Genomic DNA, 144179 nt, shown 5'->3' on the forward strand with positions numbered 1-144179 from the left:
ACCGTGGAATACTGTATTAGACGGTTTGAGATTCTTATCTGTTAGTCCCATACGATGGAAGGTCTCATAGTACAGGATGTTAATGCTGCTCCCTCCATCCATGAGCACCTTGGTGAACTTGTAACCTACCACCTGAGGCGCCACCACCAGAGCCAACTGACCCGGATTATCGACCTGGGGAGGGTGATCTTCTCTGCTCCATATGATTGGTTGTTCAGACCAACATAGATAACGGGGTATGGCCGGTTCAACAGAGTTGACCGTCCGCCTCTGAACCTTCCGGTCTCGCTTGTCCAAGCTAGTGATGAAGACATGGTACTGCCCATTACTCAACTGCTTTGGGTTGCTCTGGTAACCTGACTGTTGCTGTTGTTGGTTGTAACCACCCTGGTTGTTCTGACTATTTTGACCATTATGTCCGCCCAGATTACCATTGAATCCTGAACCGGAACTTCCTCCACCGTAACCCGGCCCGGATCCTGAGCCACCGCCAGATTCGTGATCATACCGGAAATTATTAGAATTCTTGAACTCATGCATAATAAAGCAATCCTTTCAAAGGTGGTTTGCTAGCGCCTCCTTCGTCCCATGTCTTGGACAGGGCTGGCTTAGCAGATAGTTTAGGCGGTTTGGGTTAGGGTTGGGTGCTCCATTACGATTTTTTGGTCTACCCTTGCATCGCTGGCCATTGTCCTGTGCGTTGGTATTAGCCACAAAGTCCATGTTACCATCCGCTTTACGCTTGCCTCCACCACCATTGCCTGCCCAGTGATGCTGCTGACCTTTGGAGCTGCTGTTCTTCTTCCCTTTCCCTGTCTTGTCATCATCAGATTCGGGATCCTTGGTACTATCAGAATCAGCATATTTCACCAAAGCGGCCATGAGGGTCCCCATGTCGGTGCAATGACGCTTCATCCGTCCCAACTTCAGCTTCAGGGGCCCAAACCGGCAGTTGCCTTCTAGGGTTAATACTGCAGTGTCAGCGTTGATGCGGTCTGAGGAGTGCAACACTTGTGAAACTCGGCGCACCCAATGAGTCGTTGATTCTCCTTCCTCCTGGATGCATGCAGCTAAGTCTACTATCAACATAGGCTGTTTACAGGTATCCTTGAAATTGCTGATAAACCGGGCTCGTAATTGGGCCCATGAACTGATAGAATTAGCCGGCAAGCTTTTTAACCAAGTACGGGTCGTTCCTTCAAGCATCATGGTGAAGTATTTCGCACACGCCGCGTCATCCACATCAAGCATCTCCATGGCCATCTCATAGCTCTCCACCCATGTCTCTGGAGGTTGATCCGCCGTGTAATTTGGTACCTTGCGCGGGCCTTTGAAATCCTTGGGCAGGCGCATGATGCGTAAAGCGGGGATAAGGCAAGGCACCCCCAAAGAACTAGAAGTAACACCAGGTTCAGTCAAGGTGGTTGGACGAACCGGCGTGAGCTGCCAAGCCTGATGTTGTGTGGCTAACTCGGCCTCCCTGCACGCGCGGGCCCGATCCACTACTCCCTGAGCGTTATCAGCACCACCCGTCGGGTTGTTGTCACGGGGTGCTCCATGTCGTTCACTACTCGACACTGCTAGTTCATCCATATGTCTGCTATAGCTCCGGCTTGGACGGGGGGTCGAGTGGATCCGGTCGCGGCTGTACGAGTACGCTTCCTGTTGGGCCAAAGCTGTCCTCAGAAGTTCCTTGACCCGTCGCGTCTCTACTGCCTGCGGCGAGTCACCTTCAATTGGAATGGCCTCCAGCCGTGCAGCAGCGGCAACAAGATTGTCCATTGGGTTGGAGTAGTGACCCGGAGGTGTTAAAGCAGCCTGAGGTATAACAGTGTTTTGATGAGGCGGGTCCATCTGACGAGGCTGAACCGGTGCGCCGGCCCCGGGAGCTTCAGCCCGGTTTCCCTCCATCGGATTGCCGGTTCCTACTCCTGGAGTGTTGAAAAGGTCTCTGGCCTCAAAAACCAGAGGCAAACGGGATCGGTACTTCCTCCTCATGACTTCCTGCGACGCACTCTGGTCCAACATGAGCATGTAGGCTTGTGCGTCTAAAGCGGCCTGCTCCGTGGCCATCCTGGTGTCCTCGGCTGCCAGATCTGCCTTGGCCTAGGTGATCTGTTCCTTCACTTTTGCAATCTCGGCGTTGTGAACACCCTGTTCCGCCGGGTTAGCCTCCGCCATAAGCACAGCCTATGCATCAAATAGCTCTGATAGAACTTGAGCCGGCGGGCGCACAGGGCCTCCTGCCCCGGCAGCCGTTGTCGCTGCTGAACCGGAGGTCGTTGCCGCAGCAGTCGAAGAATGAAGCGCTGCTTGTGTGCTAGTCATGAATATTCCAACCCGGTTGGGCAGATCAGAGGGGTCCGGAATACTGTCGCCATCGGAACAGCCCCCAATCCGGCCGTCTTGTAGCTGATAAAGAGATTCGATTTCTCCAGTTGATGACTCGTCATCGGAACAAACGACGGTATCGCCGCGAGATTCCGATCTATCCTCATAACTTCCTCCATGGATGACTCCACGAAGGCACGCTTCATGGCCGGTTTAACCCGGGCGGATCGCTCACGCTGAGCCGTCTCGACGAGGTCGGTGCAGATGTCCGGCTCAGGGCCCGGTTCACCGATCTTGCCAATGAAAACGTGAATGCTACCAAAGGGGACCCGGTACCCGTACTCAATTGAGCCGACCTCGGGGCCCCAGCCTGCGTCGTCGATGTAGAGCTTGCCGCGACGACTCTTAGTCATCCGGCCTACAGCGTAGCCCTCGAGTCCTTCAAAGCAGCCCTCCAAGAACCAGAAACCATCATGCGATAGCCCCATGGTGGGCACCAACTGTCGTGGTTTTGTCATGGCAGATGTCCTAGAGAAAGGACTTAGTCGTGGAGCCATCGCGACGGGTTAGCTTGAAGGGGTTAAAGCGGACACAAGGACGCAAGAGAGTTTATACTAGTTCGGCCCCTTCAATGAAGGTAAAAGCCTACGTCTAGTTGTGATGGAATTGATGGGGTTTCGATGACTAGGGAGCAAATAAGCTTCGCCTATGTCTCGAGTTGTTGTCTGTTGTCCTTAACCGCCGCCGGGTCGTCCCCTTATATACACGGGTGACACCCATCGATTCACAGAGTCCCAACATCGGTCGATATTCGTATCCGGGTTGGTCTCTCCTTATTCCTAACTTACAATACAAGCTTATATACAACTTCCGGTTTACAGCTACAAGTCTTGAACCGGCTACGGGCCTTAGGCCCTCATCTGCCTTCTTGGGCTTTATCACTTCTGGAACTACTGATGAAGTTGACCCGGCCCAGATAGGCCGGTTTACGCCCAGCAGTAATATCCTCAACAAGCCCTGCCTCTTCTCCCAAAGAAGCAGTGGCCTCCACCACGCGATGGAGTAGGCCCTGTGCCATCCATCGTTCCAAGCAACACGGGGAAAGTATAACATTGACTCCTGTAATGGACGTCGTCAATGGACCCTAGCACCAGCGGTGGCGGCAGGACTTCGATTGATGGATTGACCACTTCCTCGTCATGCACGAACACTCGATACAGGTACATCCCTAACATGGTCCGCGACGGCCTTGGTGGCGACGAATAGTACAACCCCGGTTCCTGCACCGGTATCTCAACACCAATCACCTTCGGTATGGTGGACGGCTTCTTCATCCATGCCATAACCGTCAGATTCTAGCTGTCTGAAGGAACAAACATACTTACGAGCTCACCTCCAAGGTCATTGATAAGCTCATTCATGGACTCGCTGTTCCAAGCACGTCAAGGCAAGCCATGGAAGGTAAGCTTTGTTAAAAACTCAAGCTCAGAGGGCACCGAGCCCCATCATGTGTGCCACCGATCAAAGCTCACCAGCACGCCATCGCAGAACAAACGCCGGGAAGATTCAAACACACGACTGCAGCCGAAAGTTGTCCAGAACCTGACGAAGAAATCAGCTAGTGGCGGATAGACTTCAACGAGCAAGTCACTTATTTGGATGCCGTGTGCAATGCCAAGAGCTTTGACAAGGTCGTCCGGCGAGACGGGAGGCTGGTCGCTGTTGATGGTTACCATCAACACTTTGCTGGCAAACTGGTCGTCAAGCGCCGCCATGCCACTGTTGAGCAACAGCACGCAGCGACCGAAGGCAGGACGAACCTGAGGATCTCCGGCTTGGAGATCCTCGTTGACTGGTGACATGATAGTGCGCTTGAGTACAGGGAGTACAGGAGGGGATTTGGGGGAACTGGAGTAGGAATCGACATGCCAGAGGTGGGCGAGGTGCGGGAGATTGGGGATGAAAAGGTAGCATGAATTTCGAACACGCGCCAAGCCAAGAAGTTTCGGGCGATGGTGATTGGATCGAAGTCGAGGGAAATGACATACGGCGACCCACTGCATACCTGCAAAGAAGTTTCGGCTAATGGAGATCGGATTGAAGTCGAGGGGCATCATGTACGCATCCGTATCATGGTGAGCCAATCTCGCAAGACCAGATAGTAGCAAGCAGGGTCTCTTGAAAAGCTTAGGCCTCGCTTCGACGATGGCCATGTGCATGTCCCTCGAGCATGCAGCCAGCCGCAGGGCGCTCAACATATCCATACACAAACAACAGAGGTCGAGGATGTCACTGGGGAGACTGCTCCAATCGCGGCTCATATGGATGTTGCGCGGTTCGCGTTTGGCCATGGTGGAGTTTGGAAGGTGGGGGTTTTGGGGGGCTTGATTTATGGGGGAGAAGGTTGTCGGTGCGAGTGAGGCAACGGTACACGGGGGCACAGTGAGATGGAGACGGAGATGGAGACGGACATGGAGTGGAACGTCCGATGGAGTGGTGCTATGGGAGGGGTGAGGGAGACGAGGCGAGGCATGCTAATGTGCTGTACAGCGGCGGTGATAGACTGCACAGTGCACAGGGTGAGGCTGACTTTGGTAACCCGAACATGCTGCCTGGACTAGTGTCAGGCGCAGGGTGTTGTCACTTCACTTTGAGGACCGAATGAATAGTATTTTGACCATCAAGTGTACCATAGTTGTACTACTACTATTAGTAGGAACATGAGTACTCCAGTACTTTATAGCGGAAATAGGTCTCCCGTGCTAGCATGCCTATTCACTTCATCCTCCAGGTATCATCCATTGTAACGCCCTCGATGCGGCCATATCTCCTACGTGTCGAAGCACGACTTACAGGCATAACCGCATTGAAAGCAATGTACCAAGTGAGGTAATCTTCACAACAACCCATGTAAATAAATAAAGGAGAAAGGTACATAATTGGCTTACACTCGCCACGTCACACAAATACATAAATAAGTCATTACATTCATCCAATACACTAAGGGTCCGACTACGGTACCAAAATAAAGATCAACCCCCAAATGCGACAAAGTCCCCGATCGCCCCAACTGGGCACCACTACTGATCATTTGGCAAAGACACATAGTAACGGCGAGAGTCTTTATCGAACTCCCACTTGAGCTCGGTCATATCATCTGGAATGGTATCATCGGTCCCTGCATCTGGTTTGGAAGTAAACTGTGAGTCATGGGGACTCAGCAATCTCGCACCCTCGCGATCAAAACTATTTAATCTTATGGGTAAGGTAAAGGTATGAAGTGGAGCTGCAGCAAGCGACTAGCATATATGGTGGCTAACATATTCGCAAAAGAGAGCGAGAAGAGAAGGCAAAAGCACGGTCGAAAAACTATGATCAAGAAGTGATCCTAGAACAACCTACGTCAAACATTACTCCAACACCATGTTCACTTCTCGGACTCTGCCGAGAAGAGACCATCACGGTTACACACGCGGTTGGTGCATTTTAATTAAGTTAAGTTTCAGGTTATCTACAACCGGACATTAACAAATTCCCATCTGCCCATAACCGCGGGCACGACTTTCGAAAGTTCAAATCCCTGCAGGGGAGTCCCAACTTAGCCCATCACAAGCTCTTACGGTCAATGAAGGATATTCCTTCTTCCAAGACAATCTGATCAGACTTGGCATCCCGGTTATAAGACATTCTCGACAATGGTAAAACAAGTCCAGCAACACCGCCCGAATGTGCCAGCAAATCCCGATAGGAGCTGCACATATCTCGTTCTCAGGGCACACTCAGATTGTCCAAACTTCCGGTAGGCCAGCCCAGAGTTGCCCCTGGTGGCCACCGCCGGCTGACAAGGTGGACCAACACTCAGAGGAGCACTGGCCCGGGGGGTTTAATAAAGATGACCCTTGGGCTCCGGAAACCCAAGGGAAAAGAGGCTAGGTGGCAAATGGTAAAACCAAGGTTGGGCATTGCTGGAGGAGTTTTATTCAAGGCGAACTGTCAAGGGGTTCCCATTATAACCCAACCGTGTAAGGAACGCAAAATCCGGGAACATAACACCGATATGACGGAAACTAGGGCGGCAAGAGTGGAAAAAACACCAAGCATAAGGCCGAGCCTTCCACCCTCTACCAAGTATATAGGTGCATTAAGATAAACAAGATAATATTGTGATATCCCAACAATAAACATGTTCCAACAAGGAAAGATCTCCAAACTTCACCTGCAACTAGCAACGCTATAAGAGGGGCTGAGCAAAGCGGTAACATAGCCAAACAATGGTTTGCTAGGACATGGTGGGTTAGAGGTTTGACATGGTAATATGGGAGGCATGATAAGCAAGTGGTAGGTATCGTAGCATAGGCATAACAAAAGAGCGAGCATCTAGCAAGCAAAGATAGAAGTGATTTCGAGGGTATGGTCATCTTGCCTGCAAAGTACTCAAAGTTGCCTTGATCCTCATAAGCAAACTCAACGGGCTCCTAGTTCACGAACTCGTCTTACGGCTCTACCCAAACAAGAACAACAAGCAAAAGGAGCACAATCAACCACGTGCAATGCTCAAGCAATATGATGCAAACATGGTATGATATGCGGGATGCGATATGTGATGCATATGCAAGATTTGCAAAGAAATGATTGAACCTGGCCTCAACATGGAAATCCAAGAGTGCCACTGGAAAGGTGAGATGATTTTGGTCGAAATCGATATAAAGATCACCGGAATCGGAGCACGGTTTGGAAATGGCAAGCAAAACAAATATGGCACCGGTCTGCGATAAACAACAAGTAGCCATCTAAATGCATCAAAATAAATATGCTACAACACTCAAACATGACAACAAAATACATAGCAGGGATCCACTCATGAAGCTTGACAAAATATGAACATTGAGCTACGGCTAATTCATCCATTAACAGGTTCAAACAAGCATGGCAAAAGTGCAAAAGATTACTGGTTTCAGACTTAGTGAAATTAACACAAGTCTAGAATTTATCATCAAGAAGCAATCTTTAGAGCATGAAAACTACATGCTACAGGAACATATCATGGCAAGACAAGGAATGGCATGAAGCTACTCTAAGCACATAAAAAAAGTCCCTTGGTGACCTTGAGCCAAAAGGGATCAGAAAATACAATTGCAAGCATGTGAACATAGCAAAAACGTAAACAGATTCGGACTTAGTGAAAAACTGGAGCATGTAAACAGATTAATAAGTGGGCATGTTTACGAGCTCGATGCACTCACTACAGAGCATGGCATGACAAACTAAGCATACACCCATCAAGAAGACATGGCATAGGAGCTAGACATGGCAAGAACAACAACATAGCATGCACGGATCAATAGCAACCTCCTCGGCAAAATCGCTAAACATGTCAACAATCTGCCAGGAACATTTTATAGCAAAAGTAGAGCTTGATTGACTCAAGCTAGGGTGCTCCATAATTGCAAACAAAGACATGGATGGATAGAGCACCACAATATTAACAAAACATCCTTACTGATCAGCCTCAAAAGAGGCACGGATCACTAGGAAACAACATGAACATATGGCATAAAAACAATATCAGGACAAGGACTTAGTGAAATTCTAAGTCCCTGAAATCAGCATCAATGAGTAAGCTACTTTGCATGCTTGTGCTAGTCACCACAAAGATCACAAAAATACATGGCAAGCACCTCTGTAAAGATAACATGGCATTCATCAAAACACATATAGAGCTCAGGATCATAGCATGCACACATTAATCATGGCAAAAATGACAAAAGGCCATTTGCTGAAACAGATCTGACAAATTCATCACATAGCCCTCTTCCAACAGCATTTCGGGCATCAAGATGAGCTCAAATGAAAATGATGCAATGAGATTAAATGATGTACTCGTCGAGACGAACATTTTGATATGTTACACGCACAAATTGGAGCTACGGACGAAGAGTTATGGCATGACGAAGATTGCAAAAAATTAGGGTTTCGGGAGGAAAAAGTCAACCGACTGGATTTTGGATCTCAGATCCAGATCGGCGGCGCGGACGCCGAGGTTTGCCGGAGATCGAAGACTCGCCGGAGATGGGGGTTGCCGGAGCGGTACTTGCCGGAGAGGGGAGGTGAGGACGCGGGCTCCGGGCCGCGCGGTGGCCGGAGCTTGAGGTCGCGGCTTGCCAGAGCTAGGCGGCGGTCGCCGGACTGCGGCAGCGGTGGCCGGCAAAGGCGGCTCGGTGCGCGGGGTCGCCGTGGGCAAGGGAGATGATGGCGCGGGCGACGGGAGGAGACGGACCGGGAAGAGCCCGGAGCGGGTCGGCGGGCCGCGCGGCGAGGGAAGAGCCGGTGGGACACATGGCGGGACGCCACTGGTGCGGAACGGCGGCGCGGTCAGGTCGGACACATCCGGTGCCGGCAGATGTTGTCCGGCGCGCGGTGGGAGAAGGGGGCTAGGGTTAGGGTAGGAAAGATCCGAAAATTTCTGGGAGGATCCCCTTTTTATAGATAGGAGGAGCTAGGAGGCTCCAAATGAGGAGCGGTTTTCGGCCACGCGATCGTGATCGAACGCTCTAGGAGATGGAGGGGTTTTTGGTGCGTTTTGGGCCACTTTGGAAGGGTGTTGGGCTGCAACACACACGAGGCCTTTTCGGTCCCTCGGTTAACCGTTGGAGTATCAAACGAAGTCCAAATGTCACGAAACTTGATAGGCGGTCTACCGGTAGTAAACCAAGGCCGCATGACAAGTCTCGGTCCAATCCGAAATCGTTTAACCCCCACACATGAAAATAGGTAGAAAGGACCACCGGAGAAAATAGGAGCGCCAGAATGCAAAACGGACAACGGGGAAAAAGCTCGGATGCATGAGACGAACACATATGCAAATGCAATGCACATGATGACATGATATGAGATGCATGACAAAGACAAAACACACGGAGACAAAAACCCGACAACGAGGAAATAAAATAACTTAGGCCAGAAACGGCAAGAGTTGGAGTACGGATAAGGTAAATTACATCCGGGGTGTTACAACACTCCACCACTACGAAAGGATCTCGTCCCGAGATATAGGACTGGAAAAACTCCGGGTACTCAGAACGGAGGTGATCCTCGCATTCCCAGGTGGCTTCATGGTCGGAATGATGTGACCACTTGACTTTGAGGAATTTGATTGACTTGATGCGAGTCTTGCGCTCGGTTTCTTCAAGGATAGCAACGGGGTGCTCATGATAAGGGAGGTCTTCTTGGAGATCAATGTCTTCGAAGTTGACGGTGCGGTCAGGGGTCTTGAAGCACTTGCCGAGTTGAGACACGTGAAACACGTCGTGCACATTTGCAAAGTTGGAGGGAAGCTCAAGTTGATAGGCGAGATCGCCTCTCTTGCTGACGATCTTGAAAGGACCCACGTATCTAGGGCAAGCTTCCCTTTGATACCGAAGCGACGAGTACCTTTCATTGGAGAGACGCGGAGGTAAACATGATCTCCGATCTCGAAAGCCAAATCATGATGCTTACTATCATAGTAGCTCTTCTGGCGCGATTGCGCTACTTTGAGGTTATCACGAATGACTTTGCACATCTCTTCTGCCTCTGTGATCAAGTCATTTCCAAGAAGTTGACGTTCACTAGTCTCTGACCAGCTAAGAGGAGTACGGCACTTCCTGTCATAGAGAATTTCAAATGGGGCCTTGCCCGAACTCGCTTGGAAGCTGTTGTTGTAGGAGAACTCGGCATAGGGAAGACAATCCTCCCACTTCATACCGAAAGAGATAACGCAAGCCCTGAGCATATCTTCAAGAATCTGATTGACACGCTCGACTTGGCCACTAGTTTGGGGATGAAAAGCTGTGCTGAAACAGATGTTGGTGCCCATGGCCTTCTGAAAAGAATCCCAAAACTTCGAGGTGAAAATTCTGCCACGATCTGAAGAAATCAACTGCAGAATTCCATGTAGAGAGACAATCCGGGAGGTATATTGCTCTGCCAATTGAGCTGCTGTGATAGACTCCTTGATAGGAAGGAAATGAGCCACTTTAGTGTGTTTGTCGATGACAACGAAGATAGCATCATTGCCACGCTTGGACTTTGGAAATCCAGTCACGAAGTCCATCTCAATGTGGTCAAACTTCCATTCTGGAATGGCAAGAGGTTGGAGGAGACCAGCTTGTCGTTGGTGTTCTGCCTTCACTCTTCTACAGACATCACATGCATTCACGAACTGAGCAATCTCACGCTTCATTCGAGTACACCAATACGACTGCTTGAGGTCATGGTACATCTTTGTACTTCCAGGGTGAATAGAGAGGAGTGAATTGTGAGCCTTGTTCATATTGACTTTACGAAGGTCACCTTTAGGCACAACAATGTGATCCTCGAAGAATAGAGTATCCTTGTCATCAAGACGATAACACTTGTACTTGGGTTGACTCTTGGCAATCCCAATCTTCACCATCTTCACCATAGCATCAAGAAGTTGAGCCTTGCAAATCTGATCTTCCAAAGTAGGAGAGACTTGGATGTTGGCGAGGAAACCTTGAGGAACAACTTGCAGATTGAGTTTGCGGAAAGCTTCACAAAGCTCGGGTTGGTAAGGCTTAAGAATCAAACTGTTGCAGTAAGCCTTCCTGCTCAATGCGTCAGCAATTACATTTGCCTTGCCTAGAGTATATTCGATGCTCGGATTATACTCTTGAATCATTTCGACCCAACAAGTCTGTCTGAGGTTGAGATTAGGCTGAGTGAAGATGTACTTGAGACTCTTGTGGTCAGTTAAGATGTCCACTTTTCTTCCCAATAAGAGATGTCTCCAAGTCAAAAGAGCATGGACAACTACCGCCAACTCGAGGTCATGAGTGGGGTAGTTCTTTTCATTGGGCTTCAACTGGCGAGAAGTATAGGCCACAACTTTCTTCTCTTGCATCAACACTGCACCATGACCTTGAAGGGAAGCATCACAGAAGACCTCGAACGGTTTGGATTCATCAGGAGGAGTTAGAACTGGAGCAGTGACTAACTTCTCTTTCAGGGTGTTGAAAGCGATGTCACATTCAGGAGACCAAACGTACTTCATGTGCTTCTAGAGAAGGTTGGAAAGAGGCTTCGCGATCTTTGAAAAGTTCTCAACGAACCTTCGACAATAGCTTGCGAGACCAAGGAAGTTGCGGAGTTGCTTCACGTTCTGAGGTGGTTCCCAATTCAAAATTGCCGACACCTTCTCAGGATTCACAGCAATGCCCTTGGCAGAGATGATATGCCCAAGGTAGAGAACCTCATCGAGCCAAAACTCGCACTATGAAAACTTGGCATAGAACTGATGTTCTCTGAGCTTATCCAAAACCAAACGCAAGTGCTTGGCATGATCCTCCTTGTTCTTGGAAAAGACCAAAATGTCATCGAGGTAGACCAAGACGAAGTCATTTGTGTAGGGGTTGAAGATGAAGTTCATCATGCGAGAGAATGTCGGAGGAGCGTTGATGAGGCCGAAAGACATGACAGTGTATTCATATGAACCATAGCTTGTTCTGAACGCTGTCTTGGGGATATCTTGCTCACGAATTCGAATCTGGTGATAGCCCATACGGAAATCAAGCTTGGAGAATACTTGAGCACCTTTGAGTTGTTCAAACACCTCATTGATATTGGGAAGTGGGTAATTGTTCTTTATAGTCTTCTTGTTCAATGGACGGTAGTCGACACAAAGTCAGTCCGTTCCATCCTTCTTCACAAAAAGAACTCCAGAACCCCACGGAGAAGAACTAGGTCGGATGAGACCCATACGCTCTTGTTCATCGAGTTGCTTCTTCAACTCCTTCAACTCTTTAGGTCCAAGTTTGTAAGGACGTTTGCAAACAGGTTCCGTGCCAGGCTCAAGATCGATGACAAATTCAACTTGCCAGTGCAGAGGCATTCCTGGAAGCTCTTCTGGAAAGACGTCTTGATATTCGCAAACGACTGGAATTTGAGAGATGGCATCCAGCTCATCCTTCTCATTGAGAGAAAACAGACGGATGGTATTATCTCGAGCGGCAAAGACGATTACATCCTCAGATGAATGAGTCAATTGAATCTACCTGGCGGCACAATCAAGCTGAGCCTTGTGCTTAGAAAGCCAATCCATTCCAAGAATAAGATCAATATCCGATTTACCAAGGACCATTGGAGAAGCCAGAAACTTGAAATCGCCCATCATGATAGAAATATCCGGAACCTCGTAGTTTGCGAGCAAGCATTTACCCGGTGAGACAACTGCTAACGGTTTATGCAAAACTTGAGAAGACAACTCATGCTTAGATGCAAAAGGTCTCGAGATGAAACAATGCGATGCACCAGTGTTAAAAAGAACTTTTGCAGGAACATCGTTAATAGGAAGGTTACCCATGATGACATCTGACGAGTCCTCTGCCTGAGCTGCATTCATCAAGTTAACCTTGGCGTGCTTGGGGTTATGCTTGACCACAGCTGTACTTGCCAATCTCACAGGAGGAGGAGGAGGAGGACGCCTCTGATTGAAGCATTTGTTGGCATAGTGACCCTTTTGTTGGCACTTGTTGCACGTGACCTCCGAGAGCGGACGGTGATACGGAGCACTTGATCTTGGAGCTTGAGACGAAGTCTTGTTCTGAAATGAAATGATGAGACGAAGTCTTGATCAAGATGAGCTCAAATGAAAATGATGCAATGAGATGAAATGATGTACTCATCAAAACGAACATTTTGATATGCTACACGCACGAATCGGAGCTACGGATGCAGAGTTATGGCATGACGAAGATTGCAAAAAATTAGGGTTTCGGGAGGAAAAAGTCAACCGAGTGGATTTTTTATCTGAGATCCAGATTGGTGGCACGGACACCGAGGTTCGTCGGAGTTCGAAGACACGCCAGAGATGGGGGTTGCCGGAGCGGTACTTGCCGGAGAGGGGAGGTGAGGACGCGGGCTCCGGGCCGCGCGATGGCCGGAGCTTGAGGGCACGGCGGCCGGGGCTTGAGGGCGTGGCTCGCCGGAGCTAGGCGGAGGTCGCCGGACTGCGGCGGCGGTGGCCGGCGAAGGCGGCTCGGCGCGCGGGGTCGCCGCGGGCAAGGGAGATGATGGCGCGGGCGGCGGGAGGAGACGGGCCGGGGAGGGCCCGGAGCGGGTCGGCGGGCCGTGCGGCGGGGGAAGAGCCGGCGGGACATGTGGTGGGACACCACTGGTGCGGAACGGCGGCACGGTCAGGTCGGACACATCCGGTGCCGGCGGACGTTGTCCAGCATGCGGTGGGAGAAGGGGGCTAGGGTTAGGGTAGGAAAGATCCGAAAATTTCGGGGAGGATCCCTTTTTATAGATAGGAGGAGCTAGGAGGCTCCAAATGAGGAGCGGTTTTCGGCCACGCGATCGTGGTCAAACGCTCTAGGAGATGGAGGGGTTTTTGGTGGGTTTTGGGCCACTTTGGAAGGGTGTTGGGCTGCAACACACACAAGGCCTTTTCGGTCCCTCGGTTAACCGTTGGAGTATCAAACGAAGTCCAAATGGCACGAAACTTGACAGGCGGTCTACCGGTAGTAAACCAAGGCCGCATGACAAGTATCGGTCCAATCCGAAAATGTTTAACCCCCACACACGAAAAGAGGTAGAAAGAACCACCGGAGGACATAGGAGCGCCGTAATGCAAAACAGACAACGGGGAAAAAGCTCGGATGCATGAGACGAACACGTATGCAAATGCAATGCACATGATGACATGATATGAGATGCATGACAAAGACAAAACACACAGAGACAAAAACCCTACAATGAGGAAATAAAATAACTTAGGCCGGAAACGGCAAGAGTTGGAGTACAGATAAGGTAAATTACATCCGGGGTGTTACACATCCATATTGCGAGCAGAACCAAATTCTCGTGCATGCGGAAGCGCGAAGATGGGACTTTTCTTTTTTGATGAGGATAACCATGTATTCCTTAACTAGAGAATGTTGTGTCTCCCACGCACGCGCCAATTGTCGTGGGAACGATTCCGACAATAATAAGGTATAGGGTAACGGAGCATGATCTATCGAGATGCATATGGGTGACATGGTGGTTTTAGCGAGTTCGGGCCTCTCACGGTGGAGATAACAACCCTACGTCTCGTGCTCCGGAGAGGCTTTGTTTTATCTGAGTATATATCCGGAGATTACAATGTGTGTGAGAGAGAGGAACGGATCCCCATGCCTGAGCTAAGTCCTGAGACTAATGGTGAAAAAAGAGAGAGGTGGAAGAAGAAGCCCCCTAAGTCTAGTGGTGGGGGGTGGCTTATATAGAGTGCGCCACCTCCTCACCTCCTATGTTACAAAGTGGGGTATGAATGCTATAATGACAGCCCACTATTAAGCCTTCACTATTAGAAAGATGCCGACTGCTTTGCTGCCTGCTGGTCTTCGTATATCCGAGTGAGTCGTACGGTCGAGTGGTGAACTGTCATCCGAGTGGATGGTATATTGCTTGGTCGGGTGGATAGTATGCTACTTGTCCGAGTGGACAGTGTGTCTATATGAAATTGACCTGGACCCACATGTTGTGTGGACCCCACGCTTCATGATATTTCGACCCTTCGTGGGCCTACCTGTTATGTATATCCCCAACATTAGCCCTCGAATCGATTGCGATTTTGCAGAACGAGTTGGTGTAAGACACAGTTTGGTCCGAGTGATTACAGAAATACTCGGTACATGTCGTCGCGCTTTCAGACAACCAAGGTTTGAACAAAATCTCAATGGATTCCGGTACCATGCTTCCCGACTGATCGAGGTATGTGTCTGTGAGGAGCAACTTGGTGACATTCGTTCATCTCTCGGAAGAGGTTTAACTCGTGATCTGAGTATGGGTGTGTCACTAAATCTGTGCGACCAGATTGACACATGGACTGTTCTCTTAGAGAGATGCCATTCTTATCCCGGAGGAACGTCAATACGAGTCGGTTTTAGATCCACACTTGTGAGTTTCACACTTTGAGTCCTAGAAGAAGGCTCAAAACAGGTCCACGGAGGAGCGTTAAACTCGCCTTATAGAATATTTTTTGGAGTGATTTGGAGCTAGGCCTGCATCGAGTAACTGATTGCTCGGAATTTCTTCACGCCTGGAACGTGTCTTTTTTGTTGTTTAGCCGTCACTCGGGTTGGGCGGACCGTTCCGAGTGGATACCATTCCAGTGGGGGCACGCTGAGTGCACCCACTGGGTGTAGTCCCCGAGACTGCTGTCGACTGCGGGCAGTCGGCGGGAGTCTTAGAGCCTGTCTTTTTGTTGTTGTTTGGCCGTCACTCGGGTTGGGCGGACCGTTCCGAGTGGATACCATTCCAGTGGGGGCACGCTGAGTGCACCCACTGGGTGTAGTCCCCGAGACTGCTGTCGACTGTGGGCAGTCGGCGGGAGTCTTAGAGCCTGTCTTTTTGTTGTTGTTTGGCCGTCACTCGGGTTGGGCGGACCGTTCCGAGTGGATACCATTCCAGTGGGGGCACGCTGAGTGCACCCACTGGGTGTAGTCCCCGAGACTGCTGTCGACTGCGGGCAGTCGGCGGGAGTCTTAGAGCCTGTCTTTTTGTTGTTGTTTGGCCGTCACTCGGGTTGGGCGGACCGTTCCGAGTGGATACCATTCCAGTGGGGGCACGCTGAGTGCACCCACTGGGTGTAGTCCCCGAGACTGCTGTCGACTGCGGGCAGTCGGCGGGAGTATGAGAGAACTAAAACTCTTCTTAGCTGGTACTGATCGAACTTGTTCTTCTCTGACTCGGAGGTCGAGTAATACTGGAGATGGGTTTGCATCGAGCAAAATGTTTCTTTCTGAGTCCTCTTCCAGTGGGGGCACGCTGAGTGCACCCACTGGGTGTAGTCCCCGAGCCTCTGTCGGACTAGATGAGTCTGGCAGAGGGTTTAAGCCTCTCGGTAAACCTCCATGCAGTTGGCATGGCAAATATCTTTGTCTGGAATTGAATCAATCGGATGGATGCGTAACGAGGTGGTTGTACGAACGATGAGTAAGGTCGCCTGTACGATTCAGCGATGGCGCTTCATTTTTACCCTTTTGCATGAAAAGGGGTATTTATCCAAGTGGACGTGCTTCACTTATAGATCTTCGGCGAACCGAGCATGTATGGTCAGAAGAATATCTTGATGTGATCAACAGGTTGACCAAATGGGCGTAACCCCTGAGGGTGACATGGCCAACTGCCGCGCGTAGCCCCGAGTGATGCTCGAAGGAGGTAAGCTTGCTACAGAGTGTGATATGAGGTTTGACCATATGAGTAACTTAGCCGTTCCCGTGCTGGGGGTGTAGAGGTAAAGACATGTCCAACTGATGGTGACGCGCGGGGCGGCCGAGGGGCGAGGACGTGTATAACCGAGTGGCGACGCGCGGGGCGGCCGAGTGGTGAAGACGTGCAAAACCGAGTGGCGCCGCGCGGGGCGGGCGAGTGGTGAAGACGTGCAGAACCAAGTGGCGATGCGCGGGGCGGCCGAGTGGTGAAGACGCACACAACCGAGTGGAGACGCGCGGGGCGGATGAGTGATGAAGACGTGCGCAACCGAGTGGCGACGCGCGGGGCGGCCGAGTGGTGAAGACGTGCAAAACCGAGTGGCGCCGCGCGGGGCGGCCGAGTGGTGAAGACGCGCACAACCGAGTGGCGACGCGCGGGGCGGCCGAGTGGTGAAGACGCGCACAACCGAGTGGCGACGCGCGGGGCGGCCGAGTGAAGGACTAAGTGTCCAGCTGAGTGGCAAAAATGGTCCTTGAAGGAGTTAGCCAGATGCTTTTGAAGCTGATGTAGCGACAAGGTCGGTGTAGTATGGCTGTGGCGCAACAAGACCGGTGCGACGACTGAATTTGAGTAGGAACGAAGATGGCACGCAGAGTGTCTGGGTGATTATGAAATTTGTCAAAGTGACGGATCGAATGTACTTGTTGAAGTGAAGGGTCTGATTGGTGATGAAGTACTCGACCACTTAGGAGAGTGTCATTCCAAATGAGATGCAGCCCCCGAGTGCGGCGTAGCCCCCGAGCATACTACAAGCTTCGACAACGGACATGTCGGAATATGAGAAATATAGTTTTGAATGGATGATTTGTAATTCATCGAGTCGGATTTGGGTAAAGATGAGGAGAAGCTTCCGAGTGATGCTCGGAAGAAGCAAACTCGCAAAAGAGTGAAGTGTGAAGTTTAATTATGAAAGGGACTTATCTGTCTCATGCCCGACGAGGTCTATATCATTAATACGATGAAGAGAATTCCATAGAGGGGTTGGCCGGACGTGTTTGAAATCAACAGGGCGACAAAGTCAGTGTTGTGGTGCGCTAGGACCAGTATGGAGACCGAGTCCGAGCAGCGATGAAGTTGGCGCGTAGGGCCGTCGAGTGATCGCGGTAACTTGTGTAAAAAATGGCACAAGTCAACACAATAATTTCTTGAGGAAATTTGATGTGTGCTGAAATGATTTGTGTGAATAACACCCATAGACACCCGCTGGGAGTGCAAGGGACTTGCTGGTTGACCAGCAAAAGTTTAAAAGAGCGAAGGATTCGTTCGCACTTGTCGAAGCGAGAAATCCTACTGAACTTGTTGGAATACTGGCTAAAATAAAACGGAAGTGTAGTGTTTTGACTGAGTTGCAGCCCCGGAGGACCGATGCAAACTCGAAATGAAGAACGACACATGGTGTTCGTGAATGATATATGCGAAAAAAAGGAAGTTGGGACTTCGGAGTCACATAACCAGTACTAAGCAAGTATGTGAAAATAAGCAGTCGAGCGTAGAGGTACACTCGGTGGTGTGGCCTCCGAGTGAACCTGATGTGTGAATTATGGAATACTCGGGAAGACGAAAATAACAGAATGTAAAATGACTTAGCTGTCTGAAGGCGCGCAGGGCGGCCGAGTGGTGATGAGGTGACCAACCGATTGGCGACGCGCGGGGCGGCCGAGTGCTGATGAGGTGATCAACCGATGGCGACGCGCGGGGCGGCCGAGTGGTTATGAGGTGACCAACCTGTGGCGACGCGCGGGGCGGCCGAGTGGTTATGAGGTGACCAACCTGTGGCGACGCGCAGGGCGGCCGAGTGGTTATGAGGTGACCAACCTGTGGCGACGCGCGGGGCGGCCGAGTGGTTATGAGGTGACCAACCTGTGGCGACGCGCGGGGCGGCCGAGTGGTTATGAGGTGACCAACCTGTGGCGACACGCGGGGCGGCCGAGTGGTTATGAGGTGACCAACCGAGTGGCGACGCGCGGGGCGGCCGAGTGGTGATGAGGTGACCAACCGAGTGGCGACGCGCGGGGCGGCCGAGTGGTGATGAGGTGACCAACCGAGTGGCGACGCGCGGGGCGGCCGAGTGGTGATGAGGTGACCAACCGAGTGGCGACGCGCGGAGCGGCCGAGTGGTGATGAGGTGACCAACCGAGTGGCGACGCGCGGGGCGGCCGAGTGGTTATGAGGTGACCAACCGATGGCGACGCGCAGGGCGGCCGAGTGGTGATGAGGTGACCAACCGAGTGGCGACGCGCGAGGCGGCCGAGTGGTGATGAGGTGACCAACCGAGTGGCGACGCGCGGGGCGGCCGAGTGGTCATGAGGTGACCAACCGATTGGCGGCCGAGTGGTGATGAGGTGACCAACCGAGTGGCGACGCGCGGAGCGGCCGAGTGGTGATGAGGTGACCAACCGAGTGGCGACGCGCGGGGCGGCCGAGTGGTGATGAGGTGACCAACCGAGTGGCGACGCGCGGGGCGGCCGAGTGGTGATGAGGTGACCAACCGAGTGGCGACGCGCGGGACGGCCGAGTGGTGATGAGGTGACCAACCGAGTGGCGACGCGCGGAGCGGCCGAGTGGTGATGAGGTGACCAACCGAGTGGCGACGCGCGGGGCGGCCGAGTGGTGATGAGGTGACCAACCGAGAGGCGACGCGTGAAGCGTCCAAGTGATGAAGACGTGCACAACCGAGTGGTGACGTGCGGGATGGCCGAGTGAGGATGCTCGAGGTGGCCGAGTGAAGGAATGCGTATCCAGCCAAGTGGTGATGCGCGGGGTGTCCAGTGATGTAGACGCGACCGCGAAGTGACGATGCGCGGGGCATCTGAGAGACAACAACGCACGGGCGGTCGAGTGTCTCATCGAGCGGCGACATACGGAGCAGTCGAGTCAGTTAAGGTGACGAAGATGTGTCCAACAGAGTGATGGCGTGCAGGCGTCCAAGTCACTCCACATTAATCGTCTGGACGCAAATTCATCTGAGTTAATCTGCATATGATGTTAGTCGCTTGAAACAAAATGTTGGTCCGAATGAACTGCTGTCCGAGGGCCATGACGGACGAGTGACCCTGCAGGTTAGTAGCCACGAATATTGTTTTGCTGGACTAAAGTGGACCTGCACAGATGCTATTTTGCAAGGATTAAAGACCATGGATGGTTGTGCATGCATGCACAAATTTAATCAGCATGAAAAACGAAAGGTACGCAATTAAGCCATTAAATTGCGGAAGAAGCGGAGGCAATCAATCACCTTAACTAGGTAATGGAATCCTTGCCTAATTGGCCACTTCATGAGATATTTATCTTAAAGAAATGGTAAATGGCACATGGCACGCAATTGGGTTAAGTGCATTTGCCAATTGAGTGCATGCACGCACTAGCACAACCATACGGGAGTGTATGGATGCATGCAAGGAGCATTAAACGGCTGTGGTAATTGGTGCTGGAAACCCTCATTTAATGGGCGTTTAATCAGGCGATTAATTTGAGGAAACTACCAGGCCACTTTACGAAGGATTAAGAGGGCCACGTTATGGGGTAGGAGGCAACGTACCATCCGATGTAGACGACGCAGATGAAGAAGACCCAGGCGGCCGGGTGGCTCGTGCAGCCGGCGATGCAAGCGAGGGCCGGCAAGCGCGTCTTGAGGCGGCCCCGTGCGTGCCACGGGGCGGCCCCGACGAGCGTGTCGCAAGGCGGGCGAGCGCGGCGCTTGGCAGACGAGCATGTCTCAGGGCAGGCGTGCGTGGCTTGAGGCCTGTGAGCATGACTCGGGCCGACGAGCACGGCACAACACTTCACTGCTCCGGGAATCAGACGGGTCCGATCCCTTCGCCTCCTCGACCGCGCTGCATGCGAGGCGGTCGTGCACGAAGCAGCAGCAACAGCGTTTGCGGACGACGTCGAAGACGACGGGACGGACCGCACCGGTGACCGTGTGTAGGAGCTCAACGACGGTGCCAGACACAAGGCCTGTGAGGACGAGGACGGATCACGTCGATGGCCGATTTTGCAGTCACCGTTGATGATGATCTCGGAAGAAGGCAAGAAATATGGGAAACGAGTTGTTCTTTTCTCTTCTTCTCTGCTTCATGATATGCATGGGTGCGTCTGATCCTACAGGAGGAAAAGACAAACCTGTTGTTAGACAATTTATTGTAAAAAGAGTATATGGAATGGATACTTCCTTGATTCTTTTGTTTGTACGAATGTTGCAATCGCCAGAACTCCATCGGCCAATTTCTCTGGCAATGGTCGTTGATCCGCTGCCGAAGATTGAAGAAAGAACCATTTGCACCATGGCTTGATAGATGCCAAGCCCCAAGGTGGGCACCAACTGTCGTGGGAACGATTCCAACAATAATAAGGTATAGGGTAACGGAGCATGATCTATCGAGATGCATATGGGTGACACGGTGGTTTTAGCGAGTTCGGGCCTCTCACGGTGGAGATAACAACCCTACGTCTCGTGCTCCGGAGAGGCTTTGTTTTATCTGAGTATATATCCGGAGATTACAATGTGTGTGAGAGAGAGGAACGGATCCCCATGCCTGAGCTAAGTCCTGAGACTAATGGTGAAAAAAGAGAGAGGTGGAAGAAGAAGCCCCCTAAGTCTAGTGGTGGGGGTGGCTTATATAGAGTGCACCACCTCCTCACCTCCTATGTTACAAAGTGGGGTATGAATGCTATAATGACAGCCCACTATTAAGCCTTCACTATTAGAAAGATGCCGACTGCTTTGCTGCCTGCTGGTCTTCGTATATCCGAGTGAGTCGTACGGTCGAGTGGTGAACTGTCATCCGAGTGGATGGTATATTGCTTGGTCGAGTGGATAGTATGCTACTTGTCCGAGTGGACAGTGTGTCTGTATGAAATTGACCTGGAACCACATGTTGTGTGGACCCCACGCTTCATGATATTTCGACCCTTCGTGGGCCTACCTGTTATGTATATCCCCAACACCAATATCCATCTGAACCAGCTACGACACATTTTTTATCTGTTTGCATAGGTCCCACCTATCAGGAAGGATGGGCAGGTAGACGAACAGGTACAACTCCTCGCATAGCCTTTTCGTTTAATCTACCTGGCCGTCTAATCAACTGCCTGCACGCCACTTCTCCCATTTACTTCTCCATCGGGAACTGATTTTCCTCGGGTTCTTCACCTCCCATTTGTCTTCATTTGCATCCAAACCCCATCATGTTCACATTGTTTTAACCTCTATAAATAATCATCTACTACTTCAGTTAGACTAGCCATCTAATCCTAATTCTCCAAACCATAGCCCTCCGTTCTAGCGGTTCCAAATGGCGAAAGAGATTGAGATGCAGGTTTTTAGCGTCCAACATGTCCTCGTCGAAGGCTCATTGAGCATAGTTGCCACCGTCACCGTCCACCCAAGGGTTGTTCGGAAGTGGATCAACAATGTATCCAACTCCCTCGAAAAGGTAGAGACGAGGGTCATTGGTCTCGACGCAGAGTACATGGAGCGTGCCATTGGGAAGATCCAACACGCCACCGTCCTTCAGCTATGCCTCGAAGATGAGGTTTTGGTGTACCACATCATATACGCGCCTCCATACCAGGGGAGCTTCACGATTTCTTGTCTTGGGAGGACATATACTTTTGTGGGGTAGCCATTGAAGGGGACAAACAGAAGCTGGAGCCGTACAACCTTGATTTGAAAAGCATCACTGACCTACAAACCAGAATCAAAATTCCTGTAGAAGATTTTGATAAACAGCCACCATCCCTATTCGACATAGCAAATTTTGTGCTCAGTACAAATCTTCAGAAGGGTGATGAGACGGTGGCATTAAGGTCGTCTGGATGGGAGAATTATCCCTTGACGTACGAGCAGATAAAATATGTTGCCCTTGATGCCTGTGTGAGTTTTGAGATAGCTGCAAAGTCCAAAGAGCTTGTTGTGAAGCTGTCTCCCACAGAAAATGAGAACAAGAAGAAGAAGAAGATAAGGCTGCACCAGCAGCAGGGCATTATGGATGGATGAACTATTTCCTCTCTTGTACAAAAAATTATCCCCTCTCGGTGTATATTGATATAGATGGACTATTTCGATGGTGTGCATGTCTTTGGAACAAGTACTAGTAGCGTGGGTCCGCTTGACTGTAAGGAACTATTTATCCGCCTAGCTTTCTCTACTACTCCTTCCAGTGATCGATATGCAATGCATGTGTCCGTAGACATGATAGCTTGTCCATGGAAGTTCAACTACGGTGACCATGACGTTTCATCCACTGCCACTCGCGATTCCCACGACGCCACTCCAACCCACGGCACCACGTCCCCCGACGTGCGCCTCACCCCTCTCGGCCGCACCGCCCCTCTGCCTTTGTGTGCATGACATGTGGGCCACCTTAAATGTGGCGAGCATCAAGTTTCTACCACAGCCACACGCGATTCCCATGACGCCGCACGAACCCATGACACCACACGTCCCCCAACCTGCGGCTCACCCCTCTCAGCCCCACTGCCCCTTTGCCTTCGGGAGCATTACATGTGGACTAGCCACCTATCGGATCCACATGTTATTGACTCAAAGGCAGGTGTAGTAAGGCGCTGAAGCTTAGTCCCAAGGGCCCTGAGAGGGAAATGTAACTCCTGCGCCAGGCTGGTGCTATCACTGCACGAACTCGTGCCAAACTCGAGATTTTTTTCTTTACTATACATGCACGCAATGATTTAATGGACATTTTAATCTCAACATGTGATGGGGAGATCTAAATTTGAATTTGAAACTTATAAAACAAAAAGATTCAAAAAAATAAACTAGGAGAGAGGGAGTATATCGTATGATGTGTCCCATACGAAACAAGTCCCCTGGTTTGTCACCGCGAAGATGCGGTTAGAAAGGAGCACAACATCTTCGTACTCGTATGGCAACAAATCGGCCGCAGACAGCATGGTCCATCTTTGACCGCCATGTCCAAGGTTCGTGCTATATTATTCAATCTCACTGTGATTCTATCGTACTAATTCATGTGGTGGCCCGTTGCATGGCTGATCCCAATGTTGGACAAAGGTTCTACGGGAATGGTGTCACCATTGTAAATGTTGTGCAAATTGATGTTGGTACCCTCCCGTGCATATGCAAACCAATCTCCACTCACACCGAGCCTAACCTGTGAAACAGTGGGCAGGGGGAGAATTAGGAAATGGACATGGAATTAGTCTTTATAATGCATTTACTACGTGATCAAACTCATCTTACCTGCTCATCGGAGGAAATCCGAGTTCCCCTTAATGTCGGCATCTCAAGGGGCGTCAACTTGCAACTACGACCACGCCGCGGTGGAGAGACCCCCAAGGAAACATCCTCGTGATTTCCATGGAACATCAAGATGCATTTGTATGCGTAGTTTATCTTGTGAGAGAAAAGGATGAACGAGGGAAGGCCTCTAGAGATAGACACTACTACTACCAATGTGCTGGCCCGTGCATTGCAATGGATCCAAAGTAGTAGAATAATACTTGTTCATGTGCTTGAGATATAAACACTCTTGTTTTGATATACATGTGTCAGCGGAGATGACAGCTTGTCCATGGAAGTTGAACCACGACGACCATCACGTTTCTTGTTTGTACCACTGCCACACCCATACGCGATTCCCACGGCAAAGTTAGTCATGAATGAAGTTCAACCATGGAGTCTTCTAGATTCTACGGGGCTGCTTGGTTCTTGGACTAGCATTGCCACACTTTGCCACACATTTTTGTCAAACTTGCCTAATGTTAGTTCATCAAAATGAGAGCCACAAGTTGGCAAGCCTAAGGGAATCTTGCCACACTTTTTGTGTGTATGCCATGTGGGGCCCAAGTGTGGCTTGAACAAAACACTCACCTAAGTTGGTCAAACTTTCCTAACCTTAGTTGTGGCAATCTTTGGCTAATTTAGTCACAAACCAAACAACCCCTACATGTGGCAGAATCTGGTGGATGGTAGATGATATCCAACGGCCAGTAGTGCTCGGATTTGCCATCTTTGTACCGTCGGATTGGCTTCATCCAAAGAACAACTTTCAAAGTTATTCACACACTATATAGGGGGTATAGATATAGATGTGCTGGCCCGTTGCGATGGATCCAAAGTATATCTATTTAGTGGAGTGCACTCTAGACACATTATCTATTTATTTTTCTCTAACCTTTCGTAGCCATGCAACCAAGCCACATAAGCTTCATGGGTGCCCCCCACATCATATTATTCATACTACGTTGACTGAAAAAAAGATAAATCACCCAAAACAAGATCTTCCCATTTTTTGTTCCTACGATGCTGTGTCGTGCACGTACCTACTAGTTGTATAGTGGTAGTACTAGTTGTATAGTACTCCCTTTGTAAACTAATATAAGAGTGTTTAGATCACTCTTTTAGTGATCTAAACGCTCTTATATTTCTTTACGGAGGGAGTACAAACTTGGTACTAGTAGGAGTAGAGTAGTACGGAATGATCCTACTCTATCAATGAGCCCCATCTGACACCAAATTTCTTAACTTCTGTGCTACAGCTAGATCTTCCCCACGTTTCTGTTTTCCAACCCAGCGGCGTGCAGGGTGCGGTTTGCCAATAGTCGGTTTGCTCAACGGCAGCCCACACGAAAGTGAAATGCTAGGCTACACGCCTTCCCTAAGCTATGTATCGTGCCAGACGGGCCGTGGAGTACTCCCGATTCCTGGGCGTGTGGGGGGGGGGGAGCGCGACGCAAACGCAACATGCCTTTTCCTTTTACTAGCAATGTGCCCGAGCGTTGTGATGGATCCAAAGTAGTAGAATTGTAGTACTTGTTCACAAACTTGAAAGAAATCACTCTTGTTTTGATATACTCCTAATATATTACGCCCTCCGTTCCTAAATATTTGTCTTTTTAGAGATTCAAATGGACTATCACATCCGGATTATATAGACATATTTTGAAGTGTAGATTCACTCATTTTTCTCCGTATGTAGTCACTTATTGAAATCTCTAGAAAGACAAATATTTAGGAATGGAGGGAGTACTTTTCACTCAAAATATATTTCTCAGGCTGTTTTGATGAGGTGAGGGAGGATGTGGTTGCTTTCAAGATAATAAGGGGTTTTCTGCAAAGTATATCTTGGGATGCCTTGGGCATCCTCAAGCTTGAGCTTTTGTGTCTCCTTAATTCCTCTCATATCACGGTCTCCCTAAATCTCAAAAGCTTCATCCACACAAAACTCAACAAGGACTCGTGAGATAAGTTAGTATATACCATTGCAAAAACCTTATCATACACTACTGTAGCAAATCAATAAAATTATTATTCAACATTGCATACTAAATGCCTCTTCATATTTAATATTCCTATCCTCAAATAGAATCATTAAAGAAGCAAACATATGCAAACAATGCAAACATAACAGCAATCTGCCTAAACAGGATAGTCTGTAAAGAATGCTGCAATATCCGTACTTCCCTAGCTCCAAAAATTATGAAAGAAAATTCCCACTGTAGTAAATTTAGCATATCTTAATATGCATAAGGTTTCAACATTTTATCGCATTCTGACTTTTCTAGGGAATTATTGCAACAGCGGTAAACTTTCTGTTTTCAAACAGCAACATGTGGACTTCTAAAATAGGCATAGTAAAGGCTATCAATGCCACTTTTATTGGAATAAAAGATGCAAAACATTGTTATAAATAACAGCAAGCAAATCCTAACAAAATAAATTGATTCTCCAAGCAAAACACATATCATGTGGTGAATAAAAATATAGCTCCAAGTAAAGTTAGCGATGAACGAAGACGAAAGAGGGGATGCCTTCCGGGGCATCCCCAAGCTTAGGCTCTTGGCTATCCTTGAATATTACCTTGAGGTGCCTTGAGAATCCCCAAGCTTAGGCTCTTGCCACTCATTATTCCATACTCCATCGAATCCTTACCCAAAACTTGAAAACTTCACAACACAAAACTTAACAGAAAACTCGTAAGCTCCGTTAGTATAAGAAAATAAATCACCACTTCAAGTTACTTTAATGAACTTATTCTTTATTTATATTGGTGTTAAACCTACTGTATTACAACTTCTCTATGGTTTATAAACTATTTTACTAGCCATAGATTCATCAAAATAAGCAAACAACACACAAAAAACAGAATCTGTCAAAAACAGAACAGTCTGTAGTAATCTGAATCAAACGTATACTTATGGAACTCATAAAATTCTAAAATAACTTTCTGGACCTGAGGAATGTATCTATTAATCATCTTCAAAAAGAATTAACTAAATAGCACTCTCTAAATAAAAATGGCAGCAATTCTCGTGAGCACTAACGTTTCTGTTTTTGACAGCATGATCAACAAGACTTTCCCAAAGGTTCTACTTGGCACAAACACTAATTAAAAGCATAAAACCACATCTAAACAGAGGCTAGATGAATTATTTATTACTAAACAGTCCAAAAAGCAAGGAACAAAAATAAAGTTGGGTTGCCTCCCAACAAGCGCTATCGTTTAACGCCCCTAGCTAGGCATGATGATTTCAATGATGCTCACATAAAGATAAGAATTGAAACATAAAAAGAGCATCATGAAGAATATGACTAGCACATTTAAGTATAACATACTTCCTATGCATAGGGATTTTGTGATCAAACAACTTGTGGGAACAATAATCAACTTGCATAGGAAGTTAAAACAAGCATAACTTCAAAAATTTAAGCACATAGAGAGGAAACTTGATATTATTGCAATTCCTACAAGCATATATTACTCCCTCATAATAATTTTCAGTAGTATCATGAATGAATTCAACAATATAACCAGCACCTAAAGCATTATTTTCATGATCTACAAGCATTGAAAATTTACTACTATCCACATAAGCAAGATTCTTCTCATGAATAATAGTGGGAGGAAACTCAACAAAATAACTATCATGTGATTGAAAACTAAGCTCAAGATGACAAGTTTCATGGTTATGATTATTCTTTATAGCATACAAGTCATCACAATAATCATCATAAATAGCAACTTTGTTCTCATAATCAATTGGAACCTCTTCCGGAATAGTGGATTCATCACAAAACAAAGTCATGACCTCTCCAAATCCACTTTCATCAATATAATCATCATAAATAGGAGGCATGCTTTCATCATAATAAATTTCCACATCAAAACTTGGGGGACTAAAAATATCATCTTCATCAAACGTAGCATCCCCAAGCTTGTGGCTTTGCATATCATTAGCATCATTGATATTCAAAGAATTCATACTAACAACATTGCAATCATTCTCATCATTCAAAGATTTAGTGCCAAACATTTTAATGCATTCTTCTTCTAACACTTTGGCACACGAAAGATATTAAAAAGATGAAGCGTATGAGGCAAACTTAATTCCATTTTTTTGTAATTTTCTTTTATAAACTAAACTAGTGATAAAACAAGAAACTAAAAGACTCGATTGCAAGATCTAAAGATATACCTTCAAGCGCTAACCTCCCCGGCAACGGCGCCAGAAAAGAGCTTGATGTCTACTACACAACCTTCTTCTTGTAGACGTTGTTGGGCCTCCAAGTGCAGAGGTTTGTAGGACAGTAGCAAATTTCCCTCAAGTGGATGACCTAAGGTTTATCAATCCGTAGGAGGCGTAGGATGAAGATGGTCTCTCTCAAGCAACCCTGCAACCAAAGAACAAAGAGTCTCTTGTGTCCCCAACATACCCAATACAATGGTAAATTGTATAGGTGCACTAGTTCGGCGAAGATATGGTGATACAAGTGCAATATGGATAGTAGATAATGGTTTTTGTAATATGAAAATATAAAAACAGCAAGGTAACGAATCATAAAAGTGAGCGTAAACGGTAATGCAATGATGGTAAACAAGGCCTAGGGTTCATACTTTCACTAGTGGAAGTCCTCTCAACAATGATAACATAATTGGATCACATAACTATCCCTCAACATGCAACAAAGAGTCACTCCAAAGTCACTAATAGCGGAGAACGAACGAAGAGATTATGGTAGGGTATGAAACCACCTCAAAGTTATTCTTTCCAATCAATCTGTTGGGCTATTCCTATAAGTGTCACAAACAGCCCTAGAGTTTGTACTAGAATAACACCTTAAGACACAAATCAACCAAAACCCTAATGTCACCTAGATACTCCAATGTCACCTCAAGTATCCGTGGGTATGATTATACGATATGCATCACACAATCTCAGATTCATCTATTCAACCAACACAAAGGACCTCAAAGAGTGCCCCAAATTCCTACCGGAGAATCACGACGAAAACGTGTGCCAACCCCTATGCATAGGTTCATGGGCGAAACCCGCAAGTTGGTCACCAAAACATACATCAAGTGAAACACGTGATATCCCATTGTCACCACAGATATCCACAGCAAGACATACATCAAGTGTTCTCAAATTTTTAAAGACTCAATCTGATAAGATAATTTCAAAGGGGAAACTCAATTCATTACAAGAGAGTAGAGGGGGGAAGAAACATCATAGGATCCAAATATAATAGCAAAGCTCGCGGTACATCAAGATCGTACCATCTCAAGAACATGAGAGAGAGAGAGAGATCAAACACATACCTACTGGTACATACCCTCAGCCCCGAGGGAGAACTACTCCCTCCTCGTCATGGAGAGCACCGGGATGATGAAGATGACCATCGGAGAAGGATTGCCCCCTCCGGCAGGGTGCCGGAACGGGTCTAGATTGGTTTTCGGTGGCTACGGAGGCTCCTGGCGGCGGAACTCCTGATCTAATCTCCGTTCTGGAAGTTTTAGGTTACGTAGGTATGTATGGGTGCAGGAGGTGCGTCGGAGGAGCTACGGGGGCCCCACGAGGAAGGGGGCGCGCCCTAGGGGGGGCGCCCCCCACCCTCGTGAGCACCTCCAGTATCTCCTGACGTGGAGTCCAAGTCTATCTGGTGGCTTCCGTTCCAAAAATAACTTCTCCAGTTGATTTCGTTCCGTTTCGACTCCGTTTGATATTCCTTTTCTTTGAAACACTGAAATAGGCATAAAACAACAAATCTGGGTTGGGCCTCCGGTTAATAGGTTAGTCCCAAAAATAATATAAAAGTGGAAAATAAAGCCCAATATTGCCCAAAACAGTAGATAATATAGCATGGAGCAATCAAAAATTATAGATACGCTGGAGACGTATCAAGCATCCCCAAGCTTAATTCCTGCTCGTCCTCGAGTAGGTAAATGATAAAAAGATAATTTTTGATGTGGAATGCTAGTTGGCATAATTTCAATGTAATTCTTCTTAATTGTGATATGAATATTCAGATTCGAAAGATTCAAGACAAAAGTTCATATTGACATAAAAGTACTAATACTTCAAGCATACTAACTAAGCAATCATGTCTTCTCAAAATAACATGGCCAAAGAACGTTATCCCTACAAAATCATATAGTCTGGCTATGCTCTATCTTCATCACACAAAATATTTAAATCATGCACAACCCCGATGACAAGCCAAGCAATTGTTTCATACTTTTGATGTTCTCAAACTTTTTCAATCTTCACGCAATACATGAGCGTGAGCCATGGACATAGCAATATAGGTGGAATATAATGGTGGTTGCGGAGAAGACAAAAAGGAGAAGACAGTCTCACATCAACTAGGCGTATCAACGGGCTATGGAGATGCCCATCAATAGATATCAATGTGAGTGAGTAGGGATTTCCATGCAACGGATGCACTAGAGCTATAAGTGTATGAAAGCTAAAAAAGAAACTAAGTGGGTGTGCATCCAACTTGCTTGCTCACGAAGACCTAGGGCATTTTGAGGAAGCCCATCATTGGAATATACAAGCCAAGTTCTATAATGAAAGATTCCCACTAGTATATGAAAGTGACAACATAGGAGACTCTCTATCATGAAGATCATGGTGCTACTTTGAAGCACAAGTGTGGTAAAAGGATAGTAGAATTGTCCCCATTTTTTTATTTGGCCTTTCTTTTTTTATGGCCTTTCTCTTTTTTTGGGATAATGCTCTATTGAATGATGATCATCACACTTCTATTTATTTACAACTCAATGATACAACTCGATACTAGAACAAAGTATGACTCTATATGAATGCCTCCGGCGGTGTACCGGGATGTGCAATGGTGCATGAGTGACATGTATGAAAGAATTATGGACGGTGGCTTTGCCACAAATACGATGTCAACTACATGATCACGCAAAGCAATATGACAATGATGAAGCGTGTCATAATAAATGAAATGGTGGAAAGTTGCATGGCAATATATCTCAGAATGGCTATGGAAATGCCATAATAGGTAGGTATGGTGGATGTTTTGAGGAAGGTATATGGTGGGTGTATGGTACCGGCGAAAGTTGCGCGGTACTAGAGAGGCTAGCAATGGTGGAAGGGTGAGAGTGCGTATAATCCATGGACTCAACATTAGTCATAAAGAACTCACATACTTATTGCAAAAATCTATTAGTTATCGAAACAAAGTACTACGCGCATGCCCCTAGGGGGATAGATTGGTAGGAAAAGACCATTGCTCGTCCCTGACCGCCACTCATAAGGAAGGCAATCAATAAATAAATCATGCTCCAACTTCATCACATAACGGTTCACCATACGTGCATGCTACGGGAATCACAAACTTCAACACAAGTATTTCTCAAATTCACAACTACTCAACTAGCATGACTCTAATATCACCATCCTCATATCTCAAAACAATCATCAAGTATCAAACTTCTCATAGTATTCAATGCACTCATAAGAGAATTTTATTATTCTTGAATACCTAGCATATTAGGATTTTAAGCAAATTACCATGCTATTTAAGACTCTCAAAATAATATAAGTGAAGCGTGAGAGTTCATCTATTTCTTCAAAATAAAACTACCACCATGCTCTAAAAGATATAAGTGAAGCACTAGAGCAAATGACAAACTACTCTGAAAGATATAAGTGAAGATCAATGAGTAGTTGAATAATTATGCAACTATGTGAAGACTCTCTAACATTTAATAATTTCAGATCTTTGTATTCTATTCATACATCAATAAAATCAAAATAAAATGACATTCTAAGAATAGCAAACATCATGTGAAAAAGCAAAAAACTTAGGATCAACCGGTACTAACCGATAGTTGTTGAAGATGAAAGGTGGGATGCCAACCGGGGTATCCCCAAGCTTAGATGCTTGAGACTTCTTGAAATATTATCTTGGGCTTCCTTGGGCATCCCCAAGCTTGACCTTTTGTGTCTCCTTAATTCCTCTCATATCACGGTCTCCCTAAATCTCAAAAGCTTCATCCACGCAAAACTCAACAAGGACTCGTGAGATAAGTTAGTATAAACCATTGCAAAAACCTTATCATACACTACTGTAGCAAATCAATAAAATTATTATTCAACATTTCATACTAAATTCCTCTGCATATTTAATATTCCTATCCTCAAATAGAATCATTAAAGAAGCAAACATATGCAAACAATGCAAACATAACAGCAATCTGCCTAAACAGGATAGTCTGTAAAGAATGCTGCAATATCCATACTTCCCTAGCTCCAAAAATTATGAAAGAAAATTCCCACTGTAGTAAATTTAGCATATCTTAATATGCAAAAGGTTTCAACATTTTATCGCATTCTGACTTTTCTAGGGAATTATTGCAACAGCGGTAAACTTTCTGTTTTCAAACAGCAACATGTGGACTTCTAAAATAGGCATAGTAAAGGCTATCAATGCCACTTTTATTGGAATAAAAGATGCAAAACATTGTTCTAAATAACAGAAAGAAAATCCTAACAAAATAAATTGACGCTCCAAGCAAAACACATATCATGTGGTGACTAAAAATATAGCTCCAAGTAAAGTTAGCGATGAACGAAGACGAAAGAGGGGATGCTTTCCGGGGCATCCCCAAGCTTAGGCTCTTGGCTATCCTTGAATATTACCTTGGGGTGCCTTGGGAATCCCCAAGATTAGGCTCTTTACACTCCTTATTCCATAGTCCATCGAATCCTTACCCAAAACTTGAAAACTTCACAACACAAAACTTAACAGAAAACTCGTAAGTTCCGTTAGTATAAGAAAACTGTAATGAACTTATTCTTTATTTATATTGGTGTTAAACCTACTGTATTCCAACTTCTCTATGGTTTATAAACTATTTTACTAGCCATAGATTCATCAAAATAAGCAAACAACACACAAAAAACAGAATATGTCAAAAACAGAACAGTCTGTAGTAATCTGAATAAAACGTATACTTCTGGAACTCATAAAATTCTAAAATAAATTGGTGGACCTGAGGAATGTATATATTAATCATATTCAAAAAGAATTAACTAAATAGCAGTCTCTAAATAAAAATGGCAGCAATTCTCGTGAGTGCTAAAGTTTCTGTTTTTGACAGCATGATCAACAAGACTTTCCCAAAGTCTTCCCAAAGGTTCTACTTGGCACAAACACTAATTAAAAGCATAAAACCACATCTAAACAGATGCTAGATGAATTATTTATTACTAAACAGGAAAAAAAAGCAAGGAACAAAAATAAAGTTGGGTTGCCTCCCAACAAGCGCTATCGTTTAACGCCCCTAGCTAGGCATGATGATTTCAATGATGCTCACATAAAAGATAAGAATTGAAACATAAAGAGAGCATCATTAAGAATATGACTAGCACATTTAAGTCTAACATACTTCCTATGCATAGGGATTTTGTGATCAAACAACTTGTGGGAAATAATAATCAACTTGCATAGGAAGGTAAAACAAGCATAACTTCAAAATTTTAAGCACATAGAGAGGAAACTTGATATTATTGCAATTCCTACAAGCATATATTCCTCCCTCATATTAATTTTCAGTAGCATCATGAATGAATTCAACAATATAACCAGCACCAAAAGCATTATTTTCATGATCTACATGCATAGAAAATTTACTACTCTCCACATAAGCAAGATTCTTCTCACGAATAATAGTGGGAGGAAACTCAACAAAATAACTATCATGTGATTGAAAACTAAGCTCAAGATGACAAGTTTCATGGTTATCATTATTCTTTATAGCATACAAGTCATCACAATAATCATCATAAATATCAACTTTGTTCTCATAATCAATTGGAACCTCTTCCGGAATAGCGGATTCATCACAAAACAAAGTCATGACCTCTCCAAATCAACTTTCATCAATATAATCATCATAAATAGGAGGCATGCTTTCATCATAATAAATTTTCACATCAAAACTTGGGGGACTAAAAATATCATCTTCATCAAACGTAGCATCCCCATGCTTGTGGCTTTGCATATCATTAGCATCATGGATATTCAAAGAATTCATACTAAAAACATTGCAATCATGCTCATCATTCAAAGATTTAGTGCCAAACATTCTAATGCATTCTTCTTCTAACACTTTGGCACACGAAAGATATTAAAAAGATGAAGCGTATGAGGCAAACTTAATTCCATTTTTTTTGTAATTTTCTTTTATAAACTAAACTAGTGATAAAACAAGAAACTAAAAGACTTGATTGCAAGATCTAAAGATATACCTTCAAGCGCTAACCTCCCCGGCAACGACGCCAGAAAAGAGCTTGATGTCTACTACACAACCTTCTTCTTGTAGACGTTGTTGGGCCTCCAAGTGCAGAGGTTTGTAGGACAGTAGCAAATTTCCCTCAAGTGGATGACCTAAGGTTTATCAATCCGTAGGAGGCGTAGGATGAAGATGGTCTCTCTCAAGCAACCCTGCAACCAAATAACAAAGAGTCTCTTGTGTCCCCAACATACCCAATACAATGGTAAATTGTATAGGTGCACTAGTTCGGCGAAGAGATGGTGATACAAGTGCAATATGGATAGTAGATAATGGTTTTTGTAATCTGAAAATATAAAAACAGCAAGGTAACGAATCATAAAAGTGAGCATAAACGGTAATGCAATGATGGTAAACAAGGCCTAGGGTTCATACTTTCACTAGTGCAAGTCCTCTCAACAATGATAACATAATTGGATCACATAACTATCCCTTAACATGCAACAAAGAGTCACTCCAAAGTCACTAATAGCGGAGAACGAACGAAGAGATTATGGTAGGGTACGGAACCACCTCAAAGTTATTCTTTCCAATCAATCTGTTGGGCTATTCCTATAAGTGTCACAAACAGCCCTAGAGTTCGTACTAGAATAACACCTTAAGACACAAATCAACCAAAACCCTAATGTCACCTAGATACTCCAATGTCACCTCAAGTATCCATGGGTATGATTATACGATATGCATCACACAATCTCAGATTCATCTATTCAACCAACACAAAGGACCTCAAAGAGTGCCCCAAAGTTCCTACCGGAGAATCACGATGAAAACGTGTGCCAACCCCTATGCATAGGTTCATGGGAGAAACCCGCAAGTTGGTCACCAAAACATACATCGAGTGAAACACGTGATATCCCATTGTCACCACAGATATCCACGGCAAGACATACATCAAGTGTTCTCAAATTTTTAAAGACTCAATCCGATAAGATAACGTCAAAGGGGAAACTCAATTCATTACAAGAGAGTAGAGGGGGGAAGAAACATCATAGGATACAAATACAATAGCAAAGCTCGTGATACATCAAGATCGTACCATCTCAAGAACACGAGACAGAGAGAGAGAGAGAGAGATCAAACACATAGCTACTGGTACATACCCTCAGCCCCGAGGGAGAACTACTCCCTCCTCATCATGGAGAGCACCAGGATGATAAAGATGGCCACCGGAGAAGGATTGCCCCCTTCGGCAGGGTGCCGGAACGGGTCTAGGTTGGTTTTCGGTGGCTACGGAGGCTCCTGGCGGCGGAACTCCCGATCTAATCTCCGTTCTGGAAGTTTTAGGTTACGTAGGTATATATGGGTGTAGGAGGTACGTCGGAGGAACTACGGGGGCCCCACGAGGCAGGGGGCGCCCCCACCCTCGTGAGCACCTCCCATATCTCTTGACGTGGAGTCCAAGTCTATCTGATGGCTTTCGTTCCAAAAATAACTTCTCCAGTTGATTTCGTTTCGTTTCGACTCCGTTTGATATTCCTTTTCTTTGAAACACTGAAAATAGGCATAAAACAGCAAATCTGGGCTGGGCCTCCGGTTAATAGGTTAGTCTCAAAAATAATATAAAATTGGAAAATAAAGCCCAATATTGCCCAAAACAGTAGATAATATAGCATGGAGCAATTAAAAATTATAGATACGTTGGAGACGTATCAGGCGGCCATCCATGCTACCTCTTGAGCACTGTGTTGGATTTCCCCGAAGAGGAAGGGATGATGCAGCAAAGTAGCGTAAGTATTCTATGGTGGGTGAACAAATTACTGCTGAGCAATTGACAGAATTGAGCATAGTTATGAGAATATCTAGGTATGATCATGTATATAGGCATCACGTCCGAGATAAGTAGACCGAAACGATTCTGCATCTACTACTATTACTCCACTCATCGACTGTTATCCAGCATGCTTCTAGAGTATTAAGTTAAAAACAGAGTAACGCCTTAAGCAAGATGACATGATGTAGAGGGATACTTTCATGCAATGTGATAAAAAAACCATCTTGTTATCCTCGATGGCAACAATATAATACGTGCCTTGCTGCCCCTTCTGTCACTGGGAAAGGACACCGCAAGATTGAACCCAAAGCTAAGCACTTCTCCCATGGCAAGAACAACCAATCTAGTAGGCCAAACCAAACTGATAATTCGAAGAGACTTGCAAAGATAACCAATCATACATAAAAGAATTCAGAGAAGATTCAAATATTATTCATAGATAGACTTGATCATAAACCCACAATTCATCGATCTCAACAAATACACCGCAAAAAGACGATTACGTCGAATAGATCTCCACGAGAGAGGGGGAGAACATTGTATTGAGATCCAAAAAGAGAGAAGAAGCCATCTAGCTACTAGCTATGGACCCGTAGGTCTGAAGTAAACTACTCACACTTCATCGGAGGGGCTTGGATGATGATGCAGAAGCCCTCCATGATTGATGCCTCCTCCGGCGGAGCTCCGGAACAGGCCCCAAGATGGGATCTCGTGGATACAGAAAGTTGCGATGGTGGAATTAGGTTTTTGGCTCCTTCCTCGATTGTTTGGGGGTACGTGCATATATATAGGAGGAGGAAGTACGTCGGTGGAGCTTCGAGGGGCCCACAAGGCAGGGGGCGCGCCCTAGGAGGGCGCCCCCTACCCTCGTGAGCACCTCATAGCTTTCTTGACGGAGGGTCCAAGTCTCCTGGATCTTATCTGATGAGAAAATCACATTTCCGAAGGTTTCATTCCGTTTGGACTCCGTTTGATATTCCTTTTCTTCAAAACCCTAAAACAGGCAAAAAACAACAATTCTGGGCTGGGCCTCCGGTTAATAGGTTAGTCCCAAAAATAATATAAAAGTGGAAAATAAAGCCCAATAATGTCTAAAATAGTAGATAATATAGCATGGAGCAATCAAAAATTATAGATACGTTGGAGACGTATCAAGCATCCCCAAGCTTAATTCCTGCTCGTCCTCGAGTAGGTAAATGATAAAAACAGAATTTTTGATGTGGAGTGCTACTTGGCATAATTTCAATGTAAATCTTCTTAATTGTGGTATGAATATTCAGATTCGAAAGATTCAAGACAAAAGTTCATATTGATATAAAAATAATAATACTTCAAGCATACTAACAAAGCAATTATGTCTTCTCAAAATATCATGGCCAAAGAAAGCTATCCCTACAAAGTCATATAGTGTGGCTATGCTCTATCTTCACCACACAAAGTATTTAAATCATGCACAACCCCGATGACAAGCCAAGCAATTGTTTCATACTTTTGACATTTTCAAAACTTTTTCGATCTTCACGCAATACATGAGCATGAGCCATGGATATATCACTATAGGTGGAATAGAATGGTGGTTGAGTAGAAGACAAAAAGGGAGAAGATAGTCTCACATCAACTAGGCGTATCAACGGGCTATGGAGATGCCCATCAATAGATATCAAGGTGAGTGAGTAGGGATTGCCATGCAATGGATGCACTAGAGCTATAAGTATATGAAAGCTCAAAAGAAACTAAGTGGGTGTGCATCCTACTTGCTTGCTCATGAAGACTTAGGGCATTTTGAGGAAGCCCATTATTGGAATATACAAGCCAAGTTCTATAATGAAAAATTCCCACTAGTATATGAAAGTGACATAATGAGAGACTCTTTATCATGAAGATCATGGTGCTACTTTGAAGCACAAGTGTGGTAAAAGGATAGTAACATTGTCCCTTCTCTCTTTCTCTCTCATTTTTTATTTTTTTTATTTGGGCCTTTCTCCTTTTTTTGGCCTCTTTTTTTCGTCCGGAGTCTCATCCCGACTTGTGGGGGAATCATAGTCTCCATCATCCTTTCCTCACTGGGACAATGCTCTAATAATGATGATCATCACACTTTTATATACTTACAACTCATGAATTACAACTCGATTCTTAGAACAAAATATGACTCTACATGAATGCCTCCGGCGGTGTACCGGGATGTGAGATGAATCAAGAGTGACATGTATGAAAGAATTATGAACGGTGGCTTTTCCACAAATACGATGTCAACTACATGATCATGCTAGCAATATGACAATGATGGAGCGTGTCATGATGAACGGAACGGTGGAAAGTTGCATGGCAATATATCTCGGAATGGCTATGGAAATGCCATGATAGGTAGGTATGGTGGCTGTTTTGAGGAAGGTATTTGGTGGGTGTATGATACCGGTGAAAAGTGTGCGGTATTAGAGAGGCTAGGAATGGTGGAAAGAAGGAAAGTGCGTATAATCCATGGACTCAACATTAGTCATAAATAACTCATATACTTATTGCAAAAATCTAGAAGTTATCATAGCAAAGTATTACGCGCATGCTCCTAGGGGAATAGATTGGTAGGAAAAGACCATCGCTCGTCCCCGACTGCCACTCATAAGGAAGACAATCAATAAATAAATCATGCTCTAACTTCATCACATAACGGTTCACCATACGTGCATGCTACGGGAATCGGAAACTTTAACACAATCATTTCTCAAATTCACAACTACTCAACTAGCACAACTCTAATATCACCATCCTCATATCTCAAAACAATTATCAAGCATCAATTTCTTCTTAGTATTCAACACACTCACATGAATTTTTTTATTATTAATCTTGCATACCAAGCATTTTAGGTTTTTAAGCAAATTACCATGCTATTAAGACTCTCAAAATAATCTAAGTGAAGCATGAGAGATCAATAGTTTCTATAAAACAAATCCACCACCGTGCTCTAAAAGATATAAGTGAAGCACTAGAGCAAAACTATAAAGCTCAAAAGATATAAGTGAAGTACATAGAGTATTCTATCAAATTCCAAATCATGTATGGCTCTCTCAAAAGGTGTGTACAGCAAGGATGATTGTGTTAAACTCATAAGCAAAGACTCAAATCATAAAAGACGATCCAAGCAAAACACATATCATGTGGTGAATAAAAATATAGCTCCAAGTAAAGTTACCAATAGAAGTAGACGAAAGGGGGGATGCCTTCCGGGGCATCCCCAAGCTTTTGATTTTATGTGTCCCTAGATTATCTTGGGGGTGCCATGGGCATCCCCAAGCTTAGGCTCTTGCCACTCCTTGTTCCATAATCCATCAAATCTTTACCCAAAACTTGAAAACTTCACAACACAAAACTTAAGATAGAAAACTCGTGAGCTCCGTTAGCGAAAGAAAACAAAAGACCACTTCAAGCTACTGTAATGAACTCATTATTTATTTATATGGGTGTTATACCTACTTTATTCCAACTTCTCTATGGGTTATAAACTATTTTACTAGCCATAGATTCATCAAAATAAGCAAACAACACACGAAAAACAGAATCTGTCAAAAACAGAACAGTCTGTAGTAATCTGTAGCTAGCGCAAGATCTGGAACCCCAAAAATTCTAAAATAAATTTCTGGACGTGAGGAATTTATCTATTAATAAATTGCAAAACGAATTAAATAAATATCACTTTCCAAATAAAAATGAAAGCAGTTCTCGTGAGCGCTAAAGTTTCTGTTTTTTACAGCAAGTTCAACAAGACTTTCCCCAAGTCTTCCCAACGGTTCTACCTGGCACAAACACTAATTAAAACACAAAAAACACAACCAAAAAAGAGGCTAGATAATTTACTTATTACTAAACAGGAGCAAAAAGCAAGGAATAAAAATAAAATTGGGTTGCCTCCCAACAAGCGCTATCATTTAACGCCCCTAGCTAGGCATAACAAGCAAGAATAGATCCAGGTATTGCCATCTTTCGTAGGCAATCCATAAGTGGCTCTCATGATAGATTCATATGATAATTTTATTTTCTTTCTATGGAAGTGTTCCATGCCCTTTTTAATGGAAATTGAAATCTAATATTCCCTTCCTTCATATCAACAATTACACCAACCGTTCTAAGGAAAGGTCTACCATGAATAATACAACAAGAAGGATTGCAATCTATATCAAGAACGATAAAATCTACGGGCACATAATTCCTATTTGCAACAATAAGAACATAATTAATTCTTCCCATAGGTTTCTTAATAGTTGAATCCGCAAGATGCAAGTTTAGAGAGCAATCATCAAAATCACGAATATCTAGTAAATCACACAAAGTTTTGGGAACAGTAGAGACACTAGCACCCAAATCACACAAAGCATAAAACTCATAATTTTTAATTTTAATTTTAGTAGTTGGTTCCCACTCATCATAAAGTTTTCTAGGGATAGAAACTTCCAATTCAAGTTTTTCTTCATAAGATTGCATCAAGGCGTCAACGATATGTTTAGTAAACGCTTTATTTTAACTATAAGCGTGAGGAGATTTTAGCACGGATTGCAACAAGGAAATACAATCAATCAAAGAGAATTTTTCATAGTTAAATTCCTTGAAATCCATAATAGTGGGTTTAGCAACATCCTGGGTTTTAATTTCTTCAATCCCACTTTTATCAAATTTAGCATCAAGATCAACAAATTCCGAATTCTTAGAACGCCTTCTAGGTAAAGGTGGATCATATTTAGTCCCATAATTATCAAGATTCATAGTGCAAAACAAAGATTTAATAGGGGACACATCAATAACTTTTAGATCTTCATCATTATTTTCATAGGAACTAGAAGAACACGCTTTTATAAAGGCATCTTTCTTAGCACGCATCCTAGCGGTTCTTTCTTTGCACTCGTCAATGGAAATTCTCATGGCTTTGAGAGACTCATTGATATCATGCTTAGGTGGAATAGATCTAAGTTTCAAAGAATCAACATCAACAGCAATTCTATCAACGTTCCTAGCCAAAATCATCAATCTTAAGTAATTTTTCTTCAATCATAGCATTAAAATTCTTTTGCAAAGAAATAAATTCTTTAATATTAGATTCAAAATCACAGGGCATCTTATTATAATTTCCATAAGAACTGTTGTAGTAATTACCATAATTATTAGAGGGATTACTAGGGTAAGGCCTAGGATTGAAATTTCCTCTATACGCGTTGTTACCAAAATTGTTCCTGCCAACAAAATTCACATGCACCTTTTTAGTAGATCTTTCAGTATGCCATTGAGAATAATTAACCATAATATTATCTAGGAGTTTAGTAGCTTCTCCTAAAGTGATTTCCATAAAAGTGCCTCCCGCGGCCGAATCTAAAAGATTTCTAGAAGCAAAATTCAATCCGGCATAAAAATTCTGAACAATCATCCACAAATTCAAACCATGAGTAGGGCAATTACATATCATTAATTTAATTCTCTCCTAAGCTTGAGCAACATGTTCATGATCAAGTTGTTTAAAATTCATAATATTGTTTCTAAGAGAGATGATCTTAGCGGGAGGAAAATACTTAGAGATAAAAACATCTTTGCACTTGTTCCATGAATCAATACTATTTTTAGGCAAAGATGAAAACCAAGCTTTAGCACGATCTCTAAGTGAAAAAGGAAATAGCTTCAATTTAACAATATCATTATCGACATCTTTTTTCTTTTGCATGTCACACAAATCAATGAAGCTATTAAGATGTGTAGCGGCATCTTCACTAGGAAGGCCGGAGAACGGATCTTTCATGACAAGATTCAACAAAGCAGTATTAATTTCACAAGATTCAGCATCGGTAAGAGGAGCAATCGGAGTGCTAAGGAAATCATTATTGTTGATATTGGTGAAGTCACACAATTTAGTATTATCTTGAGCCATCGCGACAAACAAGCAAACCAACACGAGCAAACAAAGAGCAAACGGGCAAAAGAGGCAAATAAAGAGGGAGGATAGAGAAAGAGGGCGAATAAAATGGCAAGGGTGAAGTGGGGGAGAGGAAAACGAGAGGCAAATGGCAAATAATGTAATGCGGAAGATAGGGATTGTGATGGGTACTTGGTATGTTGACTTTTAGGCAGACTCCTCGGCAACGGTGCCAGAAATTCTTCTTGCTACCTCTTGAGAACTGCGTTGGATTTCCCCGAAGAGGAAGGGATGATGCAGCAAAGTAGCGTAAGTATTTCCCTCAGTTTTGAGAACCAAGGTATCAATCCAGTAGGAGGCTATGCTCAAGTCCCTCGTACCTACACAAAAACAATAGCTCAACGCAACCAACGCGCTTAGGGGTTGTCAATCCCTTCACGGTCACTTACGAAAGTGAGATCTGATAGAGATGCTAAATAATATTTTTTTTGGTATTTTTGGTATAGTGATGCAAAGTAAATAAAGTAAAAGCAAAGCAATAGTAAAGTGATGGAGATTGATATGATGAGAAAGAGACCCGGGGTCCATAGGTTTCACTAGTGGCTTCTCTCAAGAGCATAAGTATTATACGGTGGGTGAACAAATTACTGTTGAGCAATTGACAGAATTGAGCATAGTTATGAGAATATCTAGGTATGATCATGTATATAGGCATCACGTCCGAGATAAGTAGACCGAAACGATTCTGCATCTACTACTATTACTCCACTCATCGACTGTTATCCAGCATGCTTCTAGAGTATTAAGTTAAAAACAGAGTAACGCCTTAAGCAAGATGACATGATGTAGAGGGATACTTTCATGCAATGTGATAAAAAAACCATCTTGTTATCCTCGATGGCAACAATATAATACGTGCCTTGCTGCCCCTTCTGTCACTGGGAAAGGACACCGCAAGATTGAACCCAAAGCTAAGCACTTCTCCCATGGCAAGAACAACCAATCTAGTAGGCCAAACCAAACTGATAATTCGAAGAGACTTGCAAAGATAACCAATCATACATAAAAGAATTCAGAGAAGATTCAAATATTATTCATAGATAGACTTGATCATAAACCCACAATTCATCGATCTCAACAAATACACCGCAAAAAGACGATTACGTCGAATAGATCTCCACGAGAGAGGGGGAGAACATTGTATTGAGATCCAAAAAGAGAGAAGAAGCCATCTAGCTACTAGCTATGGACCCGTAGGTCTGAAGTAAACTACTCACACTTCATCGGAGGGGCTTGGATGATGATGCAGAAGCCCTCCATGATTGATGCCTCCTCCGGCGGAGCTCCGGAACAGGCCCCAAGATGGGATCTCGTGGATACAGAAAGTTGCGGTGGTGGAATTAGGTTTTTGGAGCCGTCCCCAAGCGTTTGGGGGTACGTGGATATATATAGGAGGAAGAAGTACGTCGGTGGAGCTTCAAGGGGCCCACGAGGCAGGGGGGCACGCCCTAGGGGGGGTCACCCCCTACCCTCGTGAGCACCTCGTGGCTTTCTTGACGGAGGGTCCAAGTCTCCTGGATCTTATTTGATGAGAAAATCATGTTTCCGAAGGTTTCATTCCGTTTGGACTCCGTTTGATATTCCTTTTCTTCGAAACCCTAAAACAGGCAAAAGACAGCAATTCTGGGCTGGGCCTTCGATTAATAGGTTAGTCCCAAAAATAATATAAAAGTGGAAAATAAATCCCAATAATGTCTAAAATAGTAGATAATATAGCGTGGAGCAATAAAAAATTATACATACGTTGGAGACGTATCAATCCACCAGCCGGTCGCCAACACCGTCTGGAGACGATCCTAGGCGCCATGCCGCAGGCCAGCATCGTGGACCATCTGGCACAGCCGCTGGCTGCTCGCGCGCATCGCCGCCATGGGTCTGGAGCGGGTACTTTTGCGCGTAGTGTAGGTGCTTAGGCAAATTCTTAGGTGCGTACGATGTGGTAGATGCATTGGAATGGAGGGGCGCCTTTATATGAGGGCAAACTGCGTTGCATTCCCATCGTGTAGCCTCTTTTCCCGGTCCTCCTCCCATTACATTCCTCATGCATTAATTGAAGGAGGATGCATTGGTCGTTCAACATTTCGGGAACTGCTACTCCCTCCCTCGTCTGCATTAAAGCCGTATCGGGAACTGCGCCGCCTACTTTCAAATTGAATAGTACTGCACCGCTAGCTGCACGCCCGGCTGAACATGCCTCCTCGCCTCCATTAAACCTGCATGCAAACCGAGAAACCTACTCCGGCCACACGCCTGTTCATGAGCGGGCCGGAATTAAATGCAACACCGACCGAGCTCCTCCCGTCCGCCCTCGGTTTGAACGAGGCCAGATGCCGGCCAAGCTCCAACTGTCCGCCCTCTATTTACACAAGGCCAGACAGACAGCGGGCAAGAATCACAACCCTCCGCCGCTCCCCCATCTCCTCCTTCACCATTTTCTCCACTCTACCGATGGCCTCCGAGGAGCCATTCTCCGGCATATTACCCGGCTGGGTGTCCCGCCGAGCCCTCCAAATACGGGCGAGGCCACTCGGTGCTTCACCAACCTCACTTGGCCTGACGGAGCTAGTTACCGCCCCAAGCAGGCGCGTAGTTCAGCAACTCGCCGCTCCAGTTCAGCTCGGTGAGGAGTGGCGAGTTGCTCCACGCCGACACGGCGGCGAGCACACCGGTACGGGCGTCGTCGCTGCCGTGTCGTACCGCGCCACCAGTGTCTGTGGGCGCGCCTCCTGTGCCTGCAGCAGCGCCATGCAGGAAGAGACAGAAGCCGGGTGTGTGGAGAGCGACGAGTCGGTGGCCAGCTTCTCCGTGTCCACCGCCATCATTGAGAAGTAGAACACGGGAGGCCGCCAGCACTTGGGTCCCAGGAAGGCCACCGCCGAGGCGACGACTGCGCATTCATGTGGTTTCTTTGCTGCTTCGTCTCTTCCGAGGAACTTCGTCGACCCCGCAAGTGTCTGCCAGACATGAGGAAGACAAAGGGATCCACAGGCGGCCATTTAGATTTTGTACTCCTCTCCAGCTGGCGGGAAATATTTTTTCTAAGAATGCATAAATTGTATGTATCTATAACTAAAATAAGTCTAGATACATCCATTTCTAGGACAAGTATTTCTGGACGGAGGGAGTATTAATTATACCAAGAGAGCCGGATTGGCACTGCTTAGTTCATGTAAATGTAATGAAATCCATCGTGTTTATATGAAGATCCGGCTTTTTTATATGAAATCCTTCATGCTTATATGAAATCGGTCCGTGTTTGCACGAATTTCATCCGGTTGGTTAGAGTTGTGAAAATGTATGCCGCTGGCATTTGATGTCGTCCTCCGCAGAAGGAAGCGAGAGGAAATTTGCCGGCCGCCGTTGGAGATGCTCTTATGCTAGAAATAGAGTGACATCCAATCCATTTGAGTTAATTGCATGTATGATTGTCCCTCTATAAAAAGTTAATTGCATGTACAGTGTACACGTGGCTTGTAGGGTGGCTACAGCTTGGTACAGAAAGTTAAAAAGAAACAAGTGAAGGAAATATGCCCTAGAGGCAATAATGAAGTTATTATTTATTTCCTTATATCATGATAAAAGTTTATTATTCATGCTAGAATTGTATTAACCGGAAACATAATACATGTGTGAATACATAGACAAACAGAGTGTCACTAGTATGCCTCTACTAGACTAGCTTGTTAATCAAAGGTGGTTATGTTTCCTAACCATGGACAAAGAGTTGTCATTTGATTAATAGGATCACATCATTAGTTGAATGATCTGATTGACATGACCCATTCCATTAGCTTAGCACCCGATCGTTTAGTATGTTGCTATTGCTTTCTTCATGACTTATACATGTTCCTATGACTATGAGATTATGCAACTCCCGTTTGCCAGAGGAACACTTTGTGTGCTACCAAACGTCACAACGTAACTGGGTGATTATAAAGGAGCTCTACAGGTGTCTCCAAAGGTACATGTTGGTTTGGCGTATTTCGAGATTAGGATTTGTCACTCCGATTGTCGGAGAGGTATCTCTGGGCCCTCTCGGTAATGCACATCACTTAAGCCTTGCAAGAATTGCAACTAATGAGTTAGTTGCGGGATGATGTATTACAGAACGAGTAAAGAGACTTGCCGGTAACGAGATTGAACTAGGTATGGGATACCGACGATCGAATCTCGGACAAGTAACATACCGATGACAAAGGGAACAACGTATGTTGTTATGCGGTCTGACCGATAAAAGATCTTCGTAGAATATGTAGGAACCCATATGAGCATCCAGGTTCCGCTATTGGTTATTTACTGGAGACGTGTCTCGGTCATGTCTACATTGTTCTCGAACCCGTAGGGTCCGCACGCTTAAGGTTACGATGATAGTTATATTATGAGTTTATACATTTTGATGTACCGAAGGTTGTTCGGAGTCCCGGATGTGATCACGGACATGACGAGGAGTCTCGAAATGGTCGAGACATAAAGATTGATATATTGGAAGCCTATGTTTGGATATCGGAAGTGTTCCGGGTGAAATCGGGATTTTACCGGAGTATCGGGAGGTTACCGGACCCCCCCGGGAGCTATATGGGCCTAAGTGGGCCTTAGTGGAAAAGAGAAGGGGCAGCCCAAGATGGGCCGCGCGCCCCTCCCCTCCCTTGGTCCGAATAGGACAAGGAGAGGGGGCCGGCCTCCCTCTCTCTTTTCCCCCTCCGCGAATCCAATTCCAACTAGGATTGGGGGGGGGAATCCTACTCCCAGAGGGAGTAGGACTCCTCCTGGCGCGCCTCTCCTAGGCCGGCCGCACCCCCCCTTGAGCCTTTATATACGGAGGCAGGGGCACCCCAGAGAAACACAAGTTGATCCACATGATCATATTCTTAGCCGTGTGCGGTGCCCCCTTCCACCATAGTCCTCGATAATATTGTAGCGGTGCTTAGGCGAAGCCCTGCTGCAGTAGTACATCAAGATCGTCACCACGCCGTCGTGCTGACGGAACTCTTCCCCGACACTTTGCTGGATCAGAGTCCGGGGATCGTCATTGAGCTGAACCTGTGCTAGAACTCGGAGGTGCCGTAGTTTCGGTGCTTGATCGGTTGGGCCGTGGAGACGTACGACTACATCAACCAAACGCTTCCGTTGTCGATCTACAAGGGTACGTAGATCATACTCTCCCCTCTCATTGCTATGCATCACCATGATCTTGCGTGAGCGTAGGAAATTTTTTGAAATTACTACGAAACCCATCAGTGGCATCCGAGCCTAGGTTTTATTTGTTGATGTTATATGCACGAGTAGAACACTAGTGAGTTGTGGGCGATATAAGTCATACTGCTTACCAGCATGTCATACTTTGGTTCGGCGGTATTGTTGGACGAAGCGGCCCGAACCGACATTACGCGTACGCTTACGCGAGACCGGTTCTCCCGACGTGCTTTGCACATTGGTGGCTTGCGGGTGACAGTTACTCCAACTTTAGTTGAACTGAGTGTGGCTACGCCCGGTCCTTGCGAAGGTTAAAACAGCACCAACTTGACAAACTATCATTGTGGTTTTTGATGCGTAGGTAAGATTGGTTCTTGCTTAAGCCTGTAGCAGCCACGTAAAACATGCAACAACAAAGTAGAGGACGTCTAACTTGTTTTTGCAGGGCATGTTGTGATGTGATATGGTCAAGACATGATGCTAAATTTTATTGTATGAGGTGATCATGTTTTGTAACCGAGTTATCGGCAACCGGCAGGAGCCATATGGTTGTCGCTTTATTGTATGTAGTGCAATCATGTTGTAATGCTTTACTTTATCACTAAGCGGTAGCAATAGTCGTGGAAGCATAAGATTGGCAAGACGACAATGATGCTACAATGGAGATCAAGGTGTCGCGCCGGTGATGATGGTGATCATGACGGTGCTTCGGAGATGGAGATCACAAGCACAAGATGATGATGGCCATATCATATCACTTATATTGATTGCATGTGATGTTTATCTTTTATGCATCTTATCTTGCTTTGATTGACGGTACCATTATAAGATGATCTCTCACTAAATTATCAAGAAGTGTTCTCCCTGAGTATGCACCGTTGCGAAAGTTCTTCATGCTGAGACACCACGTGATGATCGGGTGTGATAGGCTCTACGTTCAAATACAACGGGTGCAAAACAGTTGCACACGCGGAATACTCAGGTTATACTTGACGAGCCAAGCATATACAAATATGGCCTCGGAACATGGAGACCGAAAGGTCGAGCGTGAATCATATAGTAGATATGATCAACATAGTGATGTTCACCAATGAAACTACTCCATCTCACGTGATGATCGGACATGGTTTAGTTGATTTGGATCACATAATCACTTAGAGGATTAGAGGGATATCTATCTAAGTGGGAGTTCTTTAAGTAATATGATTAATTGAACCTAAATTTATCATGAACTTAGTACCTGATAGTATCTTGCTTGTTTATGTATGATTGTAGATAAATGGTCCGTGCTGTTGTTCCGTTGAATTTTAATGCGTTCCTTGAGAAAGCAAAGTTGAAAGATGATGGTAGCAATTACACGGACTGAGTCCGTAACTTGAGGATTATCCTCATTGCTGCACAGAAGAATTACGTCCTGGAAGCACCGCTGGGTGCCAGGCCTGCTGCTGGAGCAACACCAGATGTTGTGAACGTCTGGCAGAGCAAAGCTGATGACTACTCGATAGTTTAGTGTGCCATGCTTTACGGCTTAGAACCGGGACTTCAACGACATTTTGAACATCATGGAGCATATGAGATGTTCCAGGAGTTGAAGTTAATATTTCAAGCAAATGCCCGAATTTAGAGATATGAAGTCTCCAATAAGTTCTATAGCTGCAAGATGGAGGAGAACAGTTCTGTCAGTGAGCATATACTCAAAATGTCTGGGTATAATAATCACTTGATTCAAATGGGAGTTAATCTTCCAGATGATTGCGTCATTGACAGAATTCTCCAATCACTGCCACCAAGCTACAAGAGCTTCGTGATGAACTATAATATGCAAGGGATGAATAAGACCATTCCCGAGCTCTTCGCAATGCTGAAAGCTGCGGAGGTGTAAATCAAAAAGGAGCATCAAGTGTTGATGGTCAACAAGACCACTAGTTTCAAGAAAAAGGGCAAAGGGAAGAAGAAGGGGAACTTCAAGAAGAATTGCAAGCAAGTTGCTGCTCAAGAGAAGAAACCCAAGTCTGGACCTAAGCCTGAAACTGAGTGCTTCTACTGCAAGCAGACTGGTCACTGGAAGTGGAACTGCCCCAAGTATTTGGCGGATAAGAAGGATGGCAAGGTGAACAAAGGTATATGTGATATACATGTTATTGATGTGTACCTTACTAATACTCGCAGTAGTACCTGGGTATTTGATACTGGTTCTGTTGCTAATATTTCCAACTCGAAACAGGGACTACGGATTAAGCGAAGATTGGCTAAGGACGAGGTGACGATGCGCGTGGGAAACGGTTCCAAAGTCGATGTGATCGCAGTCGGCACACTACCTCTACATCTACCTTCGGGATTAATATTAGACCTAAATAATTGTTATTTGGTGCCAGCGTTAAGCATGAACATTATATCTGGATCTTGTTTGATGCGAGACGGTTATTCATTTAAATCAGAGAATAATGGTTGTTCTATTTATATGAGTAATATCTTTTATGGTCATGCACCCTTGAAGAGTGGTCTATTCTTATTGAATCTTGATAGTAGTAACACACATATTCATAATGTTGAAACCAAAAGATGCAGAGTTGATAATGATAGTGCAACTTATATGTGGCACTGCCGTTTAGGTCATATCGGTGTAAAGCGCATGAAGAAACTCCATACTGATGGACTTTTGGAACCACTTGATTATGAATCACTTGGTACTTGCGAACTGTGCCTCATGGGCAAGATGACTAAAACACCGTTCTCCGATACTATGGAGAGAGAAACAGATTTGTTGGAAATCATACATACAGATGTATGTGGTCCGATGAATATTGAGGCTCATGGCGGATATCGTTATTTTCTCACCTTCACAGATGACTTAAGCAGATATGGGTATATCTACTTAATGAAACATAAGTCTGAGACATCTGAAAAGTTCAAAGAATTTCAGAGTGAAGTTGAAAATCATCGTAACAAGAAAATAAAGTTTCTACGATCTGATCGTGGAGGAGAATATTTGAGTTACGAGTTTGGTGTACATTTGAAACAATGCGGAATAGTTTCGCAACTCACGCCACCCGGAACACCACAGCGTAATGGTATGTCCGAACGTCGTAATCGTACTTTACTAGATATGGTGCGATCTATGATGTCTCTTACTGATTTACCGCTATCGTTTTGGGGTTATGCTTTAGAGACGGCCGCTTTCACGTTAAATAGGGCACCATCAAAATCCATTGAGACGACGCCTTATGAACTATGGTTTGGCAAGAAACCAAAGTTGTCGTTTCTGAAAGTTTGGGGCTGTGATGCTTATGTGAAAAAGCTTCAACCTGATAAGCTCAAACCCAAATCGGAGAAATATGTCTTCATAGGATATCCAAAAGAGACTATTGGATACACCTTCTATCACAGATCCAAAGGCAAGACTTTTTTTGCTAAGTTCGGAAACTTTCTAGAGAAGGAGTTTCTCTCGAAAGAAGTGAGTGGGAGGAAAGTAGAACTTGACGAGGTAACTGTACCTGCTCCCTTATTGGAAAGTAGTGAATCACAGAAAACTGTTTCTGTGACACCTACACCAATTAGTGAGGAAGCTAATGATAATGATCATGAAACTTCAGAACAAGATACTACTGAACCTCGTAGATCAACCAGAGTAAGATCCGCACCAGAGTGGTACTGTAATCCTGTTCTGGAACTCATGCTACTAGATCATGATGAACCTATGAACTATGAAGAAGCGATGGTGAGCCCAGATTCCGCAAAATGGCTTGAAGCCATGAAATCTGAGATGGGATCCATGTATGAGAACAAAGTGTGGACTTTAGTTGACTTGCCCAATGATCGGCAAGCAATTGAGAATAAATGGATCTTCAAGAAGAAGACTGACGCCGACGGTAATATTACTGTCTACAAGCTCGACTTGTCACAAAAGGGTTTCGGCAAATTCAAGGGATTGACTACGATGAGACCTTCTCACCCATAGCGATGCTTAAGTCTGTCCGAATCATGTTAGCAATTGCCGCATTTTATGATTATGAAATTTGGCAGATGGATGTCAAAACTGCATTCCTGAATGGATTTCTGGAAGAAGAGTTGTATATGATGCAACCGGAAGGTTTTGTCGATCCAAAGGGAGCTAACAAAGTGTGCAAGCTCCAGCGATCCATTTATGGACTGGTGCAAGCCTCTCGGAGTTGGAATAAGCGCTTTGATAGTGTGATCAAAGCATTTGGTTTTATACAGACTTTTGGAGAAGCCTGTATTTACAAGAAAGTGAGTGGGAGCTCTGTAGCATTTCTGATATTATATGTGGATGACATATTACTGATCGGAAATGATATAGAATTTCTGGATAGCATAAAGGGATACTTGAATAAAAGTTTTTCAATGAAAGACCTCGGTGAAGCTGCTTACATATTAGGCATAAAGATCTATAGAGATAGATCAAGACGTTTAATTGGACTTTCACAAAGCACATACCTTGACAAGATTTTGAAGAAGTTCAAAATGGATCAAGCAAAGAAAGGGTTCTTGCCTGTGTTACAAGGTGTGAAGTTGAGTCGGACTCAATGCCCGACCACTGCAGAAGATAGAGAGAAGATGAAAGATGTTCCCTATGCTTCAGCCATAGGCTCTATCATGTATGCAATGCTGTGTACCAGACCTGATGTGTGCCTTGCTATAAGTCTAGCAGGGAGGTACCAAAGTAATCCAGGAGTGGATCACTGGACAGCGGTCAAGAACATCCTGAAGTACCTGAAAAGGACTAAGGATATGTTTCTCGTATATGGAGGTGACAAAGAGCTCATCGTAAACGGTTATGTTGATGCAAGCTTTGACACTGATCCGGACGATTCTAAATCGCAAACCGGATACGTGTTTACATTAAACGGTGGAGCTGTCAGTTGGTGCAGTTCTAAACAAAGTGTCGTGGCGGGATCTACGTGTGAAGCGGAATACATAGCTGCTTCGGAAGCAGCAAATGAAGGAGTCTGGATGAAGGAGTTCATATCCGATCTAGGTGTCGTACCTAGTGCATCGGGTCCAATGAAAATCTTTTGTGACAATACTGGTGCAATTGCCTTGGCGAAGGAATCCAGATTTCACAAGAGAACCAAGCACATCAAGAGACGCTTCAATTCCATCCGGGATCTAGTCCAGGTGGGAGACATAGAGATTTGCAAGATACATACGGATCTGAATGTTGCAGACCCGTTGACTAAGCCTCTTCCACGAGCAAAACATGATCAGCACCAAGGCTCCATGGGTGTTAGAATCATTACTGTGTAATCTAGATTATTGACTCTAGTGCAAGTGGGAGACTGAAGGAAATATGCCCTAGAGGCAATAATAAAGTTATTATTTATTTCCTTATATCATGATAAAAGTTTATTATTCATGCTAGAATTGTATTAACCGGAAACATAATACATGTGTGAATACATAGACAAACAGAGTGTCACTAGTATGCCTCTACTAGACTAGCTTGTTAATCAAAGATGGTTATGTTTCCTAACCATGGACAAAGAGTTGTCATTTGATTAACAGGATCACATCATTAGTTGAATGATCTGATTGACATGACCCATTCCATTAGCTTAGCACCCGATCGTTTAGTATGTTGCTATTGCTTTCTTCATGACTTATACATGTTCCTATGACTATGAGATTATGCAACTCCCGTTTGCCAGAGGAACACTTTGTGTGCTACCAAACGTCACAACGTAACTGGGTGATTATAAAGGAGCTCTACAGGTGTCTCCAAAGGTACATGTTGGGTTGGCGTATTTCGAGATTAGGATTTGTCACTCCGATTGTCGGAGAGGTATCTCTGGGCCCTCTCGGTAATGCACATCACTTAAGCCTTGCAAGCATTGCAACTAATGAGTTAGTTGCGGGATGATGTATTACAGAACAAGTAAAGAGACTTGCCGGTAACGAGATTGAACTAGGTATGGGATACCGACGATCGAATCTCGGACAAGTAACATACCGATGACAAAGGGAACAACGTATGTTGTTATGCGGTCTGACCGATAAAAGATCTTCGTAGAATATGTAGGAGCCAATATGAGCATCCAGGTTCCGCTATTGGTTATTGACCGGAGACGTGTCTCGGTCATGTCTACAATGTTCTCAAACCCGTAGGGTCCGCACACTTAAGGTTACGATGATAGTTATATTATGAGTTTATACATTTTGATGTACCGAAGGTTGTTCGGAGTACCGGATGTGATCGCAGTCATGACGAGGAGTCTCGAAATGGTCGAGACATAAAGATTGATATATTAGAAGCCTATGTTTGGATATCGGAAGTGTTCCGGGTGAAATCGGGATTTTACCGGAGTACCGGGAGGTTACCGGAACCCCCGGGAGCTATATGGGCCTAAGTGGGCCTTAGTGGAAAATAGAAGGGGCAGCCCAAGATGGGCCGCGTGCCCCTCCCCTCCCTTGGTCCGAATAGGACAAGGAGAGGGGGCCGGCCTCCCTCTCTCTTTTCCCCCCTCCGCGAATCCTATTCCAACTAGGATTGGGGGGGGGGGAATCCTACTCCCAGAGGGAGTAGGACTCCTCCTGGCGCGCCTCTCCTAGGCCGGCCGCACCGCCCCCCTTGAGCCTTTATATACGGAGGCAGGGGCACCCCAGAGAAACACAAGTTGATCCACGTGATCATATTCTTAGCCGTGTGCGGTGCCCCCTTCCACCATAGTCCTCGATAATATTGTAGCGGTGCTTAGGCGAAGCCCTGCTGCAGTAGTACATCAAGATCGTCACCACGCCGTCGTGCTGACGGGACTCTTCGCCGACACTTTGCTGGATCGGAGTCCGGGGATCGTCATTGAGCTGAACGTGTGCTAAAACTCGGAGGTGCCGTAGTTTTGGTGCTTGTCGGTTGGACCGTGGAGACGTACGACTACATCAACCAAACGCTTCCATTGTCGATCTACAAGGGTACATAGATCATACTCTCCCCTCTCGTTGCTATGCATCACCATGATCTTGCGTGAGCGTAGGAACTTTTTTGAAATTACTACGAAACCCATCAACAAGTCCATCTGTAGTCTTGTATTCTAAGTACTCCGTGGGTTCCACTATCACAACAGTAGCGAAAGAAGTATATATATTAAATAAGTAATATATAATATAAAAATCTAAAGTTAAAGACAGAATTTGAACTCATGTCATCGCGTTGCGAGCATCCGGTGCTAACCGGTCCAGCACATTTTTATTGTAGACCATGCTGGAGATATATCTCCATGTCTACTCTTATACTCCATCCGTTCCTAAATACTTCCTCCGTTCCCAAATATAAGACCTTTTAGGGATTCCACTATAGACTATACATGAAGCAAAATGAGTGAATCTACACTCTAAAGTATGTCTATATACATCTGTATGTAGTTTATAGTAGAATCTCTAAAAGGTCTTATATTTAGGAGGGAGTATTTGTCTTTTTCAAATTTCAAATGGACTACCACATACGAATGTGTATGTAGACATATTTTAAAGTGTAGATTCACTCATTTTGCTCCGTATGTAGTCACTTGTTGAAATCTCTAAAAAGACAAATATTTAGGAACGAAGGGAGTAGAAAACAGAGTTGGTGATGATGGTGTGCGTGCCATCCTGCAATATAGGCCGTCGGATTTATATCTAACGGATAGGAAGGGAGCCATGGCAATTTTGCAAAAATATACCCATACCCCTCTCCACGTTTGCAAATACGGCCTTCCCTCGTTCATCCTTTTCTCTCACAAGATAAACTACTCATACAAATGCATCTTGATGTTCCGTGCAATGCACGAGCATCTTGCTAGTTTCTTTTAAAATAGTTACTACTATAATTGGGTTGAAGTGATATATTTTATGTCTGCCCCGAATGATTTCAGATTCACTAGTAGTAACAAAGAAAAGGTTGCCTTGTTAATTAACAGAAAACAGGGTGAAAACTATCACATGAGGCCGGTAAAAACGAGGCACACTGGGTCCAGCATCATCGTCACTACAACTGTGCCCGCGCGCGAGAAGTCTACATATCGAGGGGGCTTCTGAGCGAGGCACATACACACAATGTTCGAGAGAGAATCCAATTGACAGATTACGATCAGATCGAGTTGTCACCCTTCCACTGACATTGTTGGGGTGGCGGGGGAGGGGGAGAGAAATACGTATCGAGAGTGTGCGCGGTAGGCATAGAGGCACAACTAGCGAGTGTGTGCATGTGTGTTTGAAAGAGGAGTAGATAGATTACTATCAAGATCGAGGTGCCACCTGATGGGGTCATGTACCTAGGGTAGGGTCATGGACCTGATCTAAGTACCTTGCCCAAGGACACCCTTAGAAGAGGTCGCCTTCCAGTCGACCAATGAGGGACTCACTCGACTGACTTGAAGGACTCGACCATGAAGACTCACTCGACCACCAGGAGGTCAAGAGGCACTCTGCACTGCAACGGCCTATAATTAAGTAGGCTTTATGATAGTAAAGACACTTTATGTGGGGCGTTACCAGTAACGCCCCAGACTTAACTCACCTTAAACCCTCTCCTACGTGGGCTGGCTAGGGTCCTGGCGCACTCTATATAAGCCACCCCCCTCCACAGGTAGAGGGGTTCGGCACCTTGTAACTCATATACTCATAATCCACTCGACCGCCTCCGGGCTCCGAGACGTAGGGCTATTACTTCTTCCGAGAAGGGCCTGAACTCGTACATCCCTTGTGTTTACAACCTCTCCATAGCTAGGACCTTGCCTCTCCATACCTACCCTCACTCTACTGTCAGGCTTAGAACCACGACAGTTGGCGCCCACCGTGGGGCAGGTGTTTTAGCGATTTTGTGGAGAAGTTGCGATTCTTCCGAGTACTTTCATCATGGTGTCTGCTGGAGTTTTGGTCGAGGTCGAGAGATCCGTCTCGGCACTCTCACCTTCATTGCCGACGACTCTGCGTGGCTCCAGGAGGCTCCACTCGACGTTGATGCGCTCCCCGTCCGCGGTGCGACGCATTTTCGCGCATGTGTCCGCGGCGTTCTGCTGCGGCAACCGTCGACCCTGTATCGGTCGGCTCCTCCATCGTCCACCCTCCCGGTCTCCCGCCAGCGCAAGCGCTCGGGCCGGTCAAGGCTTCGGCGATGGGTGAGGCACGCGGTGGCTCGCCAATCGGCCACCATCCAAGTTGCGGCAATCGAGCCCGACGAATCTCTCTACAGCTTGTTCGATCTGTCGACTGGCTCCGTAGAGACGGCATCCGAGTGTGGTAGCAGTGATCCAGCGGCGGAAATCTTGATGGTCGACGGGCCCCGCAGTCCCCCTGGCTTCGCCCGTGATGATGGAGCAGGTGACGGAGGTGACCCCGCACGAGGCCACGAAGAGTACCAGCCCGAGCCACTCGACTCTCTGCAAAGAGAGGAACTTCGCCGCAGGAGCGTGGATGCCCTGCGTACTCCCATCGCAGGAGAAACCCCCGAGGCTCGTGCCTTGGAGGAGGCACGTCTGGCCAATTTGGCCGAGCGCACTCGACTGGAGAATCTTCAGCGAGCACTCGACGAGCGCGTGCGGCAACGAGTTCCCGACACCAGTCGACGTCAACTCTTCCCTCCGACTCAGGTATATCGAACCCCAATCCAGAATTTAGCAGCTGTGACCCGTATAGCAGAGTCCATCCAGCCTTCTCAGTCAGAAGCTGGCAGAGGTTTGATGCAGATCAGGGATCTGCTCCGGGCAGCAGGAGACCAGAATTCAGCCGTATCTCAGTCGCGCAACAGAATTCACAGTCGATCCGTCACTGCGAATACGGTTCAGTCGGCTCACAGTCCCAGATCGCGTCCGCGGCGTGAGGGGCACAAGATTCGGCGAGGCCAATATGGTGACCGACTCGACCGAGATGATAGGCGTCGAGTGCCCCATTCCCCTCCGAGGGGTGGGTCTTACGCTCCTCGGCAGCAAGATGACAGGCGTCAGTACAGTACAGGGCGAAGGGTTCCAGTCTACCCTAGAGAACCAGGCTTCGACGCGCGGTCCATTATCGTGCAAGGTTTGGTCGACCGGAACAGAGCCCATCGAGGCGGACTCGACAGAGATGCACCCACAAGCAGTCGAGTGCATGTTTCTGGTCCTGAATGTTTCAGCAGAGCTATCAGAGCCGCAGTTATCCCTCCCAATTTCAGGTTGGCAATAGGAGTCAGCAAGTTCACTGGTGAGTCTAAGCCTGAAACTTGGCTTGAAGATTACCGAGTGGCAGTTCAGATTGGTGGTGGGAACGACGAGGTGGCCATGAAGCATTTGCCCCTCATGCTGGAAGGTTCTGCCAGGGCATGGTTGACTCAATTACCTCCTAGCAGCATTTACACTTGGGAAGATCTGTCCCGAGTGTTCATCAGAACGTTTGAAGGAACTTGCAAGCGACCAGCTGGATTGACAGAGTTGCAAGTCTGCGTGCAGAAGGCTAATGAGACTCTCAGAGAGTATATTCAGAGGTGGATCACTTTGCACCACACTGTGGAGAATGTGTCTGATCATCAGGCAGTCTGCGCCTTCAAAGATGGCGTCAAGAACAGAGAACTGAGTTTGAAGTTTGGTCGAACCGGTGACATGACCTTGAGTCGGATGATGGAGATTGCTACCAAGTACGCCAACGGCGAAGAAGAAGACCGACTCCGAAGCGGCAAGCACAAGCCGAGTCAGTCGGAAAAAGGAAACACCAGTCGGAAACAGAAGCGGAAGGCTGAACCGGCAGCTCCTGGAGAGGCTCTGGCCGTGACTCAGGGAAAGTTTAAGGGGAAACCAAAAGGATCCTGGAACCCCAAGAAGGTAAAGGATAAAGAAGGGAACAACATAATGGATATGCCATGTCACATCCACATGAAGAAAGATGAAGAGGGGAATATCATCTACCCGAAGCACACCACTCGCCAATGTCGACTCCTGATCCAGCAGTTTCAGGGAAAACAGTCTAAGGACAAGGAGAAGGAGTCGGACAAGGCCGAAGACAAGGAGGACAGCAAGGAAGGATATCCGCATATCAACTCCACTCTGATGATCTTTGCAGATGTGGAAAGCAGGAGTCGACTGAAAGTCATTAACCGAGAGGTGAACATGGTTGCCCCAGCAAAAGCAAATTATCTGAAATGGTCTCAAATACCCATCACATTCGACCAATCTGATCACCCGACTCATATTGCCACCCCTGGGAGGCAAGCTTTGGTGGTCGATCCAGTTGTCGAAGGCACTCGACTGACAAAAGTGCTAATGGACGGTGGAAGTGGGCTGAATTTGTCGTATGCAGACACACTGAAAGGAATGGGCATTCCGATGTCCCGACTGAGCACTAGTAACATGAGCTTTCATGGAGTTATACCAGGGAAGAAAGCCGAGTCACTCGGCCAAATAGCTTTGGACGTGGTGTTTGGTGATTCGAAACATTTTCGCAAAGAAAAGTTGACGTTTGAGGTCGTGGATTTTCAGAGTGCATATCATGCCATTTTGGGGAGACCAGCTTACGCACGGTTCATGGCTCGACCATGTTATGTGTACCTCAAATTGAAGATGCCCGGCCCCAAAGGAGTGATCACTGTCACCGGTGATCGGAAAAAGGCAGAAGAGTGCTTTCAGAAGGGCTCAAAGATTGCCGATTCCCAGGTGACAGCGGTCGAGTTCGAAGAATACAAGCAAAATGCAGATCCGAGTGACTTGCTGCGATCCAAGAAACCCGCCACAGAGTCTGCATTTCAGTCGTCCGGTGAGACGAAGCCTGTTCACATTCACCCGACCGACCCCGATGCAGCTCCGACCCGCATCTCCACAACACTCGACCCAAAATAGGAAGAAGCGCTCATCCAGTTCCTCCATGAGAACTGGGACATTTTTGCATGGAAGCCCGCTGACATGCCAGGTGTTCCCAGGGGACTGGCTGAGCATCGCCTAAGAGTCGACTCATCTACAAAACCAGTCAAAGAGCATCTTCGGCGGTCCGCCGTCCAGAAGAGAAAAGCCATTGGTGAGGAAGTGGCTCGACTGTTGGCGGCAAGATTTATTCGAGAGATATACCACTCCGAGTGGCTCGCTAATGTCGTCATGGTTCCTAAGAAGGACAAGTCGCTCCGAATGTGCATTGATTTCAAGCACATCAACCGGGCCTGCCCGAAAGATCATTTTCCTCTCCCTCGCATAGATCAAATTGTTGACTCGACCGCGGGATGCGAGAGACTGTCTTTTCTAGATGCCTACTCCGGGTACCACCAGATCCGTCTGTACGGACCCGACGAGGTAAAAACAGCTTTCATCACTCCATTCGGGTGCTTCTGCTATATCACCATGCCATTCGGCCTCAAGAATGCCGGAGCCACATTTATGCGAATGATTCAGAAGTGTCTACTCACTCAAATCAGTCGGAATGTGGAAGCATATATGGATGATATCATTGTCAAGTCACGAAAAGGTTCCGACCTGCTCGCTGATCTCGCCGAAACATTTGCCAACCTCAGAAGATATGATATCAAGCTCAATCCATCAAAGTGCACATTTGGAGTTCCTGGTGGCAAGTTACTCGGTTTTCTCGTTTCCGAACGGGGAATCGACGCTAACCCAGAGAAGATTGGCACTATTCTCCGAATGAAACGCCCTGTGCGAGTGCACGATGTCCAGAAGCTTACTGGATGCTTGGCCGCATTAAGTCGATTCATCTCACGACTCGGTGAAAAGGCATTGCCTCTTTACCGACTGATGAAGAAGACAGACAAGTTCGAGTGGACTCCAGAAGCTGATGCAGCGTTTGCCGAGCTAAAAGCTCTGCTCTCCACCCAGCCGGTGCTTGCTGCTCCAATCAGCAAAGAGCCTCTGTTGCTCTATATCGCAGCCACAGGACAAGTCGTCAGTACTGTGCTTACGGTCGAGCGGGAAGAAGAAGGAAAAGCTCTCAAAGTTCAGCGCCCAGTGTATTATTTGTCTGAAGTCTTGACTCCATCCAAGCAGAGATATCCTCATTATCAGAAGCTTGTGTATGGAATATACATGACCACAAAGAAGGTTGCTCATTATTTTTCTGATCATTCCATCACAGTCGTCAGCGACGCTCCACTATCAGAGATTTTGCACAACAGAGATGCAATTGGTCGAGTGGCCAAATGGGCGATTGAACTTCTTCCCCTTGATATCAAGTTTGAGGCAAAGAAAGCCATTAAGTCCCAGGCAATAGCAGATTTCCTCGCCGAGTGGATTGAACAGCAGCAGCCGACTGAAGTTCACTCGGAGCATTGGACCATGTTCTTTGATGGCTCTAAGATGTTGAATGGTTCCGGTGCTGGGTGTCCTGGTTTCCCCCAGAGGAGATAAGCTCAGATATGTGCTCCAGATTCACTTTGATTCCTCCAACAATGAGGCAGAATATGAGGCCCTCTTATATGGGTTGCGCATGGCCATTTCACTCGGCGTCCGTCGCCTGATGGTCTATGGCGACTCGGATTTAGTGGTCAACCAGGTGATGAAAGAGTGGGACGTGAGAAGCCCAGCCATGACTGGATACTGCAGTGCAGTGAGGAAGCTGGAAAAGAAGTTCGAGGGGTTGGAGCTCCATCATATACCCCGACTGAAAAATCAAGCAGCTGATGATCTAGCAAAGATAGGTTCCAAGAGAGAAGCCATTCCGAGTGGTGTGTTCTTGGAGCATATACACACTCCGTCAGTCAAAGAAGATCCTTTCACCGAAGAAACTCCACAGCCCAAGAGTGCCACAGATCCGACTGAGATTGAAGTCCCAGCGGTGGTCGACTTGATCATGGAGGTCTTGGTGGTCATTCCCGACTGGACGGTTCCATATGTCGCGTATATCCTGAGAAAAGAGCTTCCGGAGGATGAGGAAGAGGCTCGACAGATCGTCCGTCGATCTAAGGCCTTTACCGTAATCAAAGGACAATTATACAGAGAAAGCGCGACTGGAGTTGGCCAGAAGTGCATAACACCAGAAGAAGGTCGACTCATCCTCAATGATATCCACTCGGGGACCTGTGGTCATCATGCGTCCTCTCGGACCATCGTGGCCAAAGCATACCGAGCCGGATTTTACTGGCCAAAGGCGAATGAGATGGCAAAAGAGATAGTGGATAAGTGCGAGGGATGTCAGTTCTACTCGAATATGTCGCACAAGCCTGCGTCGGCTCTGAAGACCATCCCACTAGTCTGGCCTTTCGCAGTATGGGGATTGGACATGGTCGGTCCTTTGAGAACAGGACGAAGCGGCTTCACGCATGTACTGGTGGCAGTCGACAAGTTCACCAAGTGGATCGAGGCTAAACCAATCAAGAACCTTGACACCGGTACTGCTGTTAGCTTCATCAGGGAACTAATATTCAGATATGGAGTCCCGCACAACATCATTACGGATAATGGGTCGAACTTTGACTCGGAGGAATTCAGAGATTTCTGTAACTCCCAAGGCACACGGGTCGACTACGCTTCAGTCGCCCATCCGCAGTCGAATGGACAAGCAGAGCGAGCTAATGGACTGATTCTTAAGGGATTGAAGCCCCGACTGATGCGTGATCTCAAACACGCGGCTGGAGCTTGGGTCGACGAACTTCCCTCAGTGCTTTGGGGGCTGCGGACCACACCTAATCGGTCGACCGGAAGAACTCCATTCTTCTTGGTCTACGGAGCTGAAGCAGTCTTGCCGAGTGATCTTCTCCACAATGCTCCTCGAGTTGAAATCTACAACGAAGCAGAGGCTGAACAAGCGCGGCAGGACGCAGTCGACCTTTTAGAGGAAGAAAGGGAGATGGCTCTGATCCGCTCGACCATCTACCAACAAGATTTGCGTCGTTTCCACGCCAGAAATGTGAGAGGTCGAGCCTTCCAGGAAGGAGATTTAGTTCTCCGAGTGGATCAGCACAAACCACACAAGCTTGCTCCTTCTTGGGAAGGTCCCTTCATCGTCACCAAGGTTCTCCACAACGGGGCGTACCGTCTTTACAACGTCGAGCATAATATCGACGAGCCCCGAGCTTGGAACGCGGAACTACTCCGCCCATTTTATACTTAAGTTTTATCACTCGGATGAGTTGCAATAAAGTACTTCTGTAGTTCATGGACCTCAAAATAATAGTGTCATAGTTCCTCCATAATTTCTGTCACTTTTTATTTTTGTCCAATAAAATTCCCCCTCAGTGGGTGACTTAGCCGCGAATCCGTTTCGCCTAAGTTTGTAAAAATCCTACCGAGTGGTGAGCCAGACTCCCACTCGGAGACTTAGCCGCGAATCCGTTTCGCCTAAGTTTGTAAAAATCCTACCGAGTGGTGAGCCAGACTCCCACTCGGAGGCTTAGCCGCGAATCCGTTTCGCCTAAGTTTGTAAAAATCCTACCGAGTGGTGAGCCAGACTCCCACTCGGAGGCTTAGCTGCGAATCCGTTTCGCCTAAGTTACAAAAATCCTACCGAGTGAAGAGCAACCCTCTCACTCGGGGGCTTAGCTGCAGTCCAAGCACTCGCCTAAGTTACAAAAATCCTACCGAGTGAAGAGCAACCCTCTCACTCGGGGGCTTAGCTGCAGTCCAAGCACTCGCCTAAGTTACAAAAATCCTACCGAGTGAAGAGCAACCCTCTCACTCGGGGGCTTAGCTGCAGTCCAAGCACTCGCCTAAGTTACAAAAATCCTACCGAGTGGAGAGCAACCCTCTCACTCGGGGGCTTAGCTGCAGTCCAAGCACTCGCCTAAGTTATAAAAATCCTACCGAGTGAAGAGCAAACCTCTCACTCGGAGGCTTAGCTGCAGCCCAGTGCTAGCCTAAGTTCTCAAAATCCTACCGAGTGGTAAGCCAGACTTTCACTCGGGGGCTTAGCTGCAGCCCTGTGCTCGCCTAAGTTGTAAAAAATCCTACCGAGTGAAGAGCAACCCTCTCACTCGGAGGCTTAGCTGCAGTCCAAGCACTCGCCTAAGTTATCAAAATCCTACCGAGTGAAGAGCAACCCTCTCACTCGGGGGCTTAGCTGCAGCCCAGTGCTCGCCTAAGTGGACTAAAGAATAAGTCGATTGCAGTAAAGGCGCCTTGCTTCAAACCTGCAAAAGACATTTCGAGCCAAAGGCAATCGTATTCAAGCACCAAATTCAAGTATGAATCGATATCTAAAGGAACCGAAAGTGCTCAGGCGTTAAGCCTGTTAAGGTTTATCGGTTACAATTCCACTCGGCATACCGAGGCAAATTTAAAGCGTCGAGCCAGAAGAAGTTTTTTACCCCTCCTGTGGAGGGCTGGAAGGTGCAACGAACTCATCAAGGTCAATTCCGTCGGCGATCCGAGTGGCAGCCGCAAGGAAAGTTTCCATAAAGGACCTGAAGTCGTGTTTCTTGGTGTTGGCCACCCGAAGGGCCGCCAGCTTCTCTTCTCGCGCATCTTTACAGTGGACTCGGGCCAGACACAGAGCAACATCTGCACCACACCGAGCCGAGGACTTCTTCCATTCCTGCACTCGACCAGGGATCGTGTTCAAGCGGGCCATCAGCGACTCAAGGTCATTCTGAAGTGTCTCCCTCAGGCCAGAGCGTCGAGTCGATGCGAGATGTGGCGGCCTTCAGCCTTGCGAGATAGTCCACGACAGCTGCAACACGAGACTCTAGTCGGAAAACATCCATGGCAACTTCGTCGTTCACCGGAGAATTGACGGGGTCGAGGTTTGGCTCCAGCCGGCTAGTTTCTTCTTCAAAGTTTTGGCAAAATTCTGCAAGGGTGATCACTGAGTCAAGGGGATGGTCGAATGGAAAAACCACGATTGGAAATGTTTGCCGAGCATAGAGGTTTACCTTCAAGCATAAGAAACAGCTTCTTGGCAAGACCACTCAGGAAGGCCTCCAGATCATTTTTCTTCCCAGTCAACTTACTGACTTGGTCGGTTAGGGCAGCTTTATCAGTTTTTAGTCGACTGACCTCCTTGTTGGCGATCCCAAGAGCAGCTTTCAGATTGGTATTGTCTTGTTCAAGCTTGGTGACTGAAGCTAACTTCTCGTCAGCAAGCTTGATCTTCTCAGCTAGTTCGAGGTCTTTCTTCTGTTGGGCCTCCCTTACCTTACCTGCAAATTACAGCAAGATCAGATTTTGAAACAAGCAAGGGGAAAAGCAGTCGTCAGGGTCTCACCAAACATACCTTCGGTCTCCTCCTTTGCCTTCGTCAGCTTCTCCTGAACCAGCTTCAAGCTCAGCTCGAGTTGAGAGTGCTTGTTTTCCAGCTCAGAGTAGCGAGCCACAAGATCACAGGAGTTCTGCGAAGAACCAATCGACTAAATGTCAAATATAATTCACTTCCGAGTGAAAAAGGAAAAATCACACGTTTCTAAGACTACATCCGAATACAAGCATTCGACCGTAGTCTCGGGGACTACACCCAGTGGGTGCACTCAGCGTGCCCCCACTAATCCTGTTGAAGATAAAGTCGACCAGTCGACCTCAAAAAAAAAGAGAGATGTATTCTTTAAGACTGTAATCAACTGCAAGCAGTCGACCACAGTCTCGGGGACTACACCCAGTGGGTGCACTCAGCGTGCCCCCACCGGTTTGTGAAATCCAGTCGACATAGTCGACTGACAGAAAGATCGACATCATAAAGCCTAAGGCCGACTGCCAGCAGTCGACCTTAGCCTTGGGGACTACACCCAGCGGGTGCACTCAGCGTGCCCCCGCTAACACGGAGTTTAATCGACACACCCAGTGGGTGACTACTATAAATTCCGGAAAGGAAAAGTTTTTGGTAGCATATCCAACAGAACAAACGGTGGTCGACTGACCTGAACATTGCTTTGGAGGGCAGAACTGGCGTCATAAGCTGCCTGGCTCGCATCCCGGATGGTCTTCAACTGCTCCATCATGATTCCCGCCTGGCGTATCGCCTCCTTCGCCGCGCCAGCTTGGTCCTCTGGGACGTGGTGCGTCGTGAAGAGGGAGGGCTGCTGAGCACTCGCCAATGGATCTGCGAAGGACACCGTGTGTCGAGTGGTGTTCTCTTCCTCCGCAATCAGAATCTCAGGCGCCGTCACATCCTGGGGCACCTTGCTGGCGGACGCTTTCCTACTCCTTCTGCGCTTCAGCGGTTCCTCATCCTCATCATCATCAGGGAGATTGATAACAGCATTGGGTGGAGCTACGGAGAAGAATCAGGATCAGAGATCGTGAGTCAGTCGACTAAAAACGGCGTTAAGATTATAGTACCTGGTTTTGAAGTTGCTGCGTCCTCCATCTCATGGTCATCAGCCCGGGCTGAGGTTTCAGAAGTAGCAGCACTGCAACTCCAAAGAATCAGTCGACTAACTTCAGCGTCAACCAGAGACAAAGTTCACACAAAATAAGAAGACTTAAGCAGCACGATTACCCTGATATGGTGGGGATGGACACCTTCATCTTCGGCAGGAGCTTGATCGGCTTCGACGAGGCCGCCCTGGGCTGCTTCGGCGCCTTTTCAGTCGGCACCGGAGAGGTGGTCCGAGGGCGCTTGGTCGACTAAGCAACAGTCGCAACCCCCTTGCCACGTTCAGTCGAAGGGTCGTGGACAAGCTTCGACCGCCTTTCTGAGTGCGGTGGTACGACCTCCTCCTCCTCTTCCTCCTCGTCTTCAACGTCATCTTCATCACCGTCATCATCATCATCGTCATCATCATCCTCAGCAACGTCCGAGTCCCATTCCTCCTCCTCCTGGCTCTCGCCCCCACTCGCCTCACCCTCCTCAGTCGGAGCTTGTGCCCCATTGGGCATCGAGTACAGCTCGGTGAGGGCCTGGTAGGTATCAAGACAAGGATCAATCGACCAGTCAGCAGGATAAACAGAAACGAATGTGACAAGGACACAGTGGAGAGCAGAGCAAGCGTACCTTGTTTGGATCGCTGTTGTGGTCGAGTGGAGGAATCCTTCTGGCTCCGCGTGGGTTATCCTTGTTTCCGGTAACGGCTGCCATCCATCTTTCCAGAGTGACATCGTCGACTGCTTCTGAATGGACTCGAGTCTCGTCTTCGGTCCCACAGTACAACCACATGCAGTGGCTCCGGAACTGAAGGGGCTGGATGCGACGCCTAAGGAAGACCTCCAGGAGATCCATGCCAGTCACTCCCTCCCGAACCAACTGCACCACGCGCTCCATCAACATCTTCACGTCAGCTTTCTCCTCCGGAATCAACTTCAGAGAGGAGGGCTTGTTCACTCGGTCCATGGTAAACTGAGGGAGTCCACTCGACTGCCCCGGCGTCGACTGGTCCTGGCAGTAGAACCAGGTCGACTGCCAGCCTCTGACTAACTCGGGAAAGGTCATGGGCGGGAAGGTGCTCTTATTCCTCACCTGGATCCCCAGGCCCCCACACATTTGGACGACTCGGGTTCTTTCATCGCCTGGGCTCGCCTTCTTCACGGTCTGAGAGCGACACGTGAATATATGCTTGAACAAACCCAGTGCGGTCGACAGCCCAGGAAACCCTCACACATGGACACGAACGCGGCAAGATAGGCGATAGAATTTGGGGTAAAGTGGTGGAGCTGCGCTCCAAAGAAGTTCAAGAAGCCACGGAAGAAAATACTCGGCGGCAAAGAAAATCCACGATCAACATGGGTGGCCAAGAGCACACACTCACCCTCTTCTGGCTGGGGCTGCCATTCCTTCCCCGGAAGCCTCGTAGCTCCATGAGGGATCAAGCCCTCGTTGGCCATGTCGAGGAGATCTTTTTCTGTGATGGTCGACTGGATCCAGTCTCCTTGGACCCAGCCCTTCGGCAGGCGGGATCTGGATGAAGACCCGCCGCGGCTGGTAGATCTCCCCTTCGCCTTCTCCGACGCCGACGCCTTCTTCGCACGTTCCAGCGCCGCCGTCTTCTCCTTGGCCATGGTTGCCGGCGAGATGCGCTAGGGGAAGTCGTGCGGGGGCAAGAGCGAGCGCGCCGGACGGAGACGAAGGGAGCAGAGAGAGAGAGAATGCTGAGACACAGTACAAAAATCCTCGCCGGGCGCATTTATAAGGTCCCTTCCGAGTGGATGACAGGTGGGCCCGGTCGATCTAATCATATCCAGGAACAGTTATGCAGACGGGATACGTGGCGAAGAAAGCGGCACGGAGATCGAGGCGTCTATGTCCCGTCCCATCCGAATGCCGCGGTCCGCTCCGCTTCGCGCGCGTCCCCAAATTTCGCATCCCGCGGAATCCGCGAACGGCAGATCGGTCTGTCAGACGCGGGGTTTCCCGCGATCCGTCGCTCGGAGATCGTCGAAGCCCGAAAGATCACTCGACGAAAGAAGAGAATGGATCGAGTCGACTGAAGACAGGTTGCTCACTATCGACGAAGAGATTCTTTGGTCCAGAACAACGCACGACCAGTGTGCAAAGGTTAATCGGAAACAACATCAACTCCTTCCTCACTCGAAGCCTCAATCCATTCGGGGGCTAATGATGGGGTCATGTACCTAGGGTAGGGTCATGGACCTGATCTAAGTACCTTGCCCAAGGACACCCTTAGAAGAGGTCGCCTTCCAGTCGACCAACGAGGGACTCACTCGACTGACTTGAAGGACTCGACCATGAAGACTCACTCGACCACCAGGAGGTCAAGAGGCACTCTGCACTGCAACGGCCTATAATTAAGTAGGCTTTATGATAGTAAAGACACTTTATGTGGGGCGTTACCAGTAACGCCCCAGACTTAACTCACCTTAAACCCTCTCCTACGTGGGCTGGCTGGGGTCCTGGCGCACTCTATATAAGCCACCCCCCTCCACAGGTAGAGGGGTTCGGCACCTTGTAACTCATATACTCATAATCCACTCGACCGCCTCCGGGCTCCGAGACGTAGGGCTATTACTTCTTCCGAGAAGGGCCTGAACTCGTACATCCCTTGTGTTTACAACCTCTCCATAGCTAGGACCTTGCCTCTCCATACTTACCCCCCACTCTACTGTCAGGCTTAGAACCACGACACCACCCTACTCCTTCGGTGTCGGGTAGTGTGTGTGCGTGTGTGTGTGTTTGAGAGAGAAGCCAGTCGATAGATTAGTATCAAGATCGAGGTGTCACCTTACTCCTTCGGTGTTGGGAAGTGTGTGTGTGTGTGGTTGTGTGGGTGTGGGTGTCGGGGGGGTAACAACCTGGATTTTTGCCCTTATCTTTTTCCTTTGATTTTCTTGGATTTCCTGTTTTGTTTTGCTTTTTCGTGGCTATGTGGTTCTGAAACTTGGAAAGATCATGTCTTCCTAGGTTTTATAGTGGCTTGTCACCCTCTTCATCATCCCAAGATCATGTCATTTCATCCTTGACCTAACCCAAAATTCTTTTGTTGAGAATATTCCTTTTCTGATAAAGGAATAACCCTTAAAACCCTAGGTTGTGAAGCAACCTATATTTCTGTCACTCCTAAAATTCCCAAATAATTCTCATGAATTGTTTCGGTAATATCTTCCTCAAATATGGCAAAATATATCATTGGCCATGTTTCCCATCATCCTCCAATAATTCTTTTCCTATTCTGTCCTAAATGGCACTTTGCAAAGGAAGTGCTATTTATCTTTGCCCATTTGAACCCAAACATCTTGGACATCTTTTCCTCTCGAAATAATTGACTTGTGCCAAAATTCAACTTAATTTTCCTAGTAAATATTCTGGAGCAATTTTTCAAAGTTCCTGTCTGAGGGAAGTGATTGTGAAGGAAGTACAAGCTAGGGATATCCAAATGAGTTGCCATTTTTGCAAGGTCCTTTATATTTTCAAATAATGACTCTCCACCAAATATGAGCTCATGTAACTCATCTATGTGAGCCCAGCCCTAAATCTTAGTTTCTGGTCAGATTTTCAGTTTGTGAAGCAACTATATTTTATATTGCTTCAATTGAGCTGAAACTTTACAAGGACATTCTTATACCTATATCAACTCCCTCCACCAAGTTTTACCTCAATTGGTTAATCCAATTGCCATGTGTAAGTTTTCCAAGTTTCTGTCCAGAATGAAGCTTTGTGAATCAAGTGCCACTTTGGTATTTCCAAATGGCATGAAATCTTTACAGCAGCTTCATAACATCATTTAACCCCTCTCTGACAAATTTAAGCTCATGAAAATCAAGTGTGTGAGTGTATCTTCCAAATCCCTAATTCTGTCCAGTTTTGCACTTTCTACAGCAACCCTCAACTAAACTCCTCCCCTTAGTCTGATTTGTGGTGATCAACATCACCTTAGTATGTGATCATCATCAGACAAACTGTTTACCACGTTATCAAGCTGGTTTAACCACATCAAGTTACAAACACCTTCTTACTGATTTACTTTGGAGCTAAGTGCAAATCTCTTCTTTTCCCCTGGACCGATTTATTTCTTCAGTTAGACTAAGGGCACCTAGGTCAATCTACTGGACATGGTCGTCCACGCCAAAGAGCGCCGCTTGCACCAGTGCCAGTGGTGATCACTCTTGCGTCATACACAGTGCAAGCTCTGGCTCGGTCCGGCCATTGTGCTTGTATCCTCCCTCCTCGTCTCGACCTCCATTCATGTCCTGGAGCTCGCCCGTGCTCGACTGCATAGCCCTGCATCGGTTCCCCGTCGTGGTTCGTCATAAATGCGCCGCTAGAGCAGTGCCCGTGCCATGCCGAGCCTTTGTCCTCCATTAGAGCACTGCTCGAGCTCACTAGCGATGCTCCAGAGCCTTCCCCTCGGCTATATAAGCATGCCCCGAGTCCTCCCGAAGCTCACCCATCTCTCCCTCGCCTCATTTGGTAACCAGGATCGCCCCATCTAGCCAGAGTTCGCCTCTGTCCTCCATGGCCGCCTCGGCCTCGGCATAATTCCGGCCAACCCGAGCCTCCTCTCGCTTCCCCTCCATGTCCACCTACTCCCCCTCGTCCCTCTGAGCCGCCCCACTACCTCGCCCCTCGCCGGAGTGCACCGTGGCCGTGGCCTCCATGTTCGGCCGCCGCCCACTCCTCTCGGCCTCCACCTCAACCGAGCCATCCGAGCTCTCCCTCTCCCTCCCGACCATGCCAACGGCCTCACCGGAGTCCTGCGCACCGTTCCCCACCCTTCATTCGTCGCCGGAGGACCGGAGCCCCTCGCCCCCAAGCTCAGCCGCCGCCGGCCGCTCCTCTCGGGTGCCCTTCACCGCGGCCGCCCTAGCCTCCCCAGCGTCGTCCTTCACCGGGAACGGGTGCGGCTCGGCTCTGCCGTCCCGCCGGTGCCCTCAGCCGGGCGGGAGACGACCGGAGCAGCCCGCCCCTTCGCCGGCAGCTGGCCCCTCCCCTGCCTCCTCTGTCCCACACGGGGGAGCAGCAAGGAGGAAGAAGACACGAGCGCTGGCCCCTTCCCCTGCTCCCTGGGCCCCACGCGCCAATGTCTCACCCCCTCCATCCCACGTGGCAAGTGGAAGCGTATTTCCCAGAGTACGTTTTCCTCTTCTGAAAGCGTATCCTATTTCTACTTCGGCCTAAAGTACGTTTTCTGAGTCAGAAAGCATATTTCCTCAAATCTGTTTCTGCCTTATCCACTCAGGGGCCCGTTGGTGATAATTTTTTCACAGATTAGTCCCTGATCTTCAACTCCTCACAACTTTTCAACCGTAACTCCGATTGAGGTGAAACCAGTGCTCACTTCTTCGTCTCGTTGAGCTATATCTTTTGGTAACATTTTCACTAGGTGGTCTCACAGAGAAAATGATCATTTTGCCCTTGCCTCTAATCAGCCCCCTCCGAGAGAAAACCGTCCGACATTTCGTTCCGCGGCTTCACCTCACTTCTTCCTGGAGTCTCCATCACCCCAGGCAAGCCACAATACCCACTTGCATGATAGTCATGCAGTAGCCATGGTTTTCAAATTGAATATTTATTAAATGCTTGCTTGTTTAGAATATGGTTATCGTTGTTCGGTAATGATTCTTGGTTAGTGCTTATTTTTCTTGCAATGTTATTATGCACCTGGTTGTCATGCCCTGCTAGTTGCTAGTATTCCTTTCATATGCTTATGCTTGCTAGTGGTACATGTTGATGTTGGTAATGGTCTTCGGTGCATGACTGCCGTCTGTCCCGAGTACAATTGTTATGCATGTTCCATTGCATCCAGTTGGTTAAATGCTTGCATGATGGCATTGTTGATATGTTCTTGCATGATATTTATTGTTGATGCTAGTGGTCATGCTATGCTATGAGTAATGTGGTACTGGTAATATCCATGCTCTTCATTATGCCATGCTCAGTTGGAGATGATTCATTATTAATATGGTGGATAGTTATGTTGCACCCGTGCTTATGTTGATATCATGCTCCTGCATTGTAATTGCATCATGTATTTTATCATGGCTCAACATATTTGCATTCAAGTTTAACCGGAATAAATTGAACTTGAACAACTGTTGGCTGAGTCATGGTGCCACTATATCGAACTGACCAGTGCAACCACGCTTACCTTTATGGGAAGGTCCTAACTGGGTCTATTATCGTGCCTCTCGCCGATGCCTCCAACAAGGGAAGGTTATGGGCGTGCGGTACCCTGGCCCGGTAAGCAAACATAACCTTGTGTGCCCGTTGTTGTTGTTATGGATCCGGGTCCCTGTTTGGGACCGTTTATGTTTGGCCACAACGGTGGTCGTTGTGTCTTTGGTAGACACGGGGCAACCTAGGACTAGCCCGGTGGGGAATGAGTCAGAGTGGTCGGGAGAGTGTCATGGCAGTAGATCAGTTTTGTCAGAACGCCGCTGGTCCACCCGACTGGGAGTGCGAGGCCATGGGTTCCGTAGTGTGGGTACAATGTACTAACCTCTGCAGAGTGTATATTAAATCTGTCGATAGCCGCGCCCGCGGATAAGGGCCCAGTTCATAGTTGGTCACACTATGAGTCAACAATAATAATAATAATAATGTGCTTAATAACAACCTCGGTTCGATGATGAGATAAGTTGGTTGTGATCGCCGGAAGGATCACCGTTTGAGACCAAGTGTTGGTCATGGTTGTGATCGCCGGAAAGATCACCGTTTGAGACCAAGTGTTGGTCATGGTTGTGATCGCCGGAATGATCACCGTGGTATCGAGGATACCGAGTTGTTGGATATTCGTGATATTGTGCGAGAATCTTGGGTAAAGATCAAGCTCCTTGTGGTCATTTGGTGATTACTACTGTATTGTTTATACCAAGCTTGATTTGATCCTGAGATGATTGTGTAATGTACGAAGTTGGTAAGTGATGCATGTGATGGTTACGAGGTAACCCGAGCAGAATAAATGGTGCATGTAGTGTCATCATGTTGCATGCTATTATCATCAGATTTATATGTTCATGCCATGATCATATTGTTCTAGCAGTATTATGTTCATGTTGTTCATGCCATGTTTTTCTGATGATCTCATGATAATTCCTGCTTAACCTGTAATTACCATGCTGTTGTTTCTCTTGAATGCTTCTGGTTATTGTGAGCTTGCAAGTACATTCAATGTACTGACCTGGCATGTCATGCCAGTTTGCAGGTCGTGCCTGGATTGCTTGCTTGTTTGGTGTTTTTCCTGTGTTCGCGAGCTAGGATAAACGTTCCAGCCAGAGTCCCTGCGGATTGGAGTCCATCATCGCCATTCGTTGTTCCGCTGCCAGTAGTTGTTCTGCTGCTTCGAGTTGTTCTGCTGTTTGTATAGAGAAACCGTGGTTGGCGTAGTGTCTCCGTGCCGATGTTATTCATTGTAATATCGGAACCCTTGTATTCATATTCATGTTGTAATAGAGAGCTGGTTTGTTCTATACTAAGCAGTGCCGTATTCCAGAAGACTTCACCTTGATCTCTGGGCTAGAATACGGGGCGTTCCGGTTTTCTCTGAGCCGGGGTGCCAAGGGGGGGGGGGCAGTGACACTTACATATCTCTATTCTTATAAAAAACAAAGTTGGTGATGATGGTGTTCCTGCCATCCTGCAATATAGGCCATCTGATTTATATCTGACGGATAGGAAGGAAACTATGGCAATTTTGCAAAAAGATACCCACACCCCTCTCCACATTTGCAAAGAAGGCATTCCCTCGTTCATCCTTTTCTCCCACAAGATAAACTACTCATACAAATGCATCTTGATGTTCCGTGCAACGCATGGGCATCTGGCTAGTAGGGAGAAGGAGTTTGTGTGACACATATCTAGCTATATTAAGGGATAGGTAGATAGCATTTCTGTGAGGCATACTTAAAGCATCACGAAGATAAACAAAACGGTGTGCATGCAAATGCAAGTGTGTGTGTGTGTGTGTGAGAGAGAGAGAGAGCGAAATATCAAAACAAAAGGTGCTCTGTTGGAATCCCATTGTATGTGTTCATATGGTTCTGGAACTCGAGTTAACCTTAGGCATATGTGTGGGAGACATTATTATAATTTGAGACATTAGTGGCAGTGGGTGGGCGGAATTAAAGGGGTGGGCGTGTTCGACAGAGAGAGCGTGTGTGTTTCTGTGTGAGAGACTTGTAGGATGGGGTAGAAAGACGAATTCTAACCTTGACGGAGGGAGAGAAATACACGAAGTGCGCGTGTGTGATTCCGATGCCCACAGGGAAATGAGATATGTATGCGTGTGAGAGAGATTGCACAATTCATTCACGTATCACTATCTAGCGATCATGGACGTGCATCGCTTGAACATAAATCAATATCTACTTCGTATCATGGCCAAAGGTACAATATTGATTCAACGCTATAAAGATTGGACACTCACGTATCACATTTTTTTCTATTTAAATAAACCTTTTCAGTTGTGCATGCCAAAGTTGAAGTGATGTTTCTTCAAACAACCAATGTAGCTATCATGTACATGCACCATTGTTACTCTTGCATTCAAAATCATTAGTCTTGGATGATTTAAGGTTCTATTATGAATTAATATATGTAATATTCATATATGAATTCAACGGGTACGTAATTTATGAAATGGAGGCTATGTAATCATATGAGGTAACACTTTTAAGTAGCGGACTACAATATACATTTATTTTTGTGCGCCTCTACACTAACACGTCAATGCATTATGTTTAAAGTAAATAACCAATTGCACTAAATTATCTATTTACACGAGAAATACATAGGCTGAGTGTTTGATCCCTTTTTTGTGAACGCGCCACTACACCCATATGATTGGCCGCGCCCATGTGAACGTCCAAGTTATCAGCGCATCATCCCGAGTTATTGTCTTTTTTTCTGGGGTGGACTTCACACCAGTTATTAACTGCTGACGCGTGCCCCGTGTACACAGTCTTGCATGACCTTCCCGCTAGCACGGTCCAAAATTAGTTGAAACTGGATAGGAACAATCCCGCGGGTGGCAAAATCTCCCGCCTCCTTCTAAAATTTCCGCCACCTTAGTCTTTAGCATGCAAAATTCCCCTTTTGTCCTTGGTGCACAGAGACCAACAGTTACAATACCGCCCTCATCTACATAATAGGTCGGGGCTTCTTTGGTAACTTCTGGTTCCCCCCACTACACGACACCCCCATTTCCTCTCCCCCTCCCACAAAAATGACTAACTCCACAGCACCAAAGCATCTTACATCACGCCGTCCGTACTTCATCGGCCTTTCTCCCCTCCCCTCTAGAAACCCTAGACTGCTCATCCATCAGCGTACCAGAGCTCATTCACTGCCAGCGGCGTCCACCTCACCGAATCTGCTTCTGCGGCCGCATCTGCCCCTCCCACCTCCCCTAGAAACTAGTAGACTGCTCATCCACCACTGTACCACAACCCATTCAGTGCCGGCCTTGTCCACGACGTCGGATCTGCTTCGCCAGTAGTATCATCAACCGCAACGCATCTGCAGTGGATCATTCGTACTCCCCACTGGAGATGCTTTGTCCACACCCCCCGGAGCAGCCCCACCGACACCCCCGTCGACGGCCTCTGATCCTTTTCGCTGACACCTTCTTCAACCCCACCAGAGCCGCTTCACCAACACCATCGTCAGCCCCATCGGAGTAGCTTCGCCTATACCATTCTCAACCCTACCGGGGCCGCTTTGCCAACTCACAAGTCCACGGCCTCAGATCCGCTTCCTCGCGCCCTCATCCAACCTACCAGAGCAGCTTCTGACGCCCCGTCCACGGCCGCAGATCCGCATCGTCGACACCATCCTTAACCCAACCACCGGAGCAACTTCACCTACGCCCTCGTCCACGGCCACAGATCCGCTTCGCCCACACCGTAGTCCATCCTACCAGAGCCGCTCCACAAATACCCTACTCGACGGTTCTAGATCTCCTTACCGGACCCCGACAGCCAGTGCAGCGTCATCACCCTTGACGTTTCTAACCTGATACCCACCGTCTGGCAAGATGCCAAGCACCCACCACAGCCTAGGTACTTGTCACCTTTAAACCCGTCCAGCATCACCTACCCGATGTACTTCAATATACTAACAGGTCGCTGTTACCTATTATGCAGCTGGCAAAAACTACAAGGACGATGTTTCTTCTGGATCTAACAGCTTGGCCCACCAAGATCCTGGACTAAGGCATTGCTATGATCTTGTAAGTGCGTCTCTTTCTCTCTCTCTTGTATTGTTCTGTGCCTGCTAGCGTGCTTTTCTAGGATTTTCGACCAGTAATCCCTTTGTGCAGACAATGATTTCTACTACTGGCTACTAAATTAGGTATGTAGATGTCATACATGATACTACCTCGTAACTCCGTTACTAAATATAAGTCTTTCTAGAGATTCCACTATAGGCTACATACGGAGCAAAATGAGTGAATCTACACTCGAAAATTCATCTATATACATCTGTATGTGGTCCATACTGGAATCTCTACAAAGACATATATTTAGGAACAGAGGAAGTACATTACACAAAATCATACGTGGCATGTAGGAATTCCAGTGCACTACATTAGGCTCCCTTAGAGTGCCTGCTCATCCAGCACACAGAGTCATGGCTAGTTTATGCTACACACACAATCATTAATTAGTGGTTTAAATATGCACAAGGGATATGCAATGTATTATCATGTAGAGATGTCTGAAATTAGCCGTGTCAACTTGCAGATAGGGTTACACAATGAGAAATTACAAGATGTATGTGGCAATTTCATGGAACATCGCAAAAAAAGGAGAGGCGGCGGTGAGCCTATAGAGTGTGCTATGGTATGTCACTCCTCCATTGCAACCATTGTGACATGTTATTTGTATGTCAGTTCTATTGGCCAAGTTTCTTAGGGACAGTTATTACGAGTTATCCTAAGAAAATAAGCACCTGTGAATATAAGCTCCATGTAATAAGCCAACCAGTTCTTTTCATTGCGTTTTCAGCTTATCTTTGGTATGATCAGTGAAAAGTCTAGATTGCATTATATTTTTTCATTTTGCTGCCCATATGAAAATTAATTTGACTTGCAAACATCACAAATTGAACCCAGTGCAGTAATTAATATGATACGAAAACAGACCATCATTATTTGCTCAAAATGCAAATATAACGATACCATCTACTTGGCACAATCTACTTTGGCCAATGTTTTCCATAGAGATCCCATTGCCTAATTTAAACGAAGAATGCATGACCCACATTTAGAAGAAGAACAATTATTTATTGAGATTCAATGGTCCTAGTGGCTAGTTATTATCATATAGCAGCACCACTTGAAACCATCATATAGCAGCAGAAGCTCATAGCAATTCATCATATAGCAGCAACAGCAACAACAACAGTGTGCAATTCATCATATACCAGCAGCAGCTCATAGCAATTCATCATATAGCAGCAGTAGGAGCAGCTCATAGCAATTCATCATATAGCAGCAGCAGGAGCAGCTCATAGCAATTCATCATATAACAGCAGGAGCAGCTCATAGCAATTGATCATATAGCAGCAGAAGGAGCAGCTCATAGCAATTCATCATATAGCATCAGCAGGAGCAGCTCATAGCAATTCATCATACAACATCAGCAGGAGCAGCTTATAGCAACTCATCATATAGCAGCAGCAACTCATAGCAATTCATCATATAGCAGCAGCAGCTCATAGCAATTCATCATATAGCAGCAGCAGCTCATAGCAATTCATCATATAGCAGCAGCAGGAGCAGCTCATAGCAATGCATCATATAGCAGCAGCAGAAGCAGCTCATAGCAATTCATCGTATAGTGGATCAGAATGAAAATTTGGCAAAAAAATCATAGGAGATCCTCACCTTTTTGGATGAGCTCATCCTTCAACAACACCTCAAGGCCACGGCCTAGGAGGTGGGGAGGGGGAATAAGGTGCCTTCTGCCGTAGTGTGGCATCAGCCATAGTTCTACAACGCCTACCGGAGTAGTGCGTTGGACGAACCACAATGGAGCAGCTGCTGGAGACCGTGAGAATGAGGGGCGGCGCCAGAGGGAGGAGCAGCCAGGGAGATTTGCCCCTTCCCTCCGGCCATGTAGCCTAGCTGGACAGAGCATCATCGAGGACCAGACAAGATGGGACCAGTGGTGACGGCTCACTGGAGGAACCCTAGTGCTGCAGGTAGGGGATCAAGGTAGAGGGAAAGGGGAGAGGAGATGCAAGCGGGCAGGGCAATGAACGCTTGCGTGTTTGTTTTTAATTGAGGGTGAGGTGTGACGCGGGCATCAACAGTTGCATTTTGAGTGTAATATAGGCAGACAACAGTGTCATTTCACTATTCCCCTTCCCTTCAATTTTTAGTGAGGTTCTACCCAAAACACCCCCCTCCAAAGCGAAATTAGTTAAGCCCAAGCCCATAACTCAAAAATGACTTCTTTACATCTTTTATGGCTTATTTTGACAATAAGCCCTGAAAAGGCGGAATACAACTAGCCCTTAACCTGCAATTCAATTGTGCGTGCAATGATGAATCGCTCCTGCCTGCTATAGTGTACATTTAGGCATCATCGTACATGGGATAACCTAATACATGTGCATTCCATTGTAGAATCTGGAATATGCAATGTTTATGTTAGTTCATACGTTGCACATGATGTTTAAATGCCCCTTAAATCTGGTCAGTCAAGTGATGGTCTTTAAGCCTCCTTCTTTGCTTCTTTTCTTGATATGTAAGATTTGCTCACACATCTGTTCAATTGCTTGTTTGCATCGGCCAGCCATACTAGGACTGTTTGCTTTGATTACTTGCTGTTCTTGACCTAACACTCTAACAGAGCTTGTCAACGATTTAAACACTAAGGGCTGCTGTAGTGGGGCCTTTTCTAACTCATAGGTGACATAAAGGTTTGGCTGTACACTAAAGTAGACTCTTCAAGAGTACCTGGAGATCCAGTTCGAAGGTATGCCTAGTTTTTACATAGTGGAGACATAGAGAATGCTCATTTCATTATGTGAAAGTGCAAGAGATGTGGCATGTTTCGTTTTGTGGTGTTGTTTTATTATAATCTCATCCTTATGTGTTCACAGACAGGAAAGTATGCATATTTTATGTTCCAAGGAGATGAGTAACTAGTTTGTGTCACCTTGTAGAGGGGGTGCAATGAATATAAGATTGAGGATTTCCAAGTACAAGATGTTAGGAAGGAGCCTTGCAAGAGAAGTAGGAGCTGCACTGAGCCTCTTCAACCTGTTAAGGTAAGTCACTATATCCAACTCAACAGCTCAATTCCTTGTTTGTTTCAGGCATAGTTAATTTGCTCTTTTCAATTGCTTTATTTGTCCTCAGTTAATGAGATGCCCAAAGAATGATGCCTGATGTTGGGTACTTGTATAACTATTAGTTGACATAATTAAAGGCCATACCATTTAATTACTCTGCCGAAGTGTGCCTGAAGCTTTGAAGTCTATTAACCAACTATTATTGCATGAGGCTCACAATCTAGTTTATACTAGGCCAATGATTGCATAGTTTTGCTTGATGTAGTATGTTTGTATGAAACCCTCTGCTATTCATGATGCACCCTAAGACTTTAATTGAGTTACAGAATGGCCAACTGCTTGCTTACTTCTACACAACATGCTGTCTGAATTTGTAACTTGTATGTGTTTTGGATTGGGCCCCAACATCATGCTCCTCTGGTGAGCTAAGAGAGATTTCTGTATGCAGGCTGCACAGACTATCTTTTTTATAATTTTTAAAATATCACATGCTTATGCTTCATGACGTGTAACATTATTGTTAGTCCTGTTTTGCCATGTACAAAATAGTCTGTCTTGCTCGCTTCACTGTTGTAACTATATTTTTGCCCTAGTCATGTGTACTTACAGAAATATTTTAGGATGAAATGACATCAACACAAAGATATGCGAGCAGTGCGGCATGGCCGTTACCGAATGATTATGGATTGGAATTGGAATGTGCTGATGTTCTCGAGCATCAACTAGAGGTGGCAAGACAACGTGTACATGATTCTCAACGTATAATCAACAAGTTGAGATTGGACATGCAGATATTAGATGCAGGAGTAAAAAAATGAAACAAGACACTGTGGTAACAACGAAGGAATTGGAGATTTTGCAGACTGAAATTTGTGCTATCTAAATCCGGCCAATCCTATTTTCTGAAGAGATTATAGTTCAAATGGTAAGTTATGTTGATGCGCGTCCATGATGTAGGAGCTGTATTTGCCAGTGTATGTAATTTGATGTTTGTGTATGCTTTATTATCACTGCTGCCGAACCATAATGCCCAGTGGGTATAATCGACTATAATTTCTTTATTGTATAGTGTAGGATTATTCTACGTTTCTATGGCTTAGTCTCTTTATTGTATAGTGTATGTTTTTTAGAGGTGATAGTATAGAGTAGGATAATTCTTTGAATATGCTATATTGTTCAAACGGGGGCCAACTCGCCCAAACGTTGTAGTGACCATGGCCCACCACGAGCCGTACGATCCATGGGCCATCTACGGGACAGATGATCCATGGCCTCTATGGCCGTCGGATCCGTGGGCCTTCTATGGGCTGTCAGATCCATGGGCCTTCTATGGGCCGTCGGTTCAATGGGCCTTCTATGGGCCGTCGGATAAATGGGCCTTCTACGGGTCGTCTCATCTATGGGCCTTGTACGGGCCGTATAAGGGACCGTAAATGGGCTAGAGTGGAAATCGTATGTTTTATGGGCTGACCATAATGGGCCGTTAATAGGCCGTATTTGATGATGCTATGAAAATGGCCTAACAGATTAACGGGCCACAAACGGGCCGACTGTATCCATGGGCTGAATTTGGCCCACAAGCAGAAAAGGCCAGTAACAGGACGAAAGTAACTAAATGCTGGAAATAAGCCCAAGAATAAATGGGCCCTGAGAGGCCGAAAGGTAGCACGGGCTGGAAACGACCCAATGGAATAATGGGCCGCTAATGGGTATAAAGCGATACACTGTTCATTACGGACCGGTTCCACCACGGGTCGTTAATGGGCCAAGAGTTACAAAGGGACTCATATGGGCCATACATCATGGGCCATATATGGGCCGGAAGTTACAATGGGCTGGAATCATATTGGACGGCCTAGATGACACTACTGGGCCTAATTCCGGTAGGCCGTAACGGGCCGTGAGTTAGCGGGCTGTAAATGGGCTATATGCGAACATGCCGTTAACAGGCTTTCTGTGGGCCAGCCCGCCACGTTTTGACCAAGTCAAACGGGCTGGCCTTTTCACATGAATGGGCCTCTGTTGGGCCGTGCCACATATCGATGTATCATAGGCGTCTTGGGTCCAATGAGTGGATGACATCTGTCCCAACGGTGAGCCGACACGTGTTTCCTCTAGCCAATGATGATTTTACACGTGGAAAATCCCCATTGGTTGTGGCTGTTAACGGGTTATTGGGTCCAAAACCGGGCCCGATAGCTTAACGGCGTTCCGTTACGGTGGATGCCACGTGTCGGTCACCCTTGACGAAAGCACTTCTGTGACGCGCAATTTATCGTCATGGAAGTGGACACTTCCGTGATGATAATTTTGGTAATGTCATGGAACACTTCTACGACAGCACAGGTATGACTATCTTGATTCTGTCATAAAATCGTCATGGATGTACATGCATGACAAAAAATGCGACCTACTGTGACAAACACGTATCATCACAGAAGTGTATTTTTTGTAGTGACGTCTCCAACGTTACCTATAATTTTTTATTGTTCCATGCTATTATATTATCTGTTTTGGATGTTTTATATGCATTAATATGCTATTTTATATTATTTTTGGGACTAACCTATTAACCTAGAGCCCAAAGCCAGTTTCTATTTTCCCCTTGTTTTGTAGCTTCGCAGAAAAGGAATATCAAACGGAGTCCAAACGGAATAAAACTTTCACGATGATTTTTCTTGGACAAAAGGACACCCAGGAGACTTGGAGTGCAAGTCGGAAGAGCCACGAGGCGGCGGCAAGGGTGGAGGGCGCGCCCTCTACCTTGTGGGCCCCTCAGGACTTCCTGGCCTAGATCTTCCTCCTATATATTCACATATATTCCAGAACCACCAGAAGCATCCACGAAAACACTTTTCCACCGCCGCAACCTCCTGTTCCCGTGAGATCCCATCTTGGGGCCTTTTCCGGCATTCTTCGAAGGGTGATTCAATCACGGAGGGCATCTAAATCAACCCTATTGCCCTTCCGATGAAGCGTGAGTAGTTTACCTCAGACCTATGGGTCCATAGCTAGTAGCTAGATGTCTTCTTCTCTCTCTTCGATGTTCTCCTCGATGTTCTTGGAGATCTATTCGATGTAATCTTCTTTTACGGTGTGTTTATCGAGATCCAATGAATTGCGGATTTATGATCAGATTATCTATGAATATTATTTGAGTCTTCTCTAAATTCTTATATGCATGATTTGATATCTTTGTATTTCCCTTCGAACTATCGGTTTGGTTGGGCCAACTAGATTGGTGTTTCTTGAAGTCGGAGAAGTGCTTAGCTTTGGGTTCAATCTTGTGGTGTCCTCACCCAGTGACAAACTAGGGGTAGTGATACGTCTCTGTCGTATATTTAATTCTTGATTGTTTCATGCCAATATTATACAACTTCCACATATTTTTGGCAACAATTTATATGATTTATTGGACTAACCTATAAAATTTTACAGTGAATTAGTTTGGAATATATGTGATGTTTGGAAGGTGGAATCAACGCAAACGGGCCCCCACGGTGCCCACAACCCACCAGGGTGCGCCTGGGGGTGCCAGGCGCGCCCAGGTATCTTGTGCCCTCCTCGTAAGGCGGTTGGGGCCCTTCTTATGGCGCAAGAAAGATCATTTATAGAAAAAATCATGTAAAAATTTCAGCGCAATCGGAGTTACGGATCTCCGGGAATTTAAGAAACAGTGAAGGGCCAGATGTGGGGAACGAGAAACAGAAGATAACAGAGAGGGAGATCCAATCTCGGAGGGGCTCCCGCTGCTCCGCCTCCATGGATGCCATGGACCAGAGAGGGAACTCTCCACCCATCTAGGGGGGGGGGGACAAGGAAGAATAAGAAGGAGGGGGGCTCTCTCCCCCTCTCTCTCTCGGTGGCGCCGGAGTGCCGCCGAGGCAAGGATCGTGACGGCGATCTACATCAACAATCTTGCTACCGTCAACACCAACTCTCTCCCCCTGTATGAAGCGGTGTAACACCCCTTCTCCCCGCTATAATCTCTACTTAAACATGGTGCTCAACTCCATATATTTCCCAATGATCTATGCTTATCATATGATGTTTGAGTAGATTCGTTTTGTCCTATGGGTTAATCGTGGTCTTGGTTGGTATGATTGTATATTTTATTTATGGTGCTGTCATACGGTGCCCTCTATCTCGCGCAAACGTGAGGGATCCTCATTGTAGGGTGTTGTAATATGTCCATTTTTCACTTATGGTGGGTTGCGAGAGTGATAGAAGCTTAAACCCAAGTAAGTGGGGTATGGCGTATGGGAGTAAAGAGGACTTGATACTTAATAGTTGCGGATGCTTGCTAGAGTTCCAATCATAAGTGCATATGATCCAAGTAGAGAAAGTATGTTAGCTCATGCCTCTCCCTCATGTAAAATGACAAGAATGACTACCGGTACATGTTATCGATTGCCTAGAGACAAATGACTTTCTTGTTGACCAAAGCTATCTACTTTTACTACCTTGAAATTTATTCTTAGTTTAATTCTCACAAACTACTCGTAGTTTTATCCTTGCAAAATAGTTTCATACTTGTTTCCTGTAAAGCAAACATCAAGTGTGCATACATTTGTATCGGTGGTCGATAGAACTTGAGGGAATATTTGTTCTACCTTTAGCTCCTCTTTGGGTTCGACACTCTTATTTATCGAAGAAGGCTACATACGATCCCCTATACTTGTGGGTTATCAAGACCTTTTTTTGGTGCCGTTGCCAAGGAGCAATAGCATGGGGTGAATATTCTCGTGTGTGCTTGTTTGCTTTATCACTAAGTAGTTTTTATTTTGTGCTCTTGTTTTCTATCTCTAGTTATGGGTAGGAAATGCAAAATACCAAAAAAAAATTAGTTGTACCTACTAAACCAATGGTTGAAGAACCACCCAAAATCTATCATACTACTGAAGCTTGCTATTTGGATCATCTTTGATCCATTTGTGATCGTGCTAAAAACCCATCTAGCTTAGTTGAGGGAAAATCATTAAATGAGCATGCTTATTTTGTGTGACACCGCTTATCTCAAAAAAGGAAACTTTTGTGGCATTATATTAATAGGTTGTATTGCTATGCGTTGAATTTATGTGAAATACATGATTTTACTTGTTGTTCCGAAGACCCTAAGAAAAAACTTTTCTTCCAATGTGAGTTTAAGGATAATGGAATCTTATCTTCTTATGCCAAAGGTGTTTATAATTACTTTGATATTGAACAAACTATTTGTTGCTTTTAAGGGTGCCTATGAAGTTGCTTCTTTGATTAAAAAGTATGATGCTACTCTTTACAAAACTAATTTTTTGCCATAATTAAATATTGCTATGAAATTATTCTTCTAATGCTTATATTAAACCATATATTGAGGACTTCTCTACTGTCCAAGAAGAGACTAACATTTTGCAGGAGTCTATGGAAGAAGAAGTTGATGAAACTATGAGCTCATTGGATGAAGAAGCTGATGAGGAGAGCGGAGAACAAAAGGAGGAAGAGCGGATTATCTACCCGTTCCCACCTTCTAATGAGAATAACTCTTCAACTCATACATTGTTTAATTTCCCTTCGCTCCTACCAAAGGATGAATGTTATGATAATTGCTATGATCCCACTGATTCATTTGAAATATCCCTTTTTGATGAACTTGATGCTTGCTATGCTTGTGGCCATGACGCCAAAATGAATTATGGTTATGGAGATGAACTTGCTATAGTTCCTTATGTTAAACATGAAATTGTTGCCATTGGACCCACGCATGATAGTCCTATTATCTTTTTGAATTCTCCAAACTACACTATATCGAAGAAGTTTGCACTTATTAAGGATTACATTGATGGGTTGCCTTTTACCGTTACACATGATGATTTTGATGAATATAATATGCATGTGCTTGCTGCTCCTACTTGCAATTATTATGAGAGAGGAACTACATCTCCACCTCTTTATGTTTCCAACAAGATAAAATTGCAAGAAACTGCTTATGTATGTAGTGACCTTTAGATGTGCATGAATTGTTCTTGTATGACATGTCGATGCATAGGAAGAGAGTTAGACTTCGTCATTGCATGATATATGTTGCTTTGTGCTCACTACTAAATGACAAATCATTGTTAATTAAAATTGGCTTTGATATACCTTGGGATCCGGGTGGATCCATTACTTGGGCACTTTATGCCTAGCTTAATGGATTTAAAGAAAGCACTTGAGCACTTTATGCCTAGCTTAATGCTCATGGAAACAATGTAGAATTTTTCATGGAAGTTCTTGCTGTCAGTGTCAAAACCGGTAGATCTCGGGTAGGGGGTCCCGAACTGTGAGTCTAAGGATTGATGGTAACACGAGACAAGGGACACGATGTTTTACCCAGGTTTAGGCCCTCTTGATGGAGGTAATACCCTACGTCCTGCTTGATTGACTTTGATGAGTATAAGGGTTACAAGAGTTGATCTACCACGAGATCGTAATGGCTAACCCCTAATTGTCTAGCCTGTATGATTATGATTATGACTTTCTCTATGGGCTAAACCCTCCGGTTTATATAGACACCGGAGGGACCTAGGGTTATATAGAGTCGGTTTACAGAGAAAGGAATCTTCACATCCGAACGCCAAGCTTGCCTTCCACGCAAAGGAGAGTCCCATCCGGACATGGGAGGAAGTCTTCTGTCCCGTATCTTCACGGCCCATTAGTCCGACCCATGTCATATAGCCCGGACGCTTGAGAACCCCTTAATCCAGGACTCCTGCAGTAGCCCCCGAACCAGGCTTCAATGACGATGTGTCCGGCGCGCAGATTGTCTTCGGCATTGCAAGGCGGCTTCCTCCTCCGAATACTTCAAAGCATCTAACCCGAAGAATTATGTTCTGCTTTGCATTTAATGTCATACCCTTTGCATTTTATGTTCCGTCTCTTCTGCTTCCAGGTGTCGAACGAATACAAAAGGTCAGAGTATTTTTTGCACATAACACCCTGGCCATAAAAAAGGCATCTACTTAAAGGGATTGGATCTTAGATGCCATTCCACACCAGGCGAAAAATCCTTAGAGCTCGCTAGGACAAACCACTCAAATAAGGCTAGCTGAGGGAGTCCTAGATTAGGGGGTGTTCGGATAGCCGGACTATACCTTCGGCCGGACTCCCGAACTATGAAGATACAAGATTGAAGACTTCGTCCCGTGTCCGGAAGGGACTTTCCTTGGCGTGGAAGGCAAGCTTGGCAATACGGATATGTGGATCTCCTACCATTGTAACCGACTTTGTGTAACCCTAACCCTCTCCTGTGTCTATATAAGCCGGAGGGTTTTAGTCCGTAGGATAACATACAGAACAACAATCATACCATAGGCTAGCTTTTAGGGTTTAGACTCTCCGATCTCGTGGTAGATCTACTCTTGTACTACCCATATCATCAATATTAATCAAGCAGGACGTAGGGTTTTACCTCCATCGAGAGGGCCCGAACCTGGGTAAAACTTCGTGTCCCTTGCCTCCTGTTACCATCCGGCCTAGATGCACAGTTCGGGACCCCCTACCCGAGATCCGCCGGTTTTGACACCGACATTGGTGCTTTCATTGAGAGTTCCTCTGTGTCATCACCGTTAGGCTTGATGGCTCCTACGATCATCAATAGCGATGCAGTCCAGGGTGAGACCTTCCTCCCCGGACAAATCTTCGTCTTCGGCGGCTTCGCACTGTGGGCCAATTCACTTGGCCATCTGGAGCAGATCGAAAGCTATGCCCCTGGCCGTTAGGTCAGATTTCGAAGCTTAAACTACACGGCTGACATCCGCGGGGACTTGATCTTCGACGGATTCGAGCCACTGCCGAGCGCGCCGCACTGTCACGACGAGCATGATCTAGCTCTGCCGCCGAACAGTGCCCTGGAGGCCGCACCCGCATCGGCCTCGACCCTTAATTCGGAGCCAACTGCGCCGATCGAGGATGGGTGGTTGGACACCGCCTCGGGGGCTGCGATCCCAATGGCGATCGAGCCGAACACCAACCCCGCACTCCACGAGACTCATGACTCCAAGGAGCCGGACTCCTTTTCGGACTCTGAACCCTCCGCGCCCCTGATCGAATCTGATTGGGCGTCGATCATGGAGTTTACTGCCGCGGACATCTTTCAGCACTCGCCTTTCGGCGATATTCTGAAGACACTGAAGTCTCTCTCTTTATCAGGAGAGCCCTGGCCGGACTACGGTCAGCAAGGTTGGGGTACGGACGATGAAGAAATTCAAAGCTCACCACCACCCACTTTGTAGCCACTGTCGATGATTTAACCGACATGCTCGACTTTGACTCCGAAGACATCGACGGTATGGACGCCGATGAAGGAGACGATGAAGAACCAGCACCTATTAGGCCCTGGAAAGCCACCTCGTTATATGACATATACATGGTGGACACCCCAAAAGAAGGAGATGGCGATGGAACAGCGGAGGATGACCCCTCCAAGAAACAGCCTAAGCGCCGGCGTTAGCGGCGCCGCTCAAAATCCCGCCAAAACAAATACGGTGATTCCAGCACGGGAGATAATAATACTCCGGAAAGTGCCGAAGAGAACCCCCTCCAGGAAGATTTAGCACAGGAGGATGGAGAAACCAGCCCTCATGAGAGAGCGGCATACAGAGAGGTCGAGGACGATAATTATATGCCTCCCTCCGAAGACGAGGCAAGCCTCGACGACGACGAATTCGTCGTGCCAGAGGATCCCGTCGAGCAAGAGCGTTTTCAATGCAGGCTTATGGCCACGGCAAGAAGCCTCAAGAAAAAACAGCAACAGCTTAGAGCTGATCAAGATTTGCTAGTCGATAGATGGACTGAAGTCCTTGCGGCCGAAGAGCATAAACTCGAACACCCCTCCAAGAGCTACCCAAAGCGCAAGTTGCTACCCCGATTAGAGGAGGAATCACTTAAACCTACATCACCTGCACTCGATACGGCTGATCGGCCACCTCGTGGCCGCTACAAAGAGGCCTCTCGGCCTCCACTCAAGCCGCACCCCGTACCAAGGTACGGAAAATGCGCCGGACCTGCGAGATATGTTGGAGGACAAGGAAAGGCAAACAAGATCGATCTACGGATCGCGTGGGCGCCCCACGACTCGAGACGATAACCATCACACCGGCCACAAATTTGGCAGGGCCGAACACAGTAGACAAAGCTCATTGGAGCTACATCGTGATATAGCCCAGTACAGAGGCTCCGCACACCCACTATGCTTCACAAACGAAATAATGGATCATCAAATCCCCGAGGGTTTCAAACCCATAAACATCGAATCATATGATGGCACAACAGATCCTGCGGTATGGATCGAGGATTATCTCCTTCATATCCACATGGCCCGCGGTGATGATTTCCACGCCATCAAATACCTCCCACTCAAGCTTAAAGGACCAGCTCGGCATTGGCTTAACAGCTTGCCAACAGGATCAATCAGTTGTTGGGAGGACCTGGAAGCCGCATTCCTCGACAATTTCCAGGGCACTTATATGCGACCCCCAGACGCTGATGACCTAAGTCACATAATTCAGCAGCCAGAGGAATCGGCCAGGCAATTCTGGACACGGTTCCTAACAAAGAAAAATCAAATAGTCGACAGTCCGGACGCTGAAGCCCTAGCAGCCTTCAAGCACAATATCCGTGACGAGTGGCTTGCCCGGCACCTTGGACAGGAAAAGCCGAAATCTATGGCAGCACTCACGACACTCATGACCCGCTTTTGCGCGGGAGAAGACAGCTGGCTTTCTCGTAGCAACAACATGGCCAAGAACCCTGGTAATTGGATACCAGGGACAGTAGTGGCAGGTCGCGTCGCAACAAGCAGAAGCGCCGCATTAACATCGACAATGCTGAGGATACGGCAGTTAATGCCAGATTCAGAGGCTCTCCGGTCAGCGGAAAAAGCCATTCAAAAGGAATCCTAGGGGCCCGTCCAGTTTGGACCGAATCCTCGACCGCTTGTGCCAGATACATGGCACCCCCGAAAAGCCGGCCAATCACACCAACAGGGATTGTTGGGTGTTCAAGCAGGCAGGCAAGTTAAATGCCGAAAATGAAGACAAGGGGCTGCATAGCGATGATGATGAGGAGCCCCGGCCGCTGAACAACAGTGGACAGAAGGGTTTCCCCCCACAAGTGCGGATGGTGAACATGATATACGCAACCCACGTCCCCAAAAGGGAGCGGAAGCGCGCGTTAAGGGACGTATAGGCGGTAGAGCCAGTCACCCCAAAGTTCAACCCATGGTCCTCCTGCCCGATCACCTTTGATCGAAGGGACCATCCCACTAGCATCCGTCATGGCGGATTCGCCGCATTGGTTCTAGACCCAATTATTGACGGATTTCATCTCACTAGAGTCCTTATGGACGGCGGCAGCAGCCTGAACCTGCTTTACCAGGATACAGTGCGAGAAATGGGCATAGATCCCTCAAGGATTAAGCCCACCAAAACGACCTTTAAAGGTGTAATACCAGGTGTAGAGGCCAACTGTACAGGCTCAGTCACACTTGAAGTGGTCTTCGGATCTCCGGATAATTTCCGAAGCGAGGAGTTAATCTTCGACCTAGTGCCATTCCGCAGTGGCTATCACGCACTACTCGGGCGAACCGCATTCGCCAAGTTAAATGTGGTACCGCACTACGCATACCTTAAGCTCAAAATGCCAGGCCCTCGAGGAGTAATTACAGTCAATGGAAACACCGAACGCTCCCTCCGAATGGAGGAGCACATGGCGGCCCTTGCAGCAGAAGTACAAAGCAGCCTCTCCAGGCAGTTCTCCAGTCCGGCCATTAAACGACCGGACACCATCAAGCGCCCGGAGTAACCTACAACAAGACCACCTGGCACGATCTGAGCAGGTGTAGCAATGCAGCCCCAACCCCAGCCCTCTCAAAAAGGCGACGCCAGTGCTTCGCTTACATAACTACGCTCTAGAAATACCATGGGTTCAGGGGGGGGGGGGCACTATCACGGCATGCCCGAAACACGGCTTAAACCACACCAGGGGCTGCCGATTTTTTTAAATTTTCTCTTACTTTCAGGACTCCATTCTTCAAAAGGCCTGTTCGGCAGTTCAATTTCCGCACAAACGATGCAAGAACCAGGGAAGCAGACAAGCCACGCCGCATTACGGAACTCCCAGGTGGTCTCTATCACGAGCAGTATACCTGTTTCGCATATCATTCCGCAGCCTGCCCCTGGAGCGGACATGTTAAATAGTCCAACCTTTTTCTTATCGCATTATTTGTATCGTTCTGTTTTGATCACAGCCCTTTTTAATAAACAATGCATAGCTTTTGTCTATTTTTGCATTACTCTTTTTTTCCTTATATATATATGTTCCTTAACAACATGTTGCACTCGTACACGTTGGTACGGCCAAAATACGCCAGGGGCTTTAGTACCCCTCAATATGGTGTGAGAAGTCCGAACACTTTAACAAGTGCGGCACCCCGAACTTATAGCATTATATGCATCGGCTCCGAATCATGTCTTGGGTCAATAGTTGGGTTTGCCCGGCTCCTATGTTTTGGTGCCTTACGTCCCGCTATATTGGCTAAGGTAGCACTAGGAGAACCACTGCGATTGTGCCCCAGTTGAGCTGGGTCGAGCACCTCAGTGGAGAAAGCTAAAACTAACTGTCATGATGAAGCGAGAGCTGGTCGCTGTTCGAGAGGTTTTTCGAGTCCCTAAAGACTTATGCCGCTTAGAGCGAGGAGTCGGCTCTGTCCGGCCAAGGCATGGATAGTGCCCCGAACTCGGTCTTCCAAATACCAGGGGCTTTGCCGAAATTTAAAATTATAGAATTCTATGGCTAAGTGAGAGTGTTCACGCATTATAGTCCGATTGCCTTGTTCGTTGGGCTGAGCACCTCCCTCAAAGGACCCAAACATGGGAAAAGAGCGCTCAGGTTTATCCCCGAACACCCCAGCACTAGCGGCACGGGGGCAGAAGCCGACGACTCGGCCTCTCTCAGAATTGATAAACAATCGCACAGAAGGTAATATTTTAAATTCCAACAGCATTGCTTAGCGCATATGAACAAGTTTTCAGCGCACAGGACAAAACGAGCGAGTTTTACTCAAAAAATACATCCTTGGAACATTCATCCGCCACAGGGCAGGCGCCCTTCAGAACATCCTTATAGTAATTCTCGGGCTTGCGATGCTCTTTCCCCGGCGGTGGCCCGTCCTTGACAAGCTTCTCAGCACACAGCTTGCCCCAGTGCACCTTAGCACGGGCAAGGGCCCTACGGGCACCTTCAATGCAAACAGAGCGCTTGATGACTTCGAGCCTTGGACAGGCCTCCACTAGCCGCCGCACCAGCCCGAAGTAGCTCCCAGGCAGAGCCTCTCTAGGCCACAGCCGAACTATGAGGCCCTTCATGGCCTGTTCGGCCGCCTTGTGGAGCTCGACCAGTTGCTTCGGCTGGTCGCTCAGGGGCACGGGGTGTCCGGCCTCAGCATACTGAGACCAGAACACGTTCTCTGTCGAGCTTCCCTCCTCGGCTCGATAGAATGCGGCGGCATCAGACACACTCCAAGGAAGATCTGCGAACGCTCCTGGAGAGCTCCGGATTCGGGTAAGTAACAAGTAAGTCACGTTTATGTGTTTGCTTTGCATAAAGAATGCCTTACCCGCCGCTATCTTCTTCACCTCATCCAACTCCTGGAGGGTCTTCTGGGATTCGGCCTTGGCAGACTTGGCATTTTCAATAGCCGCCGCGAGCTCGGACGCTCGTGTCTTTGAGTCAAGCTCCAAACTCTCATGTTTTTTCATGAGAACCTGGAGCTCTTACCGCACCTTGCCAACCTGGGCCTCATAATTCCCCCGCTCGATGCGCTCCATGGCCGCCCTCTTCTCGGCCTCGAGCAGCGCTTGCTTAAGGGTCGCCACCTCAGACGTGGCCCCTACAATAGCCACGATAATCCTGTCATTTTTTGCAATTGCACCTTTTTATATATATTTAAACAAGGTATTTCTTACCTTCATTGTCCTCGAGCTGCTTCTTGGCACGCCCGAGCTCTTGCTCAGACCGCTCGAGGTTCTGCTTTAGCATGTCCACTTCCGCAGTCAGTGCGGCAGACACAAGCAGAGAAGCCTGCATACGCATATTGACTCCTTTTTGTTAGACTCCTGCGAATTTTATTTGATCCTCTATTCGGCTTTTCTTCCCGAACGCCAAACAGAGCATTAGGGGCTACTATCTATGCGGTAATAGTATTTACACATTCTTTAACTTACCTCAAAGCCTGTTAAAAGGCTAGTACAAGCTTCAGTCAGTCCGCTCTTGGCGGACTGAACCTTCTGGACCACCGCACTCATAATGGTGCGGTGCTCCTCGTCGATGGAGGCGCCTTGGAGCGCCTCCAATAGATTGTCTGGCGCCTCCGGTTGGACGGGGGTCACCGGCACGGTGGGCTTGCTCCTCTTGGAAGGAGGTCCCCCCGGACTCTGGAACCTTTGAAGGTTCCGGAGCGGTGTCCGGCTTAGAGCCGGACTTGGAGCCCTGGGGGGTTTTATCCCCTTTACTCCTGGAGTATGGGAGGTCACCTTACGGCGCCTCCAGGACCACCTCCTCCCGGCTTGGAACCTGTTGAGACAACACTTCGGCGTCGTCCGTAGGGCGGGGGGAGGAAGCCGTCGGAAGCAAATTCACATCCGACGAGTCCAGTGAACCACTCGACAATGCGTCGAGCCGGTCTTTGGGTGGGCTGCATAATCATATTCGACATAAGGGAAAGCCGTGCAATAAAGGAATACTATGAATTACTCTAGTCTCCAGATACTTACGATTTAGCCAGGGGCTGGGCCCTGAGCGGCCACTCTTCTCCGCCGTCGTCGGCGTCGGTGGAGTAGTCCGGGGGAAGGGTTCTCCCCTTCTTGGACCCTCCGGCCTCCCCAGAGAGGGCGGCCTTCCTTTTCTTCTCTCCTCCCGCTGGAGGGGGAGAGGTCTCTTCATCTTCCTCCTCGTCTTCACGGGAGGAATGTGCCTCAGAGCCGTCGGATGATGGATCCGACACCTCCTGGCACCGGGCACTCTTTTGAGTCCCCGTGGCCTTCTTCTCCGGCACCACATAGGGTGCCGGAACCAGCACCTTCGACAAGCGGGCATCAGCTGGGTCTTCGGGCAAGGGAGCCGGACAGTTGATCTGTCCGGACTTCGCCTTCCAACTTTGTCGAAGGTAAGGGAGCTTAGATCCCACATTGAGTTAAACAATGGAAAAATAATACCCTGTAAAAGGTACAAACAACTTACCGCGCTAGCATGACGCTGTGCGCTGAATCCGCGATCCTCGGTGGCGGATGCGGGAGCCTTACGCCCTTGAAAAGCACCTTCCAGGCATCTTCGTACGTCATGTCGAAGAGCCAGCTCAGAGTTCGGTGCTGCGCCGGGTTGAACTCCCATAGATTGAAGGCCCGTTGTTGACACGGGAGGATCAGGCGGATGAGCATAACCTGGACTACATTGACAAGCTTGAGCTGCTTGTCCACCAGGGTTTGGATGCATGTTTGCAGTCCAGTCACCTCTCCTTTGTTGCCCCATGACAGGCCCTTCTCTTTCCAGGACGTGAGCCGCGTTGGGGGTCCGGACCGGAACTCGGGGGCTGCGACCCACTCAGGGTCGCACGGCTTGGTGATGTAAAACCACCCCGATTGCCACCCCTTCAGGGTCTCCACAAAGGAGCCCTCAAGCCATAAGACGTTGGGCATCTTGCCCACCATGGCGCCTCCGCACTCCGCCTGGTTGCCGCGCACCACCTTTGGCTTGACATGAAAGTCTTGAGCCAAAGGACGAAATGGGGGCAGATGCAGAGGAAAGCCTCGCACACGACGATAAACGCCGAGATGTTGAGGATGAAGTTTGGGGCCAGATCATGGAAATCCAGGCCGTAGTAGAACATGAGTCCCCGGACGAATGGGTGGATCGGAAAGCCCAGTCCGTGGAGGAAGTGGGGAAAGAACACTACCCTCTCATGGGGCCTTGGGGTGGGGAGGAGTTGCCCCTTTTCGGGAAGTCGGTACGCGATGTCGTTAGACAAGTATCCGGCCTTCCTCAGTTTTTTGATGTGCCCCTCCGTGACGGAGGAGACCATCCACTTGCCTCCTCCTCCGGACATGGCTGGAGAAGGTTGAGGTGGGGAGTGCGGACTTGGGCGCTGGAGCTCGAGTGCGCGAGAATGGATAGGCAAAGGAGGAAGAAGGCGTAGGTGAAAAGGCGGATCCTTATCCCCTTATATGGGTGGACGCAACTGCGTGTCCCCACCAGCCTAGTAAAACTCGTTTATCTCCAAGCGCCGTAAACAATGGCACGGTTGGGTTACCCACGCCCATATTGATGAGAATCCCGAAATAAGGGGACACGATCTCTGCTTTAACAAGACGTTCCAAGGAAACCGCCTCGCATGATGCGCTAAGGTGGGATAATGAAACGACTCGGATAAAGGCTTGGTCGCGGTGTGTCGCACTACAGAATACATCAGCAGATTAGATTTGTGTAAATATTATTCTCTCTATGGCAATATGTGGAAACTTATTTTGCAGAGCCGGACACTATCTTTGTGTTCAAAATCTTCTATGAAGTACTTGGAGGAGGAACCCGCCTTGAAATGTCGAAGACAATCTGCGCAACGGACTCGTCGTCATTGAAGCCTGGTTCAGGGGCTACTGAGGGAGTCCTGGATTAAGGGGTGTTCGGATAGCCGGACTATACCTTCGGCCGGACTCCCGGACTATGAAGATACAAGATTGAAGACTTCGTCCCGTGTCCGGAAGGGACTTTCCTTGGCGTGGAAGGCAAGCTTGGTGATACGGATATGTGGATCTCCTACCATTGTAACCAACTTTTTGTGTAACCCTAACCCTCTTCGGTGTCTATATAAACCGGAGGGTTTTAGTCCGTAGGACAACATACAGAACAACAATCATACCATAGGCTAGCTTTTAGGGTTTAGCCTCTCCGATCTCGTGGTAGATCTACTCTTGTACTACCCATATCATCAATATTAATCAAGCAGGACATAGGGTTTTACCTCCATCGAGAGGGCCCGAACCTGGGTAAAACTTCGTGTCCCTTGCCTCCTGTGACCATCCGGCCTAGATGCACAGTTCGGGACCCCCTACCCGAGATCCGCCGGTTTTAACACCGACACTAGCGCTCCCAGTTCTTCCTCCCGCCCTCATGGCTCCGAAAAAGGTGATTAGGAGAGATGCTCAGTATCACATGCCCAGCTGACCAAGCTCCAATCGCAAGGCTACCTCCCCCCTGCGGATCTAGTCCCGGTGCAAGCGGGATTAACTTATTTTATGGGCGAAGCCCCGGCGGAAAATTTCCCGAATCCTTCAGAAGAGGAGCGAGTGTGCTTCGTTTCCTTTCTCTTGAGAGGCTTTGGATTTCCAATCCATCCTTTCCTCAGAGGTCTCCTGGAGTATTATGGCCTCCAACTGCACAATCTCACATCGGGCTCCATTATGCACATCGCAGGCTTCGTCACTCTTTGCGAGCTGTTCCTAGGCTGAGAGGCCCGTTTTGAGTTATGGAGGAAACTGTTCTGGCTCGTCCCTCGCTCCCAAAAGGCATCCATATTCTAGGTGGGTGGCGCCAAGATATGGCGCATAGCCAGAACCAGATACTTGTCCGGCACGCCGAAGAAGGTGTCCGAGGAGTGGCCCTTGGAGTGGTTTTATATTTAAGATGTCGCTCTCCCCGACACAGTCTGAATGGGACTTCCCGGATTTTCCAATGCTCCCCTGAAGAAATGCCACAACTGGCACCCTCGGAGCCTCAAGGAGGAAGATAGCACAGAAGTCAAGATGTTAATGGAAAAGATAAAAATACTCGCCCAATCCGGATTATGCATGATTGAGGTCATGGCAATTTCCATAACGCGAGGCGTCCAGCCACTCCAATCTAGAGGACTCCCCATGTGGAACTACAACGGGGAGGATGATACATCTCGCTACGGGCGCAAGGGTCCGGATGACTTTGCCGCCCTAGCCACCATGCTGACGGATCTTTATAAAGGGGACAAAGAAGAATTCACCCGCCTTAAGTGCCGGGATGGATTCTCCATGTACAACCCCCCTAGCTGGGTAAACTTTCAATCCAGAATCTTATTCAATCCTTATCTTAAGCCACAACTAGTTGGACTCAAGCTGACCATCTTTAACAGGAATGGCGGAAGGCCACCGCGGGGATATATAGCCCTGCTCCGCAGCTGAAGAATCATATTCGGGACCTAGGTCCCGTATTTGAGGAGGATCCGAATATATTTGTAGATCTTAAGGAAGGGGTCTTCTATCAGGCGAGCTAGGACAGCACAGAAGTGGCCATTGTAGCCGATTACCCCGGTCTCCTGCCATCTTCCCACATAAGTGCCCAGGGAGCATCTCCTCCAAAAGAGCTACCTCATTATGCCTCACCCACCGCACGGTCTCGTGCTCCGAAGGGGAGGCGCTCGGCGCGCCATGCTGCACTAGAGGCATCTCATAAGAGAGCGGCGCCTATGCCAGGCGGGTCTTCGAAGAGGAAGGCAGATGACAACACGGCCGAGCCTTCATCAAAGAGTTATGGATTCGAATATGCCCCTAGCAGACACATTGAACCGTGACATTGCCTGCTGTGTTTTATTAGGAAGAGTGTTCGACGGACTATGTCCGTGGATCCTACCAGTCACACCTCTACCAATCAGGTTCCAGACTCTGCCTCTAGGGCGGGGGCTGATACGGGAGTGACGCCAGGTTGTCCTCCTTCAGAGGATTTAGATGATGTGTCCGTCACCAACTCTGAAGTAGAGAGCGCCATGAATCATCGGCGATGGAGGGCCGCTCTTCGCGACCCCAACTTTACTGAAGAGGTGTTCAATGCCTTCAGCTCGGCTGATGCATACATCTAAGCTGCTCGAGATGGGCTTGCCAGAGCCACTGACCAGCATTTGAAAGATATGTGGGTAAGTATGCATTGTATAGATCTGATAACCACATACCAGTAGCCCCCGAGACTTGAAGCAGTTGAAACAACTAATTTAAGGATCATTGTATAATTAATCAGGTACTCATAGAGAAGAACAACATGCTATCTCAGGAGCTGGAACAGTGCAGGACCCAACTAACTGCTATTACCGCCAAACTAGGGAAGTTCAAGGAGGCACCGACTGGTAAGGTTTCCTTCTATTCGGAAAATGTAATCATGTGCCAGTTGTGTTTATACGAATAAAAATTGTCGTATTATATGATGGCAGGCTTGTTATCTCAGATGGAAGAGAAGCTAAAGGCCGCACAAGCGGAGAAGGAACATGCCAAAAGGCAAGAGGCCGCTAGTCAACAAGTACTGACACGGACCAGGGATGAAAAGAACAAGCTATAGGATGCCAATACCTAGCTCGGCGAAGAGCTGAAGGACGTGCGGGCCCAACTAGCGGAGGCTATAGAGGAGAACAAAAAGATACAAGGCGGCATATTCAATATGCCTTTCAACTTATTGTCGTACAGTTCGCTGAGGCGACTTTTGATAAGTTTATTCCTCTAGGTATTTTGACTGGGCGGCCCGAAGAAGAGGCATCCATCTTCCAAGGTGATCTGTTACAAGAGCTGTCCGAAGTGTATGAGCGAGCTCAGAAAGCGACGCGGAGCGTTGCCAAGGCTATATGGCCATCTGCATCCCCTCCATGAAGTATGGAGAAGCTTGTGAAGCTGTTCAAGGGAGCTCGGCGCTGCTTTATATTATGGAAGATATCTGCTTGCTGGGAAGGCGCACGAGAGGCCTGGGCCATGGTGAAAACACGGTATACCGGATTTGATCCGAATCATATGGCCCGGGTCGGACCTCGGGGGTCAGATGGACAAGAGATTCTAGTGAGCTTGGTATATGACCAAGTAAAGATAGCCGCCAAGTTTTCACAACAGGACTGTAAGCTAGACAACATGTTAGACGGTATAGAGGAAGAAGTTTTTGAGTCCAAGTTACTATGTACTTCAATTGAATATTTTGTCCCTAGCAGACCTGTTTGCTTCAACCTCCGGACCCGAAGGTGCGAAGTGTTTCCGAATACCGGACCGGCAATAAATACCGGGGCCTGCTTGGAAACTAGGCGTAGAGGTCATGGTTGCTTGAATAGACAAGTTGTATTCGGCTAGCTATGTTATATTACTTATTGATTGTAAGAAACATCTTCAGAGAGAATAGTTCCATTAAGGGTTCCTTTCCCTGGGTGAACATGCATTATGCATGCCCAAACTGTGATTCAAAAAATCGCAGTATACATAATATCTTGGGGTTCATAGTGCAACGAGGGTAAAACATCTTTAGTCCGCTGACCGATTATTCCCTTAAGAATGCTAGCTTTCGGCTTCACCCAGTCTGAGGTACAAGTCCGGATGACCCGGTTGTAACAATCGCAGAGGTGCTCCCTTTATGCCCTAGCCAAACTAACAAGAACATAGGGCATAAGCACAGGAGCCAGGCAACCCAGCTTGGCAAAAACTTAAGTCATAAAGGTGCATATCATGGCGAAGAAAAGGTATATGTATATATATATATATATATATATATATATATATATATGAGAAAAGGACATATATGTGGCGAGCTTGATGCTCGAAAAATGATAATAAGCTTCTGTAAAAGAAACCACTATTTCATCTGCTGGTTTGAAGGAGGTGGATTTGGGGCGCTTATCGAGGATTACGCCGTCCCTGTCCACCGTGGAGCGTAGTGCGGTCAATTCTTCAACCGCAAGGGCCTCGGATAGTTCCTCGAGGGCCAGAGACGCGGTTTTGTTTTCAGCGCGGAGTGCTATGTCCGGTTCACTCGTGAGAGTGATAATACCGTTGGGCCCGGGCATCTTGAGCTTCATATACTCGTAATGAGGTTTGGCTTGAAAGCGCGTGAATGCGTCCCGCCCTAACAGGGCGTGATATCCACTGTTGAAAGGGGCCACTTGGAAGGTTATCTCTTTGGACCAATAGTTCTCCGGCGTGCCGAATACCACGTCGAGCTTAATTTTCCCGCGCATCTTGCTTCCTGACTAGGAATGATTCCTCGAATGGTCGTATCACTTTGCTCGATGCGGCTTCTGTCTATTTGCATTTTACTTAGTGTGTCCTCGTAAATGAGATTCAATCCGCTGCGGCCGTCCATGAGCACTTTAGTTAGTTGAAAGCCATCCACAATTGGGTTGAGGACCAAGGCGGCCGGTGCCCAGACTGAACAGAATTTTGGTTCGTCGCTGGCATTAAAAGTTATTGCCATGTCGTTCCAGCGATTTGTTGCTACGACTTGGCAGACTTCGGCAATGTCATGGAGTGTTCTCTTACGCCGACTATTTGAAGCAAAAGTATCGAAGACCGTCAATACTCTAAGGTCATCGTCTTCCGAAAAGTGTAGCTCTGAGGTATTTTTGGTGAGGATATCCTCGCCACTCTTGTCTACTCGCCGGAGTATCCAACATGCTCTGAGGCTGTGGGTTGGTTCGGTATCCAGTGTCGTGTGTATTTTGCATGGACTATCAAGCCATCCTTCAAGAAAGGTGCCATGTCTCATAATGGGTTTAATTTTCTTGCCTACAGGGTCAGGTGCCCAGTGAAGGTGCATCCTTTTTGTCTGCCAGGGAGGTGGCGTGAAGGCCGGTGGTTCCCAGCGAGCTCTTTGAGTTTTCTAGGTGCTTTCCATTGCGCAGTACTTCTGTACTATGGTTTCCAAGTCAGCAAAGTGTAGTATGCGACTATGGTTGAGGGTGTTGAGGATTCCTTTGTCCATGCAATTACTGCGGAATGCTGAAATCGCGTCCTCATCGCGGCAATCTTTAATCTTGTCCTTGATAAGGAGGAATCTGGCCCAGAAGTGATGGACTATTTCCTGAGGCTGCTGCTGTACGTACATGAGGTTGCATATATCCGGGGGCCAGAATTGCTTGGCAAATATTGCTTGTGGTGGGTGGGTGGCGTTAAATCTGAACCCTGACGCAATGTGGAGTCCGGAGTTTGAAGAACTTCCGAGTTTAATAGTTCGGGATCCAGGATGTCCAATGATTCCTTAGACTCGACAACCGATTCCTAAGTTAGGAGGACCGGGAGTGTCACCCCGCAGACGAGTATCTGGCTCTCTGAGCTCGGAAATCCAAAAATAACTTGTTTTTAGTATAGGGGAAGAGCTGTTGTTGCTTTGCTCCTCTACGACCGCTATCTGATGGGTGATCGGCGGAGATTTGATTTCTCTCTGATCGGGTTTAAGCCCAATCTGATCATAGTCCGTAGCGACTCCCAGGGTGGCGATGCGATCCAGGAGTTCGTTTAAGGACGACAAATCCGTCGGATCCATTTGCTTGGAGCATTCGGAGTCGACACGGAGACGATTTTCGATGACTTGGGAAGTCATCATCAGCTTAAAGGCTATACAGGCGGCCATGGTAAAGCTGCCCGGCCAGAGGGTTTGTCCTGAGGCCAGGGCTCCTCCAGAAGTGATACCGTCCTTGATAACAAGGCGGGCCATCAATCCTGTTGTCGATGCAACCGAGGAACTCTCAATGAAAGCACCAATGTCGCTGTCAAAACCGGCAGATCTCGGGTTGGGGTCCCGAACTGTGCGTCTAAGGATTGATGGTAACAGGAGAAAAGGGACATGATGTTTTACCCAGGTTCGGCCCCTCTTGATGAAGGTAATACCCTATGTCCTGCTTGATTGACTTTGATGAGTATAGGGATTGCAAGAGTTGATCTACCACGATATCGTAATGGCTAAACCCTAATTGTCTAGCCTGTATGATTATGATTATGACTATCTCTACGGGCTAAACCCTCCGGTTTATATAGATACCAGAGGAACCTAGGGTTATACAGAGTCGGTTTACAGAGAAAGGAATCTTCACATCTGAACGCCAAGCTTGCCTTCCACGCAAAGGAGAGTCCCATCCGGACACGGGAGGAAGACTTCTGTCTTGTATCTTCACGGCCCATTAGTCCGGCCCATGTCACATAGCCCGGACACCGAAGGACCCCTTAATCCAGGACAACCTCACTCACAAAAATAATTATCCCCTTGTACAAATCACTTGTATTGTAAAATTATTGTGCCAAGATTTGCCTTTAGGACGAGTAGATTGCTTGTTGGTATGTGCGGTGCAAAAACAGAAACTTTGGCTGTAGTGCGTGATTTTTCATTTTTTACTGGAATACCAAACATTTCTATAACTTTTTGCATAGTCTTGATATGCAAATTGTTTATTTTTTTCCTAATTTTTCAGAAGTTTTGGAGTACCAGAAGTATGGTAGTGTTCAGATTACTATAGACTGTCCTATTGAAGATAAGTTCTGTTTTTGGTGCATTGTTTTGCTTGTTTTGATGAAACTACCGATTTTTATCGGTGGTATGAGCCATGGAGAAGTTATAATACAGTAACTGCAATGAAAAAACAAAATATGAATTCGTTCGCAATAGTACTTAGAGTAGTGATTTGCTTTATTATACTAACAGATCTTACCGAGCTTTCTGTCGAGGTTTGTGCGGATGAAGTGATCAAAGATCGAGGAGGTCTCGATATGAGGAGAAGGAGGAGAGGCAAGAGCTCAAGCTTGGGGATGCCCAAGGCACCCCAAGTAAATATTCAAGGAGACTCATGCGTCTAAGCTTGGGGATGCCCCGGAAGGCATCCCATCTTTCTTGAACAAGTATCGGTATGTTTTTGTTCTCGTTTCGTTCATGTGATATGTGTAAATCTTGGAGCGTCTTTTGTGTTTAGTTTTATTTTTATTTTATGCACCATGCTAGTATGAGATAGTCCATGGTTGGTTTATAGAATGCTCATTATACTTCACTTATATCTTCCAAGTATGGCTTTATAGAATGCTTCATGTGCTTCACTTATATCATTTGAAGTTTGGATTGCCTGTTTCTCTTCACATAGAAAACTGTTGTTTGTAGAATGCTCTTTTGCTTCACTTATACTTATTAGAGCATGGTATTTGTAGATGAATTTAACTTTCATGCTTCACTTATATCTATTTAGAGAGTCAACAGGAATTGGTTAATTCCATGGTTAGTCATAAAATCCTACGTAAAACTTATGGATCACTGAATATGATATGTTTGATTCCTTGCAATTGTTTTGCGATATACAGATGGAATATGTGGGAGGTACTAGTAAACGGTTGTGGTTAGTAAGAATATTGGTGTTAAGGTTTGTGATTCCTGAAGCATGCACGCACAGTCTCTCATTATGCTATGAAGTCGGAGCATGATTTATTATTGATTGTCTTCATTATGAGTGGCGGTCGGGGACGAGCGATGGTATTTTCCTACCAATCTATCCCCCTAGGGGCATGCTTAGTAGTACTTTGCTTCGAGGGCTAATAAATTTTGCAATAAGTATATGAGTTCTTTATGACTAATGTGAGTCCATGGATTATACACACTCTTACCTTTCCGCAATTTGCTAGCCTCTACAGTACTGCGCATTGCCCTTTCTCACCTCGAGAGTTGGTGCAAACTTCGCTGGTGCATCCAAACCCCGTGATATGATACACTCTATGACACATAAGCCTTATTATATCTTCCTCAAAGTAGCCACCGTACCTACCTATTATGGCCTATCCATAGCCATTCCGAGATATATTGCCATGCAACTTCCACCGCTTCCGTCTTGATGACTTGGGCATTCATTGTCATATTGCTTCGCATGATCATGCAGCTGACATAGTATTTGTATCTCAGCCACCGTTCATCATTTTTGTGCATGTTACGCTATATCATTGCACATCCTGGTATTGCCAGAGGCATTCATATAGAGTCATATTTTTTTATAGGTATTGAGCTGTAATATTGAGTTATAAGTAAATAGAAGTGTGATGATCATCATTATTCATTTTTAGAGCATTGCCCCAGTGAGGAATGGATGATGGATACTATGATTCCCCCACAAGTCGGGGTGAGACTCTGAACAATGAGAGAACAAATATATAAAAATAAAAAAAGGAAAAAAGGAAAAAAGAAATAAAGAAATAAAGAGAGAAGGGGCATGCTAGTTCCACACTTGTGCTTCAAAGTAGCACCATGTTTTTCATATGGAGAGTCTCCAATGTTTTCACTTTCATATACTAGTGGGAATTTTCCATTATTGGATTAGATGCACACGTACTTAGTTTTCATATTGAGCTTTCATACACTTATAGCTCCTAGTGCATTCGTTGCATAGCAATCCCGACTCCTCACGTTGATATCAATTGATGGGCATCGATCTGATACATTCTTACCTTTTTGTCATCTTTATATTTACCCCTATCATCATACTCTATTCCACCCGTACTGCTATATCCATGGCTTGCGCTCATGTATTGCGTGAGGATTTAAAAAGGTAGAGCACGTTAAAAAGTATGAACCAATTGCACGGCTTGTCATGGGGGTTGTGCATGATAAATACTTTCTGTTAAGAAGACAGAGCATGACAAGACTATATGATTTTGTAGGGATAGCTTTCTTTAGCGTTGATATTTTGAAAGACATGATTGTTTGTTGGGATGGCTGAGTATTGATGTCTTTATGTAAAATTATAGACTATTGCTTTGAATCACTCATGTCGTAATATTCATGCCATGACTAGACATATGATCAAGTTTACGCTAGGTAGCATTCCACATCAAAAATTATCTTTTTATCATTTACCTGCATGAGGACGAGCAGGAATTAAGCTTGGGGATGCTGATATGCCTCCATCGCATCTATAATTTTTGATTGTTTCATGTGAATGTTATACAACTTTCACATATTTTAGGCAACAATTTATATGATTTATTGGACTAACCTATTGATCCAGTGCCCAGTGCCAGTTCCTGTTTGTTGCATGTTTTTTGTTTCGCAGAAAATCCATATCAAACTAAGTCCAAACACAATAAAAATGTATGTAGAATTATTTTGGAATACATGTGATTTTTGGAAGGTGGAACTAACGCAAACGGGGGCCCACGGTGCCCACAACCAACCAGGGCACGCCTGGGGGTGCTAGGCGCACCCAGGTATCTTGTGCCCTCCTCGTAAGGTGGTTGGGGCCCTTCTTCTGGTGCAAGAAAGATAATTTATGGAAAACAATCTTGTAAAAATTTCAGCGCAATCGGAGTTACGGATCTCCGAGAATTTAAGAAATAGTGAAGGGTCAGATCTTGGGAGCACGAAATAGAAGAGAACAGAGAGGGAGATCCAATCTCGGAGGGGCTCCCACTCCTTCTCCACCATGGAGGCCATGGACCAGAGGGGGAACTCTCCTCTCATCTAGGGGGGCAAGTAAGAAGAAGAATGAGGGGGATGTCTCCCCCGGTGGCACTGGAGTGCCGTCGGGGCAAGGACCGTGATGGCGATCAACATCAACAATATTGCTACCGTCAACACCAACTCTCCCCCCTCTATGCAGCATTGTAACATCCCTTATCCCCACTGTAATCTCTACTTAAACATGGTGCTCAACTCCATATATTATTTCCCAATGATCTATGGTTATCCTATTATGTTTGTGTAGATTTGTTTTATCCTGTGGGTTAATCGTGATCTTGGTTGGTATGATTGTATATTTTATTTATGGTGCTGTCCTACGGTGCCCTCCATCTCGCGCAAATGTGAGGGATCCCAGTTGTAGGGTGTTGCAATATGTCCATGGTTTTCTTATGGTGGGTTGCGAGAGTTACATAAGCTTAAAACCGAGTAAGTGGGGTATGGCGTATGGGAGTAAAGAGGACTTGATACTTAATGCTATGGTTGGGTTTCACGACCCTAATGATCTTTAGTAGTTGCAGATGCTTGCTAGAGTTCCAATCATAAGTGCATATAATCCAAGTAGAGAAAGTATGTTAGCTCATGCCTCTCCCACATGTAAAATTACAAGAATGATTACCGGTACTTGTTATCGATTGCCTAGGGACGAATGACTTTCTTGTTGACAAAAGCTATCTACTTTTACTACCTTGCCGTTTATTTGTAGTTTTATTCTCGCAAAGTACTCATAGTTTTATCCTTGGAAAATAATTTCATACTTGTTTCCAGTAAAGCAAACATCAAGTGTGCGTAGAGTTGTATCGGTGGTCAATATAACTTGAGGGAATATTTGTTCTACCATTAGCTCCTCGTTGGGTTTGACACTCTTATTTATCGAAGAAGGCTACAAACGATCCCCTATACTTGTGGGTTATCAGGTAGTGAGGCACATATTGTATTGTTGCCATCGAGGATAAAAAGATGGGGCTTACATCATATTGCTTGAGCTTATTCCTCTACATCGTGTCATCTTACTTAAAGCGTTACTCTGTTCTTTATGAACTTAATACTCTAGATGCAGGAAGGAGTCGGTCGATGTGTGGAGTAATAGTAGTAGATGCAGGTAGGAGTCGGTCTACTTGACACGGAGGTGATGCCTATATTACATAATCATTGCCTTGGATATCATCATAACTTTGCGCTTTTCTATCAATTGCTCGACAGTAATTTTTTCACCCACCGTATTATTTGCCTTCAAGAGAGAAGCCTCTAGTGTAACCTATGCCCCCCTGATGACCCACCAGTATAGGGGATCTATCATAGTCCTTTCGACAAGTAAGATTGTCGAACCCAACGAGGAGCAGAAGGAAATGATAAGCGGCTTTCAGCAATGTATTCTCTGCAAGCACTGAAATTATCGGTGACTGTCGGTGTCAAAACCGGCGGATCTCGGGTAGGGGGTCCTGAACTGTGCGTCTAGGCGGATGGTAACAGGAGACAGGGGACACGATGTTTTACCTAGGTTCGGGCCCTCTTGATGGAGGTAATACCCTACGTCCTGCTTGATTGTTCTTGATAATATGAGTAGTACAAGAGTTGATCTACCACGAGATCGAAGAGGCTAAACCCTAGAAGCTAGCCTATGGTATGATTGTTGTTGTTGGTCCTACGGACTAAACCCTCCGGTTTATATAGACACCGGAGGGGGCTAGGGTTACACAGAGTTGGTTACAAGGAAGGAGATCTACATATCCGTATTGCCAAGCTTGCCTTCCACGCCAAGGAGAGTCCCATCCGGACACGGGACGAAGTCTTCAATCTTGTACCTTCATAGTCCAACAGTCCGGCCAAAGGATATAATCCGGCTGTCCGGATACCCCCTAATCCAGAACTCCCTCTGTAGCCCCTGAACTAGGCTTCAATGACGATGAGTCTGGCGTGCAGATTGTCTTCGGCATTGCAAGGCGGGTTCCTCCTCCGAATACTTCATAGAAGATTTTGAACACGAGGATCGTGTCCGGCTCTGTAAAACAAGTTCCACATACAACCGTAGAGAGAATAATATTTTCACAAATCTAATCTGCCGACGCATTTCACAGTGTGACATCACACCACAGCGAGGTCACCATTCGAATCATTTTTCACAACCAACCTCAGCGTGTTTCGCGAGGTGGTTTCCTTGGCACGTCTTGTCGAAGTAGAGATCGTGTCCCCTTATTACGAGATTCCCATCAATACGGACGTGGGTAACCCAACCGCGCCATCAATTATGGCGCTTGAGGGATAAGCGAGTTTTACCAGGCTGGTGGGGGCGCATAGTTTCGTCCGCCCTTATAAAGGGATAAGGGTTCACCTTTTCCTACCCACGCCTTCTTCCTCCTTGCTCATCCATTCTCGCGCACTCGAGCTCGAGCGCCCTAGTCCACATCCTTCTCCTCAACCCTCTCCAAACATGTCCGGAGCGGGAGGTAAGTGGATGGTCTCCTCCGTCACGGAGGGAGACATAAAAAAGCTACGCGGGGCCGGATACTTAGCCGCGGCTATCGCGCACCGTCTGCCAGCAGCGGGGCAGATCGTCCCTACCACGGAACCTTACGAAAGGGTGGTTTTCCTCACCCACTTCGTCCGCGGACTGGGGTTTCCCCTCCATCCATTCGTCCGCGGCCTTATGTTCTATTATGGGATGGACTTCCATGATCTAGCCCCGAATTTCATCCTCAACATCTCGGCGTTCATCATCGTGTGTGAGGCTTTCCTCCGCATCCGGCCCCACCTCGGCCTGTGGCTGAAGACCTTCAATGTCAAACCAAAGGTAGTAGGCGGCCAACAAGCGGAATGCGGCGGAGCCATGGTGGGCAAAATGCCCAATGTTACATGGCTCGAGGGCTCCTATGTGGAGACCATAAAGGGGTGGCAATCTGGGTGGTTCTACATCACCGAGCCGTGCGACACCAACTGGGTGGCGGCCCCCCGAGTTTCAATCCGGAATCCCCACTCGGCTTACTTCCTGGAAGGAGAAGGGCCTGTCCTGGGGCTCATCGGTGGAGCTGGACGGACTCCAGAAGTGTATCCGGAACATGATAGGCAAGAAACTCAAGCTTGTCAACATGGTCCAGGTCATGCTCTTCCGCCGGATCCTCCCGTGTCAACAACGGGCTTTCTACTTATGGGAGTTCGACCCAGCCCAGCACCAGACTCTACGTGAGCTCTTCGATACGACGCATAAGGACGTCTGGAAGGTGCTATTCAAGGGCACTGAGGTCCCCCCTCCCCTTACCGAGGACCGCGTCTAAGCGCGACGCACCCTGTGAATCCGGTAAGTTGTGTACACCTCGTAGGGTATTTATTTTCCATAGTTTAACCATGTGCAGGGTCTGAAATCCCATGCCTTTGACAGGACTGGGTGGAGACATCGGAGCAGATTGACTGTCCAGCCCCTCTGCCCGAAGACCCTACAAACTCTCTCCAGACGGAGATGCGGACTCCGGCTCCTTATGAGGTGCAGGAGAAGAAGATCAAGAAGAAGGCCACGGGAACCCGAAAGAGTTCCCTGCGCCAGGTGGTATCGGACTCATCATCCGATAACTCCGAGACGCACTCCTCCCATGAAAACGAGGAGGAGGAAGATGACGGTTCTCCCCCTCCAGCCGGGGGAGACAGGAAAAGGAAGGCCGCCCCAACTGGGGAGTCTGGAGGGTCCAAGAAGGGGATGACTCTCCTTTCGGACTGTTCCACCACCGCCGCCGACAGCGAAGACGAGTGGTTACTCAGGGCCAAGCCCCTGGCGAAGTCGTAAGTATTCAGATACCAGAGTAAATCATAGCATACTTTTATTGCACTTCTTCTCCTAACATTGAATATGATCATGCAGTCCGCCCCGAGCCCGCATCAACGTATCCTCGTCGGACGGTTCCTTGGACTCGTCGGATATGAATAGCGAGTCACTTCCAACCGCCTCCTCTCCTCTCCCTACGGACAATGTCGAGGTATTGTCTCAAGGGGAACCGAACCAAGGGGAGGTAGTCCTGGAGGCGCCTCAAGGCGACCTTCCGGACTCCAGGCACAAAGGGAGCAAGACTCCCAAGGGCTCCAAGTTCGGTCCTCAGCCGAACACTGCACCGGAACCTCTAGTGGTTTTGAACTCCGGCAGGCGGCCCCCTGCCAAGAGGGGCAAGCCGCCCGTGCCGGAGACCTCTGTCCATCCAGAGGCACCGGACAACCTGCTGGGAGCGCTTCGCGGCGCTTCCATCGATGAAGAGCACCGCACTATTATGAGTGCGGTGATCAAGAAGGTTCAGTCCGCCAAGAGCGGACTGACTGAAGCCTGTGCCAGCCTTCTAATAGGCTTTGAGGTAAGTATTTAAAATATAGGAAAATATTACCGCATAGACAGTAGCCCCTGATGCTCTGTTTGGTGTTCACGAAGAAAAGCCAAATAGAGGATCAAATAATATCTGCAGGAGTCTAATACAAGTATGTCTATATGCATATGCAGGCTTCGCTGCTGACCTCTGCCACACTGACTGCGAAGGTCGCCGCACTGAAGCAGAACCTCGAGCGGTCCGAGAAAGAACTCGGCCTTGCTAAGAGGCAGCTCGAGGAGAACAAAGGTAAGTAATACCTTGTCTATATATATATAAGATGTGGTTGCAAAATGATAGGATCAGCATGGATATGCCAGGGGCCACGGTGAAGTGGCGACCCTAAAGCGAGCGCTGTCCGAGGCCGAAAACAAAGCGGCCAAGGAGTGCACCGAGCAGGAGAAATAGGAGGCACGGGTGGGCGAGGTGCAGCAAGAGCTCCAAGCTTTCGTGAAGAAGCACGAGACTTTGGAGCTTGACTCGAAGACGCGAGAGTCCGAGCTTGCCACGGCCCTCGAGAGCACAAAGCGTGCCAAGGCTGAAGCCCAAAAGGCCCTCCAGGAAATTGAGGCGATGAGGAAGATAGCAGCGGGTAAGGCATTCATTATGCAAATCAAGTATGTGAAAGTAAATTATTTGTTACTTACCCGAGTCCGGAGCTCTCCAGGAGCATTCATAGATTTGCCCCGCAGCGTGTTGGATGCCGCAAAGTACTACCAGGCCGAGGAGGGAAGCTCGACGGAGCAGTTGTTCTGGTCTCAGTATACTGGGACCGAACACCCGATGCCTGTGAGCGACCAGCTGAAGCAACTTGTCGAGCTGCACAAGGAGGCCGAACAGGCCATGAGGGGCCTTATAGTATGGATGTGGCTTGGCGACTCCCTTCCCAACAGCTACTTCGGCCTGGTGAGGCGGCTTGTGGATGCCTTCCCACGGCTGGAAGTCATAAAGCAGCCCGTCTGCATCGAAGGTGCACTCCGGGCTTTTGCCCGTGCGAAGGTGCACCGGGCCAAGATGGACGCCGAGAAGCTGGTGAAGGAGGGGCCACCGCAGGGCAAGGAGCATCGCCACCCTGAAATGTATTATGAGGTTGTCCTGAAGGGTGCCTGTCTTGTGGCGGACGAGTGTGCGAAGGATGTAATTTTTGAATGAACTTGCTTGTGTGATCCTGTATTATAAAAACTTGTTCATGTGCGCTATGCAATGCTTGTTTGAATTTAAAATATTACCTTATGTGCGGCTGTTTATCAAATCTGAGAGATGGCCAGTCGTCGGCTTCTACCCCCATGCCATGAGTGCTGGGGTGTTCGGGATAAATCTGAGCACTCTTTTTCCCATTGTTGGGTCCTTCGAGGGAGGTGCTCAGCACGACGAACAAGGCAATCGGACTATAATGCTTTATCACTCTCACTTAGCCATAGAAGTCTACAATTTTAAATTTTGGCGAAGCCCCTAGTATTCAGAAGGCCGAATTCGGGGTGCTATACACGCCTAAGCCGGACAAAGCCGACTCCTCGCCCTAAGTGGCATAAGTCTTTAGGGACTCGAGACCTCTCGAACAGCGACCAGCTCTTGCCTTATCATGACAGTCAGTTTTAGCTTTCTCTACTGAGGTGCTTGACCAGATGAACTGGGGCACAATCGCAGTAGTTCTCCCAGTGCTACCTTAGCCGATATAGCGGAACGTAAGGTACCAAAACATGGGAGCCGGGCAAACCCAACTATTAAACCAAGACATGATTCGGAGCTGATGCATATAATGCTATAAGTTCAGGGTGCCGCACTGTCGAAAGTGTTCGGACTTCTCACGCCGTATTATGGGGTACGCTTAAGCCCCTGGCGTATTGGCCGTACCAAAGTGTACGGGTGCTGAATGTCAAGAATGAACATATATATAAAAAAGAATAGAGAATGCGTTAATAGTCTAGTGATATGCATTGTTTATTCAAAAATGTGCGTCGAAGCAGATTGATACAAGTAGTGCGATAAGCAAAAAGTAGGACTATTTGACATGTCCCCTCCAAGGGAAAGCTGAGGAATGGTATTTAAAGCAGGTATTTCACTCGTTATCAGAGGCCACCTGGGAGTTTCGTGGTGCAACGTAGCTTTCTGCCTCCTTGGTTGTTGTATCGTGTGTCCGGCAATCATACTGCCTGACGGGGTTTCCAGAGAGTAAAGTCCTGAAAGAGAGAAAAAGATAACAAAGCGGGAAGCCCCTAGTGCGGTTGAGCCGTGTTTTGGGGTGTGCCGTAGTCGTGCCCCCACCTATGCCCATGCTATTTTCAATGCGTAATTATGTACGCGTGGCACGGATTTCACCATTTGGCTGGGACTGGGGTGGCGGCCGCATTGCTATGCGAGCTCGGAACGTGCCAGGCGGTCTTGTTGCAGATTACTCCGAGCGCGCTTGACGGTGTCCGGGTGTTTAATCACCGAACTGGTGGATTGCCTGAGGAGGCTGCTTTGTGCTTCTGCTGCGAGGTCCGCAGTGTGCTCCTCCGTGCGGAGAGAGCGCTCTGTGTTTCCATTGACTATGATGACCCCCCGAGGTCCTCGCATCTTGAGCTTGAGGTATGAATAATGTGGTACCGCATTGAATCTCGCAAACGCGGTTCACCCGAGCAGTGCATGATAGCCACTACGGAACGGGACTAAATCGAAGATTAACTCCTTGCTTCGGAAGTTATCCGGGGATCCGAAGACCACTTCCAGTGTGACTGAGCCTGTGCAATGGGCCTCTTGAAGGAAATATGCCATAGAGGCAATAATAAAGTTATTATTTATTCCTTATATCATGATAAATGTTTATTATTCATGCTAGAATTGTATTAAGCAGAAACATAATACATGTGTGAATACATAGACAAACAGAGTGTCACTAGTATGCCTCTACTTGACTAGCTCGTTGATCAAAGATGGTTATGTTTCCTAACCATAGACATGAGTTTTCATTTGATTAACGAGATCACATCATTAGGAGAATGATGTGATTGACTTGACCCATTCCGTTAGCTTATCACTTGATCGTTTAGTTTGTTGCTATTGCTTTCTTCATGACTTATACATGTTCCTATGACTATGAGATTATGCAACTCCCATTTACCGGAGGAACACTTTGTGTGCTACCATACATCACAACGTAACTGGGTGATTATAAAGGTGCTCTACAGGTGCCTCCGAAGGTACTTGTTGGGTTGGCGTATTTCGAGATTAGGATTTGTCACTCCGATTGTCGGAGAGGTATCTCTAGGCCCTCTCGGTAATGCACATCACTTAAGCCTTGAAAGCATTGCAACTAATGAGTTAGTTGCGAGATGATGTATTACGGAACGAGTAAAGAGACTTGCCGGTAACGAGATTGAACTAGGCATTAAGATGCAGACGATCGAATCTCGGGCAAGTAACATACTGATGACAAAGGGAACAACGTATGTTGTTATGCGGTCTGACCGATAAAGATCTTCGTAGAATATGTAGGACCCAATATGAGCATCCAGGTTCCGCTATTGGTTATTGACCGGAGACGTTTCTCGGTCATGTCTACATAGTTCTCGAACCCGTAGGGTCCGCACACTTAACGCTACGATGACAATTATATTATGAGTTTATATGTTTTGATGTACCGAAGGAGTTCGGAGACCCAGATGAGATCGGGGACATGACGAGGTGTCTCGAAATGGTCAAGACGTAAAGATCGATATATTGGACGACTATATTCAGACATCGGAAAGGTTCCATGTGATTCGGGTATTTTTCGGAGTACCGTAGAGTTACGGGAATTCACCGGGGAGTATATGGGCCTTATTGAGCTTTAGGGAAAAGAAAGAGGAGAGGTTGGGCGCCCCCAAGGTCTAGTCCGAATTGGACTAGGGGAGGGGCTGCACCCCCTCCTTCCTTCTCTTCTCCCTTCCCTTGCCTTGACTCCTACTCCTACTACTTGGAAGGGGGGAATCCTACTCCCGGTGGGAATAGGACTCCTCCAGGGCGCGCCATAGGGGCCGACCCTCTCCCCCCTCCTCCACTCCTTTATATACGTGGCCAAGGGGCACCCCATAGACACAACAATTGATCTCTTGATCTCTTAGCCGTGTGCAGTACCTCCCTCCACCATAATCCACCACGATCATATTGTAGCGGTGCTTAGGCGAAGCCCTGCGTCGGTAGAACATCATCATCATCACCATGCCGTCGTGCTGACGAAACTCTCCCTCAACACTCAGCTGGACCGGAGTTCGAGCGACGTCATCGAGTTGAACGTGTGCAGAACTCGGAGGTGCCGTGCGTTCGGTACTTGATCGGTCGGATCGTGAAGACGTACGACTACATCAACCGTGTTGTGCTAACGCTTCCGCTTTCGGTCTACGAGGGTACGTGGACACACTCTCCCCTCTCGTTGCTGTGCATCACCATGATCTTGCATGTGCGTAGGAAATTTTTGAAATTGCTACGTTCCCCTACAGTGGCATTCGAGCCATGTTTTATGCGTTGATGTAATATGCATGAGTAGAACACAAGTGAGTTGTGGGCGATATAAGTCATACTGCTTACCAGCATGTCACACTTTGGTTCGGCGGTATTGTTGGATGAAGCGGCCCGGACCGACATTACGCGTACGCTTACGCGAGACTGGTTCTACCGACGTGCTTTGCACACAGGTGGCTGGCAGGTGTCAGTTTCTCCAACTTTAGTTGAACCGAGTGTGGCTACGCCCGGTCCTTGCGAAGGTTAAAACAACACCAACTTGACAAACTATCGTTGTGGTTTTGATGCGTACGTAAGAACGGTTCTTGCTCAGCCCGTAGCAGCCACGTAAAACTTGCAACAACAAAGTAGAGGACGTCTAACTTGTTTTTGCAGGGCATGTTGTGATGTGATATGGTCAAGACTTGATGAATATAAGTTGTTGTATGAGATGATCATGTTTTGTTGAAGTTATCGGCAACCGACAAAAACCTTATGGTTATCTCTCTATTGCATAAGATGCAAGCGCCAAATAATTGCTTTACTTTATCGCTATGCGATAGCAATAGTTGCAAGAGCAATTGTTGGTGAGACAACCATGTGACGACACATTGATATAGATCAAGATGATGGAGATCATGGTGTCATGCTGGTGACGATGGAGATCATGACGATGCTTTGGAGATGGAGATCAAAGGCACAAGATGATGATGGCCATATCATGTCACATATTATGATTGCATGTGATGTTTATCTTTTATACATCTTATTTTGCTTAGTTCGGTGGTAGCTTTATAAGATAATCTCTCACTAAATTATCAAGGTATAAGTGTTCTCCCTGAGTATGCACCGTTGCGAAAGTTCTTCGTGCTGAGACACCACCTGATGATCGGGCGTGATAGGCTCTACGTTCAAATACAACGGGTGCAAAACAGTTGCACACGCGGAATACTCAGGTTAAACTTGACGAGCCTAGTATATAATAGATATGGCCTCAGAACACGAAGACCAAAAGGTCGAGCGTGAATCATATAGTAGATATGATCAACATAGTTTATGACCATTGAAACTACTCCATCTCACATGATGATCGGACATGGTTTAGTTGATTTGGATCACGTGATCACTTAGAGGATTAGAGGGATGTCTATCTAAGTGGGAGTTCTTAAGTAATATGATTAATTGAACTTAAATTTATCATGAACTTAGTCCTGGTAGTATTAGCATATCTATGTTGTAGATCAATAGCTCACGTTTAGCTCCCCTGTTTTATTTTTGATATGTTCCTAGAGAAAACTAAGTTGAAAGATGTTAGTAGCAATGATGCGGATAGGATCCGTGATCTGAGGTTTATCCTCATTGCTGCACAGAAGAATTATGTCTTTGATGCACCGCTAGGTGACAAACCTATTGCAGGAGCAGATGTAGATGTTATGAACATCTGGCTAGCTCAATATGATGACTACTTGATATTTTAGGGAACCATGCTTAAACGGCTTAGAATCGGGACTTCAAAGACGTTTTGAACGTCATGGACCATATGAGATGTTCCAGGAGTTGAAGTTAATATTTCAAGCAAATACCCGAGTTGAGAGATATGAAGTCTCCAACAAGTTCTATAGCTAAAAGATGGATGAGAATAGCTCAAGCAGTGAGCATGTGCTCAGATTGTCTGGGTACTACAATCACTTGAATCAAGTGGAAGTTAATCTTCCAGATAAAATAGTGATTGACAAAATTCTCTAGTCACCATCACCAAGTTAGTAGAACTTCGTGATGAACTATGATATGCAAGGGATAACGGAAACGATTCCCAAGCTCTTCGTAATGCTGAAATTGACGAAGGTAGAAATCAAGAAAAATATCAAGTGTTGATGGTAGACAAGACCACTAGTTTCAAGAAAGGGCAAAGGGAAGAAGGGGAACTTCAAGAAGAACGGCAAGCAAGTTGCTTCTAAAGTGAAGAAGCCCAAGTCTGGTCCTAAGCCTGAGACTAAGTGCTTCTACTGCAAAGGGACTGGTCACTGGAAGCGGAACTGCCCCAAGTATTTGGCGGATAACAAGGATGGCAAAGTGAACAAAGGTATGTTTAATATATAGATTATTGATGTGTATTTTACTAGTGTACATAGCAACCCCTCAGTATTTGATACTGGTTCAGTTGCTAAGAGTAGTAACTCGAAACGGGAGTTGCAGAATGAACATAGACTAGTTAAGGGTGAAGTGACGATGTGTGTTGGAAGTGGTTCCAAGATTGATATGATCATCATCGCATACTCCCTATACTTTTGGGATTAGTGTTGAACCTAAATAAGTGTTATTTGGTGTTTGCGTTGAGCATGAATATGATTTGATCATGTTTATTGCAATACGGTTATTCATCTAAGTAAGAGAATAAATTGTTGTTCTGTTTACATGAATAAAACCTTATATGGTTACACACCCAATGAAAATGGTTCATTGGATCTCAATCGTAGTGATACACATATTCATAATATTGAAACCAAAAGATGCAAAGTTAATAATGATGGTGCAACTTATTTGTGGCACTGCCATTTAGGTCATATTGGTGTAAAGCGCATGAAGAAAATCCATGCTGATGGGCTTTTGGAATCACTTGATTATGAATCAGTTGATGCTTGCGAACCATGCCTCATGGGCAAGATGACTAAGACTCTGTTCTCCGGAACAATGGAGCGAGCAACATATTTGTTGAAAATCATACACACTGATGTATGTGGTCCGATGAATATTGAGGCTCGTGGCAGGTATCACTATTTTCTGATCTTCACAGATGATTTGAACAAATATGAGTATATCTACTTGATGAAACACAAGTCTGAAACATTTGAAAAGTTCAAAGAATTTCAGAGTGAAGTGGAGAATCATCGTTACAAAAATAAAAGTTTCTACGATATGATCGTAGAAGTAAAATATTTGAGTTACAAGTTTGGCCTTCAGTTAAAAACAAATGTGAAATAGTTTCACTACTCATGCCACCTGGAACACCACAGTGTAATGGTGTGTCCGAACGTCATAACCATACTTTATTAGATATGGTGCGATCTATGATGTCTCTTACTGATCTACCACTATCGTTTTGGGGTTATGCATTAGAGACAGCTGCATTCACGTTAAATAGGGCACCATCTAAATCCATCGAGACGACACTGTATGAACTATGGTTTGGCAAGAAACCTAAGCTGTCGTTTCTTAAAGTTTGAGGTTGCAATGCTTATGTGAACAAGTTTCAACCTGATAAGCTCTAACCCAAATCGGAGAAGTGCATCTTCATAGGATACCCAAAAGAGAATGTTGGGTACACCTTCTATCACAGATCCGAAGGCAAGATATTCGTTGCTGAGAATGGATCCTTTCTAGAGAAGGAGTTTCTCTCGAAAGAAGTGAGTGGGAGGAAAGTAGAACTTGATGAGGTAACTGTACCTGCTCCCTTATTAGAAAGTAGTTCATCACAGAAATCTGTTCCTGTGACTACTACACCAATTAGTGAGGAAGCTAATGATGATGGTCATTTAACTTCAGATCAAGTTACTACCGAACCTCATAGGTAAACCAGAGTGATATCTGCACCAGAGTGGTACGGTAATCCTGTTCTAGAGGTCACGTTACTTGACCATGACGAGCCTACAAACTATGAGGAAGTGATGATGAGCCCAGATTCCGCGAAATGGCTTGAGGCCATGAAATCTGAGATGAAATCCATGTATGAGAACAAAGTATGGACTTTGATTGACTTGCCCATTGATCGGCGAGCCATTGAGATTAAATGGATCTTCAAGAGGAAGATGGACGCTGATAGTAGTGTTACTATCTACAATGCTAGAATTGTCGCAAAAAGGTTTTCGACAAGTTCAAGGTGTTGACTATGATGAGAGTTTCTCACTCGTATCTATGCTTGAGTCTGTCCAAATCATGTTAGCAATTGCCGCATTTTATGAAATCTGGCAAATGGATAAACAAAACTGCATTCCTTAAGGGATTTATTAAAGAAGAGTTGTATATGATGCAACTAGAATGTTTTGTCAATCCTAAAGGTACTAACAAAATATGCAAGCTCCAGCGATCCATCTATGGACTGGTGCAAGCATCTCGGAGTTGGAATATACGCTTTGATAAGTTGATCAAAGCATATAGTTTTATACAAACTTGTGGTGAAGCCTGTATTTACAAGAAAGTGAGTGGGAGCATTACAACATTTCTGATAAGTATATGTGAATGACATATTGTTGATCAGAGATAATGTAGAATTATTATGCAAAGCATAAATGAATGTTTGAAAGGAGTTTTTCAAAGAAAGACCTCGGTGAAGCTGCTTACATATTGAGCATCAAGATCTATATAGATAGATCAAGACGCTTGATAAGTTTTTCAACGAGTACATACCCTGACAAGATTTTGAAGTAGTTCAAAATGGAACAGTCAAAAAGGAGTTCTTGCCTGTGTTACAAGGTGTGAAGTTGAGTAAGACTCAAAACCTGACCACGGCAGAAGATAGAGAGAATGAAAGTCATTCCCTATGCCTCAGGCATCGGTTCTATAAAGTATGTCATGCTCTGTACCAGACCTATTGCATACCCTGCCCTGAGTTTGGCAAAGGAGTACAATAGTGATCTAGGAGTAGATCACTGGACATTGGTCGAAATTATCCTTAGTGGAATAAGGATATGTTTCTCGATTATGGAAGTGACAAAAGGTTCGTCGTAAAGGGTTACATCGATGCAAATTTTGACACTGATCCAGATGACTCTAAATCTCAATCTGGATACATATTGAAAGTGGGAGCAATTAGCTAGAGTATCTTTGTGCAGAGCATTGTTGACATAGAAATTTACAAAATACTTACGGATCTGAATGTGGCAGACCCGTTAACTAAACTTCTCTCACAAGAAAAACATGATCACACCTTAGTACTCTTTGGGTATTAATCACATAGCGATGTGAACTAGATTATTGACTCTAGTAAACCCTTTTGGTGTTGGTCACATGCCGATGTGAACTATGGGTGTTAATCACATGGTGATGTGAACTATTGGTATTAAAATCACATGGCGATGTGAACTAGATTATTGACTCTAGTGCAAGTGGGAGACTGAAGGAAATATGCCCTAGAGGCAATAATAAAGTTATTATTTATTTCCTTATATCATGATAAATGTTTATTATTCATGCTAGAATTGTATTAACCGGAAATATAATACATGTGTGAATACATAGACAAACAGAGTGTCACTAGTATGTCTCTACTTGACTAGCTCGTTGATCAAAGATGGTTATGTTTCCTAACCATAGACATGAGTTGTCATTTGATTAACGGGATCACATCATTAGGAGAATGATGTGATTGACTTGACTCATTCCGTTAGCTTAGCACTTGATCATTTAGTTTGTTGCTATTGCTTTCTTCATGAATTATACATGTTCCTATGACTATGAGAGTATGCAACTCCCGTTTACCGGAGGAACACTTTGTGTGCTACCAAACATCACAACATAACTGGGTGATTATAATGGTGCTCTACAGGTGTCTCCGAAGGTACTTGTTGGGTTGGCGTATTTCGAGATTAGGATTTATCACTCCGATTGTCGGAGAGGTATCTCTGGGCCCTCTCGGTAATGCACATCACCTAAGCCTTGCAAGCATTGCAACTAATGAGTTAGTTGCGAGATGATGTATTACGGAACGAGTAAACAGACTTGCCGGTAATGAGATTGAACTAGGTATTAAGATGCCGACGATCGAATCTCGGGCAAGTAACATACCGATGACAAAGGGAACAACGTATGTTGTTATGCGGTCTGACTGATAAACATCTTTGTAGAATATGTAGGAGCCAATATGAGCATCCAGGTTCCGCTATTGGTTATTGACCGGAGACGTGTCTCGGTCATGTCTACATAGTTCTCGAACCCGTAGGGTCCGCACGCTTAACGCTACGATGCTAGTATTTATATTATGAGTTTATATGTTTTGATGTACCGAAGGAGTTCGGAGTCCCAGATGAGATCGGGGACATGACGAGGAGTCCCGAAATGGTCGATACGTAAAGATCGATATATTGGACGACTATATTCGGACATCGGAAAGGTTCCAAGTGATTCGGGTATTTTTTGGAGTACCGGAGAGTTACGGGAATTCGCCGGGGAGTATATGGGCCTTATTGGGCTTTAGGGGAAAGAGAGAGGAGAGGTTGGGCGCCCCCCCAAGGCCTAGTCCGAATTGGACTAGGGGGAGGGGCTGCGCCCCCTCCTTCCTTCTCTTCTCCCTTCCCTTGCCTTGACTCCTACTCCTACTACTTGGAAGGGGGGGAATCCTACTCCCGGTTGGAGTAGGACTCCTCCAGGGCACGCCATAGGGGCCGGCCCTCTCCCCCCTCCTCCACTCCTTTATATACGTGGCCAAGGGGCACCCCATAGACACAACAATTGATCTCTTGATCTCTTAGCCGTGTGCGGTGCCTCCCTCCACCATAATCCACCTCGATCATATCGTAGCGGTGCTTAGGCGAAGCCCTGCGTCGGTAGAACATCATCATCATCACCACGCTGTCGTGCTGACGAAACTCTCCCTCAACACTCGGCTGGATCGGAATTCGAGGGACGTCATCGAGTTGAATGTGTGCAGAACTCAAAGGTGCCGTTCGTTCGATACTTGATCGGTCAGATCGTGAAGACGTACGACTACATCAACCGCGTTGTGCTAACGCTTCCGCTTTCGGTCTATGAGGGTACGTGGACACACTCTCCCCTCTCGTTGCTGTGCATCACCATGATCTTGCATGTGCATAGGAAATTTTTGAAATTGCTACGTTCCCCAACACCTCTACACCTGGTATGACGCCTTTGAAGGGGTCTATACCCATTTTGTGGGTTTGATCCTTGAGGGTTCTATACCCATTTTGAGCACTGTGTCCTGATAAAGCAAGTTCAGGCTGCTGCCGCCGTCCATAAGGACTCGAGTAAGGTGAAATCCGTCGATGATTGGGTCTAGGACCAGTGCGGCGAATCTGCCATGACGGATACTAGTGGGGTGGTCCCTGCGATCGAAGGTGATCAGACAAGAGGACCATGGGTTGAACTTTGGGGCGACTGGCTCCAACACATATACGTCCCTTAGCGCACGCTTCCGCTCCCTCTTGGGGATGTGGGTTGCGTATATCATGTTCACCATCCGCACTTGTGGGGGGAACCTCTTCTGTCCTCCGGTGTTCGGCTGCCGGGGCTCCTCTTCATCATCGCTGTGTGACCCCTTATCTTTATCTTCGGCAATTAACTTGCCGGCATGCTTGAACACCCAGCATTCCCTGTTGGTGTGGTTGGCTGGCTTGTCAGGGGTACCGTGTATTTGACACGAGCAATCGAGTATACGGTCCAAACTGGACGGGCCTGGAGTGCTTCTTTTGAATGGCTTTTTCCGCTGACCGGGTTTAGAGCCTCTGAATCCGGATGGACTGCCGTATCCTCGGTACTGTTGCTGTTGATGCGGCGCTTGTGTTTGTTGCGACGTGAATTGCCATTTCTATCCTTGGTATCGAAAGTACCATGGTTCTTTGATATGTTATTGCTTCGAGCCAGCTAGCTGTCCTCTCCCGCGCAAAAGCGAGTCATGAGTGTAGTGAGGGCTGCCATAGATTTCGGCTTTTCCTAGCCAAGGTGCCGGGTGAGCCACTCATCGTGGATGTTGTGCTTAAAAGCTGCTATGGCCTCTGCATCCGGACAGTCGACGATTTGATTTTTCTTTGTCAGGAACCATGTCCAGAATTGCTTGGCCGATTCCTCTAGCTGCTGAATTATGTGGCTCAAGTCATCGGCATCTGGTGGTCGCACATAAGTTCCCTGGAAGTTGTCGAGGAATGCGGCTTCCAGATCTTCCGAACAGCCAATGGATTCTGCTGGCAGGCTGTTGAGCCAATGCCGAGATGGTCCTTTGAGTTTGAGTGGGAGGTATTTGATGGCGTGTAGATCGTCACCGCGGGCCATGTGGATGTGCAGGAGGAAGTCCTCGATCCATACCGCATGATCTGTTGTACCGTTGTATGATTCGATATTTACGGGTTTGAAACCCTCTGGGATTTGGTGATCCATTACTTCGTCTGTGAAGCATAGGGGGTGTGCGGCGCCTCTGTACAGGGCTATATCGCGACGCAGCTCAAATGAGTCTTGTCCGCTGTGTTCGACCTGGCCGGATTTACTTTTACTGTATCTGGCGTGACGGTTATTGTCTCGTGTAGTAGCGCGCCTCGTGATCCGTAGATCGATCTTGCGTGTTTTGCTTTGTCCTCCAATACGTCTCGCAGGTCTAGCGTGTTTCCCCATGCCTTGACATTTTTATTTGAGTGGCGTCGGGGTGCGGGCTGAGCTTTTGGCTGAAATGCCTCTCTGTCGCAGCCACGAGGTGGCCGATCAGCCGCGTCATATGCTGGAGATGTAGGTTTTAATGCTTCCTCCTCCAGTCAGGGTAGCAACCCGTGCTTTGGGTAACTCTTGGAGGGGCGTTCGAGTTCATATTCCTCGACCACAAGGGCTTCAGTCCATCTGTCAGCTAGCAAATCTTGATCAGATCGAAGTTGTTGTTGCTTTTTCTTAAGGCTATTTGCCATGGCTATAAGCCGACGCTTGAAGTGCTCTTGCTCGACGGGATCCTCAGGCACGAAAAATTCGTCAACGTCGAGGCTTGCCTCGTCTTCGGAGGGAGGCATGTAATTATCATCCTCCGCCTCTCCATCTGCCGCTCTCTCGGGAGGGCTAGCTTTTCCATCCTCCTGCTCTAAATCTTGCTGGAGGGGATTGTCGTCATCTTTGGCACTGTCCAGAGTGCTATTATCTCCTGTGCCGGTATCACCGCTTTTGCCTTGGCGAGACTTAGAGCGGCGCTGCTGACGTTGGCGCTTGGGTTGCTTCTTGGAGGGGTCATCCTCGGCTGTCCCGTCGCCATTGCCTTCTTTGGGTGTGTCCACCATATATATATCATATGATGAGGTGGCTGTCCAGTGCCCTGTGGGCAGTGGTTCTTGTTCGTCTGCTGCATCGTCGTCCATACCGTCGATGTCTTCGGAGTCGAAGTCGAGCATGTCGGTCAAATCGTCGACAATGGCTACTAAGTGGGTGGTGGGTGGGCGGCGAATTCCTTCGTCATCCGCATCCCAATCCTGCCGGACATAGTTCGGCTAGGACTTTCCTGACAAGGAGAGAGACCTTAATGAGTTCAGTATGTCGCCGAAGGGCGAGTGCTAAAAGATATCCGCGGAGGTGAACTCCATGATCGGCGCCCAGTCGGATTCGATAGGCACGGGCATAGGCGGTTCGGAGTCCGTGGCCGGGGAAGAATCCGGCAGTTTGGCATCACGGCTCTCGTGAAGGGTAAGGTCAAAACTTGGCTCGATCACCGCTGAGAATGCGGCCTCCATGGCGGGGTCTATCCACCTGTCCATGGATGGCGCAATTGGCTCCGAATTGAGGGTCAGAGCGGTTGCCGGTGCGGTCTCCTGAACACTGTCCGATGTTAGAGCTAAATCATGCTCATCGTGACCGTGCGGCGCACTCGGCAGGGGCTCGAATCCGTCGAAGATCAAGTCTCCGCGGATGTCGGCCGTGTAGTTTAAGCTTCCAAACCTAACCTGGTGGCCAGGGGCGTAACTCTCGATCTGCTCCAGATGGCCAAGCGAGTTGGCCCGCAGTGCGTAGCCGCCGAATACAAAGATCTGTCTGGGGAGAGAAGTCTCACCCTGGACTGCATCGCTATCGATGATCGAAGGAGCCATCAAGCCTAACGATGACGACACAGAGGAAGTCTCAATGAAAGCACCAATGTCGGTGTCAAAACCGGCGGATCTCGGGTAGGGGGTCCTGAACTGTGCGTCTAGGCGGATGGTAACAGGAGACAGGGGACACGATGTTTTACCCAGGTTCGGGCCCTCTTGATGGAGGTAATACCCTACTTCCTGCTTGATTGTTCTTGATAATATGAGTAGTACAAGAGTTGATCTACCACGAGATCGAAGAGGCTAAACCCTAGAAGCTAGCCTATGGTATGATTGTTGTTGTTGGTCCTACGGACTAAATCCTCTGGTTTATATAGACACCAGAGGGGGCTAGGGTTACCCAGAGTCAGTTACAAGGAAGGAGATCTACATATCCGTATTGCCAAGCTTGCCTTCCATGCCAAGGAGAGTCCCATCCGGACACGGGATGAAATCTTCAATCTTGTGTCTTCATAGTCCAACAGTCCGGCCAAAGGATATAATCCAGTTGTCCGGATACCCCCTAATCCAGAACTCCCTCAGTGACAGATAGTTTTATGATGAGATAATTCGCAACGGGTAACAAGTTACAAAAGTAAACAAGGTGCAGCAAGGTGGCCCAATCCTTTTTGTAGCAAAGGACAAGCCTGGATGAACTCTTATATAATGCAAAGCACTCCCGAGGACACATGGGAATTGTTGTCAAGTTAGTTTTCATCATGCTCATGTGATTCACGTTGTTATTTTGATAATTTGATATGTGGGCAGACCGGTGCTTGGGTGTTGCCCTTCCTTGGACAAGCCTCCCACTTATGATTAACCCCTCTCGCAAGAATCCGCATCAACGAAAGAAGAATTAAGATAAATCTAACCATAGCATGAAACATATGGATCCAAATCAGCCCCTTACGAAGCAACACATAAACTAGGGTTTAAGCTTCTGTCACTCTAGCAACCCATCATCTATTTATTACTTCCCAATGCCTTCCCCTAGGCCCAAATCATGGTGAAGTGTCATGTAGTCGACGTTCACATAACACCACTAGAGGAAACACAACAAACATCTCATGAAAATATCGAACGGATACCAAATCCACATGATTACTTATAACAAGACTTCTCCCATGTCCCCAGGAACAAATGTAACTACTCACAAAGCATATTCATGTTCATAATTAGAGGAGTATTAATTATAATTAAGTATCTGAACGTACGATCTTCCACCGAATAAACCAACTAGCATCAACTACAGGGAGTAATCAACACTACTAGCAACCCACGGGTACCAATCTGAGGTTTTGAGATAGAGATCGAATACAAGATATGAACTAGGGTTTGAGAGGAGATGGTGCTGGTGAAGATGTTGATGGAAATCGACCCCCTCTCAGTGAGAGGATCGTTGGTGATGATGATGGCTTCGATTTCCCCCTCCCAGAGGGAAGTTTCCATGCAGAACAGCTCCGCCAGTGCACTACATTGGTTCTGCCCAAGTTCCGCCTCAAGACGGCGGCGCTTCGCCCTGAAAGCTTCCTTCTGATTTTTTTCCAGGTCAAAACACATCATATATCAGAAGATGGGCATCGGGGGCCTATCAGGTGGCCCACAAGGCAGGGGGCGCGCCCAGGCGGGTAGGGCGTGCCCTCCACCCTTGTGGATGGCTGGTGGCCCCCCTCTAGTGCTTTCTTCGCCCAATATTTTATATATATTCCAGAATAATTCTTCGTGAAGTTTTAGGACTTTTGGAATCGTGCAAAATAGGTCTCTAATATTTTCCCCTTTTCCAGTCCAGAATTCCACCCGCCGTCATTCTCCCTCTTCATGTAAACCTTATAAAATAAGAGAGCAAAGGCATAAGTATTGTGAAATAATGTGTAATAACAACCCATAATGCAAAATGGACTTATCAACTCCCCCAAGCTTAGACCTTGCTTGTCCTCAAGCGAAAGCCGATATTGAAAAATATGTCCACATGTTTAGAGATAGAGGTGTCGATAAAATAAAATACGGACATGAGGGCATCATGATCATCTTTCGAATAGCAACATATAATGTCATATAATTTCTTATGCTAAAGTAACAATTCAATCACAAGGTAAAGTATGACTCGGAAACTTAATAGAAAACTAACAAATTATGATCTCGGTCATCGAAGCAATTTCATTTTATCGTAACATTGGAAAGAGTCAATTCAAGAGCTTTTCAGCAAGTCCACATACTCAACTATCATTTAGACTTTCACAATTGCTAACACTCACGCGATACTTATGGGTTAAAAGTTTCGGTCAGACACAGAGAAATATAGGGGCTTATTGTTTTGCCTCCCAACCTTTTAACTCAAGGGTAATGTCAACAATAATACTCTATGATAACGCATATCTAAGTGGATATAAATCCGGATCTCTCCAACACATAGTGCTTGCCAAAGGAAAAAGTGTAAAAAGGAAAGGTGAAGGTCGCCATGACTCTTGTATAAGGGTAGAGCATGAAAGTAAAAGATAGGCCCTTCGCAGAGGGAAGCAGAGGTTGTCATGCACTTTTATGGTTGGATGCACAAAATCTTAATGCAAAAGAACGTCACTTTATGTTGTCGCTTGTGATAAATAATTTTATTATGCAGTCCATCGCTTTTATTTCTTCCATATCACAAGTTCATATAAAAGCTTATTTTCTTCACACTAATAGATCATACATATCTAGAGAGCAATTTTTATTGCTTGCAACGATGAAAACTTACTTGAAGGATCTTACTCAATCCATACACTACTAGGAAAAGGCCTACTAATGGCGCACCTAATTTGGCCATTAATGGCGCATTAGTGGTGCGCCATTAGTGCCACGCCATTAGTATATTTTACTAATGGCGCACCACAGGTGCGCCATTAGTATCTGGTATACTAATGGCGCACCTCAGATGCGCCATTAGTATATACAACAGTGCGCCATTAGTATGCCTCCCAGGGGGCCATGTATACCCAGGTGCTTTGGCATACTATTGGCGCACAACAACAAGATGCGCCATTAGTAACTTCGGCATACTAATGGCGCACTGTTTAATGATGCGCCATTAGTATCCTTTGGCATACTAATGGCGCACTGTGATGTGATGCGCCATTAGTATGAATATTAGGTTTTTTTTTAATTTTCTGTTTTTTGCACAGGTTACAAAATGTATAATTGGACAAAATATAGACAGCACACATCAACAACAGATTCATCGAATACAATAGAAGATTAGTCTCTGAATACAATTCATCATATTAGTCTCCGAATACAATTCATCATATTAGTCTCCGAATTGAAAAGACCGAAGAAAGATAGAACATTATATTACAAGTCTCGAGACCGCGAGTAGCGAGTTTGTCTTCACATTACAAGTCGATATCGATCATCTAAACTACCATCACATAGAAGAGAGCTGCGGTCATCACGATGAGCATCATCACAATGAAACTCGTCTTCATCCGGTTCCTCCAGCGCTCCCTCCCCTCTCCCGCTAGATAGCGGGCGTATCTAGATTCGGCCTCGGCCCTAGTGGTGTACCCTTTGTAACTGTTACCGCTGAATCGGTGAACCTGTCTCCGACACTCCTCCCAGTCGTCGTAGACTCTGGGAACCTTACCCTTGTACACGACATACGACAGCATCGCTATGCAGTAGCCAAACGAAACATTAGTACCAATTCACAGACAATACATAAGCAATATATAAGTATGCAACAGAATGATCGGAAGAGAAAAGCAAGACATTAATAGCATCAATTACATCTAAGTTGAACGACTCTCGAAACCAAAGAGACATACTACAAGTTCATTAAAGTTTAATTACAACATGAGCCAATCGATGTTTCAGAACTAGACATAGCATCACTGCTTTTGACTCGACTCAAGGGACCGGAGCGTGGATGAAGCCACCGTCTATCGTGGGAGTCATGAAATAACGGTCGTTGTCAGCCTGCATTTGTAGCATTGTGTCGATGTCACTGTTGGACGGTTGATTTCTGAGGTAGAACTGCCCCGAGGTACGAAGGACATCTTGATGGATGATTTCCACAAACTCCGACTGGATGCGAAAGAATTCTTGTCTGATGTCCGCGTCCTGGATTGCCGACATGCTCGCGGCCCAATCTTTGAGTTTACTCGGTAGCAGAAGTTGATGATGGTCCCGTATGATCACCCGCATGTGATGGATGGCGTAGTAGGCACCCTTCTGACCGCCAGGCGGCTGCTTGACGCAATAGAACGTCGTATTGTGGGAGAACACGTGCTTGCCGTACTTACGAATAGGCCTGGTGAAGGTGCCTCCAGATTTGACGTAGCCGGGGAGAACATCATCAAGAACCTTCTTGACATTTGTGTAGTCTACGTTCGACTGACGGTCCGGGTCGAAATACGTGGCCATGGAATATTTGGGGCTTAGGAGGATGAGCGTGCAATGTGTGTCACTGCAGAAAACACGGAATGTTAAAAGAAAAACGATTGAAATCTAAGAATTCATATGTCACGGGGCGGTTGAGGGGAGGACTTACTCGGGAAAGTAAGGCACGAGGAAGTTATCCTTATCTTGGTTTGCCAGAATGACACCTTCGAGGTAAGAAGTTGCGACTTGCCGGTCCCCAGCGCTGCCCAAGATCTTGGCACGCATGTAGAAGGGGTCGACTATCACGATGTCCGGGGTCTTGTCGCGAATGATCCGCATCTCCATACTCAGCGAAAATAGCCGAACGAAGGTGTAGTGCAGCGGATGAAGGTTCAACATAGCGTGGATGTCATCAAACCGCAGGACGATCGTACCCCCGATGGAGTTATCCACAAAGCCCTTGCCCTCTGGCACCTTGGCCACGAAAACCGGGTATGCCACATCCTTCTCTCCGAGACGCCGCTTCTCCAAAGAAAGAACACTGTCATGCAGACTCCGCATAGCACCGGTTGCAGCATCGAGCTTATTTCTCGGTAGCATCGGCCTACCCGCCACATGCACCCTCCTCGAGATATCCTCAGGTGAAGGTGGCCCGTCCTGAGCACGGGTCGTACTCGGTGCGGGCTGGCCCGCACCCTTGTTAGTCTTTCTTTTGTGTGCCTTCTTCTCCTGTAATGGGACCGAGTTCTGCTCATAGACCGCCTTCTTGAGTGTGTTGGGGCTGATAATATTTTGCACCTCGCCTATCTGAGGCTCGATGAAGTCGGCAGCTGGAGGCGTCTCCTGAGAGCTGAACAGCAGACGACGCCTGTTGCAACTTGGCTTCTCCGCGGTACCAGCTAGATCGCGCACGTCTTTTGTTGGGTTAGGTTCTTGAGAAGGAGGCCCCATGAAGTCGCCACCGTACCCATGATCGGCAAAGTACTGATCGACGTTGGCAAATGTATCGTCGTCGTCGTCGTTCTGATCCTGTGCCATATGCATGTTTGGATCCAGTGGCATAGGGATGTCCGGCACCGTTGCGGCGGTCTTGCCATGGGGCCGACTTGGCGACGGCACGACTGGAGGTGTTGTCTTTGGGGTGGTGTCCCCCGCCCCCAAACGAATCTGGCTCTTCGGCCAAAGCAGGGGCCATCTCAGGCAGGCGCTGAGGGTCATCACGTCATCATCATCGGCCCCGACGGGTCGAATCGGAGGTAACAACTCGTCGCAGCCTGGCAGCACCCGAACCAGTTGAACCCTAAACAAGTTGGGTGGCATCTGGGTACTGTGGAACAAGGGGTTGCCCGGTTGAACGATTTTGCCCTTGGCAACATCGACCAACTCGTTGTTCACGAAGTGCAGGAGAGTGCACGGAATGTCGGCGGCGCCCTGCAAAAACATGTAGGGCGTCAGGGATGCCCAGTCAAAGGCAAGGAGATGAAGTCCTCGGCCGAGAGAGGCTTAATTAGTTACCGTGATGATGGCGTCGAGCTCGGCTAATGTCGAGGCCCCGCCAACGGCGGGCGTGCTGTTGACGGAGGGGCCGCTTGCTGCAGAGGTGCCGGCCGGCGTACACCCGAGTGCATTAAGCTCCTGTGCCGGCGTCGGAGACACCAATGCCGCCTCCGCCGGAGACACCAATGGCCCCGCCATAGTGTTCTGTGAGTTGCTGGCCGTGAAGCTAGGAATCGGGGGCGGCCCCTGTTGGCCGCCCGCAATCCACGCACTAATCCCCTGGATCAAGGTAGGCACAATGGCGGTGATCGTCGCTCCGAGTTGTTGTTGCACTTGCTCTTGCACAATCTCCGGAATCTGCGCCACCTGTGCCCTGAGTTCTTGAACCTCGCGCGCCTGGCTTCCCGAGCTGGTCTTTTTCTCCTTTCGCCCACCAGTGTTATAGTATGATGACCATTTTGTCGACAAGCCTTTGCCAGCCACACGACCAGCTGACGTCAGCTTATTGAGCTTATCCTTGTTCTTCATTACATTCAATGCCCTATTTAGAGTGGTGTCCCAAGGGTTGCTCTTAGTCGACCCCGCGCTACTGCTTTCAGTCGCCTGCGGAAGGAATGTGAACCATTTAGAAATTTGGCTTAATTAATTAGAATGCAACCATATGGAGCTAATTAAGTGGGGGTGTATTCCTTACCAGAACAAGCTCAAGCGCCCTGGTCTTCAGATCCATGGTAAGCTCCTTTGTTTTCGGGTCCTTCTTGTACCGGGCCCTGACAAAGTTCCTGGTCTGCTCGTCACCGTATTTATCGAAGAGGGGCGGTAGGCCTTGCTCGGCACGGTCCGCCTCCTCCTTGTCCCATATAGGCTCCGCCACTCTGTAACCGCTGGGACCGAGTGTGTGTTCCCCTAAGTACAGCTCCCGCATTTCTTTCCCCCACTTACTTGATTCGGAGTTTGCGGTGCTCGAGCAATTGATCTTGAAGTCGTTGTAGTCATCTTCGGTGATCAAAGGATTTTTCTCCTTGATCTTCTCATAACTCTCACCTTTCTCGATCATTCTCTTCACATTGCTTTTCCAAGTAGACAGGGCCTTGCTCATCTTCGTGAGGGCAGCATTGTTCACTTTATTCCCTTTGAGGCTTGTGTTTTCAAATTCAGCGGGGAACTTGTATCATTCGTGCAACTTCGTGAAGAGGAGGTTGCGCAAATTCCCTCGGTCAGGATGCCTCAGGTTCTCGGTGTTGATCGAGACGGTGCTCCGGAGAATGCACCCGAGCTGAAGCGAGTACCCCTTGACTATTCGTTCGGGCGCTGTTGGATTCCCGTCGGAGTCCACTTCAGTAACTTCCTCCTTGAGGGTGCGGAGCACGGTCGGGCGCCGGTCCTTTCGTTGCCTCTTCGGTTGGCTGCCATCTGTGCGTGCGCCGCCATCATCAGTGGTGGCATCCTCGGCGGCACCATCAGTGGTGGCATCAGTGGGGTCATCCTCGGTGGTACCATGAGTGGTCTCAGGATCGGTGGGGAAGGCGGCGTCCTCATACAAGTGAGGTTGTTCCTCCATCTCCTGGGACAGCTCCCAGAATGCCTTTCCGCCCGAACCCCCGGCCTCATCGTTGTTGGCCATGTTTCTCCCTAAATAGGAACAAAGTTTGGTCAAAAAGTTGGTTATTGTCAAGGAACAAGATCATGGTCTCATCATTTAGGGTTTGTCGACACCGAGGCATCCTAAAAGCTAAGCTTTTATCATTGAGGGTTTTTCGACGCCGAGGCACCCTAAAAGCCTAAGCTTTCATCATTTCGGTTTTTATCGACACCGAGGCACCCTAAAAGCCATGCATTAGTCACAAGTACGCCGGGGCACTTGATCCTACTTAATTAACTACTAAGATACCACGGCCCATGCATTAGTCACAAGTACCCCATATGTCCTATTTTTAGCAAAGTCATGCTAAAATTCACGGAAAATTTCAGCATGACCTTTGCTGAAAATAGGACATATGGAGTACCCGAATTTGCCGGAACGGAAGTTAATCGACATTCCGGCAAACTCAAGGGCCTCTCAGGGTACCTGCAAAATCATTATCCAATGAAGGAATTGTGCCGCACACTGCTGCGAAAATCATTATCGACATGCTGAACTTGTATTTCACTCTGGACAGCTGAACAGTCTAACAACCAGAAATATATAACAAGAACTGCACTGCAACCAGAAAATTTAATCATGGAGATTACACTGAAAATATGGGCTAAATTACACTGTAATTCTAGGGTATATTACACTGACAAATACACTTAAAATATGGGATAAATTGCACTATAATTCTGGGGTATATTACACTGAGAATTCATCAAAAGTTGCTGAGCTTACACTAAAATACATCTGCACTGCAGGGCTTGTACACACAAATTCAGTGAGATGATCTAACACTGACAAAATAAAGAAAACACCTACTAAACCAATACAGGGCTAAAAACACATGGGGATTACACTTAAAAACATCTAGTGAAAGGCACTAGAAAACCATATAGACACAGGAATAAAGCAGAGCTGACTCATTAAATCTGATACACTGAGAAAACACTAAACTAGGGAAACTAATCACCTGCATCTAACCTACCAGGAGGTAACTGAACAAATTCAAGAACTACAACAGCAACACGAACCAATACAAAGATATGAAAGCACAAGTTACTAGCATTTGCCTAAAAACTACATAACTAGGATATGAAAGCACAAGTTACTAGCATTTTCCTAAAAACTACATAACTAGTGGACCAACTCTCTGTCTGTAACAAGAACTATAACTAGGAAGCTAGCACCAGATGCACTTGGGGATATACTAGTTATGCACTTCACATCCGGATGGCAATTACCTAGTATTTTAAGCTAAAATTACCTAGTAAGTGCTCAATCAATAAGGTACAAGGTAAACTGAATTGACTTTCCAAATTGACAAGCACAGACAGAGCATATGCAAAGAGGTCAACTCCTAATATCTATTCAATGCAAATAGTAGACATCTGAGTTCTGGTGCTCATATTGGAACATCCAGAACACCAAAGGCATCTTCAAAGTGAAAATTCTTACCCCTACACAACTATTCGGCATAATCAGAATTCAAAAGTAACATTCTTCGATATAGATCATGGGTGCTCGGGGGAAAGTAGCACAAACAGACAATGCAAACAACCAATCAACTAGTGAAGCCAATCAAGAACCTAGAGATATAGCTAGCAAACTGAGAAGCACATGCAGAGCAAAAGCGAAAAGGTTACATGTTCATTGCAAAATAATAGATGCATGAGTTCCAGTGCCCATATATGAAAAATCTTGAGCAGCAAAGGGCATCATCATCAAAGTGAAACTCTTAAGCCCTACATAATTATGCAGCCTTGATCACACATGACATTACTGGATTTAGATCTATTGTAGTAAATATAAGTACTTGGATGCTCAGATTTAAAGTAAAGTGCACGAGCAGGCAATAAGTACATCCATACTAATGGCGCACCTCACCCCGGTGCGCCATTAGTATTTGTGTTTAAATATGTTCAAACTTGTTTTATAAGACAGTAATAATTTTTTTATAAGACAGTAATAAATTTTTTTATAAGATGGCTACTGCAACAGTAATATTTTTTTTATAAGACAGTAATAATTTTTTAAAAATATCATCAAACAGTAATGCCGGTGGAGCGGGGGAGGGTGCGCGGGGTGCGGGGGGTCGGCGGCGGCGGTTGAGTAGGGGAGGGGTGCGGGGGGTCGGCGGCGGCGGTTGAGTAGGGGAATCGAGGGTGCGGTGGGTCGGCGGCGGCGGCCGGTGGACCGGGGGGTGCTCGGCGGCGAGGGGGACCGGATCTGGCGAGGTGGGATAGCGATCGAGATGGAGGGGGATCGAGATCGAGTGTCCATGAAATTTAAAAATATTCATGATAGTTCAAAAAGTGCCCATGAAATACAATCGAGAAATGAAGGCTACGATTTAAATACAATCGATCTTAGCTAGCTATCTGTTCACAATCTTCTTGCCCTTCTTTTTCGCAAATGGAGTTCTTCTGTGGAACGGACGTCCTTTAGGTAGGGTGGTCCTGCTTCTTCTTGTGGTGTATGCTGCTACTTCATCATCGTCGTCATGTTCGATCCTCGGGTCGCCGTACTTGTCGAAGTCTTGCTCATTGGCTACTCCATCCATTCCGATGATCTTCCTTTTGCCTCTCCTCACGACAACACGACTGGGATTTGACGGGTCGGTAATGAAGAAGCATTGGTCCACTTGGGAAGCCAGTACCCATGGCTCATTTTTCGCGGTGACATTTGCGCCCGCGGTCTTGGATTTGGCTTCGGGTATAACCATGGTGGTGAAATACCGGTCTTCTTTTAGGACGCTCTTCGCCCATCTGACACGGAACATCGGGACCTTCTCTCCAGCGTAGCTCAGCTCCCAGATCTCCTCGATCCTTCTGTAGTATATGTCCTTTTCGTTACCGGTGTAGGATTCCATCGTTACCCCGGAGTTCTGATAACCATCGCTCTTCATGTCCTTGGCCTCGGTGTAGAATGTGTAGCCGTTGATATCGTATGCCTCATAGGTCATCAGGTTGTGCTCGGCGCCCTGTGACAAGGCGAATATGAGTTGTTCTTCCGCGGAAGAATCCTCATGTAAAGGGTACGACAGAAGCTTCTGCTTGAACCAACGCGTGAAACATGAGTTGTGCTCTTTGAGTATATCTCCGTCCGTCCTCTGTTGGCCTCGGTCATTGTACGTCTTCTTAATAAAGGTTTTGTGCTCTACCACCCAAGAATCGACCACGTCTATGTGTTGTAGCGCGACTAGGTTTTCTCTTTCAAAGTCGGCGAGTCGACCCTCGAAGTCGACATGCATTTCGCGGCGACCCTCACGGTGACCCCATCCAGCGAGCCTGCCGAGGTGCCTGTTGACGGGCAGACCAACGAGGTTCTCGATGCCTAGATAATTCATGTAGTAGGAGATGCACTCTTCGGTCAGAAAGCCCCTGGCTATGCTTCCCTCTGGACGTGACATGTTGCGAATGTATCCTTTGATGACACCATTCATCCTTTCGAACGACATCATGCTGTGCAGGAATGTCGGCCCGAGTTGGATGATATCGTCCACAATATGGACCAGCAGATGCACCATAACGTCGAAGAATGCGGGCGGGAAGTACATCTCAAGCTCGCATAGTATCACCACGATCTCTTCCTGTAGCCTTCTGAGTTGCCTCACGCCAACAGACTTTCGAGAGATGACGTCGAAAAAGTTGCATAGGCCAAATAGTGTTTCACGGACGTGCGCGTCCATGATCCCACGGATTGCAACTGGAAGTATCTGCGTTATCAGCACGTGACAGTCGTGAGACTTCATCCCGCTGAACTTCTGCTTCGCTGGGTCTAGGTATCTGCTTATCTTCCCCGCATAACCGTAAGGAAGTTTTACTCCTAGGAGGCAGGTGAAAAACTGCTCGATCTCCTCCTGACTTAGAGTGAAGCACGCGGGAGGGTAGTCATTTCCGGTCTTCTTGGCCTTTTTGCCTTTGCGACGACTTTCCGTGTCCTGCTTCGCCTCATCATCATCATCATCATCATCATCATCATCATCATCATCATCATATATAGCGTGAAGCTCCTGCCTTATGCCCATTGATTTCAAGTCTGCCCTTGCTTTCGGCCCATCTTTGGTCCTCTCTGGCATGTTGAGCAGGGTACCAAGCAGACTCTCGCACACGTTCTTTGTGATATGCATTACATCAAGGCTGTGAGGCACATGGTGGATCTTCCAGTACGGCAAGTCCCAGAAAACAGACCTCGTTTTCCATACCTTCACCAGCGGCTCTGGCGCCTTTCGCTTCTTTCCCGGCTCTGGCACCTTTTGCTTCTTTCCCGGTAGTGGGCAATCTTTTCAATTTTTCAACAGCTCATCTATTTCCTCGCCGCTCCTCGTACGCGGGCGTCCTCGGGGTTCGGTTTCACCATCGAACAGATCCTTGCGTTTTCTCCACGGGTCATCGTCGCGAAGCCACCTTCGATGTCCCATGAACACGGTTTTCGAAGACCCGGGATCTCTATCTAGCTGGCGATACATTGTGTTATCCATGCACCTGACGCATCCAGAAAATCCGTGGACCACCTGCCCCGCGACATATCCGTAACCGAGATAGTCGTGCACCGTCGTGAGCAGCGCGGCTCTCATAGGGAAATATTCTTTCTCTGCGGCGTCCCACGTATTGGCTGACGTTTTCCACAACGTGTCAAGCTCCTCTTTCAGCAGCCCCAGATACAGATTGATGTCATTCCCTAGTTGTTTCGGTCCTTCAATTAGCATACTCATGTGAATGTACTTCCTCTTCATGCACAACTAGGGGGGAAGGTTGTACATCCACACAAACACAGGCCAGGTGCTATGTGTGCTTCTCTAGCTGCCAAACGGATTGACTCCATCGGTGCTCGCGCCCAGCACGATGTTCCTTGGATCGTTCCCAAATTCTAGGTCTTCGAAGTTCAACGCTTTCCACTGGCTCGCATCCTTAGGGTGACTCAGCATCTTGTCTTTTTTATCTATCTCCGGATCATTTGCGTCATCTTCTCGCTTCTTCTCCTCCCTATCCGCGTGCGAACGCAGGAGCTTTGCTACCTTAGGGTCCGCGAAATACCACTGCAAACGAGGAGTGATCGGAAAGTACCACACCACTTTTCGAGGAGCTTTCTTCCTCTTCTTGTATCGAGTGACGCCGCACACCGGACATATGGTAGACTCCGCATGCTCGTCCCGATAAATGATGCAATTGTTCATGCACACATGGTATTTCACGTGCGGTAAATCCAGAGGACACACGATTTCTTCACCTCCTCCAAACTGGTCGGGCACTTGTTCCCCTTGGGAACACGTTCGTACCAGAATGACATGTTCTCGTCAAAGCATGCGTCGGTCATTTGTGTTTTACCTTCATCTCCAGAGCCATGAGCGTTACTTTCAGGCGGGTATCCTCGGGCCTGCATCCTTCATACAATGGAGTAACCGCGTCTAACTCAAGTTGATCCATCTTGGCTTTCTCTCGGGCGGCAGCTCTTGCGTTATCCATCTGCTTGAGAAGCAGCTCTTGAATATGAGGGTCCTGCACCCAGCCCATCGATGGTCCAACGTCGTCTGCTCCGTCGGCATCATCATCTTCATGATCATGCCCGTCGTCTGCTCCGGCATCTTCCTCATCATCATGTCCTGCATCTTCTACATGATGACTGTGTATAGCATCACCGTCGTGATCATCTCCTGGGGATTCTTCGTCTTCTCGCCCGCCCGAGCCGCGGTGGTTGTCTTGCTGCCCTTCCTCATTTCTTACCCGACCCCCATGGACGACTTTGTAGTCATCTTCATCACCTTGCCACCGATAGCCATCCATGAAACCACGCAAGAGCAGGTGGTCCCGCACCTGCCCGGATTCCGGGTCCGCAATAAGGCTCTTCATCTTGCATCTTCGACACGGACATCTTATCTCCGTCTCGTTCTTTTGAAGCATCTCGGCCTTCGCGGACCTCAAAAACCTATTCACGATGACTTCGGTCATCGTGCAGACCATGGTCGCCTGCGGGGTAGAGCAAAACGATATTTTAGAACCAAGAAAAAATTTGGCATGACTTTCCCTAAAAATAGGACCAAAAAGAATGCTTAATGCCAAAATTCTCGCCGAAACGGAAATGAATCAACATTCCGGCAAAATATTGGCAACTATCGCATTTCAAATACCGGTACACCGCCAAACACAAACACATATGCAACACCACAAACATATGCAACACCACGAACATACATAGATCTAGCTAGGCCATAAAAAGTGCATGTGCACATTGTTGTAGGGAGAACAACATAAATATAGCTTCCCCCTTTACTTACCTATCAAAACAAGGTAATTTAACCACTTAAATTGAATGAAACTATGGTGGAAATGAGGTGAAAAAGAGGAGGCATCCGAGACAAGGAGGAGGTGGAGAGAATGAAGTGGGGAGAAAGTGAGTGTGGGTAGGAGAGGCTGTCCAAAATATCTTGTTGCTGCCCACCTACTAATGGCGCACCAACTCTAAATGTGCCATTAGTAATCTAGGTTACTAACGGTGCACCTTCTGGTGGTGCGCCATTAGTAGTTTTGCAAAAAAAAAACATACTAATGGCGCACTGTTCCACAGTGCGCCATTACTAGTTTAAACTAGTAATGGCGCACGGTCGAACAGTGCGCCATTAGTAGTTTTGCAAAAAAAGGAATAAAAAATATAATAAAAAAAACAACATTAGTGGCGCACTTTCCGACAGGTGCGCCATTACTAGTTACAACTAGTAATGGCGCACTGTGTCTGGATGCGCCATTAGTATGTTTGGACAGGCGCACTAGTTCAATTTTTTTTTGATACTAATGGCGCACCCTGGGCCAGGTGCGCCATTAGTAGTTTCAGCTCTAATGGCGTATCAGAAGGTGGTGCGCCATTAGTATACTAATGGAGCACCGCTTGTCTGGTGCGCCATTAGTGTCAATCCCATCTATAGCCCTTTTTCTAGTAGTGATAGGTAGGTATGGTGGAATCTCATGGCAAAACTGGTTTAAGCGATGTTTGGAAGCACAAGTAGTATCTCTACTAGGTACTAAGAATTTGTCTAGCATGAGAGGGAAAAGCAAGCTCAACATGTTGGAGGATCCATGACAATATAACCTCTATTCGGATATAAGAAAACATAACACATTATGTTGTCTTCCTTGTCCAACATCAACATTTTAGCATGTCATATCTTAATGAGTGCTCACAATTACAAAAGATGTCCAAGATAGTATATTTATATGTCAAGCCTCTCTTTCTTTATTACTTCCTATAAATTGCAACAATGACCAAAACTATGTTTGTCAACTCTCAACGACTTTTATTCATAATACTTTTTATATGTGAAGTCATTATTCTCCATAAGATCAGTATATGATCTTTTTATTTCTTTTTATTCTTTCTCTTATTTAATTCCCTCAAGATCATAGCAAGAAAGCAAAGCCGTCATCTCAAAACTACTCTTTATTATATATAACTCACAGACTCGATTACATAGATAGATATCGAAACAAAACTCAAAGCTAGATCATGCTAAAAACATTATTCTACTAGATCAAGATATAATCAAAAGGATTGAACTAACAAAAATGATAAAGGTAAAGGTGTGATGGTGATATGATACCGGGGCACCTCCCCCAAGCTTGGCAGTTGCCAAGGGGAGTGCCCATACCCATGTATTTATGTCTCTTTCCTTGGCGGTGGTGATGATGGAGTTGTTGATGAAGTAGGCTTGTCATCCATCTTCCAAGGCATAGGCTCACCATCATAGAAAGATGAATGAGTCTCCGGGATCCTCAAACCTGCAGCCAAACTCATCCTCTTAAATCTAAATTCATACTCATAGTTTTGGTTTTGCAGATTGATTTTCTCATGAAGCTCGAAGATGGCCGCCTCAATGTTCTTGGCATCCAGCGTGTGATTGTTGGAGAACTCCGTGATCATTATTTGATTGGCGTTGAGTCCATGTTCCACCATCCCTTGGCACTTGAAAACTTGCTGCTCCATGCTTAGAGTCTTGGTCTCCATGCTTCCGGTCTTCTTCGGCCCCTCAACATCGCAGATGTGCATCACCCCCTCACACATCTCAATGGCTTGAGGGTGTCGCAGCACCTCCGTAAGGTAGGGGTTGATGACCTTCTTGAATAACTTGTCCTTGGGAACGCTTGGAGACGTCATGGTGATCTAGATCTGTCAGAAAAGCAGCTCGAAACAAAAACATGAGATATTGTCATGGTACGGTGGTCAAAACCTTCAGGAAACTATATAACACTGTTTAAGATATCTTCCGATATGCCAATAAATCGGCCGATTTATCGCTTACCGCTGTCAGACCGATAAGATAAATCGGCTGATAAATCAGCCGAAATGGTGATAAATCAGCCGATATGCCGATAAACTGGCCGATTGACCCCTTATCATGGTTCGACCGATAAGTTCCCGATAAGCGATATCCCCAACATTGCTATATAATGAATTTTTACTGACCAAAAGAAGTATGGTGCAAGAAAACGGAGTTCGGAGGGCACACGAGGTGGCCACAAGGTAAGGGGGCGCGCCCTCCACCCTTGTGGTTGCCTCGTGTCTCTTTCGGGCTACTTTCAATTTTCCTAATTTTTTAAATATTCCAAAACGAAGAAAAATTGCCATAGAATATTTTTGGAGTTGGTTTACTTACCGTACCACATACCTATTCCTTTTCGGAGACTAAAACGATCTGGAAAGTATCCCTTATGTACTCCTCCGGTGTTATGGTATTAATAATATTTGCCTCAACATTTATGGGAGTACCTGAGATATAATGTTTGATTCTTTGACCACTTACCACCTTCGGGTTTGTACCTTAGCATTGTTGATCTTGATGGCACTGGAACGATAGACCTCCTCGATAATGTAAGGACCTTCCCATTTAGGGAGAAGTTTTCTTGCAAAAAATCTTAAACGAGAGTAGTATAGCAAAACATGATCACCTACATTAAACTCAAGCTTTTGTATCCTCGTGTCATGCCATCTTTTAAACTTTTCTTTAAACAACTTGGCATTCTCAAAGGCTTGGGTTCTCCATTCATCAAGTGAGCTTAATTATGTCAAATAACCTCTTTTCACCGGCAAGTTTGAAATCATAGTTGAGCTATTTAATAGCCCCATAAGGTTTATGTTCTAGTTCGAGAGGTAAGTGACATGCCTTTCCATAAACCATTTTATATGGAGACGTACCCATAGGGTTCTTATAAGCAGTTCTATAAGCCCATAATGCATCATCAAGTTTGTTAGAACAATTCTTTCTAGATCTATTAACAGTAGTTTGCAAAATCAATTTAATCTCTCTATTGCTCAATTCTAGTTGACCACTAGAGTAAGGATGATATGGAGATGCAATTCTATGGTTAACATCATATTTAGCAAGCATTTTACGGATAGCACCATCAACAAAACGTGAACCACCATCAGTCATTAAATATCTAGAGACTCCAAACCTCAAAAAAATAACTTCTTTAAGCATCTTAATAGAAGTGTTATGATCAGCACTACTAGTTGGAATAGCCTCTACCCACTTAGTAATGTAATGAACGGTAACTAAAATATGTGTATACCCATTGGAGGAAGGAAAAGGTCACATATAATCAAAGCCCCAGACATCAAATGGTTCAATAACAAGTGAATAATTCATAGGAATTTCCTAATGTCTACTAATATTGCCAATTCTTTGACATTCATCACAAGACAAGACAAACTTACGAGCATCCTTGAAGAGAGTAGGCCAATAAAAACCAGATTACAATACCTTGTGTGCAGTTCTATCTCCATCATGGTGTCGGCGTCCTGGGAACGGGGATCCCTAGACTTGCCTGCATGCGGCCCACGACGTGGCTGGGCTGTCAGGTCTATACGACCCATCTTCATCGACAAGGCATTCAAGACCCTCGCGAGGCGGACGACGCAAGACCTCCTCAGGAGAGGCCTCGCCCGGCAGGCTCACGAGGGGTGGAGAGATCAAGGCAAGGCAAACCTCCTGAGGTCCTCATGACGTGAGCCATGACGATCGAGACCAGGCGGGCGCCAGCAGGCAGTGTCCTTGTTTCCCCTTTGGTGCCAAGGGGCAAGCGCAGGCACGGAGTACTGAGGCATCAAGCCAAGGTTTCCATATTGGTGCAACGAGACCATGAACAGAAGGACGGCAGGACGGAGGTCACCATGGAGCCCAAGACAACGTGATCATTAGAGCCTTTGGCAGGCGAAGACCACCTTTTGTCAGGATAACTTGTACAAGCTGTCCCCTTTCGAATCGGCCGTTGTTGGCTCCCTTCCCGCTCAATATTTGGGGAGAGTACCAGGGCCTATATAAGTAGAACTAGCCACCACAGTGAGGTAAGACAGAGGATCGACCTCATCATAAGTGGGAAGCAGATCCAAGATCGTCTCGCCCACACAAGTTCACCAAGCACAAGAACACCTCAACCTTAGGAGGCTGTTCTTCCCCTTGTAACTGTTCTTTACCAACCCAAGAGGCAATCCACCACCACCACACTGGAGTAGGGTATTACACCACAACGGTGGCCTGAACCAGTATAAATCTTGTGTCTTTCTGTGTTGTGAGTTAGTTGCGTTCATCTGCGAGATCTTAGAGAGCTAGGGCACGGATCGATAGGGAGAAAACCTTTGCGCGCACCCCAGTGTTCGAACCTCAAGGGTTTGCCAGAACCCGTGATTCGACATTTGGCGTGCCGGGTAGGGGTGCGCTGAATCTTCCTTCCATCGCTCCGCGCTACGTTGCTTTGCCGTCTCCATGGCAGACGCGCGCCATGCTCGTGTCGAGCACCGGGCTGCCCCCGCCACCCACGTTGCTCAGATGGATCCCGTCGGCGGGCCGCCTTGTCATTCTCCGTCGCCTGCCGCCAACGCTGCCATCGGCCCGATGGGGAACGAGTAGCAAGCATCCTCGCTGCATCCCTCGGTGCAGACGGCCGCACCGCCACTCCATCGCTGACCCCGGCCGGTTCTTCTTCCCATGCACGTCGCCATCCCATGGACGCACGGGCTGCGCTTCTCATGGAGCACGAGCTCCTGCGCTACCATCCGGTCAACGACCTCTATGAGGATTGGCTCGACCGCATCACCGAGCTTGTCTGCGCCGTAGGGGGCTCCCCTGCGCCGTCCCTCTCTCCGCCTCGCCCTCCGCCAGCTACGGGTGACGTAGCTCACGGAGCGCCTCCACCACCTCAGCCCCAAGACGGCGCCCTAGCACTAAGAAGTGCGGCTCCGCGATGCGACCCGCCGCGTCCCACGCCCAAGCGTGAAGAGAGAAGTTGTCAAGAAGTCCCTCGGCCGCAACAAAACGCTCCGCCGCTCCTTACGCCACTGCGCCAGGATCGGCTGCTGCGGCAAGTCCGCACGCCACCTGTAGCGGCAGGGCGCGGACCCCATTAAGACCAAGCTCCACCCCGAGGCAGGTGCCGGTGACCACAGCTGGCTGCCGCGCTTTCACCCCCGAGCTGCGCAGCGTTGCCTCGCCGGGCAAGTTCAAGCCAGATCTGCCTCCTCGCTATGATGGCACCCCTGACCCCGAAGAGTTCTTGCATCTCTATGAGCTAAGCATCGAAGCGGCCAACGGCGACGAGAAGGTCATGTTGAACAGGTTTCCCATGGCTCCCAAGGAAGGCACCCGCTCCTGGCTCCCGAACCTGCCTCCGGGCTCAATCTCCTCCTGGGATGAAATGCGCACCCGCTTCATCACCAACTTCCAGGGCACTCGCGACCGCCCCCAGTCGCGGGCGACCTGCGTCGCATCAAGCAACAACCAGGAGAGACCCTGCAAAAGTACATTCAGCGCTTCAACAGCACACGGATCAAGATCCCCAAGGTGACAGATGAGGCCATCATCTCTGTGTTCTCTGATGGCGTCCGCGACGTCAAGATGAAGGAGGAGCTCGCCATCCATGAAGAGCTGTGTACGACCCTGGAGCTGTTCAACATCGCGACCAAGTGTGCTAGAGCTGAGGAGGGGAGCCTCTTCCTCCTCGAGCTACCTGCTGCGAACCCAAAGTAGAAGAAAGCCAAGGCCAAGGATGTGAAGCGCAAGGGAGTAGCCATGCTCGCAGCGCAACTAGACACCAAGCGTGGCAGAGACCAACTAGAGTCATCCAAGGGCAGCCGTCTGTTCTGCGCTTTCCACAACCTAAACACCCATAACACCAGCGACTGTCAAGAGCTCAGAGCCATTCGCGAAGGGCGCTTCGGTCGACGCCCCGAGCGCGGAGACCGGGGCTACGGCCGAGGAGGAGGACTTGGTGGCGGACGCTGGGATGACCGTGGCCCGCGCCAAGAGTTGCTCGATCGGCCTTGTGAGGACCGCTGGCAGGATCAGCCTCGCGAGGGCGCCTGGAGGGATCAGCCTTGTGAGGATCATCCTCAAGGCAACGCCGGGCTCCCTCCGCTGCCACCACCGCCAAGAAGGAATGACGAACACCATCAGGACGAGGGGGTTGGGGGCTTCCAGGAACCACGTGCTATTGCCTGCATCTTGGGTAGAGCCCAGGCCCCAACCTCGCAGTGTATCTTCAAGCAGTTTGCTCGTGAAGTGAATGCAGTCCTCCCCAAGCTCGAAGCCACACGCCTGCTCAGATGGTCCTAGTGCCCCATTACGTTCAACTCGGTAGACTAGCTCAAGTGTGCAGCTACCGGTGGCACCCTCCCGATGCTCTGCTCCCCAGTCATCAGCAACATGCAAGTTACCAAGAACCTCATCGACGGCGGCGCAGGGCTCAACGTCCTGTCCGTCGACACGTTCGATAACCTCCAAGTGCCGTATGACCAGCTTCAGCCTACCAAGCCATTCTCAGGAGTGAACGACGATTCTACCACACTGATAGGGCAGGTCTGCCTCCCTGCCACCTTCGGGGAACACAAGAACTACCGCACCGAGCTCATCAACTTTGACATCGCGCACATCCGTCTGCCGTACAACGCCATCCCCGGGTATCCAGCCCTGACCAAGTTCATGGTAGTGACCCATCACGGTTACAATGTCCTCAAGATGCCGGGAAGCAGCGGGATCATCACGGTCCCATGTGAAGAGAGAGATGCAGTGTGCTCCCTCAATCGTGCCTTCCAAGCTGCAGCAATCGACGTCCCCGACAGCAAGGGCGAGGACCCTCCTGAGGCCATCCCCAAGAAGAAGAAGCAGATGCGCCGTGCAGGACCTCGGGAGGGTGGCGCTGCAGTTGGGGCCTCGTCAGGATCAGCGCCCGCTCCAGGGGTGCCTCCCTCCATCGCATAGGAAGGCGCGCCCGGCGACCTTCTCGGGCAGGGCTCGGGGGCTTTCTTCTGGAAGGCCTCAGACTTTGCCCACATCACGAGGGAGGCGCTCGGGCACCACTTGGAGGCGTGCTTCGCGACACATCCCCCTTAGAAGGGCACAGGACAAGGATTGCCCACCATTCGGGAGTTCATCACCAAGACCACCCAGGAGTTGCAAGACGCAAGGGCCATGCGCGGCGACCGCCGCTCGCGAGACACAGCTTCCCATCCAGGCGAGGATGCCGAGCTGCATGTTTGCATCGAAGTTCTAGTACTCAACAGGGCCGCTTCTCAGGAGCTTTTCTGGCCTTCATGCATGGGACGCTGCAAGGGCCCACCGCATAGCTACGTTTGCATGCCCTTTGGCCTGCCAAGTGTATCGTCCGCCTACCAGCGCAACTTGCGGTGCATCCTAGTGGATCAGGAAGCCAGGCACCACGCCGTCCTGATGGAGATGGAGACGGTCCTCAAGGAAACACCTGAGCCCCCAGAGCCTCCCGATGCTCAGAGCTCCGGAGGCTCATGAGGAGCAACCACTTCGCTGTGCACCTTCAGCTGCCTCAACTCTTCTTCGTCAACATGACCAGGTGACACCTTTCCAAGTTCATTCAGCTGGGAGCGCCCCTCGGGCTGCATCATTCCTAGGCTGAGTGGGTCCGTCCCTGTGGCATGTATCCCTTTTCATATGTCTTTAGCTTACCTTGTTGGGGGCGCCCCTTGGGCTGCATCATCCCCAAGTCGCTCAGGCTTGACCTAGTGGCACGTATATCTCATGCACTTGCTTAAGCCTGCTACTCTCATGTTCGATCTACCTATGATTACTACCTGCTCAATCGTCGCCTCCCACGGGGCCTCAACACGCTGGCACGACGCTGGTGCATGGGTCCGTCCCTACCACGTCGATAAACCTGAGCGGTCGAGCTCTGGCTCGCGGCACGCCCCGCGCACGTCACCTCACCAGGCCCTCAGTGCCTTCACCCCCTCGCGGAGGAACCAGCGGCAGGCTGGCAACCATA

The sequence above is a fragment of the Triticum aestivum genome, chromosome 4A (genome assembly GCF_018294505.1).
Source record: "Triticum aestivum cultivar Chinese Spring chromosome 4A, IWGSC CS RefSeq v2.1, whole genome shotgun sequence".
NCBI lineage: Eukaryota > Viridiplantae > Streptophyta > Magnoliopsida > Poales > Poaceae > Triticum > Triticum aestivum.